At 38.7% G+C, this 130,529-nt stretch overlaps 1 protein-coding gene across 1 annotated transcript; it reads right to left on the bottom strand.

Annotated features, from left to right (window-relative positions):
- Nucleotides 1–58,925: 58,925 nt before the first annotated feature.
- tmem64 (transmembrane protein 64) lies at nucleotides 58,926–117,486 on the bottom strand. Its single transcript, XM_039737636.1, has 3 exons — nucleotides 116,028–117,486; nucleotides 80,751–80,906; nucleotides 58,926–63,868 (listed from the first exon to the last, which is right to left on the bottom strand). The coding sequence occupies exons 1-3, from the start codon at nucleotides 116,724–116,726 to the stop codon at nucleotides 63,686–63,688; spliced, it is 1,038 nt and encodes a 345-aa protein (XP_039593570.1). The 5' UTR covers nucleotides 116,727–117,486; the 3' UTR covers nucleotides 58,926–63,685.
- Between the last annotated feature and the right edge of the window lie 13,043 nt (nucleotides 117,487–130,529).

The raw sequence follows: 130,529 nt of genomic DNA, 5'->3' as shown, positions 1-130,529 counted from the left end.
GGATACTTTGGGATGATAAAAAAAAGAGAAAAACATAACACCACTGCCAACGGAGTAGGGTTGTGGAGTCTTGAACCTGTGCTGGGCAGTGGCGGAACAACATGTTTGGGGCCCCTTTGAAACCAGCAATGAGATCTGGGTGACTACTGTTCATAAAAACAATAGGCTTAGGCTAACCTAACACTAGTTCACCTTTATTACTAACCTTACTTTTCCAAATATAATATTTATTTATGTGTAGAGGTGACCTTTTCCTCTATCTCAGTATACGAGAAAGTCAAGAGGAGCACACTCCTGATTTTTTTAACTATCATTTTGTATTCGATTACTTTATATTATTAATCTTATTATTTTTTAAAACCCCCTTCTCATAAAGTAGATACCCAGAATTTTAAGCAATGTTGACTAATGACACTTTTAGGGCCCCTCTGGGATTAGGGGCCCTGAAGCTTAAGTTTCATTAGTTTCATAGTAGATCCATCTCTAGTGCACAGCACAACGCAAGAACAAACCCTGGATGGAGCATCAGTTCATCCCATTTTTTATTGTACATCATTCACTGATCCTAAATGTATTGTCTTTCACATCTTACAGCCCTGACTGAAATGTTGAACTCCCAGCCTGTATAATTGTACTAATGCCACCCTGCCCAAAAATTGGAAGCACAGTCTTGATATGACAAAATGCTATTTTTGTGTAGTTTTATACAGTCTGTGCAGAAGAAACAGCTGTACAGTACTACCAATACTGAGGATTTTACATTGGCACCAGATTCTTAATGATCTGCTGTGTTTTACATTTTATTATTTTGACTTATAAGGCAGCCGGATAGTATGGTGAGTGCACACCTATTTGTTTTATAAAGGTTCTTCTTTTTATGTGGGCTGTGTACCATTGGTGTCTAGGCATTGTATATTTTTGAGACTGTAGACTCCCTATTATCCATCCATCCATTATCCATCCCGCTACATCCTAACTACAGGGTCACGGGGGTCTGCTGGAGTCAATCCCAGCCAACACAGGGCACAATAGCAAGAAACCAAGAACAGGCAGGGCGCCAGCCCACCTCAGCCCCATATTATTTTACTCGTATATTGCTATTAGTTCATTTGAATTTATTTATGTAAAGTGCACTTTGAGTTATTACAAATATAATAACATTGAAATAAAATACAAAATTATAAGACAAACCACTAAACACAAAAACACCATGCAGTATACAGTACATAGAGAAATATATAAATATTGTGAAAAAAAAAGTTGGGGACCTAACCATGAACCCCTTTTAATGTGAAGGAAATAGTTAAAAAAGAAGAAGAATCCCAGTAAACACAACACTGTACTAGTAGTAGTAACCATACTGGTCAAATGATCCCTTCTTCTTCTTCTTCTTCTTCTTCTTCTTCTTGAGTTCTTACAGATAACCCTTAACACAGAGGAACATTTTTGTCATTTGCTGTAATGGAGTGTGGAGTGAAATTCCATTTTGATATTCTCCTATTCAAATCTAAATTTATTATAAATTCAAACAACACAAGACATACCCTTATTTCTCCTTCTAGAATATCCATTGTACTAACAACCACTTCTGCTCCTCCTCTTTTTTCGTTGAAACAACATCTAATGCTCTGCAGAATATTTTGTACACACCATTAACACATGCTGTATTGTTTCTGGAACCATACAGTTTTTGTACATTCTGTTCTTATATTTCTCAGTAATTGCTAAAGTGGAATTTAAGTCTATATGTCCAACCCCAAGTTGTGCTATCCTTATTTCTAGATTTATCTTTAATTCCACAATACCCTCTCCCATTTTAAAACATACTCCACACTTCCTGCTATTTCTGAATCCTTTTCACTTTAATTATTGATTTTACTGTTGTTTAGCTCTCCTTTCATGTTACTAGAGCCAGAATAGGTGGAACAATGGTCCAAATAAAGCAATCTGTTGTAGTGGCAACTGCCTTAGATACAGTACATCCCCTGCTCTCTTCCTCTCATGTAACCTACACAGATTCTGAAAAAAGCTTAATCCAGTTCAGAGTTACATGGAGTTTATAGAATTTTAATCAAATATTTTTTTTATCAATTCATGATCATTTTTGCAATTTAATAGAAGCTTATACTTAAATGAAGTTGTTACAATGGGTTATTAAAAGTATAAGGATAAGGACTGAAAGTAACTAAAAGGTTCATTAAAGGTGGCTTAAAGCTTGGGCATGTGATGCTTTTGCCTCATCTAGTGGTGCCACCAAGATAGTTGCTTAGGTTAAAATGAAGTAGATGTGTAATGACCAACCTCTTAAAAAGTGAGCACAAACTAGAGAGATAGCCCAAACACCCTATTATGAAGTGGTAATAAGATCAATGGGAAAACCCATAGAACACCCCTGTTAATGAAGAGATTTTCAAATAATGGAACAATCGACATGTAAACAAATTTACTGGTGGCTGTAGCTGATTGGCTAAGGTGATAGAATTCTGCATATTAAGAGTCAGATGATGTAATCTGTTAGATAAGGTTATGGTAATAGGAAAGTATAAAAGGGAATGAATTTATTTATTGATTGCTCACTCCATGGACTGAGACATTTGTGCATGTCTATGTGCAAATAAAGAATTGTTCTGCATTTTGATCTAGTCTCCAAGAATGATTTATTTAAATATAGAGGAAAGTTTCTTCCACACCAAGCTTAAGACTATCTCAACAGCACTGGATGTATATAAACAGTATATACATATATATTGTGACACGTCAGTCACTGTCTTGCACCCTAAAACATGAGGCTGAGTCTCAGTACTTTAGCAAAACTGGCTCTATTCAACTTGAGACAGAAACAGTAGGGTTATTCATTGCAATGGGAGCTACCACTCTCATAAATAGACACAGAAAACGGGCGTAGTCAGGGTCAGGTCAGCGGTCAAGTTATACCGTTCCCTGCATTTATAATGTTCTTTGCTTCACTCATTTGCGACAGGTGCTTATAGCGCGATCTTGATTGGCTCGTAGTTGTTTGCATGGCACTATGCTGCAAATCTGTGGTTGCCTTGGCTGTCTTCCACAAATGTGGTGATCGCTCTTTGGGACACTGTTCGGCATGTCATCCCATTGGGGGGAGTCCCAAAAGAAGAGTTTAGAAAACTTATATCATCCCCCTCAGCTTTGTTCACAGTGATGTGGGCAATCGACCGTCCAAGCTGGGCTTGGCTAGGCAGGGAAGAACGTCAGCATTGTTGTGTGCAGCCCCCAGGATGGTGGCGAACATCAAAAGCAAAGCTTTCAAAGTTATAGACCACCGAGTGATCTGGGCGTTCGTAACCTTCTGTTTGTAAAGCCATTGTAGTGGGGAGTAGTCAGTCACCAGGGTAAGCCATCGTTCCCAGAGACAGTAACAGAGGGTCTCCTCCACCCACTTAATCACCAAGCTCTCCTTTTCAATAGTCGAATAATTGCGCTCCCTGGGTAGCAGTTTTCTGCTGAGAAATGTGATGGGGTGCTCTTCCTACTCAAAACATGGTGAGAGCACCACTCCTAAACCAAAAGCACTATCATCTGTTTGCAGAATAAATACCTTTGAAAAGTCAGGATTGCGCAGAATGATGATAATGTGGCTTTCAGGTCCCTGAAAGCTCTCTCACAGGTGTCAGTAGAGACAACACTATGATTCTTTCTGCCCTTTGTCAAGTCAGTGAGGGGGACAGCCCGATGTGCAAAATTGGGAATGAACTGCCTGTAATACTCCGAGAGCCCGAGGAAGGCATGAACCTGCCTCTGTGTTTCGGGACTGGGATATGCAAGCACCTCCCCCACCTTGTCCATTTGAGGCTTGAATAAACCTTCCCCATTCAATATCCCAGATAATGGGTTTCCGACATACCCAGCTTGCACTTCTTAGTGTTGGTCATCAACCCCACCAGCTATAAACAGTCAAAAACTGCCCAAAAACGGACGAGATGAGATTCCCAGTCATTATTGAAAATGATCAGCTCGTCCACACGCAGCTTTGGGTATGAATCAAACTTAGAAATCTTATTCAAACGCCTAAAATCAATACAGAACCGAACCGAACCATCAGACTTGGAGACAAGTACAATTGGACTTCGCCATTCACTTTTGCTTGGCTGAATAACACCTAATTGGAGCATCTTTTGGACTTCCTCGTGTATCACTTTCCTTGTTGCCTCTGGTAGGCGATACGTGGGCACCTGTATAGTAAACCGGGTGGAGTGACAATCTTGTGTTCTGCCATTGTTGTCCGGCCAGGTGTTCCCGAAAAGACGTCCAAGTTCCCCTCAATCAACGATAACAATTCTGCTTTCTGGGTGTCAGTTAACTCATCCCCAAGAGCGACCTCAGTCTTGGGGACCACTGCGGCTGTGACCAGGATTTTGTGATGATCATGCCACTCCTTTGAAAGATTAATAGGCAAAATTTGTACAGGTTTCTACCGCCCAGGATTTCTGACTTTATAATTCACTGGGGACATACACTCTTTTATCACTGCTGGCCTTTGCCATTCAGCCCGAAAATTATGTTGATTGGACAGGATTAACACCAGCATGCGATCCCCCTCCTTAAACTTGTGGAATTTACTCACCCTGTCATAATTATGTTTTCGTGCCTCCTGCTCTAACTGCTGATGTTCCACTGCAATAGAGGACAATCTGGCAATTTGCTCTTGTAGCAAAATTACTTGGTCGACAAACCTCCCTCCATCACCCTGTGTGGTCTCCTGCCAAATAATAGGCCTCATCCCAATGGACGCTTGTGGGGCTTCCCAGGCAGCAAACAGGAGGAGAGATAATACAGTATCCCAGGAAGTTGGATCGTCATGGGCTACCCATCAAATCATCTGTTTTAGGGTTTTATTAAATTGTTAATAAATCGTTATCTGCGGATGATAAACCGTGGAGTGTAACTGCTTAATTCTGAAACTTTTGCATAGCTGCTTCATGATGCGAGATATAAAGGGTGTGCCCTGATCAGTGAGAATCTCGCAAGGGATACCAATACGTGTAAACATATCTGAGAGTGCTTTTGCAATATTTCAGGCATCTGCCCATCACAGCACTGTTATTTCTGGGTATCTTATGGCACAATCAATTAACATGAGCATATACTGAAACCACTTTTACTCCTATGAAGCGGGCTAACAAAAACTAATCTTACCCTCTCAAATGGGACGTCTAAAATAGACATCGGTACAAGGGGTACCCTGGTGGTTCTGTGAGCGGAAACTATTTGACAGTCGGGACAGACTTTACAAAATTGCTCCACATCACAGCCCATATTCACCCAATAAAAGTGTTTTAAAATTTGGGTCCTCTCCCTCCAGACAGCAAGAGTCCTTTGCGATGTGGGCTTGTCTAAATGCAAAATCCAAGTTGTTATTGGCTCGTTGTAGGTGAGAAGAATCGTACTTGCCTCCCACTGCTATTTCTTTTTCGTCTGGGTCTGTATTGAGTATCCGGTCTGGGGAAGCTTTTGGTGCACGCAATGGCATGGAAAAGTTTGCCAGCTGTCCCAGGTCTTCACTTGAGGATTCGTCCCCCAGCTTGCTGGACAACTCCTGTTCAATTTCAAGCCTGTTTCCTTGACTGACATTGTCTGTGGTGAGCCCCTCTCTGTCCACTACAGGAGCAGGCGCACTGCAGGTGGCCAAGACCCGTGGGAAGAGGGCATTTCATTTTTCCTATTAGGAGTGGCCAGGGTGAGTTTTCTGATATGGCAGTCCAAAACCTTAAAGTTCTTCCCTTTAAATTTTAGAGGGAGTAATATAGTCTCTTATGTTTTAATGTCCCCATGGATGCTTACTTTGTCTGTGGTCTTATAAGGGGTCTATCGGAGTAAGTCATGGCAGACTACACATAGGTCGCTACCAGAGTCCAACAGTGCCGAGAATTCCCTTTCAGCCAACATAATAGAGACCTTAAAATTGTCCAATTATAACATTTTGTGGAAAACGTGCGTGCCACATACCTGGCCAGACCAGTAGCCATTGTTTGGGCAGGTGGGAGGTGACACTCCCAAGTCAGATGTCCCACTTGATCACAGCGAAAACAGCTGTGTTTAGTCCACACTATGGTGTTCACACTCTGGTGTGCTGACGACCCTGAAGGCCTGTGCTGGCTGGATTGAAATCGGGGTCAAACCTAGGTAGCCCCATTGTGTCCAGGTAGCTTGTGCTCCCTCTAGTTTGTGGGTCAGATCCAGCAGTGAGTGGACGTTGTTCTGTAGCATTACATCACAAAGACTCTCGTCTATCCCTGACAGGACTGCATCAATAGTGAGCTTCTCCACAATGTGCTCAAAAGGGTTTCTGTCCATCTAGCTTTGAATCAGATCCACTAAGCCTTGGATCTGGGCTTACACTGGGCTCACAGCTGTGCGGAGGAGGATCTGTTGCTTCAGGCAGTCATAATTATCAAGCCTTTCGGGAGGGAGATTTCATATGGCTTGGAGGGATTCTTCAGTTAAAAACAGGGCCAAAATAGCTGCCTAGGCTCTCCTGTCCCAGCGCATCAATATTGCCATATGTTCAAAGCAGAATAAGAAACACTCAGGGTTGTCTGAGGGAGCCATCTTCGGCAGTACAACTCATGGCTGCGCAAGGGCAGGGGCACCTGCCAGAGCATCACCTTGCAATGGGGGTTGCTGTACTTCTTCGGGATCCATTGGTGCAAGGACCCCACTCCTGGTACCACATGACATGTGAGTTCCTGTCTTGCACCCCAAAACATGACGCTAAGTCTCAGTACTTTAGCAAAACCAGCTTTATTCAGTTTGAAACAGGAACAGCATGGTTATTTATTGTAGCGGGATCTACCACTCTCCTATACACAGACACAGCAATCAGGCAAGGTCGTGGCCAGGTTAGTGGCCAAATAATACTATTCCCTGCATTTATAATGTTTCTTGCATCACCCATCAACGACAAGCATTTATAACGTAACTGGAGTGGGCTCAGATTTCTTTTCGCGGTGAACTGCTGTTGCTCTGGCAATGGATAAGATGTCTTCCACAAATACAGACTACTGAACCCACTTAATCAAGTTATCAACTCAGTGTCTGGAGTATTAGTCATGAGAGGCCTAGGGAATACAGTAGTGCCAGTCTATTACATGGCATTATCTAGCGCACATCCACATTTGCTATTACAGGACAAATAGAGTTGGCAATTGTCCTGTTCACTTGGACACTCTGCAAACCAACAGTAGCCAAGTCAGAATCCAATCCCAGGACTCTAGACCAGTGTTTTCCATCAGTGTGCTGTGGCATAGTGGTGTGCCAAGGAAATTATAGTGTAGCACACTTGGGTCTGAACCTGAGAGGGGCAAGCTCCTCACGTGGTTCAGACCTGTTTGAGTATGATATGACCACCTGGAGAAGCTGGTATAAAAGCAGTTCCACAATTGTAATGTTAAGAGTATTTTGGACACTTCTCATGGCTGTAGAGTCCATCTACCCAGTTAAATGGTTGCCAGAAAGTCTCAAAGTGCTGGTGGATAGTGGGCATATGAGTTGCCTCGGAGGCAGAGAGAGGTGGGCAAAGGGACTAATCAGCTGGGGGATACCATCAAAGTGCTCACTAAGTCCTGTGTATGCGAATACTGATCTCGGAGCTGCTTTTTTACTGGCATCTCTGGTAGTCCCACCCCTTCAGACAGCTGAGCACGTGTATGAGATATAATGTGTTTGTGCTTGATAGCAGTGTGCCTTGAGATGTTTTTGGTTACAAAAAGTGTGCCACCACAAAAAAGGTTACGAAACCCTGCTCTAGAAATATGAGGCAGTATTGTTAAACCAATGCACAAGCCTGAAACAAGGGTATAAAAGTGTCCGCCCTGAAGAATGGGACTGAAAGAAAATATGTGCACACTATGTGCACACTGCAGATGGTACAGATGCTACATGTAAAATTGGCTGCCTGGAACAATTCTCAAGTCCCCAGACATCAGGTTACATTACATTTGCAGCAACAATACCCCACTTCATCCAAAATGCAAAGACCACCAAAGAGACTCTGATAAATTAAAGGAAGTAGGGTTTTTACTTTTAGGTGAAACCACAAAGTCAGTCTAACATCTAAATGCACAATCCATTAACTTTCTGTATGCCTCTCATCCAAAATATGGTTACTCTAATCCAAATGTATCAACCTGAATGATACTTGAATTGTGTTGCTAAAGGTTAAACAGTGTAATCTTTGAGAGAAACTCCAGCTCTACATTACCCAGAATTGGATTTAGTGAGTTTAAGAGTGGTATGGTATGCCCACAATTCTACGAAGGGCTCCTATAATGGCTTTCTCTTATATTTATGGATTTATTTAGGTTAAAATGTTTGGTCTGAATGGTTTCTCCCTCTCATGCCAGCATTCCAACTGGCTACCTGCGGTAAAATTTAAAACACATGATTATTGCAAAGTACTTGCCTCCCCATCTTCCATTATACAGTATGTTCTTGACCTTCCTACTAATTTAATATAATATAAAGCTAGCAATAAAAAAGTGAATTAAAGACAGACATCTGTGAGCAGCACAAGAATTTTTTTTTCTGCCAATAGATGTCACTGCTTCCATAAAATCAACTGTAACATAACAAATGAACCATGGGTCACTACTATGGGTTCTCCTGTGAATGCAAGTTTTCATTCCTAGCGATTATAAAATGGTCTGATACAAACAGTCAAAAGTTAATTTTCAGTAATTCATTTTGGAGTTTCCCCATTATTATTTTTCTACAGCTATAAATCTCTAAGTTACAAGCTTCATGCTCATTTGTCTATGCTGCTCTTCTTGCCCTGCTTAGCTCATTGTGTACAGTGCATGTTTGATGCAGTTTAAGCCTGGGTAAGGTGCTGTATATACATTTATTATTATTAATATTATTGCTGATTCTGCTAATGTGTTTTCTGAGAGTTTTGGGTATCTATTTACAAGACTGACATAAACACCCACCTTCTTAAATATATTAGCTGTAAAAACATGCACATTCATAATGGGCTTTAGTAAGTAATTAACACAATTACAAGAACTGCTGGTGCTTTTTAAAATTCATTTTATAAAAGTTATGGTCCAGGATGTAGTTATACTAGGTAATGAGAGATGGATATTTTATACCATTATACCATATAATATTAATAATTCAATCCAACTTATTTTTGTATACTGATGTTCAGTTAGTACTCACTCAAAGTGCTTGCACAAGTTTGTAGCTTTAATACTATAAATCATTCATAACATATGTGACAGGTGTCTAGTCACACTTACAGGTAATCTAATCTAGACACCGTTAAAATACTCGACTACGCCACCCAGTTTTATTAAGAGACTGGGAACTCTTGAAATTTACAGATAATAACACACAGGTTTCTTTAAATTAGGTGGTGACACAACAGTAATTTCAGGAAAGCAACACTAACTTCTATTACACAAAACAATATAAAGTATATTAAAAAGATAAACAAATTTAATAAAATCTAACAATATCAGGAACGAAAATCTTTTTTTTAAAAGGAAAACACACAGTCCCCACCCTAAAAATCCATTAAAAACAAGAATTGGAGGATACAACCTTTAGTGGTGCAGAATCCAGTTTGCACAGTGTGTTACCCCGACAATTAATCGGCCAACTGTCCACGGATGCACTCTGTTCACCAGACGCTCGTTTCCCAACATAAGTTTTGTCAAATCATTGAATCACTGTCAGCGTCTCTTCGTCGTTCTTTTTTTTTCACTCTGGGCTTCTTGTGTTGCTGCGACGTAGGCACACCTCACTTCTCGTTCAGCAGCTTTGCTCGGCCCTTTCATGCGGCTTCCGTCTCTTGCTGAACCCACAACCGGTGTCTTCTTGTGGAGCTCTCTTTTCCTCCCTGGAGGTAAGTGTTGCCATCCTTGTGCCTCACGTTGTACCAGCCACGTATCCTCATCTGCCTGCGAGCCCCTGTGCTCTGTGCGAGTGCCTTGGCAGCGTTCTCAGTGGACTGTCCCTACCCTGCCTTCTCCTGCCCAGAAATTGAAATGTCCTTCAATCCCTGCCTAGATCAACAGGACGATAGATTAAACAATGGCACATCCAAATTTCCTGGGGTTAACAAATAGTGTAAACACAAGTTAACAAAATGTATTGTTATCAACTATCAATGAGTACACATATCCTTATTATAAACCAATATTCTCAGACATGTCTATTTCTAAGCCAGATAAATACAAACATTTTCCAAGAAAGGAGCAGTTCTTTTATGACAATTTTATAGTGTATTTAACCATTTAAAACTTCAAAGTGGTGATTCTTTTACAAGACAGCAAATACCGATATCCTGTAGATAGACATCACAATAATCTGTAACGGGATTACCCAGGAAATTTGCCCTTTAACTTCTCACCCCAACAATGGGTGCCTTTTGCCTCTTCATCTACTGTGTTTTAAAGGTAATATTTACATGTTCCTTTGCCTAAGAGAGAAATGAAACCACCTAGATATCTACATACTGTACCTGAAGGCACAAATTAGATTATACTGACAGTAAAACAGGGCAGATTAACATTGTAAACTGAGATATGAGCAGTTGGCAGTGGAGAAAAGGAAAACAGAAACTCTAGTCAATCGCATTTCCAAAGAAAATAATCATCAAGGGAGCACAACAGTCAAAGTCAGACTAAGTCAAAGTTCTCTTGACCAACCTTCTGTACAGTCGTATAAAAAGATTAACTCTTTGTATCATTGGTTTCCAAAATTTTAAAATCTTTGTGTCATCTTGCATGAGCAAAAGTAGCAAACTGGCAATATAGCAGTGGCCTCAAAGACCACAGTGGCATTCCAAGAAGAGAAACAGGATACAGTAGGGTCTACAACAGTGCATAATGAATTCCAAGCTTGTGTTTTTGGGCAGATAACTTAAAAAAGAGATAACCAGCTCTTTTGGAGTTCTTCTTATGGTATACTAGTTTAAGTTGAGACTTCATCTTGGATGTAAATGCTGGGATTAATTGGGTATCTATTACAGAAGTCATTTTTTTTCATCCCCTCACCTTTTGAGTCTTGTAATTAAAAGCTTGACCTCTCATTGTAGTTTTCCTAATCTTTGGAATTTTCAGATCGTAATGTACTCTTCTGTTTGTATGTAATAAGTTCAGATAAGCTAAGTATGGCCTTGGACATTTAAAGCTTCGTATGTATCAAACAGGATTTTGAAACCAGCCATAAGCCTAACTGGAAAGCCAGTGAACAGACGTATGATCATGGGTTATGTGGTCATAATTTCTAATCCTAGTAATGATTCTTGCAGCAGCATTTTGAAATAGCTGAAATCTAGAATAGAATAACATCCTCCATACTTAAAATATAGAAAATGATCACTTTTTTAACTGGGAAAATCAGGTCTTTGATAGTGTTGTAAAAGTGTGATAAAGAGTTATGCTGCTGTCAAAACAATGCCTAAATTGAGTGCTGATTCAGAGAAGCTAATGTTTAGGCATATTAAGTTAAAATGACATGAACTTGTTGAAGTCTGTATCGTTCCCATTCATAACACTTTCTTCTTTTATGTATTCAAATGGTTACAACTCATTGAATCTTTTAAGTTGCTCTCCTAATTAAAGATACAATAAGAGAAACTGTTTAGTCTTACAGAAACATGGTTTCCTTTTAGTAGCATGTACAGTAAAAATGAGAACAGTCCTAGTACTGAGCCTTGAGGAATGCCACATCTAACCTCAGGACATAAAGACAGAGGACTGATCTCACCTTTTTGTACCTACAGAAATTGATTTTTAAAGTACGCACTAAACCAAGTGACAGCAGTACTTAAAAGACAAACTTAATTTTTAACTCTGGCCAATAGAAATGAGTGGTCAGTGGTGTTGAAGGCTGTGCTTAAACCGAAAAATATAATCACCATAGAATTTCCTTCATTAGAAGACATTATAATGTCATTGATATCACAAATTGGTGCCAGTTCTGTACGCTTATACTTGTAAAGGCCAAACTGAAAATTATTAAGTAAATTATAATGGGTACAGCGAGACTGACGATGCAAAGCAAATACATTTTCAAGTACTTTACAGAGAAAAAGTAATTTTGAAATAAGTTTTTAAATTATTCCCTGATTCTGTTTCCTCAAAGGAAGGCATGATGGTTGAATTTAGGAGGTCCTCCAACTTCTCCTTCCACTGCCACATCCCTGCTGTAAACCGAGGTTGCTGAGGTTATTAGCAGGGCTAATGTTATTGGATTGTCTTGGCTGATAAGCCTCTTTAACGCTGCATGGAGGTCAGGTTCAGTGCCTCTAGACTGGTAAACTGAGGTTGTGGCCATTTTATTTTTTTAAGAAGGGGATCAGGAGGATGCGTTCCAACATTGGGGGGGATCAGGCTCCTCTTCCTTCATTGGAAGGCCTATGCCAGGATTCTGGAAAGGAGGACCTGGCTGTTGGTAGAGCCTCGGATTCAGAAGGAACAATGCTGATTTTGTCCCGATCGTCGAACACTAGACCAACTTTTTACTTCCACAAGGATACTGGAGGGATCATGGGAGTATACCCAACCAGTACAAATGTGTTTTGTGGACTTGGAAAAGGCATTTGACTACTTCCCTTGGTGTGTCCTATGGGGGATGCTTTGGGAGTATGGGGTACCGAGCCTGCTGTGGTGTGACATTCGGTCCCTGTACAACCAGAGCGAAAACTTGGTTTGCATTGCCAGCTTTAATTCAGACTTGTTCTCAGTGGGTGTGGGACTCCCTCAGAGCTGCTCTATGTCTCTGATTCCTTTCATAATTTCTATGGACAAAATATTTAGGCACAGCCAAAATGTGAAAGGTGTTCAGCTGGGTGACCTCAGGATCTCATCTTTGCTTTTTGTGGATGATGTGGTCCTGCTGGCTTCATTGGGCAATAACCTCATACATGCACTGGGGCGGTTTGCAGCCAAAGTGTGAAGCCGTAGGGATGAGAATAAGCACAATCAGTTCTGAGGTCATAGTTCTTTTCCAGAAAATGGTGAAGTGGTGAACTCCTCAAGTGGAGGAGTTTAAGTATGTTGGAATCTTGTTCATAGGTGAGGGAAAATGGGAGCAAGAGATTGACAGGCAGATTGGAGTGGCATCAGCTATTATGCTAACATTGTACTGGTCAGTGTTGGAGATTTACTGGTCAATCTGTGTTCCTGTTCTCACCTATGGTCTCAAGCTGTGGGTAGTGACAAAGAAAATGAGATTGAGGTTGCAAGTTGCAGAAATGACTTTCCTTTGTAGTTTGTCTGGGTTCATCCAAAGGGATGAAGTAAGGAAATGCAGGCATTCGAGAGGAGCTCAAAATAGAGCTGCTGCTACTCCACATTGAAAGGAGCCATTTGCGATGATTCGTGTATCTGATTAGGATGCCTCCTTGACACCGCTCTGAGCAGGTGTTTTGGGTATGTTCAACTGGGAGGAAGTGTCTGGGCAGACCTGGGACATGCTGTAGAGACTATATCTCTCAGCTAGCATTAGAACACCTCATTATTCCCCTAGAGCGGAGAAATCGGACATCTGGTAATCTTTGAATAGATTGCTGCCCCCGCAACCTGGATCTAGATAAGTGACAGAAAATAGGTGTAGAGTTTTTTAAATATGAAGTATATTTGATTCTAGATATGATTTTTGAAATAACGGTCTGACAACTGATAATTTTAGCAAATTAGGAACTGTTCTTGTCAATTCTTTTATTGTAGCACCAGACAGTGGTGATATGTTGCATGTTGGTCAAGCATACAGGTAAGAATTTCACTGTAACCTGTATATGTGACAATAAAAAAACAATACAACCACTAAAAACTAAAGATCTATTGATATTGTTAAGAATGGGCGGTGTTAGTGCGGTGATTGAGGTTTTCAATATTGTTAAGTTAATTGAAAATGGGTCTAGATCAGTGTTTTCTAACTATGGTTCACAGACCAATACCAGTCCGTAGAATATTTTTGCTGGTCTTTGAAAATCAGTGATTTTTCAGGTCAGGTTTTTAGCCAATGTGAACCCTTTTCAGATAACACTTTGGATGAAAAATTATGTTCTGCTTTGTCCCGTGTATTAGGTTTATATGTAACCTTGCCATGGTTCAGAATCCCAACCCCTAAATCTGGATTCTAGGAACTCCAAGGAGGAATCCATCCCCACGCTCTGATATAATGTTAGCAAATCCGGCCGTAAGAATCTCCATTCTTTAAAGAAATCAGACTTAAAAAGACAGTACTGGCATTTATAAGTTTCCACTTCAGGCACTGGTTGGACAAATTATGATATAATAGACTTACGCATTTTGTATTTCCTACCTCCCTGGTCACTGAAGATTTTACCAGTCTTCTGTCCTCAAGTCAAAAAGGCTACAAAACTGCTGATTTAAATGACATTCAGTGACAGTAGCAGTAGTAGTAGTAGTAGTAGTAGTAGTAGTAGTAGCAGTAGTAGTACTATAGCTATAGGTACAGTGTATAGTGAAATTCTTACTTGCATATCCGACCAACATACAACACATCATCCCTTTCTATTGTAGACTTAATTTTAGAAACTAAAGTTATGATTTCCTATTCCTGTGGTGTGCACAAGAACAGAAATGATCTATGATCTTATTAGTTTTATCATTATAGAAGACCATTAAACCTGTCCTGCTAACGTTCATACAGATTTTGCATAGCAGTTTGTAGTAATCATTTGTCAAATTATCAGCTATTCCAAAAGTACATGAGGGTAATTTTGTTTACATCTATTAGTATGGCAACTCGTATGTTCACAATGGGTCAGATTCAGAACTTTATTTTATTCCTTTTAACATTGTTAGTCCATGGCTTTCAAACAGTCATTTTGCTGCTTACTATCAACGCTAATATTTTTAGCATTCTAATTCAAAAGCATGGCTTCAATAAACCAAACTGGGTATCTTTGCACTCTAACTGTCATGATCACACAATTTTTCTCACTATTCCAAGGCCTTTAAAAATTAATTAAGTATAGGTTTTTATCGCTTCCCGGGTCCTCCCTGCGTGAAGTTTGCATGTTCTCCCCGTGTCTGCGTGGGTTTCCTCCGGGCGCTCCGGTTTCCTCCCACAATCCAAAGACATGCAGGTTAGTTGGATTGGCGATTCTAAATTGGCCCTAGTGTGTGCTTGGTGTGTGGGTGTGTTTGTGTGTGTCCTGCGGTGGGTTGGCACCCTGCCCAGGATTGGTTCCTGCCTTGTGCCCTGTGTTGGCTGGGATTGGCTCCAGCAGACCCCCGTGACCCTGTGTTTGGATTCAGAAGATGGCTGGCTGGCTGGCTGGATGGATGGATATAGTTAATGGGGGGTTTAAAGGCCAAGGAAACTATTGATAATATTTGTTTTTGGTTTGTGTATGTTTTTAACAGTGTTAAATATATTTTACATTCTCCTGCAACACTATTTTCTTTTTTTATGGATGCTACCATTCTAGGTTAGTTTTGTTGAATGTTGCTATGCCACTGCCATGCTTGATGACCAGAAGTGTATGACAAGTGATGTCATTACAAAGACATGGATGGTCATCCAAGATTTTGATTTATGAACAAAATACCTTCAACGTCTTTTCGGTAGATTCTGACTTACTAGTTATTAAAATATGTTCTGCCATCTGAGTATAAATTCTGTCTCACTTTATTTTTAACTCTGATTACATATACCTATTTGGCTTATGATTTACTGCTTTTTTTCTTTGACCATGATTCTGGCTACAAGTCCTGATCTTGGTTAGGACCTTTCCTTGAATTCTCATCTGTTCATGTCATCTCTTGATTCCACTCTCTAAACTTCTGTCTCCTTGTTTAAGCTGTACCCTGACAATTTTGTTTTGACCTGAGATACTGCATCTAGACCACTTTCAGAGACACATAATACTTCATGTTGACTATATTTTTATCCTAAATTAATTTGGAGTTTTCCAGAATAACCACAAGTTTTGATTTAGAATTGCAGTCTAAATGTCCACTGTTCATAATCCATACTGTGATCACATTGTTAAAGGCAGGCACAAGTCAAACATAATTAAGTAGTTATCAGAGATAATTTAATCAGAAGGGAAATATTTACATTTTGATTCTAAAAACCACAAGTGATGACTACAGTATACCTTGTCTCTTTTTGTCTATCTCACTCACAAATTCAACACCTAATAGCTAATGTATAGTTAGTGTACTGGTGCAAAAATGGTTGCTGTTATATCATCCAGGTGGATGCTATACATTGGTGCTGATTAAATCGGTTCCTCACTTCTATGTAAAGCACTTTGAGTAGGTTAAAAATGTGCTATATAAATGTATTGTTTAATTATATTAATTAAAACATTTCCTAAATGTGTCTGTTTACATGCCCATAACAATATATGACTAGAATTGATACCCAAGTCAGATAAAATTTGCCAAATTCTGTAGTGAACAATAAATGTGGCCTAGACGATTTGTACAGTATATCTATACGAATAAAAGGCAAAGCCCTCACTGACTGACTGACTGACTCACTCACTCATCACTAATTCTCCAACTTCCCGTGTAGGTGGAAGGCTGAAATTTGGCAGGCTCATTCCTTACAGCTTACTTACAAAAGTTAGGCAGGTTTCATTTCGAAATTCTATGCGTAACAGTCATAACTGGAACCAACTTACGTCCATATATACGGCCATAGCCTGCAGCTCGGTCGCTGTGTGAGTCGGAGTTGCGTCCTGCATCATCATGTCTCCCATGTAATTGAGTGCCTGCCCATATAAGGTAAATATTCGTGAGTGAAGGACTGTGCTTATGCAAACAAAGATGAGATGGTCAGGGAGACAAGCTGCCGCTAAATATTCGCGGGTGAAGGACTGTGCTTATGCAAACGAAGATGAGATGGTCAGGGAGACACGCTGCCGCTAAATATTCGCGGGTGAAGGACTGTGCTTCGCATATTCATAAGTGCAGCTACTGCGGAAACCCTCTGACACTGAACAAGCCTTTGAACACATATCAGTAGGAAAGCAAGGTGTAAAGCTTAAGTTTATTACGTTCATAGACACACTGACGTTAAATATTCGCAGGCAAATCCACAACTTGATACCGGGAATGCCTGTTAAACATCTTAGATTCACGAGTACCGATTTGGGTAGTGATCACTTCGATGAATGAAACCTGTTCAAAAAACGCATTACACAATTGAGAAGGCAGCAAAAAAATATGAAGCAAGTGACGCATACAAGCATATTCATGAATGTAGCTACTTCGGAAACAAAGCACGGTGTAAACCTAATGTTTAAATTAAGTTCATAGACATGCCGCCGCTGGCGTTTGTCGTGCTCACGACGAATACGATATTCGTGAGATACAAGTTTAATGAGAAGATGCAGGGTTTAAACGAGACTTTTGATCACTTTGTAACAGAGTTAAAATTGCTGTAACGAAGTTAAAATTGCTGGTGAAGGACTGTGCTTATGCAAACGAATAGGAAAGCAGGGTGTAAAGCTTAACTTTAAATTAGGTTCATAGACACGTTGTCGCTGGCGTTTGTCATGCCTAAGACGAATACGATATTCGCGAGATACAAGTTTAATGAGAGGACGCAGGGTATAAATGAGACTTTTCATCACTTTGTAGAGGAGTTAAAATTGCTGGTGAAGGACTGTGCTTATGCAAACAAAGATGAGATGGTCAGGGATAGAATAGTGTTTGGCACAAACTCAGCAAAAGTGCAAGAGAAACTTTTAAGTGCCGGGTCTGAGCTAAAATTAAATAAAGCCGTGGACATCGCGAGATCGCACAAGATAGCACAACCATAGCTGAGAAGCTTCGATGCATGTACTCCGAGCGGCTCACGTGAACTGACTTTGCAGGACAGGGAAAGTTATCTTTACAACGGTTGACAAACATGGAATATAACTTGAACACAACACATCCTCCAAATACAAATCTGATTGAAAGAAATAATGATAATCAAATCCTTGATGACAGCAACACTCATAACAGTGACAAAACAATTACATTGACAATCATGTTACGTTATTTTTAAAATGTTTCCTTTTCTTTTTCATAACTTCTTTAACACACTACTTCTCCGCTGTGAAGCGCGGGTATTTTGCTAGTTAGTACTACAGTATAATTGTTCTATCTTCTGTTTTAATATCTAATTTGAGCATCTCAATGAATGTGAAATCTTCTGCATTCATAGGATTAATATGTAGCTCCTCACATAAAATTGCTTTAGGACACCCTTCTCGACCAGGATTTCTTGGTTAATGAAGGAAGATAAAACCATTTGGTGCTGCCTCAACTTCAGGAACATTTAAAGTTTATTATGCCTGGTTTCAGTAGGTAGACTTAATTCAGATTGTGTTGTTAGAATGATGCCATTAACAAGAATAGGTTTATTTCATAATGACTAAATGTTCAGTAAGAAGCTTTTCAAACTAGAAGAATGTTTTGGGACTAGCTTTATTTATTTATTTTAATAAGAATCCAGCTCTGGCACCCTAGTGAAAAATCTGATTATAATTTTAGGTCTAATTATGCTCTCTATATTTGTGCCATCAGTTGGTTTGGATTTTGCTACATTAATTCTATAAATCCCAATCCTGGGACTTTGGGTAGCAACTATTAAAGAATAACAGGTGGGTTAGAAAACAGTCTATGGGTTTAGGAGTACAAGGCTGCTGCCTGGAGAGTGACCAGGTAAATTTCTCCAGTTAAGATGAAGTGCACCCCAAATGCCATCCCAATTGCTTACAAAGGTTTGCTTTCACTTGCACACAAGGTCACTAACCAGCAGCCAACAGAATGCAGTCTGATAAAGACCACATTCCCTCTACATATTCTGGGTAAGGGGCTGGATATTAATACATTCTGACACTTTGTTTTAGCTTTAATTAACAAAGATACGAAGCCCTTTGTTACTACCTCTGATTGATGCAAACAGATATTTAGCAATAAATTGTATGCTCCATTGTATACTACAGAGTTCAATTTAGTCTCAAAGTTGAAATCTTGGCACCTGAGAGGTATTTTACTTTAAATGCTGAATTTGCATACCATGGAATGATAACATTCCACATTATATAATGGGAAATTATGTGCACTCTTTTATTGTGAGCTTCAAAAGACATGCTGCAGAGTACGGAGGTTGAGCTGGAATTGGTGACCTGAGTTCCGAGAGACAACATTTTGACTTCTTGGACCCCTTCTCACCTTTACAGTTACCCATCGTTTAGCTGAACTTGCACTGATCACTTTTTCAGTTCACAGGCTACAGTGAAACATGGGGAGACTGAAGTGAAATAAAAAATAGCAAAGTTTACCTAAAAAAACAGAGTCAATCCAATTTTCAATTTCACTAATAACTAAAAAATTGTAGCTGCATTTTTCCAAATTTACCAAAGTTCTGCACCCTTTAGTTTGCTTCATAGGATGACTCAAACACCAGTGTGACACATGATCAAATAATTCCACAGACCAAAAATCTTTCTTTTAAAAGTTTTAGTAAATGTTCAAAGCAAAACAGTTCACACAAAAATAGAGAAAAAAAAGTTCTGTTTAAAGCTTATAAATCTTGTTTCATCTCTCTAGGTTTGGTCATACAGTCGTACTTGAGGCACATTAGGCAAGTTGTACACATTAGACACGTTAAAGCACTTTACACGGTCACAAAACTGTTTGCCATCTTCTATTCTATTTGCAATCATACGTAAAGTCCATGCTAGCCGTAAGACTATTTCCTCACTGGTTTAATTAACACTCTGTTCTTCACATATAACTAAGAAAGATTTATCTCATGTTAACTTACAGGAGATGAGAAAGACTATACCATATTTTAGGCAGCTATAAGAACCTGGGGTCTCATTTATCAAGCGTGCGTAAAACAAGCTCTAAACTAGTGCGTATACCAACAGCCATAAGCACAAGAAAGTTGGGAGTTATCAAACGTGAGTACGCACAGCTGTACGAAATGACTGATGATGAATTGCACTCCTTCTAAATTGTGCGCATGTGCATAGTAATTTAAATTTGCATACAGAAACGCCCTCAAATTACCTTATTTGGCAAACAACCTTCCTTATAAAAACCCAATGCCGCCAGGGCACTATAGAACCGTTATCATGGATCCCGTGAAGAGAGGAAAGAAAAAAAACTTCACAGACAACAAAGTGGAAGTGCTTTTAAATGAGGTACAACGTAATAAGACAGTTTTGTTTGCTGCTTTTTCAGGCAGAATGTCAAAGAAAAAAAAAATACTTGGCGTGGGGACAGGTTACTAATGCGGTAAATGCCGTCTCATCTGTATGTAGAACTACTGCAGAAATCAAGAAAAAGTGGTTTGATTTGAAAGTGTCCTCTAAAAAAAGAATTGCAGCCCACAAAAGAGACCTCGGTGCCACAGGAGGAGGCCAGAGTCTTATTTCAGTGTCACCATTGGATGACAAGATAGCGGCAATTATTGGTGAAACGTCAATGAGCGGAGTAATCCCCGATAGTGACACTGAAAGTGCAATCCCATCAACTGCAGGAGAGGCCGAGCCATCCGAAAATGGTTAGAAGGTTTTCAAATGTTTGTGTTGCGATATATTATTCATAGATAAATAACACTCACATTGCAAATGATTTGGATTGTTCATTTAACACTTATTTTATAGATCTGCCAGTTTTGCCAGGTCCTGCTCCACCTGCCACTTCAGCACATCCGATGTGTTTCGAGGTACGAGTCTTGACTGATGCGGTTCTGAAGACACAGGAGGAATTAGTGAGAGGCATTGCAAGCATAAAAGAGGAACTGCACCAAATCAATGTGAACTTGAGGAACTTTAGTGATTCACTAAATGCATCATGCAAGTTCAATAAAAGCTCCAATTGATCTCACCATTTTCTCACAATTTACTCCTTATTGTGAAACAGATTTAGAACCATTCGATTATCCCTGTTCTAAGTTGCACGGCCACAGCATTTGGCATGGGGTCAAAACCTTCTGCCATGTGGCGATCTTCTTGTATCGGCATCTCACCAAGTGGTATACCATTTTTAATGGCAATATTATGCAGCACACTGCATGCTTTAACTATATAGCACACCTAAAGCAAATTGATAAATATTGTAGTTATAAAATATAATTAAAACCTAATTTAAATATTTAAACATTCAAAACCTTGTCGGGTTTGTATTGCAATATGCCTCCTCTGCCTGACAGACACAGCCATCGAGCCTTCAGCAAGCCTATTGCATGTTCTACTGTGCTTCTTGTGCGCTCATGTGCTCGGTTGTAATTCAGCTCCTTTTGGGATACAGGGTTTGCCACTGGGATCATCAGCCAGGATTTAAGGGCATATCCTTGATCCCCTGCAATGATGTAGATTAACATAAAATACAGTACACCAGATGGTGTTGAGAAGTAATCTAATCGTTACACACTTATCAATAAGCCAGTCATCTCCAGCAGCGCTTTGCTGAAGACGAAATCCCACGATGCTGTTCTGCACAATGAAGGAATCGTGTGTCCCTCCCGGGCTGTTCGCAACGACATTTAGCAGGTTCAAGTGTGCATCACAGATTACCTGCACGTTAATGGAATGATAGCCTTTTCTATTTACAAATGCAAATTCATCAACAGTAGGAGCTTTCAGGGCAACATGTGTGCAGTCAACTGCCCTTATTACACTTGGAAATCCTGCGATGTTATAGAGATCGGTCATAATTTTTGTCCTTTCCGCTGCGGTATTTGGAAACGTAATGTACTGTGATGTAAGTGATATAATTGCATGTAAAACGTGTGGCATAATTCGGCTCACGGTGGGTTGAGAAATACCAGACCTGTCACCAATTTCCTTTTGAAATGTGCCTGTGGCTAAAAAGCCAATAGTAGAAAGAACCTGAGTGTGCACGGGGACTGCACTGGTGCGCTTTGTTGGCCTCTCCAAAAGTTGCGAGAACTGCTGACACAAATCAAGCAAAATTGCCCTTGGCACTCATCACTCTCAGCGAGTAAGTCTGTGCGGTCCCTGAAAACGCGATCTCTGCGCAAAAGTGCTTGTTGCAAATCTTCAAGAAGCGCAAGGTCTGCCATTGTAGTCAATGCATTTCCAAAAACAGTTCTTCAGTTGTGGATTTTATATTATTTACAGTTCCAGATAACTCAGAATCAACACCAACATTTAAGTGGTGAAGTACAGGGTGGGCCATTTATATGGATACACCTTAATAAAATGGGAATGGTTGGTGATATTAACTTCCTGTTTGTGGCACATTAGTATATGTGAGGGGGGAAACTTTTCAAGATGGGTGGTGACCATGGTGGCCATTTGGAAGTCGGCCATTTTGGATCCAACTTTTGTTTTTTCAATAGGAAGAGGGTCATGTGACACATCAAACTTATTGGAAATTTCACAAGAAAAACAATGGTGTGCTTGGTTTTAACGTAACTTTATTATTTACAAGTTTCTGACCACTTATAAAATGTGTTCAATGTGCTGCCCATTGTGTTGGATTGTCAATGCAACCCTCTTCTCCCATTCTTCACACACTGATAGCAACACCGCAGGAGAAATGCTAGCACAGGCTTCCAGTATCCGTAGGTGCTGCACATCTTGTATCTTCACAGCATAGACAATTGCCTTCAGATGACCCCAAAGATAAAAGTCTAAGGGGGTTAGATCGGGAGACCTTGGGGGCCATTCAACTGGCCCACGACGACCAATCCACTTTCCAGGAAACTGTTCATCTAGGAATGCTCGGACCTGACACCCATAGTGTGGTGGTGCACCATCTTGCTGGAAAAACTCAGGGAACGTGCCAGCTTCAGTGCATAAAGAGGGAAAACACATCATCATGTAGCAATTTCGCATATCCAGTGGCCTTGAGGTTTCCATTGATGAAGAATGGCCCCACTATCTTTGTACCCCATATACCACACCATACCATCAATTTTTTTGTTCCAACAAAAAGATCTTGGAGGGATCTATCCAATGTGGGTTAGTGTCAGACCAATAGCGGTGGTTTTGTTTGTTAACTTCACCATTCACATAAAAGTTGCCTCATCACTGAACAAAATCTTCTGTGTAAACTGAGGGTCCTGTTCCAATTTTTGTTTTGCCCATTCTGCAAATTCAGTGCACCGATCTGGGTCATCCTTGTTGAGATGCTGCAGTAGCTGGAGTTTGTAAGGGTGCCATTTGTGAGTAGCTAATATCAGCCGAAGGGATGTTTGACTAATGCCACAATGTGCCACAAACAGGAAGTTAATATCACCAACCATTCCCATTTTATTAAGGTGTATCCATATAAATGGCCCATCCTGTATAAGGGCACTGGGTTTATATGTGATTACAGTTCTCTACCACTAGGGGATTCTGCTTACGCACAGTCAGGAGTTCTTCTAAATGTGCGCACATTTTCACACACACGTACAAATTAATGAATCGCATTCTATTAGTGGAATTGTGCGTACGCATGATTTACACATAAAACCGTGCGTACGCACGCTTGATAAATGAGACCCCTGATGTTTTATAGAAATTTTGCAAACACTTATATGATTTTAACATTAAACATTAACTTTCTAAGACTGACTTTTATACTTCCGACCTGAATTGTTTATGCAGGAGCACAGACAATTACTATATTTTACTTCAATAAGAGCCAAAAACTATTCCTATAAATAACTACTAATTTAACTGCAAACAAACATTTTAGAAGTCAGTCAGTTGATGAAAGTAAAGCTGTTTCTTGAGGCAGGCACAGTTTATTCACAGGTCTGTCCAGTGTGCTGGTTTTGATCTGCACTCAAATTCTTCTGACTGTGCCAATGGCATCTGGCATTGTCTTGATGACTTGATCCATTGCCCAGGAGTTGCAGGGCGCAGCATCATCTGCTATTAAAACAATGTCCCGTGTTTCAAATTTTCTTCTTGGTGTAAGCCATTTTTCTGTTCCTGAAGCACTGGTAAATACTCTTTAGACCATCTTTTCTGAAACAAATCTGCCACGTACTGGACTTGCTCCCAACGTCTTCGAGTATACTAGTCAGTATACTGGTCTAATGCAGTCCATGAAAGCATGTAATTCCCCACAAACTCTAAAATAATTTTGCCTTTTAGACAAGTAAAGCTAGCTTTACAGGAAAAGCTAAGTCATACATGTTGTAGAACAACTCACTTAAACACACCAATAGCAGGTAGAGAATATATAAAAGTTACCTTTAGTTGTGAGTTCATCTTTAACTTGATTTGCTCTATTGCCAGTAAATTTTAAAGAAAGTAGAGAGAGAGAGAGAGAGATTGGGAGCATGCACTGAAACAATATGCAGCCGCACCCACAACACAACAAACCACCTCAGATGTGGAGTCTTGCAGATATTCAGTCTCCTATCTAGTGCTTTGTGATAGGTGGTCTATCATTCAGTTTTCTCAGCATTTTTTTCCCCGCATGGCAAGGGTGCATGAGTATCCCGTCAGTACTTGGTGCAAGCTATGAGCCAACTGTGAAGTCAAGTGTAGTGTATGCTTAAACACTCTGCTCACTGTAAAAGGATCTACATTAAAAAGGCTTTGGCTAAAGTTGCTGCCTCACTTTGATTTTTGGTTATCTCCATATGCTCAAAGCTTTTCTCAAGATACTCCAGTGTGCTCCCACACTCCAAAACGTGAGTGTGTTAGGTTAACTACAGGACATCAGTATGCTCTGTGATTTAGTTTCCCTTAGGTTATTATAAGAGGTCTACTGATCCTCTTGAGTTTTTAAGATCTGATCAACTGCAGTGCACAATTTTGACAGTTTTTTTGAACTTTGTAACTCAAGCAGTTATTTTTAGAATTTTTGTGTAATGCTTCTAACTGTTTAATTATGAATGTTATCATACAAACAAGTGTCTGCAATTTATTTATTAGCTTTGTCTGTCTATGGCATTTATACTTAATGTTTAAAAGTCCTTGACAGAAAATGATGGTACATCGATTCACTCTAGCGGTATGGACATATGAGATAGTGACTGTCTCATTCTCTACTGAGTTCTCAAGTGCAGGAATCAATGCCCAGTAAAGGCAACTAGCAATCCAGTTATCCCAGCAAGAGTATTTGTTCATGCCCCATATGCTACTATGTGACTCTGTCTTTTTTCTGGTTACACACACTGCTCATATTCTCAACATTGATTTTGACAATGCACCAAATACTCATCTACGATTGCGCTGAGAAGTCTTTTCCTTGTCTTTCTGAGTTCAAAGAATCAAATTCAACTTAAGGTTATTTTCTTTGTATCGTTGACTACTGACAAGGTTTGGCTTTAATTTTGCATTTTTGGGGCTATCATTGGTGGTGCTGTCTGAGCAGTTATTCTTCATGACTCAGTCACCAATGCTGATCAAAGAGAGCGTCTTCTTAATATTCTTGTCTCATTGCAAAACTGGACACATCGGTTTCTTGCTTAAAGCATTCAATGACTCTGACCATGATGATTCTGTATACATTTCCTTAGTTTAAAGAAGTGATAACTATCACCAATTCTGGATATGTAGTTTTGATTTATATCGAGTTTCCTGATGCAGTGCATCCTCATTTTTTCAGTAGCTTTCGCAGCTCCATTTCACTGGATTATAGCAATGCTAAAATGGCTAACCAGTATACTGCTGACCTATTCTTGTAGAGGTGTAGAACAATACATGTACATGGCATAGAATATAAAAGTCAGTTTTTGTACTATAAATCACAAGAATATTACTCAAAAGCAGCAGTTCCAGTGCATTTGACATTTGACTTCACATCTAGTTCATAAAGGCACGCTATTTTAAGAACACAACTTAAAAAGTAAGCAATGACCTTTTTGAGTTATAGATGAAATATCCCTGCTCTTTCTTGCATTTAGCCAATCCAAACCTTGCTTAAGGGGATCAGTTATTCCATATTTCCCAGGGCAGTTCTGTGTATCGCCTTTATTTAAAAATCCTGAATTATCTGTAATATAATTAATCTCTTCATAAACCTGTAGTATGTACAGTAGATAGTGCACCTTATTGTGCACAGCATCTTGTAACAGTTGATACATGCAGATAAAAAAATAATATTTTAAAATTCTATTCTGGTAAATTATAGCTCATCTATCAGTAAAATGAATCGCTCCTTTTGATATAACAATTTAAGGTTTGTGATCAGTGCTTGGTGTTCTATTAGGAAGCCTGCTTCCTTTTATCTCTTCAGTGTTAGACTGACGTTTGTAACACGTTGTCTACAATGCCTCTACAATGTAGACTAATGTATGTCATGAGTGACTGTGTAGGTCTTGTATCTTGATCTGTAGTTTTGTATATGTTAGCATTGGCTCCAGGACAATTGGATTATTCTATATACTGTATATCTATACTAATAAAAGGCAAAGCCCTCACTGACTGACTGACTGACTGACTCACTCACTCACTCATCACTAATTCTCCAACTTCCCGTGTAGGTGGAAGGCTGAAATTTGGCAGGCTCATTCCTTACAGCTTACTTACAAAAGTTAGGCAGGTTGCATTTCGAAATTCTACACATAATGGTCATAACTGGAACCTATTTTTTGTCCATATACTGTAATAGACTGCAACTCGATGGCCGTGGGAGGCGGAGATGCGTCTTGCGTCTCGCATCATCACGCCTCCCACGTAATTGAGTGCCTGCCCATATAAGGCCGTCCCTCAGTGGCAATCCAATAGAAACACTCTGCCACTAAATATTCAGACGTAGATGAGATGGTCAGGGTGGTGTTTGACACAAACTCAGCAATACTGCGAGAGAAACTTTTAAGTGCCAGGTCTTAGCTAACATTAAATAAAGCTGTGGACATCGCAAGATCGCACGAGATAGCACAGGCACAGCTCAGAAGCTTCGATGCATGTACTCCAAGTGGCTCACGTGAACTGACTTTGCAGTAAGCAGAGAATAAGCAAGACCTCTAAAGAGCGTGGAGACATTTTGATCACCTGAACGTGTCTGCAAAAAGTGGCGTTTCCTGCACTTCAAAAATACTACAAAAGTCGGGCAGCTGGCGCGTTGCACGCGTGCGTAGCTGTGCCAGCCTTAGAGACGCTGACTGCGCTTCTGCCTTACGTGAAAGTAAACACTTTTAATTTTTTTCCTCTTTCCCATGAGCTATAGCCCAGACAACTGTAAACACGGGATCCCATTTCTACACCGTGGCAAACTAATATTAAGGCGCTTCGCACTTTCTTTTACACGTATACGATTATGAGGTCGTCAGGTCAGATTATGAAGACACACACAGGAGTGGAGGACCGACAGTGCCATCCCGGACAGTTAATGACAGGGCTGTCTCTCCAGTCTACACGAGACCCACCGCGACGCTCGTATCGTAAGTGAAGACGTCTCTCTACACTATATAAAAGAAAAAGGCAACTTTCCTTTCTTTACACCTTTTTTCCTTTTATCCCAAACCAAAGCCTTTCTCTGTTAACACTGCAGAGGACACAAAAATGATTTTCTTTTAATTGCTGGTAATGCCGGTAAGGCACATTACCACAGGCAGAAATTTGGACAATCACATAGAAAATGTAATTTCTATACCACAGCCGTCGTGTAGCGCCTTTCAAAAGGGATCAACTACCAAGAGATGATCCATATACATTTTAGCTGTTGTTAGTACTACTTACCTGTTATGTTATACCGGCTTTAAAATGTAGTTTGCCCGAAACCACTCCAGTGGTGCTCAATGTATCGTAACATTACGTAAACGTTAATGTTTTACTGTTAAATAACTTATAGACTACATTTTTTTTTCCCTTGCACTCAGTGACCAAAGCTATACACACACATATAGAGACATACATATATATATACACACACATACATACATACATAAATACACACACACATATATATAATTTGTGTGTGTGTGTATGTATGTATGTACTGTATGTATGTGTGTGTATATATAATGTAGATAGGTGTGTGTGTATGTATATATATATATATTGTATATGTATATATATATATATATATATGTATATGTATATATATATATGTGTGTGTATATGTATATATATATATATGTGTAGACTCAAACCGATTATGACAGCAGCAATCCAAGCTGTGAGAAAACACTTAAAAGGAAGCGTGTCAGACGTTGTGGTACATTTTCTGATGCAGCTTGACGAAAACAGCTTTGTGACGCTGCCGCCAAATACACAAAACAATTACTTTGTTTCCTTTTCTTTTTCATAACTTCTTTAACACACGACTTCTCCGGTGCGAAGCGCGGGTATTTTGCTAGTATATATTATATGTAATTATTTGTGATGGATCAATCATCATTCCTGCCGGGATGGATTCTGCTCATTTGCCTAGCCAAGACACCATGGGAAAGAAACGTCGGCAAGATATTGGTGATATTCCCCTTTCAACCCAGGAAATGGATATACTAAGATGCTGCAGCAGTAGCTACACTTGGCATCAAGGGGTTGGCATCAAAGGCTACCGCGGAGGAACACACTGGTTGGGCCTAGGCACCTGGAAGGTCAGGACAGTGGGTGGCTAACTGCAGATGGGCAGAACTTACCCCTATACACTAGGAGGCAGCATGCTGTCTGGTGAGCCCCACATGGATGCCCGCAGAGCAGCACAGTAGTTGTGAACCCATGGACCTACTCTGTTGGGCCTTATGGAGGCCACAAGGGGGAGCTGTTGGATATTGATGACACAAGTACCGTTGGGGTCATGCCTGACCTGAAAATTAAGCACCGAAATACTCCCCGGTCTGGAGTTAAAAAAGAGCCCTTCGTTTGGCCCAGGAAGTTGAAAGAGGACACTCACCAGGGTGGAGTGGAGGACAACAGAGCAAATAACGGAAGGACCGAAGAGTTTGCTGTGCTGTACTGTTGGGTGTTGGAACCCTTTATGGTAGCATGGAGAAGAAACTTGTGAAAGGTACACTTGTTGTAAATAAAAGGATTGGTTTTGAACCCATGACTTTTGGACTCAGTGTGTCACCTGCAGGCCTCATGCTATATATATTAATGTTAACAATCTTTTGAACAAGTTTTATAGAAATGCTGCATATGTTTCCTCCTAAACATGAAAATGGATCACTTCACTGCTACACCTGAAGTCCAAGATTTCCAACATTTCAAATTTTGCCCATTTTTAGGGTGATGAGTCACAAAAGTCCTTTCAGCAATAATAGAAGAAACACCATCAACCAGACACAGAATATTCATTTTTTTGCTTATTTGTGGGTTTCTTACAATTTGGATTAGAACAGCCCAACAAGCTCACCCACCCTATTCATCTAGATTCTTCAAAATAACATTGGGTTGAGTTTTGAAGGTCCCTCTCTACTACTTAGTACTCTACTTAGTAGTTCATTCAATGTGATAAAAAACATTCTAACGTTTGTACAAGATTTATTCTTGAAGAATTTCCACCTCTGTCTGTGTGTGCTTGTTGATAAAATAATTTTAAAATAACAGTTGGGATCTACTGCACTAATACCTCTCGTTATTTTAAACAGTTCTCACCGCCTAATCTCAGTGTGCTTAAACCAAAATGGTTTACATATGCATACAGAGAAACATAAAACAATAATTAATTAATTTTTAGATCTTGCTTATTTTAATACTGAGTCTCCAAGAGAAAAGAACAAACCTGCCTGACACACAACTTCACAGGGCCGGACTGGGAATCTTATTCAAGCCGGGAATCCCAAGTCTCACCCAGGCCACACAATATACAGTACATCAGTTTTCTTGTACAGGGACAGACTCAAAAAACCAAAAATCACCATTTTGTCTTGGAATTTTTTATGAATGAGGAGACAATAGATTCAGCTTTTACACATACATTTCACTCTTAAATATTAGTCTCAGGACAACCTCTGATAAAGTGTGGAACAACACTTCAAAAATAAATAAACCATATAGTTATATAATATTTATATGAAAACAAATGTGCAAAAAGCACTGAACAACAAAAAGCAGACGTCAGTGAAATCCACAGTGTATAGATAATGTTTGCAATTTCAACTGTGAGTCTGGAATCTACACAGCCGCTGTCAGTTTCTGGATGGTAATGCCGAATACTCTTCCTCAAAGTTTGAAGCGTTGATCAAAAAAGGCCACTTTGAATTTTTTTCAATAGACAAAAGACTCTGTCAAGCATATTTTAAAGAATGCACTTAGTAAACAAAAAACTATTAAACATTTTGTGTAGCCAATTCAGTCTCTCTCTCTCATCATAGCACTAAGGTTTAACTGTTAAGAGCGTGAGAGGCACACTTTAAAACTTTTAAAATAAAGTAAAAACAAGACACGTTCATTAACAAACTTATCATGAAATAAAGAACAACGGGTAAATTTAAAAACACAAATCATTCCAGTCACATACATGTTTCATTAAAAAAAAAAAAAACATTTTGTGTAGCCTATTCATTCACTCTGAGGGGAAAAAGAAAACAAAAAACCTTAAAAATGTGACCATACTGTGAGGTTTCTAAACTCTTTTCGGTCTCACGCCAACACACTGAAGAGCGTCCTGAAGCGCGATTGCCTCGTCTGTGGAAGACAGTTTATTCATATCCATTTAGCGGCTTGCCGCAAATACAAATCCCAGCCGACCATGGTCGCACTATAAGTGCCTGTTGTCAATGGGTGATGCAAGGAACATTATAAATGCAGGGAACAGTATTACTTGACCACTAACCTGTCCACGACTCTGCCTGACTGCTGTGTCTGTGTATAGAACAGTGGTAGATCCCGCTATGATAAATAACCGAGTTGTTCCTGTTTCAAGTTGAATAAAGCTGGTTTTGCTAAAGTACTAAGACTTAGCCACATGTTTTGGGGTGCAAGCCAGGGACTCACACATCATATATACACTACACTTCATTAAAATTTGAAACAAAAACAAAACAAAATAAATACACAGTAACAAATACCAAAACCCATACAACAACCAAATATAATTCAAAGTATATTATAAATGTTTAAACAATCTTTGTAGCCGCCGATGCATAAGGTGAAGTCAGGCACGGGTAAGACTAAAAATATTTAGTGAAAGTTAAAGGCAAATAATCCACACAAGAATAAAAAGAAAAATAGTTACACATGTAGAATAAAGGCAAAAAAAAAGGAAAAAATGTATCTTCTATAAACTTAGCCTTTCTTGAGAAACTTTAGTTATTTCTATACTTAAACGTTCTTTATTTCTTTCTATACTTAAAGGTTCTTCATTTCTTCTTCTGTATGCCTTAAACATACGGCAAAGCACGTGAATTAAGTGCTATTTTCTTACATATTTACTTCACACACTCAAAAGGCCCATAAGCCGATTGGCACATAAATATGTGCCCAGGCACAGTTTAAAACCGTATGCCTCTGTACCTTACACAAGGCAAGGCTAGACACTAACTGGAGAACATTGTTCACTCAAAGCTGTTAGAAAATGACAGGAAAATACCAACACAATTCTATTCGTGGGGGTTATAGGAACCTCCCATATTATGCATTATCATCTAGTAAAATATTCATGAATTTTATAGAACTAGGAAAATGGCTCTTACAATCTTCATATATAAATTTAATTACAAAAGCAACAGACGTATGGGCCTCTCATCATTGCACTCCTGTTTAACTGTCAGGGTGCGAGACTTACGCAAAGTCAAAACTTGACTTGATTAAAAACAAGAAACCATCCAACCTGAAACTAGAAAAGAAACCCTCCAATATTAAACCGAAAGGATTTGTGCCCACTACAGAGAAATAACGCTTGCTTGTCTTCCAGTATAATAACATTGTATAACTTCACCATTAGTTTATTTCACTGGTTGCTCTGAATGTCAGGCCAGGCCAGGCAGCAGGCCACCGGGAAAGCTCCTGCTGATTGTAAACGTCAGTCTGGCTCTGCAACTTCAACATGTCTTCATTGACCCAGGTGAAAAAGTAATTGCCTCCTTTAACTTAATACTTGGTTGTGCCACATATAACAGCAGTAACTACAATCAGACACTTCCAGTAACTGGAGATCGGTCTTTGACATCGCTGTGGAGAAATTCTGGACCACTCTTCTTAACAGATTTGTTTTAACTCAGCCACATTTGAGAGTTTTTGACAATGAACTCCAAATTTCAAGTCCTGCCATCTCAATAGGGTTCAGATCAGGCCTTTGACTAGTGTAATGGAAAAAAACTCAATCTTGCAAGAAAGGAAACTCACAGAGTTTCTGGATGAGCAATCAGAACAAGACTTTATTGCATGGAGCACAAAGCTGACTCAGTTCAATGAAGTGAGTGCCATTACTCTGGCAGTTCCTAATATTTATTACTGTTTCTTATCAGTTCATTACCTCACTTTGTATATTTTTCAGGATTACCTCACCCTGCATATTCTTCATCATGATCCGACTCCTGGTCTCCAAACTCTTACATTCCTCTTTGTCTGCTTACGCCACCAATAATTTCTAAAGCTTAATGGACATTGACCATTTTCTAACAGATACAGTCGCCATGTTTAATGGGCATAAATAATTTTCTAAAGGACATGACTGCCTCCTATCCATTATCTGCCTTCATTATTTTGACCCAAGGATCATGTAGCCATTTGTTCAAAGGGGTGACCACCTTTTAGTGACCTGTCTCATTCTTAACCTAGGATTTTTAAATGCTATCAATATGTTTTGGGCTTACTGGGCCTAAATAATTGCATAATAGGCATGATTATTTTCTGCCCATCTCTTGCTACCACTGTCTTATGACCCAATTTTAATTACCGGCCATGTAATTAACCACTGTTTTGTAAATAGTGGTGGAAAAAATACAGGCCTAAGCCTTTAATATTTAACTCTACATGCTGAAGCTATCTATTAAAATATATGATTTAACTTTTAATTTAACTTTCATTAATCATAGTTTTAATTTCTGTATAATTCCCCACTTTGGGACTTCCCACTACTTTTACACCCGGGAGAAGAGGAGGGGAACCAAACTTCTGCCTCCTGTGTGTCCTAAAATCCTCCATGCCAAACACTTACACAAATTTTTTCAGAGGAAAAAACAAGATTGCAATTTTGTGTGCATAATTTGCTGGTCCAGGGAGACAAAGTCAGAGAGGCGAGATTGCGTTGGTTTGGACATGTGCAGAGAAGAGATACTGAGTATATTGGGAGAAGGATGTTAAGGATAGAGCTGCCAGAGAAAAGGGAAAAGAGTAAGGCCTTAGAGAAGGTTTATGGATGCGGTGAGGGAGGACATGCAGGTGATGGGTGTGACAGAACAAGATGCAGAGGACAGAAAGATATGGAAGATGATGATCCGCTGTGGCAACCCCTAAATGGAGCAGCCAGAATAAGAAGAAGAATTTGCTTGTCCATTTGTACTGATGCATTTAGGAGAGCTTTTAAAAAGTTAACAATGAGTTTGTGCAATTACTGTAAAATAAGCCAACTAGTTTCCAGTGAAGTCCCACTATGACTTGAAGTCGACCTAGGTTTTTCTATTATAATCCTTTTTGTTTCTAATATTGGTTTTCATTAATTAAGTGAATCATGTGTCAGAATTGTCCCATTACTTTCTAACTCCTAAATATGATGGTAAAACATTGTAATCAACTACTTAATCAATGTTATAGTTTCCCTTTTACTAAAGTAACTATTTAACATACTCATCACTGTATTTTCATCTGTGCTCAGAGCATTTAATAATACAGATGGTGGTGACAGCATTTACTTCAAAAATGTAAAACAAAAATCTAGTTTATGTTGCCAATAATGTGTACAACAATGACCAGAAATAATGTCCTTATACACACAACCATGCTCGCATCCTCACACGCTCATCCACAAAGTTGCCCAATTTACATCCAGCTGTGGTCTCAAACAAGGTTACCACCTTTGTCACATTAAAGCAAACAGCAAACTTGCGGACAGCAGAGGTCAGCACTACTATCAGTAATGCAAGTCACTGGCTCTTTTCCAAAGTCACATTTAAATTGCAAGGGTTGTACATAACCTTCTTATTAAGGTTAAAATCTTTGGTCACCAGCTGGGATCCATGGCTTGTATGTGGGCTATCCAAGTCACAAACTGCAAACTCAACATCTCTTTGCATAAGACGTTCCATCTCTGTTTTATCCAATAATCACTTATTTTCTATATTCGTTAGGCTCAAGAAGTCACAATATTAATCATTTGTCCTGTATTGCCACCAACAAGTGCTAGTTTAAAGTCTATCTCTGTCTATAATAACATAATAGACATTTTGACCCAAGTGCCCCTGTTCCCAAACCACTTGTTTTATATATTTATATATTGTGAACCACCAGGCAGCGAACAGCTCCCCAAACCAGGACACAACAGACACAGAGCCCAGTCTTGCCACACAGGATTTGTTTATTTTAAGTGGGATAGCACTTTTCCTTTGCTTCCCACTACACATCACATTACAAGCAACAAATATCACCAATACACTGTCCCTTTCTTCTTTCTCTCTCTTTGCCTCCACTCCTTCTTCAGTAAGCTTCATTTTCTCCCACACGACTCTGGCTCCTCAAGTTGTGGCAGCTGGCCCCTTTTATAGAGCACCCGGAGGTGGGTGTGATGGCAGCCTGGCAGAGGAGGGCTCAGCCGTTCTCCATGCGACCTCTGGCAGTGGCCACGGGCCACAGCCGGGTTGAGCTTCCCTACTTCAAACCCAAGTTCAGCCGGGTAAGAATCCTCTCAAGTAACATTTCCCTTAATGTCAATTTTTATATTATTCATTCTGTTATTAAAACCAATATCCAATAAAGCTTAAATTGGTCTGACCTTATCTGATAATGTTGTTTAATTGTCAATGTGATAATAGGCTGTAGTGTAATACTAAATATAATAGCTGTCATGCGTTCGATTAGATTAGAGCAACTTCAAATTACATACAACCATTTACCCTTAAAAGTAACATCTTCTCACATCAAGTATCAATAAGCCTATTAAAAATATCTAACCATAATATTTACTCTTACACATTATCTTTACTCTAAATGCGGACCATATTATGCTAATCTTATTTATTAAATTATCCAATTATATGATGCCATTGTTATACAGGTTAAATCCAAAGCCTTTAAATTCAGAATAACCAAAATTCCCATTAAGAAAACAATACTTACAAATCAATATATATGTTACTTATGAAAAAGAGTTAATTTGCTTTGTTGTGTTTTCAAACAATTAACTTTATTCCTGTATCAGCGATCACTCCATGGTTTGAATTCTCTTTGAAAAATGTTCCTGCAGAAAAACATATATTAGGTTGTGGCAAAATTCCTTCTGTAGTGAGAATGTAATATGATCATCAGGTCTTGGGGTCCAATACTCCAATCCTTTTTCGCAATTGTACCCCCAAAGGGTGTGAAAGTATGTCCGTGGGTACCCCTCGCACATAAGTTCATGCATAAAAGTTCTCATTTCCATAATGGCGTGTGCTTACCTTTCTAATTCGATACTTGGGCTTGTTGTTGTGCCATCAAAGATTTGATGCAAGGATGGATGCTGGTGACAGCTAGTATAACATCACCTTCAGGCTGGAGCCGGTGTCATTCTTTAGTTTTTACTGCGGTCAAAGCTGAGAAGCACTTTCACATAAATACAGTATGTCGATGGAAAAGGCAACAATGCTGACAACGCTGCATTACTCTAGTCTTCGTATTCTTGACGCACACTGTGCCAGAAATGTCCCACGTTGCTGTCCATTCTTGCTTTCAAAGTTCTGTCCGCCACAAGTTCAAATAATTTCTCTTTCAAGTCATCAGGAAGTTCTGCTATCTCAACATTGTTTTCACAAAAAGGATTCAAAATCCAGTTGTTCTGGGCACCATCCGTTTTGATTTCAGGAAAATATCAGAGAATTTAGTTTTCTAGATTTTTCAAATGATCGATGATCAATCCTTTGATATTAGAAAAGCTTGAAAGCTCGATGTTTGAGTTTTCACAAAAACATGAAATTGTTAGGAAGATTGCAAGATGTCCAGCAGAAATTCTGTTTTTCCAATAGATAACTTTTTTTATGAAAAGCTCACGTTGTCAATGGAAAAAAATATGTTGTTGTTCTGTCCTTGAAGTTTCAAATTCAACTCATTGATTTTTGCAAATATGTCATCAAGATATGCGACTTGTATAACCACTGCTCATCCTCAAAGTGCGTTACAAAAGCAGATTTCTGATCTTTAAGAAAGATGTAAATTTCGTGTCGGAGCTCACATAACCTGTTCAAAACTTTTCCATGAGACAGCCACCTGACTTCAGTATGTAAAAACAAAGTTTTGTGTTCCAAACCCATGTCCTGGCAAACCAGTCGAAAGAGCCGAGAGTTCAGAGCATGTGACTTGATAAAGTGTCGCATTGAACTCCACGCTTAAGTGTTTTGAGGCAAGTGATTGTTGATGAATAATGCAGCGATTCCATTGTACTGATGGATTTTTCCCTTTCACCAACGCTTTCAAGCCTCCTCGGTGGCCCGTCATGTTAGCTGCGCCATCCGTGCACACAGAAACACACCACATCCATTCAAGTCCACTTCATCCTATTTTCCAATTTGCATTACAACTGGATGAGTCGACAGATGTATCAAACGAAGCTCAGTTGATGATTTCTGTTCGGTATGTTGATCAGGTGAAGGGACTTTCAGAAGAAGTGCAAAGCTTTGCCGGGAAAAACAACAGCACAAGAGATTTTCAGAATTCTTTCAGATTGTCTTGCCGCTCATGGAAGTAGTATAATGTCAGGCTTCTGTCAAAATTTAATCCGAGTTTGATTGATGAGATTAAACCACGCCCCTTTTTAATCGAAGACCGGAAGTCCCGCCCCCACCCACCATCTGTTGTTTGTTGACCTTTGATGACCTTTCCGGAAGTCCCCTCCCCCACCACCGGTTGTTTTGTTGACCTTGGATGACCTTGATCAGGGCCCCTGTTGATTGATGACAGGAAGTCCCCACCCCCACTCATCGGGTTGTTTGTTGACCTTTAGCATGCCATCTGTTTTCCCCAGGAAGCTGTCAAGGGTAATTTGATGGATGCCCCCCACCCTCCTTGAACCCCCCACCACCCGCCCCCTGCTTGGCCACCTGCCTAGCCCCATCTCACTAGGGCAAGTTCAGACATGCCCAAGGGCTGCCTAGGCCCCCCTTGAACCCATCACCAACCCCCACCACTTCCCAGCCACCACCCCTCTTCCAAAGACAAGTTCAGGCATGTTGCAGCAGGTCCCAGGACAAGTTCAGGCATGTTCCTATCCATACCCAGACTGAATGGCCTGCCTAAGCCTCACCGCAGCACATGATGTCTGGCCCCTCCACTTCCTGGGCCATTTTCCGAGGACATAACACACACACACACACACATGCTCCGTTCCTGCCAATATTGCTTTGGGTAAGAATCCTTATATCTATGTAACAATTATTTTTAAAATATCTATCTATCTAATCGATGCTATATCATTTGTATGCCACTTTTTATTTTTTACCTAAGCCCACTTACAGAATCTTTACTCTGTAATGGTCCATATATGACGGAGATCTAGCGCCTGTGTCCACAGTGTTAACCAGTCATAGGACATGATGTTCAAAATTCACCTAGGGTTTTTCAGAAGAGATAGGACAAGTGCGGTGTGTGTTCTGTATTCTCTTTTCTGTATTAACTATTCACAATGACCATAGTCCCGAGACCTTAGGTTTTTTTTATGCAGAAGTACATTTCACAGACCCGAATAAGAGACATCCATCAAAATGTTCTTGACACAAAGGAGGCCCAATCAGGCCGGTGGGGTGGGAGTCTCTTTTCAAAGAGTCTTTGCCCCCAAGCGGCCTGGATTTGTCGGGCTATAAAAAACTTTTTCAACGACCCTCCATCCTTGACGGTGAAAGAAATTAGGGTTAGAATTTAAAAATCAAATGGTACTTTATTGGTCATTTTCAAAAACAATATTAAAATTGAAAGAGGTTTTACCAACCACTTCAAAACATATTACAACTAAACAGCGTGATTAAAAGCAGACAAAAACTGGTGATCTCATCGGTACATTCAGTTCAGACACTTCATCCTATTTTCCAATTTGCATTACAACTGGATGAGTCGACAGATGTATCAAGCGAAGCTCAGTTGATGATTTCTGTTGGTATGTTGATCAGGTGAAGGGACTTTCAGAAGAAGTGCAAAGCTTTGCCGGGAAAAACAACAGCACAAGAGATTTTCAGAATTCTTTCAGATTGTCTTGCCGCTCATGGAAGTAGTATAATGTCAGGCGGCTTCTGTCAAAATTTAATCCGAGTTTGATTGATGAGATTAAACCACGCCCCTTTTTAATCGAAGACCGGAAGTCCCGCCCCCACCCACCATCTGTTGTTTGTTGACCTTTGATGACCTTTCCGGAAGTCCCCTCCCCCACCACCGGTTGTTTTGTTGACCTTGGATGACCTTGATCAGGGCCCCCTGTTGATTGATGACAGGAAGTCCCCACCCCCACTCATCGGGTTGTTTGTTGACCTTTAGCATGCCATCTGTTTTCCCCAGGAAGCTGTCAAGGGTAATTTGATGGATGCCCCCACCCTCCTTGAACCCCCACCACCCCGCCCCTGCTTGGCCACCTGCCTAGCCCCATCTCACTAGGGCAAGTTCAGACATGCCCAAGGGCTGCCTAGGACCCCTTGAACCCATCACCAACCCCCACCACTTCCCAGCCACCACCCCTCTTCCAAAGACAAGTTCAGGCATGTTGCAGCAGGTCCCAGGACAAGTTCAGGCATGTTCCTATCCATACCCAGACTGAATGGCCTGCCTAAGCCTCACCGCAGCACATGATGTCTGGCCCCTCCACTTCCTGGGCCATTTTCCGAGGACATAACACACACACACACACACATGCTCCGTTCCTGCCAATATTGCTTTGGGTAAGAATCCTTATATCTATGTAACAATTATTTTTAAAATATCTATCTATCTAATCGATGCTATATCATTTGTATGCCACTTTTTATTTTTTACCTAAGCCCACTTACAGATCAAGCCTTTTCACAGAACAACAGCCATCTCACAGACAGGCTCTGAGTTTAAAAAAAGCCTTTCAACATCGCACACAGAAAGACAAGCAGTCTCTGCGCAGGCACACTGAAATACAAGCTGTCCGGCTCTCAGATCAGACAGCCCCCCGCGCGCTCGCGAAATGGTCAGGGCCGAAGCTCTACGCAGCCTCCGAAAGATACGTAGCTGTAAACTGCAGCCTGTATGTCCCTGCAGCGCTGACGAGGATTGATTCAGACCCTACTGAAGCGTGCGCGATTGTCTTAACACAGATGCCAAAACCCCACCTCCCCACGCCCGCTCAGCGCTGATTCAGTCCAGGAGCGTACATGCTTTTCATCAGCTGAACGTAAGCCCCCATCCCCATGCGCTTAGCACTCAGATACACAATTCAATCCCCCGACGCATGTTTCTTAAAAAGTTAAAGGCTTTCATGATAACGTGTAAAAAACGTGATAACTAGTTCGCTATAAGTCCTTTAAACATCACACAGTTAAATAAGATGCAGCAGTTCCCTTTTAAAGCACATTGGAGACGTCTAAATGCTAAATGAATTAATATATTTATAATTTGTATTAAAATCGATCTAAAACCAACCCCTATTCTATCCCTGTTAATCCTCCCCTCATGAAGAAAGGCGTTTAGTTTTTCTAAAAGTTTGAATGCCTTAATCAGAGCGGATATCTCGGGCTGGAGAAAGGAACTTTAAAATACTCTTTGTCAAAACCGCTTTTTGCAAAGCACGACCCCCACACTACCTGAGCTCCAGGCATCAGGATTTGGGAGGTGGGCTCTGGGGGAGCATTGTCGATTCAACTGTTAGGGCAGTTCAGGACGTTTATGACCCTTAACCTCGGAGCAAAACAGAATGCGTCTGTTTAATCAAATCTACGAGTTACAACGGAATCTATTAATCAAATTCGGATAACCCTTAACTTTGTGACCGGATCAAAATTTTTGCAAAGGTGAAAAGGTCTTGCGGAGATACGTACAGATGTTTAAACAAATCTATTAAGCGAATTCCTGACTTTTTTTAGCATCCGCCGAAAGTGGTGCCTAGACACTGGACAAAGGCCATTATACGGATGTCCGATTAAAATGATTGGGGCACATTCCAAAACACCCAGCTTTTTGGGTCTATAAAAGTGTTCAGACTGGTCCATTACTCAGCAGGCCGTTAATACTGAAAGAGGACACCGAATCTCGTCGGAAACATCAAGGATCACGGTATGGCATATTTTTGATTATTATATGCGCCAAACAAGTATGTTTTTAGAAAACGGATGGATGAATCCTTATATTTTATTCTTACTATGAATAATTTCCAAGTTTATTCTCAAGTGCGTGCGTGCGCGCACTCGTGTGTAGGCGCATGAGCGCGTATAATATAAGATGTAGCATTTATATCCATCTATCTGCGTGTACGACGATTAATGTACAAATTCATAGGACTGAAGCAAACAATATTAGCTTTTTCATACCGAAAAGGGCTTTACAATCAAGTAGTTTTGTCTCGGCGTCTGAAAATTCAAACAGAGCCTCTTCTCTGAGAATACTCAGGCATGGTTTAAAAGCGCAGGCCGGTTGTGTATCAGCGCTGGCGTAGTAAGAGGTCAGTATTCTGAACTACGTACAGAAGGGTCCCGTTTGTGAAATGCGTACTCTTCGAATCGGGCTTACTGTAGCAGGGGAATGTCTGCACCAGGGTCCGCATGTTTTAAAAGTCTGGGATATCGAAACATTTTAACTTTATAAACTCTCATTTGTTACAACCGGTTGGAGACAGCCTCCAATGATGAACGGGATCCAGGAGCATATATCGAAGCGAATGCTTAATAGACATAAGGCAACTGTGTTTTCATTCATTTCGCTAAATGAAAAGTAATTATTTTAATACGGAATAGTAGCCCCACAAAGGCCGGGTGATTTTAGACGTGCGAGTAATATAATTAAGTTATTTTTAAAAGTAATCCCACACTGCACAAGAGACAGATTCCACGTGTGTTTTAGGATTTGCTGCGGTCAGTGATGATTTTAATTTTTTCCTTAGATCATTTCTATAACATAGGAGCCTTTTGACAAAGGAAAACTCTGTAAATACACTTGTGCATTTAAACGGAGATTTAAGAAAGCAGGTTTCTACCTTAAGACAGATTACTCACCTTAACCCAGTTTTGTACGTGCATGTAAAAGCACTCACTGTTGTTACACTAGCACAAAATTGATATTTTCTGTCTACTCAAAAACTAAAATTATTTCTATTAACACAGGTGATAACTGGAAAGCATTTTCACTATTTTTAATTAAAAGTTAAACAGAAAAGCTCAATTATGATTTTTGTTTTGTCATGCTAGGGTCCTAGGGTGACACTTGTGCCCTTTATACTCTCTTATGTAGACCTTAACACATATTCTTATCAAAATAGTTCATCACTTCCCAATTCCTGTAACTTCAGGTAATTAGACAGAGCTCCATAACAGGCAAGAGAAAAGTATTATAGGTCAGATACACAGAGCCATAAAACAAAAGCACTGAACACCACACAACCTGGTATTGCTAGATGTATTTTGTTACCTGGAGAAAGAAAAAAAAAAAAAAAAACATTTTTAGTAGTCACGTAAAATGACCAGTTGCTTTAACATGAAAATAAAACATCTTTAGAAAATAAAGCATCTAAAAGCATCTTTGTAAAGGACCGATTTTAAAACATAAGAAAAATCCTTGTTTCCAAAAGAGTTCTGCCCATTTTTTCCAGCAGTTTTCTTGACTGATCTCATTTTAAATGATAATAGCCAGTATAAAGTCCGTAAAGGAACTGGGTAGGAACTGGAGACATCTGATATCTTCTAGCATATCTTTTTTTGCGAACAGAGTTTTCATAACAGTTTTAATCGAGCCCTAACGTTTTTTTGAAAGTAGACCACTATTACCAATATGTCCTTTTTTAAAATTAATGATATACCATAGATGCATATTTTATTATAATTACTTAACTTTTATCAACTTTTATCTAACTCAATATTTATTTTTCTAGTATCAGAATGTAGTTCAAGTTATTTTGTTTTCGGTTCAATAGATGTATTTTTCATATTTGATTCTTTGTTTTTCACATCTTTGCCCCTTTTTGTTACTTCGCGCCCCCTAGGGGCCATCCCACAGTTTGAGAACTACGGTTGTAGGGGATTATTTGTAAAACGCTCTGTGGCACTTCAAGCTAAATTAGATTTCCTTGGTTATTCAGCCGTTCATCGGTGTTCCATTTTTGTTATAAATTGTATTTAGTCTCTCTTTATTTACTAAACATTTTATATTTTGAATAGAAAACAGTTATTTTGTTCAGGCTTTAATTTAAAACCGCATTTTCATCAACAGGCTATAATCACTTTGGTACTTAGGATGCTTTGTATAATACAAAGTTTTAGAAATTCTGTTAATGCTTGGTAATAGCCTTCCATTTTACATCAGTTATGAACCCCTGAAAATAAGAATGGTTATAGTAGGTTATAGGAGCCTGTACACTACAGGGCCGATGATTAGGCTTATACTGGACACGTTAGGCAAATCAGGATGGACATTTTTTTAGTAAATAGTTACATAATATGTGTTTTTACAAGGATTAAAATTTTACTAAAACTTTGTGGTTTATTCTTTCTTTTAGTTAGTCCAGGTTACATAGGACAGCTATCATTGAAAACTGCTTTTCCCTCTGTTTGTGAAAAGCACCCTTGGTTTTGGTAGCATTCAGGGTGAAGGGAATGTAAGTTTAAACTGTGATTCCAAGAGTCAACAAGTGTCTGCAAACGTCTTGAATACGAGTCAAAGGACCAGGGTTTGTGCAGGGATCATAGTCAGGGGCAGAGTTAAGCTAGACATTATTATTCCAAAATGTAACATTGACTCGCCCATATCACAAATATAAGATAGTAAAAACTAAAATTTACAAATACTAAGTCACAGAGGAGATTAAAAACATAATTAAGACCGGATCAACAAGGGATCACCCCAAAATCACAGCACACTACAACAGAACCTACGTTTTCTGAGGTATATTATCAGCTAAACTGTCATCTGTTTACCAGTTCCACGGGTTGCAAAGAGTTAGGGAAAAACGTTTTTAACATCTGCTAGTATGAGGCTAATTAACATGAGCGGTTATTGTTAGAATCTTATCTGGAACTAAAAGTCAGGTTTGTGTTCCTCCTGATTCAGGAAGAACATTAAATATTGGAGTTTAGAATATGAACTAGACTGGTAAGGACATTTATGCCTAAATAAATAAATAAAGTTAATTATGAAATAATTACATGAAAAAGTGGATTTATAAAGGAGTTATTACAATTTGAAAAACTGCTGTGATGTATAAAAAACATTGATAGGTGACAAAACCAGCACGAAAAGAAACCTTTTGAAATAAATAAGCTTTTTTGACATGCGTAGTCTGGAATAGTCTGAATATGTCTTAAAGAGTTCATTTTTTAATAAAACAAAAGGCAAATTAAAAATAATAAATAGTAAACCGAATAAAACACAGAAGTATCATTTAATGATATCAATTAGTGTTAAGTATTATCAAGCACCGGGATCTATTTATAAGGATTATTTAATTTAGTTATAAACAAAATGATTGGTTGCATTTTGCTTTGAAATTAACAATAGTTTGATACGCTTTAAGAATTAGAATGCAAGACAAACCTATACACTTAATAACAAATATTGCGGATGCAATAGGAGTATCTCGGATCTCTGTTTTATTTTAACCTTTTGACAGGGAAGTATACCACCTATATTGAAAATGAACAGCGCCGACATGCTAACTAAATAGATATAATCGAAGATGTTTTAGAATATGGACCTGGGCACTAACCCATGATTCTGACCAACTAAAGGGTCTTTACTTAATTGTCGAACTTCCTGTGGGTGCTATGGATCTCGTAATGGAGAGTGCAAAAGATTCTAGAATCTTTACTCTGTAATGGTCCATATGACGGAGATCTAGCCCTGTGTCCACAGTGTTAACCAGTCATAGGACATGATGTTCAAAATTCACCTAGGGTTTTCAGAAGAGATAGGACAAGTGCGTGTGTGTTCTGTATTCTCTTTTCTGTATTAACTATTCACAATGACCATACTCCCGAGACCTTAGGTTTTTTTTTTATGCAGAAGTACATTTCACAGACCGAATAAGAGACATCCATCAAAATGTTCTTGACACAAAGGAGGCCCAATCAGGCGGTGGGGTGGGAGTCTCTTTTCAAAGAGTCTTTGCCCCCAAGCGGCCTGGATTTGTTGGGCTATAAAAAAATTTTTCAACGACCCTCCATCCTTGGCGTGAAAGAAATTAGGGTTAGAATTTAAAAATCAAATGGTACTTTATTGGTCATTTTCAAAAACAATATTAAAATTGAAAGAGGTTTTACCAACCACTTCAAAACATATTACAACTTAACAGCGTGATTAAAAGCAGACAAAAACTGGTGATCTCACGGTACATTCAGTTCAGACACTTCATCTGATTTTCCAGGCGTATACCCATAAAACCTTAAAGGTCCATCAGACCTATTAGGTCCATAAAATGGCGTTTAGAGAAAGTCTCAGCTATTTCAGGTATTTTTGAGTAAGAGTCAGCATCCATGTTATGAAAGGCTTGTACAATCGACTCCTGAATAGAATGTTCATTTTTCTGATCATCGACAGCATTTTGTACAAAGGCGTGAATCTGGTGAAAAGTAGAAAGATGTTGAAGCAGCACAGAGTCTTTATGACTAGGCTCCTGAGCCACGGTTTGTGGAAAACAGACAGCTGCAGCTGCTGCTGCTGAGCCGGTCAGTGTCAAACAGACACGCAGGCCGTGTCTGGCTGGGTTGGTCTATTAAACATCCCTGCCGGTACTTTTTAGGTGCCTATGCGTTATTATATCCGGCAGAACTGTAATCAAACTCTTGAACAGCTATTGAGCCTTTCGAAATGTCTCAATCAGGGTCCGTCAGTTTGTTCAAGGGCCAGGTCTGCATAATCCCATCCTTGGGTGATATGTTCCAAACGGCTGGCGCCTGTACCAGGTCATCCATGGCCTGAATGGCTATCTCCTCACCCCCTGCTAGGAGCCCTGGAACATCATTAGCAGATACAAAATGTCAGGTACTGCGGTTCTCCAGGAAACGATCCGACCAATACATATCACCATGGGTAGGTACCTGAGGCTCAGGATCCTAGATCTGGTCAGTTCAAGGCATAAGAAGGTCTGGCCAAGAAGATTGGTCTGGAGGTTAGCTGTTAGTCGTAGAGTACTCGGAGTCGGGCACGATAGCCTCAGGTCAAAACAGGCCATCGTGGTGGCCGTCTGGTCCTAGACCATCATGCCTGATCAGGAGCATAGCCGAGAGATGTTGATTGTTAACCGTTCAAAACACGTTGTTGAAAAATTTTTATAGCCCAACAAATCCAGGCGCTTGGGGCAAAGACTCTTTGAAAAGAGACTCCCACCCCACCGGCCTGATTGGGCCTCCTTTGTGTCAAGAACATTTTGATGGATGTCTCTTATTCGGTCTGTGAAATGTACTTCTGCATAAAAAACCTAAGGTCTCGGGATATGGTCATTGTGAATAGTTAATACAGAAAAGAGAATACAGAACACACACGCACTTGTCCTATCTCTTCTGAAAAACCCTAGGTGAATTTTGAACATCATGTCCTATGACTGGTTAACACTGTGGACACAGGCGCTAGATCTCCGTCATATGGACCATTACAGAGTAAAGATTCTAGAATCTTTTGCACTCTCCATTACGAGATCCATAGCACCCACAGGAAGTTCGACAATTAAGTAAAGACCCTTTAGTTGGTCAGAATCATGGGTTAGTGCCCAGGTCCATATTCTAAAACATCTTCGATTATATCTATTTAGTTAGCATGTCGGCTGTTCATTTTCAATATAGGTGGTATACTTCCCTGTCAAAAGGTTAAAATAAAACAGAGATCCGAGATACTCCTATTGCATCCGCAATATTTGTTATTAAGTGTATAGGTTTGTCTTGCATTCTAATTCTTAAAGCGGTATCAAACTATTGTTAATTTCAAAGCAAAATGCAACCAATCATTTTGTTTATAACTAAATTAAATAATCCTTATAAATAGATCCCGGTGCTTGATAATACTTAACACTAATTGATATCATTAAATGATACTTCTGTGTTTTATTGGGTTTACTATTTATTATTTTTAATTTGCCTTTTGTTTTATTAAAAAATGAACTCTTTAAGACATATTCAGACTATTCCAGACTACGCATGTCAAAAAAGCTTATTTATTTCAAAAGGTTTCTTTTCGTGCTGGTTTTGTCACCTATCAATGTTTTTATACATCACAGCAGTTTTCAAATTGTAATAACTCCTTTATAAATCCACTTTTTCATGTAATTATTTCATAATTAACTTTATTTATTTATTTAGGCATAAATGTCCTTACCAGTCTAGTTCATATTCTAAACTCCAATATTTAATATTCTTCCTGAATCAGGAGGAACACAAACCTGACTTTTAGTTCCAGATAAGATTCTAACAATAACCGGCTCATGTTAATCAGCCTCATACTAGCAGATGTTAAATAACGTTTTTCCCTAACTCTTTGCAACCCCGTGGAACTGGTAAACAGATGACAGTTTAGCTGATAATATACCTCAGAAAACGTAGGTTCTGTTGTAGTGTGCTGTGATTTTGGGGTGATCCCTTGTTGATCCGGTCTTAATTATGTTTTTAATCTCCTCTGTGACTTAGTATTTGTAAATTTTAGTTTTTACTATCTTATATTTGTGATATGGGCGAGTCAATGTTACATTTTGGAATAATAATGTCTAGCGTAACTCTGCCCCTGACTATGATCCCTGCACAAACCCTGGTCCTTTGACTCGTATTCAAGACGTTTGCAGACACTTGTTGACTCTTGGAATCACAGTTTAAACTTACATTCCCTTCACCCTGAATGCTACCAAAACCAAGGGTGCTTTTCACAAACAGAGGGAAAAGCAGTTTTCAATGATAGCTGTCCTATGTAACCTGGACTAACTAAAAGAAAGAATAAACCACAAAGTTTTAGTAAAATTTTAATCCTTGTAAAAACACATATAATATTATGTAACTATTTACTAAAAAATGTCCATCCTGATTTGCCTAACGTGTCCAGTATAAGCCTAATCATCGGCCCTGTAGTGTACAGGCTCCTATAACCTACTATAACCATTCTTATTTTCAGGGGTTCATAACTGATGTAAAATGGAAGGCTATTACCAAGCATTAACAGAATTTCTAAAACTTTGTATTATACAAAGCATCCTAAGTACCAAAGTGATTATAGCCTGTTGATGAAAATGCGGTTTTAAATTAAAGCCTGAACAAAATAACTGTTTTCTATTCAAAATATAAAATGTTTAGTAAATAAAGAGAGACTAAATACAATTTATAACAAAAATGGAACACCGATGAACGGCTGAATAACCAAGGAAATCTAATTTAGCTTGAAGTGCCACAGAGCGTTTCAAATAATCCCCTACAACCGTAGTTCTCAAACTGTGGGGATGGCCCCCCTAGGGGGCGCGAAGTAACAAAAAGGCTCGAAGATGTGAAAAACAAAGAATCAAATATGAAAAATACATCTATTGAACCGAAAACAAAATAACTTGAACTACATTCTGATACTAGAAAAATAAATATTGAGTTAGATAAAAGTTGATAAAAGTTAAGTAATTATAATAAAATATGCATCTATGGTATATCATTAATTTTAAAAAAGGACATATTGGTAATAGTGGTCTACTTTCAAAAAAACGTTAGGGGGCGCGATTAAAACTGTTATGAAAACTCTGTTCGCAAAAAAGATATGCTAGAAGATATCAGATGTCTCCAGTTCCTACCCAGTTCCTTTACGGACTTTATACTGGCTATTATCATTTAAAATGAGATCAGTCAAGAAAACTGCTGGAAAAATGGGCAGAACTCTTTTGGAAACAAGGATTTTTCTTATGTTTTAAAATCGGTCCTTTACAAAGATGCTTTTAGATGCTTTATTTTCTAAAGATGTTTTATTTTCATGTTAAAGCAACTGGTCATTTTACGTGACTACTAAAAATGTTTTTTTTTTCTTCTTTCTCCAGGTAACAAAATACATCTAGCAATACCAGGTTGTGTGGTGTTCAGTGCTTTTGTTTTATGGCTCTGTGTATTTGACCTATAATACTTTTCTCTTGCCTGTTATGGAGCTCACTCTGTCTAATTACCTGAAGTTACAGGAATTGGGAAGTGATGAACTATTTTGGTAAGAATATGTGTTAAGGTCTACATAAGAGAGTATAAAGGGCACAAGTGTCACCCTAGGACCCTAGCATGACAAAACAAAAATCATAATTGAGCTTTTCTGTTTAACTTTTAATTAAAAATAGTGAAAATGCTTTCCAGTTATCACCTGTGTTAATAGAAATAATTTTAGTTTTTTTGAGTAGACAGAAAATATCAATTTTGTGCTAGTGTAACAACAGTGAGTGCTTTTACATGCACATACAAAACTGGGTTAAGGTGAGTAATCTGTCTTAAGGTAGAAACCTGCTTTCTTAAATCTCCGTTTAATGCACAAGTGTATTTACAGAGTTTTCCTTTGTCAAAAGGCTCCTATGTTATAGAAATGAGCTAAGGAAAAATTAAAATCATCACTGACCGCAGCAAATCCTAAAACACACGTGGAATCTGTCTCTTGTGCAGTGTGGGATTACTTTTAAAAATAACTTAATTATATTACTCGCGGGCCTTTGTGGGGCTACTATTCCGTATTAAAATAATTACTTTTCATTTAGCGAAATGAATGAAAACACAGTTGCCTTATGTCTATTAAGCCCCTCCTGGATCCCGTTCATCATTGGAGGCTGTCTCCAACCGGTTGTAACAAATGAGAGTTTATAAAGTTAAAATGTTTCGATATCCCAGACTTTTAAAACATGCGGACCCTGGTGCAGACATTCCCCTGCTACAGTAAGCCCGATTCGAAGAGTTCACAAACGGGACCCTTCTGTACGTAGTTCAGAATACTGACCTCTTACTACGCCAGCGCTGATACACAACCGGCCTGCGCTTTTAAACCATGCCTGAGTATTCTCAGAGAAGAGGCTCTGTTTGAATTTTCAGACGCCGAGACAAAAACTACTTGATTGTAAAGCCCTTTTCGGTATGAAAAAGCTAATATTGTTTGCTTCAGTCCTATGAATTTGTACATTAATCGTCGTACACGCAGATAGATGGATATAAATGCTACATCTTATATTATACGCGCTCATGCGCTACACACAGTGCGCGCACACGCACTTGAGAATAAACTTGGAAATTATTCATAGTAAGAATAAAATATAAGGGTTCATCCATCCGTTTTCTAAAAACATACTTGTTTGGCGCATATAATAATCAAAAATATGCCATACCGTGATCCTTGATGTTTCCGACGAGATTCGGTGTCCTCTTTCAGTATTAACGGCCTGCTGAGTAATGGACCAGTCTGAACACTTTTATAGACCCAAAAAGCTGGGTGTTTTGGAATGTGCCCCAATCATTTTAATCGGACATCCGTATAATGGCCTTTGTCCGTGTCTAGGCACCACTTTCGGCGGACGCTAAAAAAGTCAGGAATTTGGTTAATAGATTTGTTTAAACATCTGTACGTATCTCCGCAAGACCTTTTCACCTTTGCAAAAATTTTGATCCGGTCACAAAGTTAAGGGTTATCCGGAATTTGATTAATAGATTCCGTTGTAACTCGTAGATTTGATTAAACAGACGCATTCTGTTTTGCTCCGAGGTTAAGGGTCATAAACGTCCTGAACTGCCCTAACAGTTGAATCGACAATGCTCCCCCAGAGCCCACCTCCCAAATCCTGATGCCTGGAGCTCAGGTAGTGTGGGGGTCGTGCTTTGCAAAAGCGGTTTTGACAAAGAGTATTTTAAAGTTCCTTTCTCCAGCCCGAGATATCCGCTCTGATTAAGGCATTCAAACTTTTAGAAAAACTAAACGCCTTTCTTCATGAGGGGAGGATTAACAGGGATAGAATAGGGGTTGGTTTTAGATCGATTTTAATACAAATTATAAATATATTAATTCATTTAGCATTTAGACGTCTCCAATGTGCTTTAAAAGGGAACTGCTGCATCTTATTTAACTGTGTGATGTTTAAAGGACTTATAGCGAACTAGTTATCACGTTTTTTACACGTTATCATGAAAGCCTTTAACTTTTTAAGAAACATGCGTCGGGGGATTGAATTGTGTATCTGAGTGCTAAGCGCATGGGGATGGGGGCTTACGTTCAGCTGATGAAAAGCATGTACGCTCCTGGACTGAATCAGCGCTGAGCGGGCGTGGGGAGGTGGGGTTTTGGCATCTGTGTTAAGACAATCGCGCACGCTTCAGTAGGGTCTGAATCAATCCTCGTCAGCGCTGCAGGGACATACAGGCTGCAGTTTACAGCTACGTATCTTTTCGGAGGCTGCGTAGAGCTTCGGCCCTGACCATTTCGCGAGCGCGGGGGGCTGTCTGATCTGAGAGCCGGACAGCTTGTATTTCAGTGTGCCTGCGCAGAGACTGCTTGTCTTTCTGTGTGCGATGTTGAAAGGCTTTTTTTAAACTCAGAGCCTGTCTGTGAGATGGCTGTTGTTCTGTGAAAAGGCTTGATCTGTAAGTGGGCTTAGGTAAAAAATAAAAGTGGCATACAAATGATATAGCATCGATTAGATAGATAGATATTTTAAAAATAATTGTTACATAGATATAAGGATTCTTACCCAAAGCAATATTGGCAGGAACGGAGCATGTGTGTGTGTGTGTGTGTGTGTGTTATGTCCTCGGAAAATGGCCCAGGAAGTGGAGGGGCCAGACATCATGTGCTGCGGTGAGGCTTAGGCAGGCCATTCAGTCTGGGTATGGATAGGAACATGCCTGAACTTGTCCTGGGACCGGCTGCAACATGCCTGAACTTGTCTTTGGAAGAGGGGTGGTGGCTGGGAAGTGGTGGGGGTTGGTGATGGGTTCAAGGGGTCCTAGGCAGCCCTTGGGCATGTCTGAACTTGCCCTAGTGAGATGGGGCTAGGCAGGTGGCCAAGCAGGGGGGCGGGGTGGTGGGGGGTTCAAGGAGGGTGGGGGCATCCATCAAATTACCCTTGACAGCTTCCTGGGGAAAACAGATGGCATGCTAAAGGTCAACAAACAACCCGATGAGTGGGGGTGGGGACTTCCTGTCATCAATCAACAGGGGCCCTGGATCAAGGTCATCCAAGGTCAACAAACAACCGGTGGTGGGGGAGGGGACTTCCGGAAAGGTCATCAAAGGTCAACAAACAACAGATGGTGGGTGGGGGCGGGACTTCCGGTCTTCGATTAAAAAGGGGCGTGGTTTAATCTCATCAATCAAACTCGGATTAAATTTTGACAGAAGCCGCCTGACATTATACTACTTCCATGAGCGGCAAGACAATCTGAAAGAATTCTGAAAATCTCTTGTGCTGTTGTTTTTCCCGGCAAAGCTTTGCACTTCTTCTGAAAGTCCCTTCACCTGATCAACATACCGAACAGAAATCATCAACTGAGCTTCGTTTGATACATCTGTCGACTCATCCAGTTGTAATGCAAATTGTTTTCTGAGTTTGATCTGCTCACAGACTTGCTGGATTACATCATCAGCCATTTCTCGAATTCTCCTTGATACAGTATCATCTGAATATGGGATAGTTTTCATCGTATCGACTGCTTTCTTGTCTATCATTATTTCTGCAATTTTTAGTGCTGCAGGAAGTACCAACTCCTCAACAATAGTATGAGGTTTCCTTGTTTTCGCTATCAAAAGACATACTTCATATGAGGCGCGCAAAGCTTTCTCGGAAGTATGCAGATATCCGTGAAACATTGCGGTGCCTTTCATCATACTCTCATGTTGCCTCTTGAAATATTCCAGCGGTTTATCTTTCAATTCCGCATGTTTGGTTTGCAGGTGTCTCTTTAGAAGCAACGGTTTCATGCTGTGATTGGACAGAGTTTCGTTGCATATAACACAGAGTGGAAGTGGAGGGTCTGCACCATTGCTGACAAAACCATAGGCCAAATATTCTGCAGAATATTGTCGTATTTTTCTGCCCGCAGATGAATCTTCTGGTGGCTTCTCATCTTGCTGCTGCCGCGGCCTTTTTGAGAAATTCCTTGGCCTGTCTTATCAGAAGATGACCCAGCACTTTCTGAATCACTCACTTTCGCAAATGCATCGGTACCACTTCCCTTCTGTTTCACTAAAAACCGGTCCATTTTTGGGGTTTCCCGCCAACAATGCGAACACAAGTGTTATAACCACCTTCAACTCCTTTCTTGCACTGAAGAGGTTGTCCTCTCTTAAAAGCTACCACCCCACTGGGGATGTGACTCATGCATTGCCCCCAACCTATTGCTTGTAGGCCTAGCAACAGCAGAAATTTTATATTTTTGGAACTTTAATCCCCTTGATACGCCTCACCACTTTCCGAAGCAAATCTACTCCATGCTATAGTATAGCTGCACTCTCGCACGTGTTTTGTTGATGAGTCACGCAGCGAACTGGCAACCTTCTTCAAACTCTTTGGTTGTTTAAAAGTTTAAACATTTAAACTAAAGCATTGAAACCAATTGAAACAATCATTACATTTTCTTCTTTTTTTTCCTATTTTTGAGTGCGAAATCGAAACAGAAGGAAAATTTGAAAAAAATAACGCAAAATTATATGTCGCTGCGTACCCCTGCATAACCCTTCCCGTACCCCTAGGGGTACGCGTACCACCGGTTGAGAACCGTTACTCTAAAGCAAGGGGTATTAACATCAGAAACTCTTAATCAAATGCGGACAGATACCATCTACAATTTGGGACCCACTATAACCTTTCGGCATCCATGATCACCAGCACAGTTGAGTTATTAGCAGAAGGGACTCATCATCCCTTTAATTGGAACTTGAGTAGGTATCAACAAATGGAGGATCAGTAGACATTTAGTCAATGGCCTGGTCCTTGGCTTGATCCCCTCTCCAGTATAACTTGTTTTGCCTTGGAATCGGACAATTTGTTCATTTGCAGATTTTTGGTAGGGCTCAATCTCTGGGTTCAAATTCAAGTGCTGTTATCTTCAATGTACTAGGAAGAACAGTTTCTACCTGAAGGTGTAAAAGCTTAAGGGCTTTGCTCAAGATGAGTCAGTATTGCAATACTTCATATTTGGTTGTTGAAAGTTATTTATGAATCTGATATTAATGTCTCATGAGGTGTTAGGCTTGTTTAGCTGGTGGTACCCCTTATCAGCAATAACAACAACAACATTTATTTATATAGCACATTTTTATACAAAAAATGTAGCTCAAAGTGCTTAAATAATGAAGAATAGAAAAATAAAAGACACAGTAAGAAAATAAAATAAGTCAACATTAATTAACATAGAATAAGAGTAAGATCTGATGGCCAGGGAGGACAGAAAAAAACAAAACAAAAACTCCAGACGGCTGGAGAAAAAAATAAAATCTGCAGGGATTCCAGACCATGAGACCGCGCAGTCCCCTCTGGACATTCTACCTCACATAAATGAAACAGTCCTCTTTGTATTTTGGGTTCTCACGGAAGGACTTTGATGATTGTGGACATGTAGACTTAAAGCTTTTTAGTCCATCAATGTTGGAGCATCATGATGCTTTGAGTAGATGGTGGTGGCGCAGGTAATGCTAGCGGTAAAACAGACGGCCATTTTAATCCAGTTGCTGCTTATATTTTGGGAAGCACAATGTTCAGCTTTCCTTTCAGTTTGCCTATTATAGTCAAAATATGTCCATAAATGACACATTTTCCTTTATAGCTGAATCCAGTGTGACTATTGCTGAAAACTCCACTAAACTGAAAATATATCTATTGTAACAAGTACAGTAAATCATCACAAGAAAAAGTCAATCTTAATATATTCCAAGGAAAAAGTATTAAATTGGTCTCACAATATTCAAACTGCTGGCACATACCCTTTGCTGTTAAAATGAATTTACTATAACACAAAATTAACCCTTCCATCCTTATTGACACCTGTGTAAATTTTGCGATTTTATTTTTAGAGAAAATGTGGAACAAGAGGTTATCCGGCTGTAAGAATCCTGAAAACAATCCAATTAAATATACCAATCTTGATACATTCTGAATATCATAACTTAACTCTGTTACAGAGAATACAAATACGCCCAGGAACAGAAAACAAGCAAAAGAAAATAGAAGGCATAGTGGTGTGGAGATTAAAGAGTCATGTTCTATAGAGATTCCTGTTGAAATTGAGAAAATTTCAGCTGATTAAAGAATAAATTTATTTGTCTCGTGGTAACCAGGGTGCATATGTACAGTCGCCCTAACCCGACACAGACAGGCAGAGACACAAGTGCAGCACACAACACACTTATTTTAGAGGGAAGACTGTTTTTCTTGTTCACCACAGCACAGTGCAACGCATTGGATTGTGCCACATCATATCGCATCCCGAAGATCTGGAGAAGAGCAAAAGTTGTGGCACTACTGAAACCTTAAAAAAACCCAGATGATCCAAAAAGTTACCACCCAATTTCACTGTTTTGCATCTTATATAAGGTATATGAAAGGATGATACTGGCACACATACTGTACAGTATTCCCAACCATCGAGTATCAAATGTCACCAGACCAAGCAGGCTTTTGCCCCTTGTGTGGCCTGTTGTGGCCAAGTCTTAAACCTAACTCAGCACATTGAAGATGGGTTTGAGCAGAAACAAATTACAGGGGCAGTGTTTGTAGACCTTTCCAATACCTATGATACAGTGAACCACAGAGTACTTCTTTTGAAATTTGCTAGAACTATACAAAACAGTCAATTGGTTCATATAATCAAGTCACTACTGGTCAACAGAAGGTTCTATGTAGAAATGGATGGTAAAAAGAGTCGCTTCAGGAATCAGAAAAATGGACTTCCTCAAAGTTCAGTGCTGGCTCCTGTACTGTTCAATATCTATACCAACAACCAGCCTGTGTTCACCAACATTAGGAGGTTCATTTATGCAAATGATCTCTGCTTAGCCTCCCAGTCTGTTTGCTTCCAAGATATCCAAAAGAGACTTACCAATACCCTCAACAACTTCTCAGAGTATTACACTAAATGGTTCTTTAATGCCAACCCAGGGAATACACAGGTCTGTACCTTTCATCTTAACAACAGACAAGTAAACACAACTCTAGAGATCAGGTGGAATAATGAAGTATTGAAGAACACCTTAGGCATTCTCTGGACAGGACACTGTCTTTTAAAGAATATATTTTTAAACTCAAAAAGAAGATATCCAGCAGGAATAATCTCCTTAGCAAACTAGCAAACACATCCTGGGGAGCAGACCCTAAGACCCTCCAATCAATGGCCATGGCACTCTGTTATTCAACTGCAGAGTATTGCGCACCAGTGTGGACTAGGTCAACCCATGCCAACAAGGTTGACCCTGTGCTAAATAGTGCGTGCCCAATCATCACCGGCTAATTGCAAATAATGTGCTTTATACAGGCTGGCCGAGATCGCACCTCCCCATATAAGACGAGAAAGTAGTTCAAGAGTAGAAAGGTTCAAGCAACTGATGGACTCCAGACACTCACTTCACCATCACCAGGAGGTAAATCATCGACTACCTTCTCGTCTGAGTTTCGTCATAGTGGAACCCCTTAACCCAAAGCAGTCCACAAAACATAAGCTTGAGAGGTGGCGAGAGACTGACTGTAGCCCTCCCAATGAAGCTCTTCCTACATCTCAAGAGCATCTACCCAATGGAACATCCCTCTCTAGGAAAGACTGGGTCGCACTTAACCGAACTAAGTCAAAGTTGGGCAAAACAAGGTACAACCTATTTAGATGGGGCCTCACAACAAGCACTGAATGTTCCTGTGGTGAGCCCACCCAAACAATGGACTACATTCTCCATGAATGTTCCCGAGGCCCTACATGTGTGGCATGATAAGATATAAGATATGATGAGTACAACACACCTAACACTCAACACTCTGCATTATTCTTATATATACTTTTTTCCAATACTATTTGAAATCACAGATTTCAGTCCTGAATATTAGAACTGCCATTTTCATTACACATTTTTCAACTATGCTTTTTTCTGATTCAAACGATCAGTATGTGGGTGCATGGACTGCAGTCTTCCTGCAGCCAGCCAAATTTCCCACAACAGGAAACTTGTGCTGCTGTCCGGTCTGATTCTTACCAGACCTTCTTCTAACTTCTCATTGTTCAACACCCTAATGAAAACTCATATAAGAAATCCTCATCCTTCCCGGCGTTGTGCACACCTATACAAATCTATGTTCTGCCTGTACACAGAAGTATATTCAAATCTATACACAAAAAACTATGGTCAAACTACAAGATATATACACAGTCAAAAAGTCACAGTTCCTTGTGCACACCAAAAACCCTGGATGAGTTTTCTAGGTCGGCCACTCCTGGGTAGATCTACTGCTCTTCCACGTCTTTCCATATTTAGAGAAGATGGCTCTCACAAAGGTTCATTGAAGTCCCAGGTTTTATGCTTTGTAACCCTTTCCCAACTGATATATTTCAGTGAGTTTCTTTCTCAGGTCTTCTGGAATTTCTTTTGATCAAGGCAACGTGTTCTGCTTGTTGAGACCTTTTAGCCCACTTCACATTGCAAGAAAGTGCAATTTAACTACTACAACCCAGGGATGGCAAATTAATGTAGTGTGGGATGTATAATCACTCAGTTAACTGTTATTAGTTTTACCTTTGGCAATGCTATTAATTATTTAAAACAATAAAAGGATGTAAAGTTAAATCTTTGCTTCGCTTCCTGATCAGGATTCTAGAAATATGAAGGTATCTATACAACAAAGTTCTTAAAAGGCAGAAAGTCTACATTAACACTTTTTTTTCTTTGTTCTCAGTATAGCTATACATAAAAAGACAAAACAAAATTATGAAGGCTTAGTTTGACTTTTTCCTCTCCTATAGGAAAAGGCACAAAACATACTAATTTTGACGTTTCAAGTTATGTTTTCAAGATGGATCTGTTCTTCAGCTAGTTATCAAACTTCTCTTATACCGTGGCAGGACAGTGTGAAGGCACAGTGGTATCGCTACTACCTTGCAGCAAGACCACCAGGGTTTGTGTCCCAGGTCCTCCCTGTGTCTACATGGGTGCTCTGGTTTCTTCTCACTATCCAAAGACATGAAGGTTGGGTGAACTGGTCACACTAAATTAGCCCCAGTGTGTGTTTGCCCGATGATGGACTAGCACCCTGTCCACAGTTTGTTCCTACCTTGTGCACTATGTTAGCTAAAATTAGCTGGATTAAGTGGTTTGACCTGACATACTGTGGCATTCATTTGCTCCCACCAAGCCGCCCACTGAGCTCTCCCTCCATCTCTCTCTATGTGTGTGTGAGACAAAAGGGCATGCATATGAAGTGCTGCTCTGCACTTTGACTGGGTTTAGGAAGAAATTTGTAACACGGTGCCAGAACTTATTCTTCACAAAGTTTTTATTTATAGTTACACCAGTACCATAATATTTTAGCTGGCCTTGTCTTATCAATAAAATTATAATTAATAGTTCTCAGAAATAAATAAATTGTACAGATGGTTTGAAGAGAGAAATGCTTTGCTCCTTTCCTGGTCTGCCTTCTCCATACACAGGAAGAATTTTCAGCAGGCTTTCTTTGTTTGGGAGCTCATCTTCTTCATTGCCTTTGGTCGCACCTGGTTGAAAGCAGTACTGCAGACTCTCATGGAGGATTTTACACACACACACACACACACACACACAGTTCTTGGTAGCTATCAAAAATAAGCCTGCTGGGTTGGCCGGTGATCATTTGGCTTCTGTTGTTAGCAAGGCGATTACATGGTTTACATATTGTCTCTCTCTCTTGTTCGTGCACTTGCTGCCTCAGCAAGGTTGGACAAACTCCAAAAAGGAAAAGTATTCCACCCTTCCAGTCCAGCACAGTTGCACTCTGGTACTAAAGGTATTGCTTCAACCTCAACACCCCCCTAACTGGTCGTCTCATGGAGCTACAGGCCCACCTGGCCAACTCTGGCTGCCCATAGCCAGAACTTATAGCAGATAGGGTTAGCGGATAGTGGGTGCGGCAACGCACTGTACCAGTGCATGCTCCCCAACTTGACTTGACTTGACTTGACTTGCTTCAACCTCCATTGCGGCCACATCTTTACCATGCAACTCTTATCATGATTAATGTTGATTTGGCCATTCTAATATTTGCTTGAACATGTCTGTTCGCTGTATGTGTTTAGCTGTAGCCACATATTTGGATGGTTACAGGGGCTGGCTATTTGCATTAACAGACAAGCATAAAATGCCCACTTACACACGAACACATACACTCCTCATAATTATTGTGGTAAAGTGTACAAACGGAAACGGAAAAACATTCAACATAAAAATAAAAATTTTGGTGCACAAGTGAGAAGGTTGATATGAATAAGCTGGAGCAAACCTAATAAGCCAAAATCCCACATTAAACAGTGAGCAAAGCTGGTGAAAATGTATACCTTTAAATGTTTTTGAGTAACTGTATGTAGCACAAGGTGGTACTACAAGATATGTAACTGGTGGCAATGAATACCTACAGTATCTAACATAAAACAACATTGCATTAAAAAATAAGTTTCAGTGCAGTGGAAAACGGCATGTTGTGAACTTTTAAAAATCTACTAGTAATTGCAGAAAACAAGGGCAATTTACTACCTGTTATGCCATTTTTTCGCAGGTAACTTTGCCAGATGCCAACTGTCCAGAGAAGCCCTCGGATCAAGTCTCTACCACACAGTTTACACCATGCTGTGGTTTTTCTCACTTTTATTTGCAGTAAGAATCTTATGAAGCAAAACAATGCAGTCAGAATAAATGACAGTATCTGAAATTAAATAAATAAATTAGTACAACAATGTTTCTAATAAAGGCTTTATACTCCCCAGTAATAAACAATATTTTTTTTATTTAAGTTTATTTGATAAATATAACATTAAACATAATCAGTATATTGAGGCAAATGTTTTCCACACATTTCCTGGTAGAAAATATAAAACTACACAGAAAAGAAACCATTAAAATTTGAAAATGGTAGTGTAAACAAAAAGCTTGTAAAAATTTAAAAGGAATTTGCATGTTCTGTACAAGAATTCTGCCTCCAAGAAAAATGTACAGTGCAGGCAGTGAACACAAGTGCTGCTTGGGTTCACATCATTTACTTTTTTTCATTTCAATTAACCTTAAAAAAAATGCAACATCAAAAACATGTATGCATATCAAGAGATGCTAAGCCATTAGATGGCATTAAAATTTCAAGAATATACCATTCCACACTAAATTTACAAAAGAAAAGTCAGTTTATAGTAATATCCAATGTTATTGCTACAATTGAGAATGTAATGATTTAAAATGAATATGCGTATTTATCACAAAAAAGAAAAATATATATTTACAATATAATAATGACAAAAAAGCAATATTTTCAACAAGGATTTCAATAGTAAAATACTTTTACCTCATCGTCTGAATAGATATATTAAACAGCACAATTCTGCATTAAGGTTTAATTCTATACAGCTTACAATAATTTATTTTACATTTTAGGAGAATGCCTAAAACTGAGTAACACAGATATCAAACATATATTTTGCTAATTATTGTTTATTTACAGAAGCTTTTTGCAATGCAGTACTATACTGTACCTAATCAAATAGTGGCATGCTAAATCATAACTTTAAAAGCAGAAAAAAAAAAATAATGCAAAATAATTTTATTAAATGTGTCAGTGGCAAAGAAAATGGATACAAACGTAACTAACATTCTTAAGGTGCATATTGTTTTTTCAAATGTTTTTAATCAGGTTTTATATTTCAAAGAAATGTATACTTGACTACTTGTACTTGGCATTTGTATTTTAAGTATACTATAATCACACACATAGATCCATAACCAATTCATGAATTTTCTTCAGAAAAACATAGTACTTGAATTGATTTAAAGACATTTATGTAGCTGACAAAATGTATGATTTACACTAACCCTTTCTATGTTGTTTGATATACGGTCTAGCTAGAAGTTGTTAATTTCCACTTTTGACCATTTTTTATTTATTTTTTTAATCTAGGTTTTCCAGCACGTGGTCTTGGGACGGAAGCTGAAGCCCATCCCGACTGCATCAAGTAGGAGACAACCCTGAGTTATCAAGAAACCTAATGGTAAGAAGAAAAAGCCCACATCAACCCAAGGAGAATATGCAGACTCTAATTAAACAAACCCAGGCTTTTTGAGAAGTGCAAAATCAATGACATGCAGAGTCTACATTCATAAAAAATCATTTACAATGAAACCCTTAATTAAATATATTTTAAAATGTTCTCTGCTTCAGGAACAGAATTCTACAATCCATCCATCTGTATTTGATAAACGAAAAATGAAATGGACAACATCAACTCCTTTTATTTTAATAGGACGTAACATTAATGAATTTCTGCTGAAATGTATGGCAAGGTGTATTTCATATTCATTTAAGGTTTATTTAGAGGTCCTCTGGCTACACTTTATCATCCATAACAAAAATATTATTTAGACTAAAAAAATGCAAGCAATACTATACAGTACATAAATATTAGACACATGCCCCATTCATCCAGCAATCCATTTTATGAATCCAATTCGTGGCATAGGGAGCAGAACTTTATCCCTGCAAATCAAGCTACAAAGCAAAAATGAAAGCATATGTCATAGTGATGTGTATATTCAGTTCCCCATGCATACTGAGAAGGACCAGATTTATACGGCAGTACTTAAGAAGCAGGGTTTACTTATTAGTTAGTTCCAACTCCAGCCTCTCATGTTCACTTAAAGATGTTTTTTTCTTTTTTTGCTCAAACCTACCATTAGACCACGATTCTAAAATATTAAATAAACATAAAACAAAACAAAGTGATGTTTATAAGAATCAAAGAAATTTTCTAAAGAATGTATCTGACAGCACAGCAAAATATTTCCACAGCAGTTCAACAGTGCAGTATCACCAGTCCTGTCTGACCGCTCAAGGCACGTGGATATTGTTTGTGTGTGTTTTAACTGCACCCCTTTAATATGCATGCATTTGAGTTCTCCATACAACCCAATGAAAAGTGTGTTACGGTAACCAGAGACTCTAAATTGCTTAGCTGAAAATGGAGGAGACTGTAAGCACCGGTGTGTCGTGTGAGTGGTTGCCACCCCATCTGGGATTTTTTTCCTTTCTCACACCTGATGCTGCCAGGATAGGCAACAGCTTCCTGTAACCCTAAAATTTACCCTGCCTTTTCAAATAAACTTTTTCAAATAAACACCACATACTCTGTTATGGTTCTAGCAATACACACTGATGGATCCTGGAGGAGATTTAATTTAATAAGTTTCATAAAACATTAGGAACTCTCGTGGGTTTTCAGTCTGATGCAGTAATATTTTGTGTTCTGTATAGAACATTGTGCCAATTTATGGTAAGACTTGTGCTATATAAAATAAAAAGATTAAATATGAATTAAAAAATATTCTCTTCCATGATATGTGGGAAAAAAACCCTGAGGAAACTTATCTTTGCTCTGCTGAAATTTTCTTGCTAAAATAAATCTGAAAGTATGCAATTGACAATTATCATTTTTTTAAACAATAAGCACCTATTGGAAACATTCAATTTGAAAGAAATGTTACTTAACCACATGCTATGAATTTGATTAAGTAGTTACAGATATTGTGTGCACTTTTGCCAAAATGTTCCTTACCTCTGCCGACTCCCTGTCACAAAATATACATGCAGAACACAAGCTCACCTCAACAGAATAAAATGCTACTGATCTCATCTTAATTTGTTCTTTTTTTAGGCAGCATTACAGATTTGAAAAGTACACATTTTACCAACTCTTCAAAAAGCAGCAGGTTGCACAAAACAGTACAAGCAATTATCTCACCAAAAAAATAAAGGAATGAAAAGTAATTTAACAGAATGCTAACCAAAGTTTATAATTTTATGTAAATGTTCAAACTTTTAGTTAGTGTGTGATAGTGTATGTTCAAAAATAGTATTGATGCAGATACTGTATATTAGACTTTTCTTGATAAATCCGGTCTTGGGTTGCTTGTTAAAAATCAACTCTCGGAATCAAGTTTTATACAGTATAAAAACTTACACATTTAAAAGGGAATATTAAGGCAATCCAGCACAATTTTTTCTCACCATCAGAATCTTAAACAAGTGACAACAGGCAGCAAAATGTACAGTAATTACAAAATATATTTTTTTATTTTAACATGAAGTGTAAAGTCTTATTTTCAACACAATGAGAAAACATAACGCAAAAAATTCCTTGAATTACAGCTTGTGTTTTAAATGTGGTCAGTGTCCCTGATCACAAAAAAATTTACTTCATTGCTGAAAAAAAAACAAAAAAAACATTTTTCACTTATTTTCCATAGCATAGTGATCAAAGCAGAACATGTACACACCACAACAGTGATAAACGGAGACCTATGAAGTATTATTTTAAATGTACAACAGGTTATTATTTACTCCAGCAACAAACTGAGCCACCTGCAATTGGAGACTAAAAAGTGACTAGGTCCTGGTTTTATGCAACAATGTATCAGAACATACTCTATAAGATAATCATGTGAATCTTACATTAAATTAACTGTTGATTTAGTATAGTTGTATTGCACAAGCAAAATAATTTTTTTTTTAATCCAAACAAAATATAATGGGTATTAATAAACGATCTGTAAAGGCACATACAGTTGCTAAAATGATTATTTTCTGGATTCACCCTGAAGCAGTTGCTGGACTAATTATACTTTCAATCTAGTACATAATTATATCTCAGAAACTGTACATCTTTCAGAAAGGAACACCTTTTTTCTTGTACTCTGAAGAGAGCACATATTTCATCAGTATGTAAACCTGAAAATAAATAAATGTAAAAAGAAAATCCCAAAGAAACGATAATCATCTGTAAACTTCATACAAGTGTCACTGTGTTCAAAGTAGTCTGCCATCCATAGAGAGCATAGAGTCTATTTACCTCTCACAAATTGGGATGCCTCTTGAAAAATATTTTTATTTTTCTGTACCTTGATTGTGCAAATACAGCAACATGCATAGTGACACAAACAACTCCTAATGGGGCAGAGAACAAAGTTGAAAATTGTACATGCAGGGCTTTCTAAAAATGTAAAGATAACAAAAATGGTTCGAGTCATAAATAAATTGTAAACTATCAGACAAACATATCTTTGATGCAACAATGATAATAATCCTGCTCTGCCTTTATTGCCACTAGGCTTGTTGCCATTGAGAACTATCATAAATAAGTGCACAAAAAATGACATTTGCAATGTGAATAAGTACCATACTTAAGCAAACTGTTTGGCAATAATTAAGTATTTTCTATAATGTAAATCATCATGTTTAACTGCACTTTTAATGCCCTTTTTGTATATTCATTTAATATAGCCATAATGGAAAAAAACATCTAAACCATAGAATACAGAAATGCAGCATTACAATAGCATATTGTAATAGGGTTAAACTATATTTATTCCTCCTGCTGAAGTCCGTTTACTGCAAAATGATGAGCCATGGAGATCTGGTGCATTACCATTCATATAGGATGTTTTTAACTCCATCTGACAAGCTACAATAGCAGCATTCAGTTCAACTTGAGCTCGGTGGACAACATAAAACATCAGGCCTATACTGATGATTATCTGTTGGGAAGTAAAAATACATATATTAAACATTTTTAAATGTTTAAGATGAAAAATACAAATATTAGCAGTAAGCAAATTTACATAGATTGAATGCAATTTTCCCATATCTTATGGTCAGTTTTCATTTTTTATCATCCTGTTTTACCATTCCAAATAAAGGTTTTCAGGCAGAAGTAAAAGTAAAACAAATAGCAGCCACAAAAACAAAGTATTTTCAAATTAGTAATCTAAACTAAAATTCATGGGGGAGATTAATATTACAGGAAAAGGAATTCACAATTTTTGAAAACCTTAATATAGTAAATCTTATGATTTTTGCTTTAAACGTCACAGGAGACAGATATATTATGATTAGTAACACTTTAACTAGTTTAGCTCAGATTTGTTTCAGCAGTAAGCTGCCTTTTTAACCACCAGGAGTTCCAGAGATAGTCAAGTTTAAATTAACTACTGGAGTTGACTTTATGATGCACTACAAAGTTACAACAATTAAACTCTTTAAACCATTGTCGGGCAACTGGTGCGCCGTGGAATTTTCTAGGGGCGCCGCAAAAACTTTTGCAAAATATTTAAAATTGCTAGTGTTTTTGAACTTTTGGTTGATTAAAAAGTTAATGTTTAAAAAAAAATATTTTACATTGGAAAAACAGATAACGGAACACTTACAGAAAAGAAGTCTAAGAAACGCGAGAGACTTCAAATGATCGACAAGGAAATGCGTGTCTGTCTTTCGAAAATTGATCCTCGCATCAATCTCATATCGTGCTAAAACAATCTTAACGTTCACATTAATTAAATTTAAGATTTACCCTTTGATTCTTTTATTAATAAAATGTCTTTGAAACTTGTAAAATTAACTGTTTTTTTGGCAATTGTCCATAGATTGTGTCGTCACGACTGTATTTATGGGCAGTCCCTCAGGTGCACCACGAAAGAAAATTTTTGGACTTAGTGCGCCGCAATTTAAAAAAGGTTGCCTTTCACTGCTTTAAACCAGTAGGGATTGTGTTTTAGGAAGAAACCCTGAGGGCACGGCCTTCCCAGTGTAGGATTTTACCGGTATTCAGCACAAACGTGTATTTTCATTTGAAAACTATGTTTGACAGTGAAAGAGAGAAGTTACCTTTACTTTATATTTAGGTTTTGTGTTGTTCTGTTACTGTTCTGTATACATATATACAGGAATATGTTGATTTTATACAATGACTGTATTAAGAATAAACTGCACTATGTTTATTAAAGTAATATATATGATACTTCTCTCCCTCTTTTTGTATTCCCTGGATGTGAGTGGGAGATCCACAACACTGAAATCAGATCCAGTGCTGGTTATTACTTTGTACCGGCATATCCAGGTCCCTGCGACACAATAAAAGTATTAACCAGGTTTAGAAAATCCATGACCAATTACTGTATACAGCAGTCTAAGTAATCTTAAAAGCAGTTTTTAGTTGGATATCAGGATTTGATTACAGTACAGGCAGTCCCCGGGTTACATACAAGATAGGGACTGTAGGTTTGTACTTAAGTTGAATTTGTATGTAAGTCGGAACAGGTATAATATTTTAATAAATGCTTGAAACCAAGTGCTCTGCCAATGAATGATGGAGTTTCACCCCTCTCTGACCTTTTATTATTTCTACTTTATTTTCAATGGTGATGGTTTTTCTCTTCTTTACTGTATCAATAGCACTTGCATCAGATTTGTGTTTCAGAGACATTGTTGAAGGGTGAAGACAAAAGGTTAAGATGAGCACTGTACATGCTATCACAGCAGGAAGGCACCCCTCGTCAGCACGTCTGGTGTACTTCCAAGAGACAACTTTCTGCTATGTATGTAACAGTACAAGCAGGCTTGCTATTGACAATGAATGGGAGTAGCAAGGGGCGGTTCACCACCCACCCACCACGCAGTCACCTCCACTACAGTATGCAGCCTGCAGCGTGCGTGCGTCCGCCCACCGAGAACAAACACGGTGCGGCCAACAGGCAGCCACCCGATGCACACTACAATGCTACCCACTGCCGTCCCGTTCACCCATAATGGCCTTCATTCAGCCACAACCGGGTCATCCGCTTGCAGCATTACCAGCCGCCCACCGAAAACGATTTGGGGGGAGCCGTGTGTAGTGGGCGGGCAATGAAACGCCCGCCACCGCTCCATCCAGCCTGTGTCCAGTCAGGATCAGTTGTTGCGACGGCATAGTGGAAGGACAGCGAACCGCCCCATTAAGCCTCCATCCTGCACACAAGCGATAGCTGTGGCCCCGGTGACTATGGACCATGGGTCACCGCTCGCTTGCTGCCGGGAGCTGCCCGAGGGACACTAAACTGTGCGAGCAGCGAAATCGCACCCCTCCAGCCACTACTTGCAGTGTCAGAGCAGCAGTTAATGAGGCGCATGCGTCACAGCTGCGGCCTCGTTCGTAAGTCATAGGTCAGATGTCCGTAACCTGGGGACTACCTGCAGTTACATTTTTTTGTGCTTTTTTTTTTTTTTAATATACTAATATTAAGTATAGCTAGTGCAATTAATAAATGTATTTGCTTATATGTTATCTTTTTTTTTTTATTCCTTTTTGACTTTGTGACTAATGGATTAAAAGCAAAACCCTAGTAATAGATTCCTTTTTCTACATATATATGGATGTCAATCTTCATTTCTTTAATTGTAAATATTTTAGCAGTACTTGTACTCATTTTCATTTTTTTCTATCAAAGCTGCCTAAAAGTAGCTTTACACAATAAAATGGCTTAATAGGAAAATGTGTGCTTATAAAAACTTAACTCTTTGACTAGCTACTGAATCACAAATCAGATGTATTTTAAGGGTACAGGACTTAGCAAACTATAGTATCTTGCCATTAACTGCTTCGAATCTAAGGTCATGTGTCTCTTTTTGTCACAGGCCTTGCAGTACTCTCCTGTTATTGCTACATATGCTTCTTTGAATCTCCTCCTAGGTAAGAGCAGACCATCAACACAGTAATTAAGTCATCATAGTCTGGTATTTGTAGTATTCCCAACATATCAGACAAAAACAATCCACAATTATATCAAGTTATAGTATTTATAATAGAGTATACAGTATAGTTATAGTATTTATAATTTTGTGACATGAATATGCCACAAAAAAGCAAATAGCACAAGTGCCATCAAAAACATAATAATAAATATTGTTTTCTGAGATATTCCCTGCATTTCAAAGAGCATAAAAAACAGAAGTTTAATCTTTCATAGCCTTCCTTTGAATACAGGAAATTCACATAATTACAAATCATGTTGCTTAATTTAGCTTTTTTTATTTTTAATTTTGCAAATCAAAAAATAAATACATTATTTGTTTTAATGTTACAATTTTCCTTTTCAGTTCTCACACTAAATCTGATAATGTACTTGTATCCAATCACGTGGCTTTACATATTTATTTTTCAATTTGAAAACACACAATTCATTATTCCCTGGACAGGCTCTAGACCCTGTAAACCTGAACTATATTAGGAAGGTTTCATAGTGGGAGGATGGACAGATACAGCTTTTGTAAAGACTGCTTTACTATGTACTGTAGGTGCTACTGCAGTACAGCAAGTAGGACTGCAAAATCACTGGGTTTATGCAGTGTCTTTGTGTAAGATGTTTCTAGATTAGAACCCCCACCAGGTGGCAAAACATCAGATTAACTTTTTTTGGGAGAGACCATGTTTCTTCAGACGTTATGGCCTGTATTCAAACAGATTCACCATCAGGGTCCTCTCCTACTATATCTAAAAGCTAATTGGTCATTTATGACTATGTAGCTTTAGGCCTAAAGTTAAATTTAAATACATGTTAACATATGAAAACTTTTCAGTGAGTTCACCTACACATGTGCATTATATTAGCACTATAAGAACAGATCCTAGATTAATTAAAAGGTATGGACAAACTGGTCCAAATGTGAATAACCTAATTGCCATCTCAAGCTGCTCCAACTCTCCAAAACAACTGTCCTCTTCCAAGCCCCTAATTGTAGCTTTACTAAATATTACAGTATTAGTAAGTAAGGCATTTACATTATTGAAATATTAAAAAACAAAATATTAAAATAGAATTTCTAACATTGAATGAAACGTGGTTCATCAGCCATGGCACTGCAGTGCTAATTGATGTAGCACATCTAAATTATGATTTTGTTCATGCTGTTTGCCTAGGGCAGAGTGGTGGCTCCGAGGCTAGGGATCTGCACCAGCAATCTAAAACAGCATCAGTGAGTAGTCCATTGGGCCCTTGAGCAAGGCCGTTAACCTGCGATTGTTTCATTCTGGGTATGACGTTAATCTGCATCCAACTCTGCAAGCAGGTCCTCCAACTTTCAGGGAAAACCTAGAGGTTGGTGGCAGGATTGGCACTCCAGCCACCATAAAAACTCACACTGTTTCACAGTGTAGTGATGAAATGTCACCCGCTGCACTCGAGCCCCGATGCAGGTGGTTCGTTGTGTATTGGGTGCAGCAACACGCTATCAGCGCAGGCTCCCCAAACTCTCTTACTCTGCTTGTCTGTATAAGATAGGTGGTGGTTTAGCAAATTTTTCCTTAAACCAATTAAACTGCAAAGGTACCAGGTGTGTTACTGCCACATCTTTCAAGTATCTTGCTGTAATTATTCAAAGAGTGCCTTGGTCTCTCATCATGAACGTTTCTAGACCTCCAGAATAATGCATTTTTATCAAAGAGTTCTCAGACATAATATCCACAACAACTAATTATGTCAGGTTCATAATTGTATGTGATTTCAATTTTCATATTGATAACCAATGTGATACCAAAGCATTTGTTAACTTTCTGCATTCTTTTGATCTTAGCTAGCACATAAGCCAGCCTACACATAAGGGAGGAAACAACTTTTAACCGCCTGGATTTACTAATTTTAAAAGGATTAAAAATTGGTCCGAGGTAGGTCAACTGGCAAATTCATTTCCATTTCTACATTTTATTTGGCATAGAAATATTGGTTACTAGAAGTAAATGGTAGTGTACTGTTAAAAATGTTATTTTGATGCTACAGCAGCCTCCAGGTTTGCTAATATTCTGAATAATCAGAATCAATGTTCTAACATAGCCAGCAATGTTACCAGTGAGATAGAATATTTTAATGCCAATACAAGAGCTGAAGTGGACATAGTAGTCCTGAAAAAAGCACTGATCTCAAAATACCATAAAGCTAAGCATGAATGGAAAAAAACTAAATTAATAGCCCACTATGATATATGGAAGACACATATAACTGAATACAACAAAGCAGTAAAAGGCAGTCATATTTTTCTAACATTCTGTCCTGTTAACGAAACATTAAAAGAAACCTGTCATTATTAATCATTTCAATAACTTAGTCTAAAAGAAAAAAAAGCCTAAAAACTAAAATTAAATGAAAATGAGAAAATAAAACAGAAAATGACACTAGTTTTTGTAATTTTAATTTTTACAATAGTCTTATTGAACATGCAAGCACGCAGTTGCCTTTATATTTAAAGCCACGCAGTTGTTAGTTTAGAAAGGGAAGCATTGATTTCTCTGCATGTGCAAGTAACCCTAATTGCTGGCATCAGAATATGTTGATTTCATTGGTCATTTCAGCTTTCAGTCAGCTTTCCCTTCTACAACCGAGAGCAGATACCAAAGCCTCATCACTTGCCAATGACTTATTCTTTGGTTTTCATTGGCTATAAATTGGCCGTCAGTCACTAAGGGTGGGCAATGTTTCATCAAACTGAGATCACAATATTTTTCACAATCCTGACAATACCATATTGCAATATCAAAAATAAATGAACGAGTATACCTCTAATTCAAAGATAATAAAATTAAAGAAATAAACATTTCGATTCACCGTTTGCAGCTGAAAATATTTTCTTTCTTTGTTATATAAACACTTTTGTGATAAAACTAATATAAATGTGAATTATAAATTAACCAAATAAAAAAGCAAGCTGAAAATAAATACTTAGGATGTTATAAAAGATTAAATAATTACAGCTACATTTTTTCTTAATTAAAAAAAATAGTGTTTTTAATTATAATGAATGCCAGAGTGTTAATTCTTATTTGTTACTGAAAAGTGGAGCTTCTTATTTCGCATGTTGTGCTCCAGAAGTTTTTTTTTTTTTTTTTATCATTCAAAATTCACCAGTATGTTCTTTGCACGTTCTTTGCTAGACACGCCAACCTATTAAAAGTATCTGGCTTCAGGGCTGCCCTGTGGCATGTTAATACATTGTATCCAGTGCTGAATATCCTTTCAGAGGGTGAAATTGTGACAAGATTTAACAAAATGTTCAAAATAATGAACTTACTGTAACAAGCAGCATTGATATATTATTCATATACAATATTTTACATACTGTACAGCTATTAGGATTTGAAAATAACTAGCTTCTTTTTAAGGCTGGATTATTTACAAAATAACTTACTTTTAAATGACAAATATAGAACATAAGCACAGTAAAACCATGCTTTAATTTTTTATTCATAAATAAACCAATTCAAACCAAGTTGTATTTGGATGTTAGGCTAGCACACAAAAATTTTGTATGCTTTTATTCAAATCACTGTTGTGAGGAATATTGGGTTATGTTTCAGCCATTGAAATTTACCAAGAGCAATGTGTAGCCTGAATCTGAAACAGCCAAGACTTCTCCATCTGTTCAACTGGATCACCTTAGTTCTATTGTCAGCAGTTACACAAATAACTCTCTTGCAATTATTTTCCCAGTGTGGAAAATAAGAATTACTAGCCGAAGCCTGCCGTAGCATACGGTGGTGTAAGAACAGGAACGGAAAACGGTGAGAAAGGAATTCAGTATAACAAAGGCTTAGGAAACCACCGTCGCAGTATAACGAAAATAGCAAGGAGCGAAATCAATGGCAATGGTCGAGAAAGTACCTTCCTGTAGCAGGCTACAGAAAACATATACATATATAGATAAGATGCTGCATTCACTGTGTTGCCCAGTCGACAAGATAAGTCACCGCGTCCGCCCTATTGCAAGTGGTAAAAGTGCCCTTTAAACTAATACAGGTAGACGTGGAAACCGGGTTTTCTGATGAAAAAACAATAACGTTTTAAACAGTATCGTTTACATACAACAGATTTTGGCGAATCGTTTACATGCAATTATTTATATCGATTTATACACTAAATGCGCGCATATCCCATGGTCTTAGAGTTGGAGGGCGGGGCTCTCTATCTTGCATGCGCACTCTGTCTTGCTTGCCCTTAGTTCGAGAGTTCGTGGGCGGGGCTCTGTGAGTTGGCGATTGTGGCTGTCTTGCATGCGGTGTAAAGTCAACGTGGCTCAGAGGTGCATGTGGGCTTTTGCACAGATGAAAGCGGCTGAGGCTGTGTTTCGTGAGTTGTTGCGTGCCTCGAGAGCAACGCTGGACTCAGGAGGACGGTTATAGTTGGTGTGCATGGCTCTGTCGTGCGTATCCCATGACGTGGTAGAGGGTTACAGTTGGCAGGCGGGGCTCTGTCTTGCGAGCCCTCAGTGTCTTGCATGCCCTTAGTAAATTATATATATATATATATATATATATATATATATATATATATATATAGATAGATGAAGGGAGGTTTTTTGGTTTCAGTTGTAGTCAATATAGTGAATAGTGAAACTTACTATATGTACAGTATGGCTAGCAGTCCAGCTTGACAATTATGTCAGTTATTGGGGAAAACAATACAGTGTTACATATTTCGTTAATAATCCTGACACATCATTCTGTACAGAGTTCTGGTTTATGAATTTTTCTAAAGCATTTACAGCTTGCAGTCTCATATCTTGGGTCCAAGTTTTAAATCAACTTTCTGAAGCCTTCTTTGTGTATAGTCAGAATCATTAAGTGTTTGCATGTTATGTCCCTCCAATGTTTGCTCTTTTTATTGTATGGGATGCCAGCTGAAATTTATACATGGATTGGCTGATGTTTGATGGTTGCCCTCTGATGTTTTGAGCTGAGCCAATACTGCACTGGCTGTTACATGCTTAGTAGCTTATTCATATTAACACACATGAATGATTTCCGGTGTTTAAAAGGACTTGTAGTGATTTCACCTTAATCCACCACAATACAACAGAATTTGCAAAGTATTATTTCTTTGATAAAGTGCGAAACTCTGAAATAAAGCCAATTCCAATAACTGAGGACCCTTGTTGTGAAGGTACACTCTCAAAATAACAACCTCCTTTTTTTAAAGACCAGGGGCCTCATGCATAAAAGGTCCGTATGCACAGAAATGTTGCTTAAGAACGTTATCACATTCAAATCACGATGTATAAACCCTACACTTGGCGTAAAGCCACGCACTTTTCCACGGTACCTCATACCTTGTCATACGCAAGTTCTCCGCTCGGTTTTGCAGACTGGCGGCACCCAGCATCAAAGCAGTGCTACTGTTCCTTTGTGGTTACTCTTAATTTTCCTGATACGGCTTTATAAATACACTGAAATTAACCGCATATTGTTGATTAGTGCAATGCATCTGATTGTAATTAACTTGTAACAATATAATGGTCCAGGGAATAGCCACAGTATTCCAAATACCATAACTGCTTTAATGTTGTTACTCTCACTGCACAATCTTCTTCTTCTTTCAGCTGCTCCCTTTAAGGGTTGCCACAGCGGATCATCTTTTTCCATATTACTCTCACTGCACCACTCAGAGTATTTATATCACTGTATCTGAGTGGGGAATCACAGCAGCAGCTGATCAGAATGAGAATTATCGGTATTACAGCATCAAGCCCACACTGCCTTAGCCACGGCAAAACATTTCAAAGCCTTTCCTGTACGGACTTCGCGGTTCAGAAACAGTTTCATCCCAAGAACTATAAATGCACTCAACCAATTGCTCCTTGTAGAACTGTTTGTACTTATAAGTACAATTACCCCACTGTAAACTTGCACTACAGTTATAATATTGCACAACCTGTGCCACTCTATAAAGGTCGTATTTGCATATGATGACGGTTATCATTTGTAAGATGAAATGCAGCAAAATATGTTGATTAGATTATACAGATAAAACTTTAACTTCATTTAAATAATCTGTATTTGTAATAATTAAACATGTGAGGACACGGTGCCGCAGCGCTAGCAAGTTATCGTATTGTTCCTGCCTTGCACTGTATATTTGCTGAGGCTGGTGCGACAGCGGAAGGATAGAAGGATAGAATAATTAAACACGTACTATGAAGATATTTCAATGTTCCTTAAAAGTTCTGAAGAATCGTCGTTGTAAGCTTACAGATGGCTTAACGTCTATTACAGAGCTGATTGTGTGGCGATTGGGTATTTGGAGAAAGAAGAGTAAGGACATGAATTGAACATTAGTACGTTTGAAAGAAACAGTACTGCTACAATAAATTATTTCATCGAAGGTCGCGCATGGCACAGCAGCATCTTGTGTGAGACATGACCAATCACTGCGCCATCGTGTTTCCATGTTTAATAACATGCTTTCATTCTAATCATCATGAAAATGATACCACGTATACATCTCAGTATTTTAATTATTCAGAAAGCTGTAATATCATGAATGTAATGGATTCTGTGTCCTGTCGGAGAAAGAACGGAAGCATGTAGTGATTCACACACAGAGCACATTGAAGATCAAATACAAAACAAAGAATTTAACATGCTACTTTAATTACGATGGGATTTGAGAAACTAGTAAATTAAATGATTTTAAGATGAAGTTTATGATGTTCTACTTTAATGACAAAATAAACTACATGATTAAAGTGGAAAGTTCAAGATTAAAGCTGACATTTCGTGCTTTTTTCCACACTGTGTGCCTATTTTTTTGTCTGTACCTAATAAGCTCAGACGGTGGGCTACAACTCGCCTTTTCACTGCGACTTTGATATGTGACTTCTTTTTTATTTTGGCACTATGCAACTTTGTGAACATGAGCTTTTGAGTTTCTCCGACACGCTATGTCACTCGATCAACTTCCTGTTGTTGTTTATACCACTGTTTAAACCAACAAATAGTATGCTTTTCCTTTGCCTCCACTTGGTATTTGCAGAAATTCTTATATTTTCCCCCTTACTTTTCCCATTGTCTTTTCACAGAAGGCTGAGCTTAAGGGCAATTTATATTGATTTGCATATTCATATAGCCGTAATTCTGGGAGGAGTTGGGGGCGGGACAGAAGGCATGTGCACGAGCGCTACTTTTCACGCTGACCAGGATTTATGGAGCGGAAGAACGTGGAAGTTGGAGTACGCACAGATTCCTGTATCTAGATTTTTCTGTGCGTAAGCACATTTCGGCTTTTCGAATTCTACGCACGGCGTTATGCATGAGGCCCCAGTTCTGTATTGTTATCAGCCTTATTTCTGTTTGTTTTACTTTTTGTCATGTTCTCCAAAATAAAATTTGTTTGCTGTTCTAGCCACGACAGGATTTACTACTTTGTTCAGTAATCTCTACAATATGAGAACTAAAGCAAACAAGCAAGCGTGGTCACAACAGCACAAGATGGGTATGCAGTCACTTGAAAATTAAATGATTTAAATGACTTAAATTAAACGATTTAAATTAAATGACTTTGCAGGGATGCTTTGAGGCAACGGACTGGGATGTTCTCTGCAGTTCCCCTGGGGACAATATAGACAATCTGACAGACTGCATCACAGAATATATTAACTTCTGTGTGGACACTGTTGTTCCCCAAAAAAACTGTTTGTTGCTTCCCCAACAATAAACCCTGGGTAACTAAAGATATCAAAGACACACTCAATAAAAAGAAGAGAGCTTTCAGAAACGGTGACAAAGAGGAGTTGAGACTGGTACAGAGGGAGCTGAAATCTAAGATTGCAGAGGGGAAAGACTGCTACAGGAGGAAGCTGGAAAGCAAACTCCAAGAAAACAATCCCAGAGAGGTGTGGAATGGAATGAGGGCCATTACTGGCTTGAAACAAAAGAGAGGTGTTGGGATGGATGGAGATGTGGAATATGCAAACAATCTAAATCGGCACTTTAATAGGTTTGACTCCCCTACGTCTCCTCCCCCCACACTCAGCTCTTCTCAATTTCTCCATTCTCCTCCCTCCTCTCCTGCCCGCACAGCTTGTCTCTCTCCGTCTCTCTCAGCTGATGACATTAGAAGGGAACTGTGTAGACTTCATCCCAGTAAAGCTGCAGGTCCTGATGGCATCAGTCCCAGGATGCTCAGGTGCTGCGCTGACCAGCTGTGTGAAGTTCTACATCTGATCTTTAACAAGAGTCTGAAACTGCAGAGGGTCCCGTCACTCTGGAAAACATCCTGTCTAGTTCCAGTCCCCAAAAAGAACCACCTGTTGACCCCCAGCGACTACAGGCCAGTAGCTCTGACTTCATACGTTATGAAAGTGCTGGAGAGACTTCTCCTGAAACATATGCGTCTGCTGGTAGAACCTTGGCTGGACCCCTTCAGTTTGCTTATCGGCCCCGTATCTGTGTGGAGGACGCCATCATCTATCTGCTGAACCAGGCTTATTCTCATTTGGACATTGCTAGGAACACTGTGAGGGTCATGTTTTTTGACTTCTCCAGTGCTTTTAACACAATCAGACCTTCACTGCTGGGAAATAAGCTTACGGAAATGCAGGTGGACGCCCCATTGGTAGCCTGGATTACGGACTATTTAACCAATCGACCACAGCATGTCCGGCTGAAGAGCTGCTGCTCAGATAGCATCCTGAGCAGCACGGGGGCGCCGCAGGGAACTGTCCTATCACCCTTCCTCTTCACCCTCTATACGTCTGACTTCAGGTACAGGTCTCAGTCATGTCATCTGCAGAAATTCTCTGATGACTCTGCCATTGTGGCCTGTATCAGGGAAGGACAGGAGGATGAATACAGGAGGGTGGTGGACAGCTTTGTGGAGTGGTGTGAGCTAAATTTTTTACAGATAAACATCACAAAGACAAAGGAACTGGTTGTGGACTTTAGAAAACAGGCTCCTTTTCCCACCCCTGTCACCATCAGAGGAACTGATGTTGAGGTGGTTGAGGAGTACAGGTACCTGGGGGTACACATTGACTGCAAACTGGACTGGTCCAAGAACACCAACACGGTTTTCAAGAAAGGGCAGAGCCGACTTTACCTATTGAGGAGGCTCAGGTCTTTCAATGTCTGTAGGAAGATGCTGACTATGTTCTATCACTCTGTGGTAGAGAGTGTGGTGTTTTTTGCAGCTGTGTGTTGGGGCAGTGGGCTGAAGACAGCCGAGGTCAACAGGCTGAACAAACTGATTAAAAAGGCTGGTTCTGTTCTGGGTGTCAGACTGGAGAACCTGGCGGAGGTGTCTGAGAGGAGAATGCTGAAAAGATTCTCGGTATCATGGACAACCCCTCTCACCCCATGCATGCCTCCTTGATGGGTCATCGGAGCACGCATAGCAAAAGACTCATTGCCTCCAAGTGTAGAACCGAACGCCACAGGAAATCTTTTCTACCTGTGGCAATAAGACTGTATAATTCTTCCTCATTCTGTAGGTGATCCTTCCCATCATCACATGCACCACTTGCACTAATAATCTGTAATTTATTATATCTGTTATAGTTTTTTGTTATAGTTGTTTGTTGCTTTGCATAAAAGGAGTTATATAGTTATAATACAAACTATTAGTTATAGTTATAGTTATTTGATATTTTGTTGAGAGTTATGTTGTTATTCTGTTTATTTAGTTATTCTGTTTGCACTATTACTACTGATCTTCTTAACTCTTTATTACCTTATCTTTATTCCTCTTGTTGCACTGAGCATGTATATGACAAAACAATTTCCCTCAGGATAAATAAAGTTCTTATCTATCTATCTATCTATCTATTTTTGCTCCACCATGGTATCATGCTTGCTCAAAGAATAAAAAAAATTAGAGCTTACACAGATACAAAAACTTGTCAGACTGTTAACTTTTTTGATAGTGAAGCTTAGATAATGAAATTTACAAAACTTACATGATTCCATCAAATCAAAGACCCATAAATGAATTCAGTGCAGACATAAAATTTTTTCAGCTGCCCTAGTATTTTCAACCTTATCCTAATATGCAAAAAAAAAAAAAAAAAAAAAGAGGAAGTAGGATATAAGAGAAAGGGAAGGGTGAGATGTAAGATTGAAAAATCAGACATGGGTAATGAAGAAGCAATTAAATGCATTCAATAAGTAAGTGATGATCAAGAGAGTCATCTGATTCAAACTCATTAGCATGGTGCATGGTCATGCATGTCTGAAAAATAAGGATTTCATACAGATTTTGCTTGCTGGCTATACCATCGAAGTAACGGATTGAGCAGATGCATAACATGCAAGCGATGTTATCAACTGTGCCAACATTACACATATCAACAACAGTAATGTACCAAATGTGGTTTATATTGAAATAAACTTGCAATGATGGCTCTGTGTGCAATGAACTTTCTGATTCTTACACTGCTAAAAAACAAAATTACTAGAATAGATGAAGAACATGCTAGGCTTCCAAGCGAGGTTCTACATAGGAAAAGGCAGGCTCTGCATTCAGAACTCAGCCTCTTGACAACTAAGGACACTGAACAACTAATTTATAAATCCAGACATCATTACTATGAACATGGAGAGAAAGTTAATAAGCTTTTAGCTCAACAAATCCATAAGCAAGAAGTTCGCAATGCAATCCCAGTAATCACCAACATGAATGGAGATGAAATCATTCACCATAAAAATATAATGAACACATTTAGAGACTATTATAAATCCTTATACTCTACTGAGGTTAAAGAAGACAACACACAATCTAATACACTTCTGGATATATTACAGATACCACAAATAGATACTTTTATTGCGGAGGAACCTATGGCGCTATCAGAATTACTAGATGCTATAAAGTCACTTCAAGGTGGGAAAGCAGCAGGCCCTGATGGCTACTCTGCAGAATTTTATAAGAAATTCTACACTCAGCTAGCTCCCCTCCTATTAGCAACATTTACAGAAGCTAGAGACAATCACGTTCTACCTCAAACTTTTCGCCAAGCATTAATCACAGTCTTTCCTAAACAAAATAAGGACTTATTACAATGTGCATCATACAGACCAATTTCACTTCTGAATAACGATGTTAAGATGTTCTCAAAAATTATAGCTAGAAGGATGGAGAAAGTGATTCCTTCGGTAATATCACAAGATCAAACTGGATTTTTCAAGGGTTGACACTTATCTTCAAACCTTCAACGCCTGTTTAACTCTTTTAGGGCAAATTTTTTTTTGTTTGTTTCTTATCTCCCAGGGCTGAATATTTTTCCAAAAACTAACATTTTTTAAAAAAGAATACATAGCAACTGTTTAACATATCAAATCAACAAAAAATATTTACTTTTGACAAATGTTACTGTCTTGCATGTTGTATGAGCCTGCATACTCTATGATTTCACATACATTTTACACAGCAAAGTCCTGCAAAGTTTGATCTCGCTCAAAGCAGCCAATTTCAGTCATTGCCACATTGCACTGCTTACAATATGTGTTGCTTTGGTGCCTATGTTTTCAATTGTCTGTTGCTGCACTTTCTCACATATATTGTTAGTGTGTACTGTATAGAGACAAGTCACCCTTTTGCCATTGTGCCATTCCACTGCCACCAAGTTTTCTGCCCGCATGAAAACCATATTGTCACCTCTTTTCATCATCTGAGACTTTATGAACTTTATGCATGGCATTATAGCCTGGCTCACCCCATGGGATTTGCTTCTGTTTATTACACAAGTGAATAAAATTTTGCAGCAGCACATACCTATCACCATGGTGCATAACCTGTCCAAAGCCACCAGGGGACAAAGCACATTTGGACCAATGCTCCCTGAAGTTATATCACCAGTTCTGTCCTATCCCTATTTGTAATACCACAGCATGCTTCATCTCGCCTTTTGTTGTGGGTTTACACTTTGAAAAACGAGAATGCGATGCAAACGCAGCCCGCGATTCAAAAAATTTCTCTGCCTACCTGTTTATCTCATCTGATGGTAGCTGAAAAGCAGCATCAGGAGAGAGCAGCCTGAAGTACAGCAGCTGGTGATCTGTCGTGTTCAACAGCAAGCCATGCCGTCTTGTGAAGTCCACCAGCCAGATCGGCTCTCAACGGATCAATGTCTGTGTATTTATCCCACGCAAACCTTGCCGTAGATGCATCGGCTGCACGAAGGCGCTCAACTGGCAGCAGATCCGCTGGCACGGCATCAGCTGGTGTTTGATCAGCTGATGCCGGCTTCTCACTCTCTTGCTCGATCTCCTGATCACTGTCAATAAAATCCGATTCTGAAAAATCAGAGTCCGACTCCGCGATAATACGCAAAACATGCCGAGTGTTTTCTTTTCTGCACTCACTTCGCTCCCTTGTCACATGTCGATGCCATCTTGCCATTGTTTACATTTCGCAACTCACGTATTACGCTAGGATTAGTTGCCGAGTCAACGAGTCTAGCATTCCTCCAAGCACAGAGGGAATGCCTGTGACGTGACAGTGAAATCTGTCGCCATTAACAGCTGATTATCGCCCTCTATCCCTGGATGTCGACTTTAGTCGACATGCGCCCTCAACCCCTCCTGTCGACAAAAGTCGACATCCGCCCTAAAACAGTTAATGTAATATACTCACCAACTAAATCAAACTCCCCAGAAATAATATTATCATTGAATGCAGAAAAAGCATTTGACATGATTGAATGGAAATACCTTTTTACTACACTGGAGAAATTTGGGTTTGGCCCGAACATTTGTGCATGGATCAAATTACTGTAAACCAATCCAGAAGCTTCAGTTTGTATTAACAACATTTGTTCAGACTACTTTAAACTAGAACGTGGGACCAGACAAGGAGGCCCCTTATCACCACTACTATTTGCAATCGCAATTGAACCACTGGCGGTTCACTGTCAAAATGCTGCTCAGATAAAGGGGATTATCAACAACAACATTTATTTATATAGCACATTTTCATACAAAAAATGTAGCTCAAAGTGCTTTACATAATGAAGAATCAGAGAAGGACTAGAACAGAACATTTCTCTATATGAAGATGATATGGTACTGTACATATCAGGACCACAAAATTCTGTGCCTGCAGTCTTAACAACACTTACAGAATTTCAAAAGATCTCTGATCTCAGAATTAATTTGAATAAAAATGTACTGTGTCACAATCCCTGCTAACCCATTAACAGCTGTGTTTGGTGTTCTTCCAGATGGGTTTAAAATGGAGAAGGACAAACAAACTGTGACTGCATTCACTACACTTTTGGCAAGCAGACTTATTTTTCTAAATTTTGCTAATTTTTTTGCTAAATATTTAGCTAAATTGAAAGCATCCTAACTCTCCTCTTTTAAGTCAGTGGGAAACCAATGTTTTATACTATTTGAAAGTGGAAAAAATCGAATTCTTAGTTAAGAGGACCTGTACAGAACTTTTTCAAAACCTGGCAAGATCTAATCAATAACATTTTAAAATAAGAAGGAGTAATTCTCTCTGCATTTCTTTTTCTTCTCCATTAATTAATTATTATTACTATTAAACTCATCGATATAGGTATTTTTACAAGCTTTAAGTATTACTCCGTTGGCCATGCTCTCTTTCTCAGGGGTGGGGTTCGATTAATTTTCAATCCTAATTTTTGTAAAAATTGATCTATTTGTATGGAATGATTAAAATAAAATAAAAAAATAAAAATAAAAAAAAACTCTCTCCTTGGTTATAATTTGCAATATAGGCACAGTAAAGGATACAAGTTAAACTAGCTACCTTAAGCATTTCCCTCCTTTTGAAATTAGCCATTTAGAAAATTATAAATATAAAGAAATTTATTTTGTCAACATACCTGGAAACTAAAAATGAAATAACCACTGATGCTTTGCTCTGCAATTACATCCTCCATTGTTCTCAAAGTAGTCCCAAGATAGGAATTTAACAGTTGAGTTGGAAGAAGTCCAACGGATGAAGCCATAAGGTAGTTAGGCAAAGACACATCTGTGATCTGTGAAAATAGAGTGTAAAAAAACCTTGAAAACATGACTCTGTAAGTATAAAGCAACATTTAACAGTAAAGTCCATAACATGCATAAAATCTGTGTTCATTTGTTTCTCTGTACTATCAATGTGGAAAAAGTTTTTAAAGACAAAAAAGCCGACTTTGTGTCGTTTCAGAAAAAGGAAAAGCAACAAATGATATTAAGTAAATACATATACAGTATTTGATGAACTCTCGAAGGTTTATTTTTTGCTTTTATGTTTTTGTTTTAACCATATGCCCAACAAAGTAAGATAAGACACCTGAATACAGTTCAAAACATGGCTGTGGAGTCGGAATTGAGGAGACAATTTTGGGTACCTGGAGTCAGGGTTGGAGTCCGTAAAATGTACCGACTCCAACTCCTAACAAATTAAAACTGTAATGTTAAAAAAAAAAAAAAAAGTAAAGCAAGTTCAAATGTCCCATTTCACAAACAAGTCATAATTAAGTACTTTTCTGATGTAAGAATAATGCCCAATGCATAGTTCTGTTACTACTAGTGTGAAGTTCATCTGAGCTATTAAACAACCAGACATTCACATATTGTAATCTGGATTATGGTACATTACAAAAAGTGTTTTCATTTTATTTCAGATATAGTGTGTTTAACAAGTTAATTTGAGTGTAAACAAGTGTAATGATGTACTGTAGGTAAGTGTGTGCTATGGCCTGATGTGTGTTCAGGAGTTCTGTCTGCACTCTCCACATATGCTTCCACCCAGGGCTGAACTTTAGCATTACTTTGCACACTACCTGTTCTAGAAGATTTTGAAATTAAAAAGGAACAGATACTATGTATTGTGACAGATAATGCTTCTAATATGTTAAGCACAATTGAGAAAATGAATAAAGTAGATGGAGAAAGTGACAAACAGATATTAGAGGAAGACCGTTCTGCAAGTTTTGGAGAAAGTGAAACCAAAGAGAATAGTGAAATTTTGGATAACGTTGCTGAAGAAGCATCTAAGCTTACTACTATTCAACATATGCATTGCGCTGTTCATATTCTGCAACTTGAAATAAGAGATGGATTGAAACATCGTCATGCAGCTACTGTAATTGGCAAATTTTGCCAAGTAACTGTTGCAGCCAGGGCCCCTAAAACAGATGCCATTTTGAAAAGATGTGCAGGAAAAGGAGCCATTTTGGATCAAATAACACGCTGGAGAAACACTTATTTGATGGTAAAGCATTTGCTTTAACTAAAAGACTTTCTTGAAGAACTGGACAATGAAAATATTTTATTAGCTGAAAGCCAGTGGGCACACATAAAAGAACTGGAAATTCTACTTTCTTACCCCTTTACTGTCACCAAGAGGTTGCAATATGAAAATGTAACACCCGGTAAATTTTTCTTGGAATGGAAGAGCTTGATATATTGCCTGAACAAAAGTGGAGGGTTAACAGCTGATGGCATCATATCTTCAATGAAGAAAAGAGAGTCTCTCTTACTGGATAATCAAATGTTGTTAGCTGCTATTTATGTTGATCAAATGAGCTGAATTTTGATGAGCAGTGACCAGATTGCTAATGGAAAAAAGATACTCTATGATGTAGCAGTTCACATGAATGGATAACTATTACCTGAAACACCATCACTGGATTTAGCTATAAACACTGGTAACTCAGGATCATCCTCTTCAACTGAAGAATTAGACTTTGATTCCTTCTTGGACAAAATGGAAGTTTAAAAAGCAAAGCGACGTCGCCTATGCGTGAAAGATAAACGACCAGTAAATGTCCAAATAAAGAGATTCCAGCAGGAGTTTTTTAAAGAATTAAAAGAAGCTGAAAAGTATGATCGCTCATCGAAACTGACTGTAGAAGAAGCCATCCTTGTTGATCCAAAGATTATTAGTGATGTGGCTAGAACTGTAACAGCAATGCCACCCAGCCGAGTCAGTGTTGAAAGAATATTTTCATCTCTAAAAATAATCAAGTCAGATTTAACAGCTTCTATTAAAGAGGATCTGGCAGAAGCAAATCTGTTTCTTAGAACACGGCATTGAGTTAATTTTGGATTGCATTTAACAGCTATTCTACTCTACAACTATATTTCAAGTTTAATATATAAACTGTTTTAGGTTTTCCAGCTTTTGTTTTTTGTTCATGTAGTTAAGCTTTGTTTTTGTTTTAAAACCACCAAAGAATGTGGTTTATATTTTTTGAAATGGCAAAGTTCCTGTTCCTGATTTTTATGCATGCTACTACTTTATAGCCACTTGATAAAAACAATAAATAAAACCTTATTATTATCATTTTTTTGTCTTTTGTCTAGAGAGTCAGCTTTCTAGCCAGTAGTTCTGTGGTTAAATGATGTGCATGTTTCCTTCCTTCAATCAATATGGAAAATACATTAGCATATTAAATACAAAGGAGTCGGAGTCAGAAGTAGCAGAAACAAAGGAGTCAGAGTTGGAGTCGAAGAATTTATCAACCGACTCCAAAGCCCTGGTTCAAAACATTGTGAACATTTAAAAAAAATCACAAGTTTAAGTGATCATTTTCTAATGGAGTCATAATCAATTAAATTTTGTATCTATACCTCTATAGATACCTCACATCATACACATCACTTCCAGTTGAGAGTACGCTGTGCGCGTTTGGCTGCCGCTTCTCACCAGTGTTATTGTATTTGTTTTGTTTTGTCCCGTCTAACCTTTCCACCTTTGCCTTCTTATTTGACTGCTCTTTTAGAATTTTACTTACGAATACCACTGGCAATTGCCTAGATCACTCTGCTTCAGTCCTGCGCAAGCTCTCTTCCTTCTCTCCTGTTACTGCCTTCGCAGCAAGTATGAATCTACTCTTGCTACGTTTGCAGTCTCCAGTCTGAACTGAGAATGTACAGCCTGCCCACTGTGCTTTTCCTTTTCTAGCTGGTTATGCAGTGAGATTTGGGTTGGCTAAAGTGTGTAGCTGGAGTTAGCATGGTGTTGTGTGGCATTCTGTTCGCTCTTAGCGATGTCCACTGGTGTCTGGATATTCTTAGACTGTTCTGTCCCTGGTTTGGAGTTGCGCTGTGTGTTGTCATTTCTATATTTTTGGCAATGCAGCTCGTATATTCTGCATATGAACTTAAAAATTTTGACTGTCATCCACGATTGGTCTCCCTGACATAGTTTTTGCCAGTTGCTTGGAATTACTCTGCGCCCTCGTTATATTCACCGGTCTAAAATGAGGCCCCTCACAGATCTATGGCTCGGACGCGTCGATTCCAACTATATTTACATCTCACTGTGTTCACTGGCATAATGCTAGGGTTGTCTGAGGATTAAACATGGGCCATCTTTGTCTTTTTCAAGAAGTGAACTTTAGGCTCGCCCCTTTGAACGCTTGCTCCATCACTAACAAAACCTCGCTGATTAATGACCTCATCTCCCAGAAGCAAGTGGACATGTTTCTTCTTACAGAAAATTGGCAACAACCTGGTGACTATTTACATTTAATCTTGCCGTCTCCCCCAGGCTATAGCCACATATCTAAACCCAGGTTAAGATGAAAAGGAGGTGGCCTATCTGTGGTTTATAGATCTAACATGACAATGAAGGAATTTACCTTTTTTTGAAGTCACATCTTTTGAATATATTGCTTTTAAACTGGTTTCATCCCCTCCTGTGCTGCTGCTATTAGTTTATCGCCCTCCCATATCTGTGGTTAACTTTGTCTTTGCCCTGCTGTGATTTTACTTGGTGATTTTAATATTCATGTTGATATCAACTGCTATCTTACAGCTGAATTCATCTCAACTTTGACTTGACATAGCATGTGGATTTCCCCACTCATACTAAGGGTCATATTCTTGATTTGCTTTGTTCAAATGGTTTGAATAATGTCTCTGTCTCAGGTTCACTCTCTGGTATTTCTGATCGTAAGCTTATCAAATGTAACTTTAGCATTATTACCACTACATCTGTCAAGAAAAAGTCTGTCTCCTATCGCAACATTAGGTCTGTTAATGCGATTTGTTTGCTGCTTCCCTTCTGTCTTCATCTCTTTCTGAATTGCATAGTATTTCCTCTCCTGAAAACATGGTTTCCCTTTATAACATCTGTGTTTCCCAACTGTTAGGTAACTTTGCTCCCTTAAGGACTAGGCAGGTTCCAGCCACCCGCTCTTGTCCCTGGTACACCAATGAGCTCAGAGCTATGAAAGCCACTAGCCCGCGTCTTGAGCGGCTTTAAAAGAAAATGGGCCTCTTAGTTCATTCACAGCTTTACACTGAGCGCATACTTAAATATAGGGATGCCCTTAACACTGCTCGCTCCAACTATTATTCCTCTCTCATAAATGGTGCTAAGTCTAGGCCTAGAACTCTTTTTAGGACTGTTGTTAAACTCCTCCAACCCCCTCCTCTAGCATGCCCCAATACAGCTAAAGAGTGTCAGGCTTTCTTACATTTCTTTAATACCAAAATTGATCAAATCTATCACAGTTTCACCTCCACACCTCAATCACTCACTCATTCTGATCTGCTATATCCATCATCAAGACTCACTTGTTTCTCGCCCGTTGACTCTCTTGCCATCTCTGAACTTATTACTACGTCTAATTCCTTCTCTTGTCCGCTTGTCTCTGCCCCCACTTCTCTGCTTAAGACCTGCTCATCCATAATTAGTATTCCTGTTGCCTCATTGGTAAATGCATGTTTCATTTCAGGTTCTGTCCCTACTGCCCTCAAAACTGCTGCAGTTACACCAATCCTTAAAATAACTGACCTGGGTCCTTCCTTTCTCTCCAGTTACAGGCCTATCTCTATTCTCCCTTTTTTGGCTAAGGAGATGGAACACATGGTTGCCACACAACTCCATGCTTTTCTTCTAGACAATAAATTCGTACAAAGCACAGCACTAAGACAGTTCTTCTCCGTGTAGTTAATGATCTTCTCCGGTCTGCAGACTATGGTTCACTTAATATTCTCCTCCTTCTTGACTTGCAGCATTTGACACTGTTAATCATGAAATCCTCCTGTCGCGTCTCTCTGCTGCAGGCATCTCTGGATTAGCCCTTCAATGGCTCACATCATATCTCTCTAATAGGCAAAATTCACCTACACAAGATTCACCTCCCAGCACAATCACTGACTGCATCACTGATCTTACGCTATGGATGGAAAATAACTTTCTCAAACTTGCTCCTCTTTCTGCACTTTTAAATCTCAACTGAAAACTTTCCTCTTCTACGAACTTTTGACATCTGTGTAATTTTTTTTTTTTTTTTACTTTGTGTGTAAAGCAACCTTGGGTTTGTGAAAGGCGCTCAATAAATATAACTTATTATTATTATATGCTTGGTGACCATGCAACAAAATTCTATTCATATCATCCTCACAATGATACAAATCCAAACCAAAGTCACAAACACAGCTGGCAAAACTAAACGGAAAGCAAACTCATCAGACCAATGGCTGAACAATGGGCCTACCTTCATTTTCTTTTTCACTTGGACAAACAAATATGGAGCTGGGCCAACTGACTCATCTACTGAAGGCATTACCATAAGACTGTGCTGGTTTCAGGTTTTACTTTCATGATTAATCATTTGTAAAATAAGTGTGGTTATCAGTTAAAACCTAGGGATAATATAACATGCATTTTTGGAAGATATACTTATTATTTGATTATTTATCTTTGTAAATACCAAAAACAAACATCTTTGAGAAAATACTACTAATAACAAGAGCATTGACAAAAATAAAAATGAGAATAATCAGTGCAAAATAGTACTTGCCATTAAAACCAATGCAAACCGCAACCTTGTGCAGACTTGCAAGTCAGATACATAATAAATTATTGTAATCTGTATATAATGCAGCCACAAAGTTGTTTTTAATATAATGGCTTACAGAGTCAAGTGTCACTTATGGAGCTTGCTTCCTCTTCATTTTATTCTAGTTAAGCGGCTTTCGGCTTTCCCTCTTTTCATTTTTTAATTTTACATTTACAAAGATCATTTATTTCTCTAATCAGGGCTTGAAATTCATTTTTTCAATTGCAGGGAATCCACTCTTAAATTTAACACAAGGAGTTGGGTAAAATCCATAGATTCAAAAGCACTTTTATATTTCAGGCATTTGTATCAAATGTCACAAATTATATGATGGTTACAGTAGTTTATTAAATTTCCAGTAGTCCTTCAAATAATTTATTTCTGCTACTTAAGTAAATCAGTCTTTAAATTTTTCATGAAGATTTTTTCACTTACATTTAACAAAAAAAAAAAAAAAAAAAGGAATGTAATGTGCTGAAAAAATATTTTTGTCACCATACTTAAAGCAACTATTTTTCCTGTCACGAGTATAATTTTCTGCATCTTTAAAAAAGCTGACTATTCAACAGAAGGCTGTAAGTGTGCATGCTGTTAATTTAAGAAATTGGACATATTTTTTTAAATAAAGTTAAAATATTCTTAGCTTAGGTGGCACAGTAGCACACACTGATCAACACTGCTATTTTATAGATCGTATATACAGGCAGTCCCCGGGTTACGTATGAGATAGGGACTGTAGGCTTGTACTTAAGTTGAATTTGTATGCAAGTTGGAACAGGTACATTATTTTAATAAATGCTATTGTTGACCAACTGTAAACAAGTGCTCTGCCAATGAATGATGGAGTTTCACCTCTCTCTGACCTTTTTATTATTTCTACTTTTATTTTCAATGGTGATGTTTTTTCTCTTCTTTATTGTATCACCAGCACTTGCATCAGATTTGTGTTTCAGAGGCATTGTTGAAGGGTGAAAACAAAAGGTTAAGATGAGCTCTTCTGCACAGCACTGAACACGCTATCACAGCAGGAAGGCACCCCTTGTCAGCACATCTGATGTACTGACAAGACAACTTCCTGCTATGTACGTAACAGTACAAGCAGGCTTGCTATTGAGAATGAATGGGGGTGGCGAGGGGCGGTTCATCACCAGCCCACGTCACAGCCACCTCCACTACAGTATGTTGCCTTCAGTGTCCGCCCACCGAGAATAAACAAGGTGCGGCCGCCGCCCATTCAACAGGCAGTCAACTGAGGCACACTACAATGCTATCCCCTGCCACCCCGTTCACCCTCAATGGCCTCAGTTCATTTACAACCAGGTCACCACTTGCAGCATTAACAGCCACCCACCAAGAATGAACAGGGTAGCTGTGTGTGGTGTGCAGGCAGTAAAACCGCTTGCCGCTGGGAGCCGCCCGAGGGACACTATACTGCGCAAGCATCGAAATCGCCCCCCTCCAGCCTCCGCTTACAGCATCCCCAGGCCAAAGATGACGGAGCGGCAGTTACTGAGGCGCATACGTCGCAGCGGCAGCTACATTCGTAAGTCGTAGGTCGGATGTATTTTTACATTCTGTCGACAACCCAGATACATGATTTATTGGTTTACTGGCAACTTTAAATTGACTCATGTTGAGTGTGTATGAATTAGGGCTGAGCCGATGGTCAGTGATATCGTCCATCACCAATTGTCTGTGCACATTGTCAATGTAAATAAAAATTAACGATGGACTCCAAAATATCCTCAAAAGTGCCTAACTGCAGCACTCTTTTTTTTTTTTTTTTTAAATCTTGTCCCCTTCACAAGAAAGCTTAATTTTTCATCAATTTCACAAGACCATATCTGTAAACCACCTAGCAGGCTCAGATTTTGTATACTGGTACCTTTATATGTATACAGTGATCCCTTGCTATATCGCGCTTCGACTTTCACGGCTTCACTCCATCGCAGATTTTAAATGTAAGCATATCTAAATATATATCACCGATTTTTCACTGGTTCGTGGATTTCTGTGGACAATGGGTCTTTTAATTTATGGTAAATGCTTCCTCAGTTTGTTTGCCCAGTTGATTTCATACAAGGGACGCTATTGGCAGATGGCTGAGAAGCTACCCAATCAGAGCACGTATTACGTATTAAATAAAACTCCTCAATGATATACGATATGCTTCCTGCGGTGCTTCGCACACTTCAAAGCTCTAACAGCCCGTATTGATTTTTGATTGTTTGCTTTTCTCTGTCTCTCTCACTCTCTCGGACATTCTCTGCTCCTGACGGAGGGGGTGTGAGCAGAGGGGCTGTTTGCACAGTGGCTGTTTGCTTAGAAGATACAGACGCTCCTCTAAAAAATGCTGAAAGACTACCTTCACATTGATCCCTTCATTGCGGCCGCTTTATCGCGGTGCTTCCCATACTTAAAAGCCCAACAGCCCTATTGATTTTTGCTTGTTTACTCTTCTCTGTCTCTGACATTCTCTGATCCTGACGCCCGCACTCCTTTGAAGAGGAAGATATGTTTGCATTCTTTTAATTGTGAGAAAGAACTGTCATCTCTGTCTTGTCATGGAGCACAGTTTAAACTTTTGACTAAAGGGTGTTATTTCATGTCTAGAGGGCTCTAATAATGCTAAAAAAAACTTATTTAGAAGGTCGTAGACAGGCTTTCTATGCTCTATCTGCAAAAATATTAGATTTATAAATAAAGAATCCTACTTTGTGGAAATTCATTTATCTGTCTGGGGGCGGATTAACTGCGATAAACGAGGGTTTACTGTATAACTGTGCGGAGAATATTTATAAACAGTGTGGGAGAGTTTCTAAGGGCTTAAAATATATAAAAATAACCATACAAACATATGGTTTCTACTTCGCGGATTTTCACCTATCACAGGGGGTTCTGGAACGCAACCCCTGCGATCGAGGAGGGATTACTGTAGTTCATAATGAAATCAAAATGTTTGGTCCTGATGACACCACTTAGTAAGAAAAAAAAATTGCGTCTTCAGGTTTGCCATGTTTTGGCTTTCAGAAATCATACTTCTAAATGATAAAGCCTGCTAAATTTTTTTCCATGTCCAGATACTTAAACAGGGCTTTTCAAGGTTACAAACAAACAAGACACTGCATCAGGGCTTAACCAGCAGACCTCTCAAATTTGAAAAAAATCATTTTGGGTATAATGTTCAGACCAGCTAAACTATAAAATGTCCAAACACTTAAAAAACCTTTTCTTCCTGTAATATGATCCATTCTTTCTCAAAAACACATTATATCTTATTTTTATTTTCCACCTTAAACATGGGTTATATTCAGTAATAATCATCAAGTACTTCATCACTAACCTGGGTATAGAATTAATGCTTAAAAAAAAAAATAATAAAATAAAATCTTCAAAGGCACATTAACGCACACATGAACAACAGCTGTTTGATTTACCATTAAATACAATACTAGTTAAAACGAAATGTTAACATTTTGATATTTCAGCAGCAGAAATTTGACACTTTTCATTTCTATTTCAATCGAAGTGCAGAGTGTAGGGCATCTTCGTCTTTAAGATCATGATGGTACTGCCTCCCACTGACCTTTGTAGGTGCACTAAGCAATGCAATGACACAGTAATGAGGCCCAAGAAATATTGTCCGTAGGTGGTCAATAAATCACTCCAATCCAACATTTGTCATCACACATACACCCAGCAGAGCCTCCAGTAGGACACTGGTCTAATATGAGGGAAGCATCTGAACTATCAGGAGGGTAAGTGTGAGAGGGCAGGATCCCAGCTGCTGCTTCAGTGGTGAATATTTGGACAGTCAATTGACCGTATTCACCAGACACCCGTCTAACTTTGAGTTTGCCATCTTCTGTAGGGATGCAACAGCGGTATTCTCAAGTACCAAGTACTCTTTTGGCCATGGACAATCACATTCTCTGTTCAGCAACATGAGCTAGAACATCATCATTTGATATTGAAAAAAGCTCAAAATTTTTGATAACATACTGAATGAAAACTCAATGATTACCATTACTGACACATGGCAAATTCAGCCTATGTTTAGGATGGAAAATAAACATGTAAGATTTGCATAAGAAAAGTAAGGTCAGTATTTTGAGAAAGAAGGGACAATGTATAAATGAAAACTATTTTTAAATTATCTGCACATTTCCACATACCATTAGGATGATTTGAAAATTAAATCCAGAATTTTTTTGGGATTTTAGAGATCTGCTGTTCAAACCATGATACAGTGACTTTTCTGTTTAATGCTTTTTCAGAAAGCCTATATAGTATATTGGACGGGCAGGGTCTATGACCGGCCAGGACGCCCCTTCGTTACGTTCAGGGGGAGCAGCCATGGACTGTGCAATACCTTCCCCGGGCGCTAGATGGCCGCCCCCCTGGGTTGGAGTGGTGCCTCGTTTTCCCACAGGGCCCCATGGGAACTGGAGTTGGGTGCAGCCCTGTTGGGTCCCGCAGGCGCTGCCAGGGGGTGCTGCAGCTGGAACTCCTGAGCCCATATGGGCAGCGTACTCTACCCCACCCAGAAGTGCAGCCGGAACTCAGCCATCTACCACCTGAAGCACTTCTTTGTGAACTATAAAAGGGCCCAGCAACCATTACTCAATGGCTAGAGTCGGGAGGAGGACGACGAAGCTTGATGGAGGAGTGGTGGTGAAAAAGAAGAGTGTGTTGTGTTGGTCCTTTATTGGTATTTTGGGACTGTGCTGTGGCTGGGGGACACGGGGCAGATGTGCCCTCCAGCTGAAGAAAAATAAATAGTTTTCATTTCCGTGTGCCTCCGTGTCAGGTTTGGTGCCTATATAGAGCCTTTTTACAATAGTTATCTGAATAAGGAAAAAAGTCAACAGTGTCTGTTGGTTACAGATATGTGTTTCTGAGGCCTAAATGTAGCTAAGCCAATAACTCAGATTATATTTTGGTCAATTTCAATGGGCTGCTTTGACTATGCAAGGTCATCTGGACCAAATGTTTTAATTTCATCACATACTATATCACTTAATGTACCAGAATGCATAACAATAATTATGTTGAGGAAAAAAAAGATTGTTTGAAAAGGCAGGAAGTCACTTTGACTGACAGATCAGTAAGATCTATATGTATTTATCTTCTCCAACTTGGGTATTAATATTCACAGGATGTGAAGAACAGCCCATCTTTTCATACATTCACAAAAACATAAAAAAGATCAAAGTGGAATTGTGAGACGTTAAAAAATATATAGATTCTAAACTGATCACAAGTTTTTTTTTTTATGAATTAAATTGATATTTTATATTGCTTCTTCTTCTTACCTCTCCCACCCCCACCACCGCTTCAAGGTGGTTTGCTCTTTTTAGCTCACAACAGCATGGTTGTTACAAACACGCATGTCCCTTGTAATTTGACTTATTTGACTTTTGTCCTTTGGAAGGCTTGTAAGTCTAGGAAGCAAAACAGCCAACCTATCTACTTGACAAAGATCACTGAGAATACTGCTGAAAAACATCAACATTTTTCTTTACCTGAAAAGATTTACTATAAAGCTGAAAGACATGGGAGATATTGGTAGAAGACCATTTGTTTTATTTGACCATCCACTCGCACAGGGTGATGGGCCTTCTGTTCATGCTGAACAAAGACATAATATGCGCTTTTGTGCACATGGGGATGGCCGAATTCCAAATGTTCACCGACAAGCAGCTCAGGCAGTGGCAATGCCTCCACCTCAGGTACAGCGGCGTCCACAAATTCCAATTCCTGCAGTACGTATCTGAATGAGGTCACGAGAACTAGCTGTAATGTCTTAAAGTTTAAAATAAATAATTTTATTTCAGTACTTTAATATTGCTTTCATATATCTTCTATTACATTTCTCTTATACACAAGTTACAAAACTAAATAGCTATTTAAATTTAACTAAAAGCATCCTTAAAAGGGTCACATTCTGAGAACCACATTTGTTTTAGAATGGAGATCACAGATAACATGTGTCTTTTAGCTGTTTACAAAGTGCACACAAAAACCTGACCTCTGGATTTCAGCTTTTCTTATATTATAAGCATATCTAAAATGCTACAGGTCAGTATGGTGGTTAATGCAGCAGCTTTACAGATGCACATCATGGGTTGAAATTATATACACAATCCTTGTCTATGTGCAGTTAAAAAATTCAGCTGATGCGCAAGTAGGTATTCCATTAACATACGCAAACATGGATTTATGTTAGATTAACTGGAAATTGCTGCATGAAAATGTGACTGTGGCTATGTGCTAAAATAGGCTTTGGGATGAATGGTTATCCACTCCAGGGATTTCTGCCTAGTGCCCAGTATTGCAAGGAAAGGATTCAGTGCCCCATGACAATGAACTGGATCAAGAAGATGACAGATTATTAAATTAAAATGTTAAGATGCAGCATATAAATTAAAAGGAGCTTTGTTTAAGATAAACTAACAGTATTGAAATGAGTATTAGCTCAAATTTTGTACAAAACATTTTAAAGTTAGTTACATTTAAAGCAAGTTTAATAATCACTTCACCAAGAAACAGAAATGTGGCTTGTGACTATTTTTTCTGTTTATGGTGACCCATTCAATTCAGGTTTTTTTAACCACATTAATTGTTTTCCAAATTTCAAAGTACCTTTAAAATTACTTGTAAATTATACTTAGCAAAAAGTGTAAGTTACACATTGAAAACAAAAATCCATTTTTAATCATCTCCCTCTTTTCCACAGTCTAACAAAATTTCTTTACATCAATTGTGAAAGTAAAGGCAGCTTCTGAAAATAATCTTTCAAAACCAATAATTATTAATGAAAACTGAGAATAATTGCACTGTATATGCAATAGATAATGGGGGAACACAGAATTTTGACAGTATGGACACTTGAGATTTAAACAGTAATCTTGGTTTCTATAAAATGCAAAATAAGTGAAAAATATGTAATGATTCGGGTAAGCTACACACCTCACTTTGAGACTCAGCCCACATCCGAGGTCAGTGTCAAGCCACACTGATGATGTATACCTGCTGTGTATTTTAGAAACTTAAGAATTTAATGTCATTTAGCACATCAACATTAATTTTCATAAGACATTTTTTCATTCCTCTTCAAATAATTCTGTTCCACCTTTTGCTATACATTGATTTTAAGTGTTAACAAATATCTTGCAGGCACTATGTCAAAGGACTGACCAAATTGTAATACTTGCAATGTAGACATAAGGTTCTCTTTATTAACTTTGTTATGAAGAAAATGTCAAGAAGTTTTACTATATCCGAAATGTGTGGAAGCCAAAGGTATCAAAATGGATTTGTAGTGATTTTAAAAGATACCAACAAAATACACGTTTGCTTTCCATGAATTAAATGATAAAGAGCTCAATAATATAGTTTAAATTATGTCCTCTAATAAAACATGTAGTTGAAATTTACACGTATACACAAAATCAAAATTTTTATCCTCTCAGCACTAGAAATTGTTAACATATCTTGTTTAATTTAAAACTTATCAATCACACTCTCTAGGAGAGCTACCATATGCTGGCAATCGTTGCTAATTAGAAATGGGGAAGGACCAATAACCTAAATCTAGTTCTGTAAGGCAAATGTCTATGGAACGGAGTGATATAAAATTTTATTTGTTATTCACAAATTGTCTGGCTACATATTTTTTGCCATTATTCAAGAGTTACTAATGGATCTCATTAATCCAACTTTTTGAAGCAGTAAAATTTGTCAAGGAATAGAAATTTGTTTCTCATGGAACACATTTCTTTTTACTTATTGTGAATTAGAATTTAATAATGCCTAATATTTCAAAATGAGGTTGCAAACAAAATATGCAATACAGTAATCCCTCGCTATATCGCGTTTCGACTTTCGCGGTTTCACTCTATCGCGGATTTTAAATGTAAGCACATCTAAATATATATCACAGATTTTTCGCTGGTTTGCGGAATTTCTGCAGACAGTGGGTCTTTTAATTTATGCTACACGCTTCCTCAGTTTGTTTGCCCTGTTGATTTCATACAAGGGACGCTATTGGCGGATGGCTTAGAAGCTACCCAATCAGAGCATGTATTACATATTAACTAAAACTCCTCAATGCTATAAGATATGCATCCCGCGCGGAGCTTGATTGTTTGCTTGTCTCTACCTCTCTCTCACCCTCTCTGACATTCTGTGCGCCTGACGGAGGGGCTGTTTGCACAAAAGATACTGACGCTCCTCTAAAAAAATGCTGCTTTATTGCGGTGCTCGGCATATTTAAAAGCACACGTATTGATTTTTTGATTGTTGCTTTAATCTCGCTCTCTCTCTCTGACGTTCTCTGCGCCTGACGGAGGAGATGTGAGCAGAGGGGCTGTTTGCACAGAGGCTGTTTGCTTAGAAGATACCGACGCTCCTCTAAAAAATGCTGCGGCAAACTTAAAAGCACAAGTATTGATTTTTTGATTGTTTGCTTTTCTTTGCGAGCGCTCTCTCTCTTTCTCCCTCTGAAATTCTCTGCTCCTGAAGAGAGAAAGATCTATTTGCATTCTTTTAATTGTGAGAAAGAACTGTCATCTCTGTCTTGTCATGGAGGACAGTTTAAACTTTTGACTAAAGGGTGTTATTTCATGTCTAGAGGGCTCTAATAATGTTAACAGTGTGGGAGAGTTTATAAGGGCTTAAAATATATAAAAATAACCATACAAACATATGGTTTCTACTTCGCGGATTTTCGTCTATCGTGGGGGATTCTGGAACGCAACCCCCGCGATCGAGGAGGGATTACTGTACACTAAATACATCTTCTTTGGGTGCTTTTACATTCTGTCCACAATCTGAGCCGATGGTCAGTGATATCGTCCATCACCAATTGTCTGTGCACATTGTCAATATAAACAAAAATTATCGATGGACTCCAAAATATCCTCTAAGTGCCTAACTGCAGCACTTTTTTTTTTTATTATCTTGTCCCCTTCACAAGAATGCTGTCAGACAACTCACATTCAAAGCAGGAGGCATGTAAGATTCCTGTGCTACGCTAGTTTAGCAAGAGTGCATTATAGCTGAGGGAAGGCAGCCTGATCAGTGCATCATGCACAACACTTAACTGGAAAGAGCACCTGTATGTATGTAGCTACATGCCGTTGTGGTGCTTGCAGTGTCCAAGTGCCCATGGTTTCTAGCTCTTTACATCACTCTTTTAGATAGCTTACTATCCTTACAATGATCTCTCACTGTGGCCACAAAAGTTGGTGTTCTTTTGTGACTATGGTAGCCTTTTTAAGGGTCCCCTGAAACCGCTCATTTATGTGATGGAACGTCAGCTCATACTCTGGGCGACTGAACCAAAGGCATGCAATTTGTCAGTGACATTAACAAAATGTTAAATTCACCATTGTTTTCCTAACTCACTCATTCTGGGCAGTACTGAGGGGCATCCAGAGTTAGTCCTTGTGGTTTTCTACCCTGTGCAGTGAGATTTGTTTGCCAGACAAGGAAAGCAGTGGCATGGGAGTGCTGGTCTGGTCATTTGGTCTTGTGGGCAGTGCTTGAAGTGTGCCAATACCAGCGGTACTCTTCGAGGGGACCCATTGATATCAAACACTGATACATACATGTGCTCTAAACTCGAATGCACACTTGATAAGAATAGGCATAATATGCACTATAGCCAAGCCATATTGAAACACCACAATGTTCGTTTTTCTTTTTTGCAACACAAGATGAGTTACTTTTTTTGTTCAGGACAACTGAGGATAACAGTTTTGAGTGAGTAAAAATAATAGTAACTTCTAGTTTCCTGTTGGAAGACATTTATTCTAATCCATTTTATGGATTTAACTTTAGATTTTCTGGCAATATGGCATCGTTATTTGTAGTAATTTTAAATGAACTTGGTATAAAGGATCTTTGAGTCATAGTAATAACATACCAAATACCGCTACTTGTGCTGAGTTGCAGAAATCTGTGTGTTAACAAAACCAGCTCGTTTGTCCCAAGCTAAAACACCTGTGCACCATTCCTCCACCACCAGAGAAAAAAATTATTTGTAATCCACAAGCATCTTTCCACCCAAGAGGAATGGCAATGGCATTGTACATTGTTTAAGTTATGAAATGATAACGTAGACTTTTAAGACACAGCACAGCCCTAGTATGAATATGCCCCGAGTTGGACTGATACCCTATTCAGGGTTGGATCCTGCCTTGTGCCTAATGATGATGTGCGATGGTTTCAGCTTCTTATGACTCTGGATTGGTTTAAACTGCTTGAGATTATAATAAGCTGTCAAAAAATTTATAAAAAATCTTAATTTAAAGACTAAGTTCTTTGAACATGACATGTAACGGAGGGATTGGTCATAAAACAGACATAAAACAGTATAAAAAAACAATTGCATTAAATACACTGACATCTGCAGTGGTCAACAAATGGAGACTGAAGGATTAAACATGTATTTTTTAACAACAACCTCATTAATTCGGTAAAGCTTCACCACACAACTTTGCCATATACTCCAAAAACACAGAGACCAATAAAACAGATAAAACAGTTTTCTAAAACCATGAGATTAATAGGCCGATGCCATGGAAAACTTGCAAGTTCTTCATGAATGTTTCCACTGCAAATACACTTGGACCATTTGTCATCAAACAAAACTCAAACAAATGCATATCCTTGGGCTTCAAACATCAATCAGACACAGTGCGATCATAGATTTTATTAATTTCTTCTCACTTCTCTTCCATCTTTGTTCTTAAGTTTCTTCCTTTTCAAACAGCAAGCCTCACTTATCTTGGTTACTACAGTGAAAAAAGTAGCGTTCAGAGATATGGTGCCACACCGGCTGCACAGTGCATCTCTCGAGCATATGTAGGGGTGATATGGCAAAAATAAATAAATAAAACATCGACAACCCCCAAATGTATGGATAATCCACTGTTATTTGAATATTTCAACATATAAATCATTTTCAACTGTCATTCACGGAAAGAGAAAGCAAAATGAGAGAGTTGTTCACTATTTTCAAACTGAAATAACAGATTTATTAACAGTGAAGAACACTGTAGACAGGTGACATGACTTGCATGCTTTTCGCGGACCAACCATTGAAAATCACTGTTCAAACAAACGTGACTTGCTAAACTTTTCAAAAGACCAGAAACAATGCTTTAGAGCAACCATATCCTCTTAAGAGTGCTCTGATAGCCCTCTCAGCGCTTGTTACAGGCAGCCCCATCAAAGCCGAGCTATCATTGCAGGACTAAAAGGCACAATGGACATCTCTGGCATATTCTTGCGCAAGCCCCAGACAAGGCAAGCTCTGCACTGAATGTAATCAGCTGTCTAAAAAACTGTAAAAATTTCTGAGTTCAAATTGCATTTGGAGATTAGTGGTACAGGCTTAGTAGGCAGTTTGCTCCCGTTGGCCAAGAAAAGTGAATTTTTGTTTTCCTGCAGACCAAGTAACAAATCAGCAGAGACCTCACATTTCTCCAAATAGTACTGAAGTGAGAAAGTGAAACAGAACAAATCAGAACATTGAATAATCCAAGAGCACTTGAACATAGAATTTTATATATTTATTTGAATGGATAAAAGTTACTCTGCCAGCTTATTCCAATGTGTTTTAAAAATAATTTTAAAGAACATTTTAGACTACATGTATACATTTTATATATAAAAAAAAAAACACTTGTAACAAACGAAAAACTAGGCAAGACTAATATGACGACTAAATGTTTCATGCATCTAACTAAGATGCATTAAAAAATTTATAATCACATACAAATCTACTCTTTTAAATAAAACCTAACTTTGTTATATTAAGTCATGTTATATTGCTGCTAAACATCCATCAATATATAAAACAGTTCCAGTAAATGATAAAAGTCAGTAAATGATAAAAGTTTGATTGTTCTTAGTAAAGTTGGACTTGGTTGTGCACCCTTAGTTAAGTCATTAATGGTTAAAACTGCTCCCATAGATTGTGCACTATAGGGGGATGAGATGAACTGAACTCCTAAAAAGAGAGATGGTTTTCCTTTATCTAACATACTAACGTTAAGTATAAAATGATTACAGAGTATCTTGTAAGTAGTATCTCATAACTTAGTAGTGAATGAAAGGTTTGCTTGATGATTATTACACTTTACAAACTGAATACCAATTTTAAAAAGTAAATAAAATGTTTAAAGTTCTTTACAATTACACAAATGAAATTAAGTAAAACTCAAAACAGAACATATCTTGCCTTTATCTTAATGAACTTGGAAGTTTTTTTAAATTCATTGTCTTGGCTAATTCACTCTACACTGATACGGAGGCTGAGAAATAATACTGTATGAAAAATAAGGAGGTGTGTGTGTTTGTTTGATGTAGACAGCAGTGAATTGATAGGGATTTGTCAATTGAATTTTCAATTTGTACCCAACGATTTGATTAGATTTAAAAGAATAACACTTGTCTTTTTTAAAAATGTATTTTCCAAATAAATGAACTAGTCTCTTCCATACACTAATCCTCAATAGGAAGTAATAAACTAGGGTTTTTTAAAACAATGGCAGGGCAGGGTTTGGCCACAGCAGCCTGCCAAAGATGACGTTCTTAAAAAATAAAGCCAGATTTTAAAGATTGTCTTTATTTAATTATCTCTTGGTGGTTTAAAAAAAAAAAACAAAAATGACTTAAAAGACAAAAAAAAGTAGCTATAATTTCTTTGTTCTAAATATGTTATATTAGCCTGAACTGTAGCATTTTGGTACAGGGTTCCCCAAATATTTATAAGCTGAGGTCCCCCAAAGCGTTGTACAATCTGGTCACAGCCGTACCCACACTAATTTAAATATTGTACAATGCTGTGAAGTACAGAACAATCTAGGATCTCAGTACTCAACTACAGTAAACAATTTACACATATGATTATATTATATATTATATTGTTTGATAGCATCATTAAGAAAGAGGTTATCAACCTTTTTTCTTGATGTAACCCCTCCAGGAATAGAATGCTTTAAAATACAACAATTTGTTCAGTGTTAAAATGTTACTGAACCCAGATTAGTTACAAACAACTAAAAGATGTTTCTTTATTTCCCCATCCCTAATATTGCATTTTGGGATTTTAACAACTGATTACAGATCGTTCTTGAGTAGGTGTACGTTTTCTTGTTCTTATGAAAGACAAATGCTTTTTAAATAAATTATTTTTATTTTAGTGCCAAAAATTTTCATACTTTTCATATAAAAAAAAATTGTTGACACCACTAGCCCCACCTTTTGATGCTAATCAGTCATTTGATGACATTTAGTTTAGGCATGATTAACAGCGTGGTCTCAAATTGTAATGTAGTACGCACAGTGTTGCTGGTGCTTTGTTTTTTTTGGTAACTAGGCGGCTTCGCTCGCCCACCCCAGAGTTTGGTTAACTGGATATACAATTTTAAGAGATTGTTATTTTCATGGAAATTGTTACACATGTATTATTTTCACTTTTACTTTAAAACTTTAGTAAAAACAATATTTGGAATTAGCTTTTCTTCAAGATTGCATTGAATTTTGATTCCGTGTTTGGACTTAAATTGTGACAAAGCAACGTATAACTGCCTGTAAATTAATATAATTTCTTTCTCTCTAATAAATAAATAAATAAAATGACTTTTTCGAATGAATGTCCATCCTCTTACTTCTTCGCTTAGTTTTAGTTGTGTACATATCATCTTGAGCGTATAAAATTATTGTCCTGATAAAAATTTATAAGAGCTGAAAGCACAGGAAGTGTGTCTGACAAAAGCATTCACACTACTGAGGTTAGATGACCATGGTCTTATTTGAAAATAGTAAGTAGGGCGTGACTTGAAATAATCTCATGTTAAAAGTCTCCGTCTCACGGGACTTCATACTGCGCCACTGTTTTTGGAATCTCTTAATTCTCCCTGGCAACACAAATTAGACGATCTACAAGTATCCAACTTAGTTTAAATCCGACCAATATATTCGATTTCTTTTCACTGTTCCGTCATTTCACGGAGTAACAATTTCCATTTGTTTGCACTAATACGATCTTTCGTTTCCTTTTTTTAAGACTTTCGAATTTTCATACTTCCATCATCTCTAACCTGCTGGGATTTTGGTTTACTAATTGTATATATGGAATGTGAAAGCAATAGACATGAATGATTTTTTTTCTTCTATTTTTAAAGAAGTGATAGCGCTGCTGCCGCTAGTAACTTGGAGACTGGTATTTAATTATGGGTGCTTCCTGCATTAAATTTGCATATCTCCCCATATCTGCATGGTTTTTCTCCAGGTGCTCCAGAGTCCTTCAACAACCTAAAGACATGCAGGATAGGCGGATTGGCATTATTAAATTGGTCAATGTGTGTGTGGGTGCATGTTCTTCAAGCAAGGGTCTAGCACCCTATCCAGATGATGTTTCTGCCTTGTGCCCAGTGATTTCTAAGAAAGGCTTCTACTGCCCCGTGGTGTCCTACTCTTGATATACAGGTAAAGAAAATGAATGGATGGATGGATGTGAAAAGAGATACTGTGTGAGAAAGGTATATTTAGAATTTTACTTGAACTCTCAAAAGTAAATGTACTGTCTGTCTTAGCCTAAATACAATTAATTTAAAGCAATTATATTAATATTTGTACAAGTATACCGTAACCACCACATGACAAACCAACTCAGGATCCAGATTAGGACCAGAGTGCAGCCATGAAATGGGTGACACTTCAGCACCACACTAGTTCAGATGGAATGGAACAGTGTGAGGTTTTTCTATGGTGGCTGGAGTGCCAAATCTGCCACTAACCCCAGATTTTTCCCTGCAGGTTGGAGGGCCGACATGCAGGGCTGGATACAGATTAATGTCATACCCAGGATGAAGCAATTGCAGATTAAGGGCCTTGCTCAAGGACTCATTTTATATCTATTAAAAAAAATATATATAATTTTGAGATGCAAATAGATGCTTATTCATAGAGGGCATGAATATAGCTGCAAGGTCACTTTTCATGTTACTGGGATGTGGGGACTGCTGGGGTGTATTGCAGTTTTACAGTGATAGATACAAACATATTTACACTGCTCATGTGCATGACAACTCTGAAGAATAAAACCAAACCAATACAGCCTTCAAAACCATTTGTATAATATATCACTTTATTATTTGTGTACTTTAAACAACACATTTTGCACTGGCTGTGGGGGCATGTTACAATACTATCTACAGCGAGTTTGACGCAGCTTGTAGATACAATTAACTAAACAGAATAAGAAAGACCATGTTCATCATGAATATAGTATTTTTATTTATATTGCTGAATGATATGTGACCAGCTCTTTGCCTGCATAAATTTTATCTGGATTAGGATTTTTTTCCATTAACAAAAAACTGGTCAAATACTGGTATGGCACACTTATTCTTGTCTTCAGGTTTTATTGCCATTTATCAATAATATCTCCGTTCCATATGGAAATTAGAAAATCTACCTCCACATATCTGGCATATCAATTTGTTGTTCTCTGAATCAGATGTGGATCTTTTTTCAGAAATCTAAATTATCTTTGAAGGTCTTTGTTAAACAATTTCAAAAGCTTAATAACATTCACAAATTAAGGACGTGGCTATTAAGTTGTCTCAGAAGTTAAGTATCTTAAAATTGCACTCGTTCAGTTTCCAGTTCGTAGGTTTCACTCGAAAGAAGCTGAAATCCATGCAAGTCACACATACTGGCATCAAGTTTCACTAAATTGTTATTGATCTTTTTCTTAGTTTTTTTTTTTTAATCTGCAAATCATGAAGCACTTATAACACTGTTGTGTGTGTCCCATTTGCCACACTCAGCAGAAGTTCTGTGGTGCAAATACATTGTGATCTGTCTTACTGTCAAACAGGCAAAGGCAGAAAAGGTTTAAGATCACAAGAAATACAGATCAATCAGTTTGTAAGACATTGACAGGATGAGAATAGCGAGCGCAGTAAAAAAGCAAACAAGAGGCAGGTCGATGGTGGACTTGTTTTATTATTTTGGAAATGTCCAATGGGCAGTGGCAGGGTACCATTTATATCGCGGCATTTATAAAATAAAAAGACAGGTCGGCACCTTACTAATTGAACTGTCACAGTTACCGAGTCAGGGTCTGCAAAATCTGTCTATTTTTTCCCCTTTACAGATGCAGCAAACTTTTAATAAATGTGGCCTAAAAATTTTTTTATTGCATCTCATTGTTTTAGGCTGTAAATTTTACAAATGAAGATAACAAGTTCACCATTCAAAATTCTACATAGACCAATAGTGGAAGTGAAGTGGAAAACGGATCAGTAATATACTGCAGCTTTGCACAGCATGTCTGGAATAAAACAATGCCATAATTAGTGCAGGAAAAACAAACAACCATTCTTTGACAATCAAATGTCAGCTTTTGCATTTTTTTAATAAATTCCAATTAAATTCTAATAGCAATGTTTGATCTGTCAGCCCTAATATGCTCTTTCTGAAATGTCATACACACTGTCCTTTTGGCAGGCATTACTCCACTGATAAATAAGTCATGCTTAAAATACAAGACAAATTGAGATTTTTTTTTTTTTTTTAAGGATAAACCAGGACACCAAAGTTGTGCTAAGAAAAACAAAAAAGGATGTTTGGTCACATTAGTATACCACACAAAATACAGGGCACTCCTTTCTGCCTGTATAGGGCCAATGGAATGATCTTTAGCCACATCTCCACTGACTTAATAGAGAAAGCGGAAAAGAAGCTGGAACCACTTCATGTAGCCACTTGTGCACAAGGTGTCAAGCAGGCAGAGGCAGGACACCACCATATCTCAAAGTTCTTTCTGTATGTTGCAATAACTTTACAAGTCCATCAAAAGCAGTAATGGTACTGTACATTTACATACCCAAGGGTGACTTCTTTCAAATAAATATTAAGTCTCTATGTTGTCTGCTCCCATTAATCAGTACAATATGCAATATACACATGTATATGCGGAGGTGAGCATTGCATCACAGCTGAGTGATTCTGCTTTTAACGTGAGAAGCAAGGCCTTACTTAGCTGTACAGTGTGCACAATTGATCCAGTCTGATCTGTAGTAAAGTGTTTTGATCAGCTGCACTACATGTAAAAATACATCTTCCAGAGGCCACCTGATTATTTAATGAATATGATTTATTCACTAGCAAGTGTATTTAGTATACTGTCTAGTAAAGTTTTTCTAGTGAAATACTACACCGGACACTTCTAGACATTTGAGGTAACTTATCTGCAGCTGCCACCATGATTAGTTACTTAAAAAATGTACACAGCAATGTTAAATGCCAGCATCCAAAAGGGTTTTGGGGAACAGAGACAATTAACTAACTAATGTGCATGGGGGGTGTGCTCAGAATAGATATCTGTACTTAGATTTGAATAGTTGCAAATTAATTTCAGCAAAAAAAACAAAACAAAACAGATGCGAGGGATCAAATCAGGACAGGAATGTTGCCTTTAGAGACTTTTGCTTCTTCAGGCACTAGCCTTTTTTTTTGGCTGATTACATTGAATAAATCACAGCAGTCCTTAAAAAAAAAAAAAAACTAATTACATTTTCTGAATTTTTCTGAATTTTCATATCAACTTGGTATCGAAGTATTGGTTCTTGTGACATCCCTACAAGGGGCGTGAAACTGCCTCAGTCAGCTGAGCCAATAAGTGGTCCTTTTGTTCAAATAATTACTTTGTGTAATGCAGTTTACCACTCTGCACAGAAAATTACTGAGAGGCAATTAAGAAATTTTTTCAACTACCCTTTCAATATACACAAATTTTCTGTTAATGCTGCCACTGCTCATATGCATACGGCTTAAGCAAAGTTTTAAACAAAATGTGATGGTTCCTATATTGCCCAGTTGAACAATTTTTAGTAGAAAATTGATTCCTAATGTGGATATAAAGTTCATAAATTTAAAAGGAAACAGTCAACTTTTTAAATCTTTTAATAGTGAAAAGTACTCTTTTATGTAAGCCCTTTGAAAAAAAAAGTTATATGAAATTATCAACCTGGCAGCATTGATTCTGTTTGGGATTTAGAGTTCTCCCAAGAATTCAGTATAAACTCAGTGATGTTAGTGGTCCTCTTTTTTTTTTTTTAATAAATTGCCAGAAAAAAAAACTACATCACTTCATGATGATATTTTCAAAGCCCCACATAAGGGAATGTTTTGCTATTAAAAGATATTAAAAGACAGAGAAACTTGATTTTTTCCTCTCAGGAAAAAATACATAAATTTGTTCAGCATAGCAAGGTACACAAATAGCTCTATAGTTAACATTCGTAGTGTCTGGCAAGAGCATGTCAGTTTAATGGAGCAAACTGCACTATCAAATATTTACCAGTTTATACCCTTAGGGAAGCTTGCTGCTTTCCAAGCTGTACACATACTTAAGTCATATTTTTGTTTGTTTTGATCTAAAGATTAAACTCTGTTTATTTTTTTTTTCATAAACATGATATATGACTACTTACCTAAGAAGGCCAGCAACAGGGAAAATTCTGCAGGGGGATGGTGATATTTTGCTTGAATGACACCTGTTGCAACAACCTAAGTGAAACTTTCTTTTCACTATCAGCCCTAATAAACAGAGAAGTAGCAACAAATACTCCCTACTAAAGTTAGTGTTATAAAATTTGTCAAGACTTTTACTCAATTCATTGTTATTCTAGTACCCTATTAATAACTTCTAATAACCTCTCTCTCAGCATTTGCCTGCTTTAAAAAAATGCAATAGTCCTCAGTGTTAAACACTGGCAACTCAAAAAACATTTCCAAAAATACACTTTTTTACATAACTAATCCAAGAACATTGAAAAATCACCTCCAATGACTCTTTAGACTACAAGGTCTATTGTTTATTTCTGTCTGTTGCTTTTTAATATAGAAAGGAATCAATGTCACCTGGACAGATTTGTGCTTACACTGTGCTGAGGTGTTGATATTGGTGTGAATTAGCAATTGGCGTAGTTACCTGACCATTGACAATGTACTGTACTACCGTTTATAAGGCACAGGTTAGGTGAGGTAGAGTTTTCAAAGTCCTGTAATGCAAAAGTCCCACTGTGCAGGGACTGTTGTCTAAATATGACGAGCAGTTACACTGTTATGATGGCCTTTGTACAAGGACTGTATTTAATTAAAATTCTAATAACATTTAGTCGTATGTTGTATTGGGGTCCACCTCAGACTGCAAGCCAGAGCTGTTTACAATTTAAAGGAAGGCAAAAACAATGTGAGAGAGGAAAAAAAAACCCAAAACAAAACAAAAAAAAAACCAGACAACTACAGCTGACAGTGTATGCGCCCAAAAAGAAGCTGGTGTAAAGTTTTACTACCTGTAAAAGATGTCGCTGAAGGGATATGAGCAGACACACAAACGCTGATGAATCATGTCTTCTTGGTATCTTGTTGTCACTTGAATTTTTTGTTCAGTTTTATTCTTGAATAAAAGTACACTTGTTTTCTTATACCTTTGTGAAAGTGTTTATTTTATATTCCAGTAACCACTTGAATGAGGTCAAATCTGTCTCTGTCTCTCTCGCGCATGCACACACACACACATTCATACATACATGAAAACGTCACTATTTGAAAACACTATGCCATTTGAAAATGAGTTGTCATTTGAACAATTTTTTTTTTCATTGTACTGAAAATGCAGGCAGGCTTCTACTTTTAGGGCTCATATACCGTCAGCATGGCACTGCCAGTTCTAAACATTAGCGTGGAAAGTTGCTCACGTACTGAAGTGACTTTAGCTGCAGGTAGAAGTCCCATTTTACTCATGGTGCCAAGCAGAGTTGTGTTGCAGTGCAGCAGTCTATTAGCCAGCAAAAGCGCTCTGAAGAAGCTGTCTGTTGTTATTGTTTTGCCTTTGTCCCGAAGCAGCTCCATAAGTTTTATGACCTAGGTTATAGCTCAAAACATTGCTAGATGTCTGAAATTGCAGCAAATCTGTCATTTTTCACATAATCTGCACAGGTGTCCTTTTGTCAAAGAGCAAATACCGCATGATACTGATAGATGCCACAGGACATCTTTGATTGCCAGTACAACAAATAGTTCTGTGGAGGTATCAACCACAGCAGCAACTTTGGTCATCGCTGCCCTTGTGAAAAGAATGGAGATAAACACCATCTAATCAGAGAGTGAGAGGTAAGTTTGTTGTACCACATGAACGTTACTGACAGAATAAAACTGAATAATAACAACAAGCGCAAAGTTTTATAAGTAGCCAAAATTTACAGCAGGTGTCACAGAGTCGAATCAAATATATGTTTTTATTATATTATAGTAGTAATAACAGCAGTTCAGTACTCAAAATGTGGAGCGCCTGGACTCGAACCCGGAACCTTTTGGTTATAAGGCAGCAGTTCTTACCTCTGCACCATCCAAGAATACATATCAACTTTCTGTCAATTGACATTTGAGCTTTGGTTTTTAACATATTGGACAGCAACATGTAAACTGAATGATTTTTTTTACTTTGGTTATATTCTTAAATAAAAGCGCACATTTATTTGATATTTGTACTGAAGTCTTCACACATTATACACTTCATGTCATTATTAGCATGGAATATAACATGGAAAAAGTTTCTCTTTTTAGGTACAAACCGGATTTCAAAAAAGTTGGGACACTATACAAATCGTGAATAAAAACTGAATGCAATGATGTGGAGGTGCCAACTTCTAATATTTTATTCAGAATAGAACATAAATCACGGAACAAAAGTTTAAACTGAGAAAATATATCATTTTAAGGGAAACATATGTTGATTCAGAATTTCAAGGTGTCAACAAATCCCAAAAAAGTTGGGACAAGGCCATTTTCACCACTGTGTGGCATCTCCCCTTCTTCTTACAACACTCAACAGACGTCTGGGGACCGAGGAGACCAGTTTCTCAAGTTTAGAAATAGGAATGCTCTCCCATTCTTGTCTAATACAGGCCTCTAACTGTTCAATCGTCTTGGGCCTTCTTTGTCGCACCTTCCTCTTTATGATGCGCCAAATGTTCTCTATAGGTGAAAGATCTGGACTGCAGACTGGCCATTTCAGTACCCGGATCCTTCTCCTACGCAGCCATGATGTGATTGATGCAGAATGTGGTCTGGCATTATCTTGTTGAAAAATGCAGGGTCTTCCCTGAAAGAGATGACGTCTGGATGGGAGCATATGTTGTTCTAGAACCTGAATATATTTTTCTGCATTGATGGTGCCTTTCCAGACATGCAAGCTGCCCATGCCACACGCACTCATGCAACCCCATACCATCAGAGATGCAGGCTTCTGAACTGAGCGTTGATAACAACTTGGGTTGTCCTTGTCCTCTTTGGTCCGGATGACATGGCGTCCCAGATTTCCAAAAGAACTTTGAATCGTGACTCGTCTGACCACAGAACAGTCTTCCATTTTGCCACACTCCATTTTAAATGATCCCTGGCCCAGTGACAACGCCTGAGCTTGTGGATCTTGCTTAGAAATGGCTTCTTCTTTGCACTGTAGAGTTTCAGCTGGCAACGGCGGATGGCACGGTGGATTGTGTTCACTGACAATGGTTTCTGGAAGTATTCCTGAGCCCATTCTGTGATTTCCTTTACAGTAGCATTCCTGGTTGTGGTGCAGTGTCGTTTAAGGGCCGGAGATCACGGGCATCCAGTATGGTTTTACGGCCTTGACCCTTACGCACAGAGATTGTTCCAGATTCTCTGAATCTTCGGATGATGTTATGCACAGTTGATGATGATAGATGCAAAGTCTTTGCAATTTTTCGCTGGATAACACCTTTCTGATATTGCTCCACTATCTTTCTGCGCAACATTGTGGGAATTGGTGATCCTCTACCCATCTTGGCTTCTGAGAGACACTGCCACTCTGAGAAGCTCTTTTTATACCCAATCATGTTGCCAATTGACCTAATTAGTGTTAATTGGTCTTCCAGCTCTTCGTTATGCTCAAATTTACTTTTTCCAGCCTCTTATTGCTACTTGTCCCAACTTTTTTGGGATTTGTTGACACCGTGAAATTTTGAATCAACATTTTTCCTTTAAAATGATACATTTACTCGGATTAAACGTCTGATCTGTCATGTACGTTCTATTACAAATAAAATATTGACATTTGCCATCTCCACATCATTGCATTCAGTTTTTATTCACAATTTGTTTAGTGTCCCAACTTTTTTGTGTTCAGCATGTCATGCCTCACAATCCCTTACATCCTACACTTACCCAGATCTTTGTAGAAACAGAACACACATGAAATGCATATATTCCAAATAATGATATATTATTTACCCAATACAACTCCAGGCACTTCACTTCCAGATAAACACACTTGCACTCTGAGAATTTTGTGACTGACTCAGCTCCGTCAGTGGGGGGGCTGGGATAGCAGGCTGCTAGTGCTGAACAACACATTTGCAAAACGAAAGATGCTGATGAGGAGAGGTGCAAAGGAATTTACGGTAGCCCAGGATTAGGAGTCTTTTTCATAGGCTTTAGGGATTCTAGTGTTAATTATGATAATGATGGCAAAAAAAAAAAATCATACAATTAAATTTATTACCAGGAACATGATGTGGACATAGCAACTTATTGTTCCCATTACATCTTTATATTTATTTACATGACATGTTCAATGTTTACACATTATTGTTAAACTGATGATGTATAAATTAAAATAAAATTAATAGTATTAATAGCAATTAATAGTTATTTAAAGAATATGTGTTACATTGAATAGTTTTTAATATCATCTACACATTAATATTTCCATAATACAAAAAATTCAGATGGGTGTTTAAATAAACTACTTCTAGTTGAGTAATTTCTCTCAAATTTTGGATCTGTTTGCTTTTTATCATTATAAATATCTATACAAAATTTGAATTATCTATCTGTAATTATAACCATAGTTTACCTGAAAATTCAAGAAATTATTCAATTAAAGTACCAATTTCAATTGTGCAAGTTTTCTCAACTTTCAGATCTACTTATTTTTCAGCATTTCTAATATCCACACAAAACTTTTTCATGATTCCCATGCTTTCTCTAAACTATGTACTGTATATGAGAAAGTAAAAATGAATCAGGATAACTTAAAAATAAAACATTACATGTTAACAGCTCGTTGTTATTAAACCTGTATGAGTTATACCACACAAACTGAAAAGTTGTTACCCTGGCTTTAATACGATACCAAAATAGAATTATATGCTTGGTTGCCTTTAACATGGGGGAAAAAAATAAATACATTTTTGTCCACAAGAGAAAAAGGTGTTACAAAATAACCTGCTATGAATGTTTTTTTCAACCAAATAAATGGAAATCTTATTATATCATTAATTGATGTCTAAATAATGCATATTTAGACTAAAGTATGTAGAAGTACTATTACTTGAAATATGCTCTAGTTTTTTTCTGTTACTGAATATCATGAAAGAACATCTTATTGATATACTATAGGTGTAGTTTAGACTAATACTCAGGACCTTATCTTAAAGTGGAAAGAAAACTCTCTTAACTGACTGTATGTACAAGAAAAAAGTATTGTGATTAATAATAAAGCAACATCCATATTTGAACTGCAACATACACGTGAACACATGCTGTTGACTGACTTTACAAACCAGTGAACATTCTGCACTTAGGAGATGTATTGATTAAAGGGAATGAGACCGGAGTATAGGAGTCAGGTGCAGAACTTTGTTCCTTGATGCAAAGAGAATTGTCTGCATCTTAACATCAATAAAACTAAGGAACTTGTTATTGACTTTGAGAACACCAAAGAGCCTCTACATTAGGTTACTATTCAGGGAGTGGGTGTAGAGAGGGTCTAATCCTACAAATACTTGGGGATACACATTAATGAAAGTTTGGACTGGTATTGGAACACAGAGGAACTACAGTATATAAGAAAGGGCAGGGCAGACTTTTTTTTTTTCTTCTTGTTTTACTTAGGAGACTGTGCTTTTAGTGCGGGAAGCAACATCCTTCACATTAACTATAACTCTGTGATGACCAGTGTAATTTTCTACGCTGTGGTATGCTGGCCTGGTAACATCACTTCAACAGAAGCCCACCAAATCAGCAAGCTAATTAAAAGGGCAAGCTCAGTTATGGGAAGCACTCTTGACTCTGAAGGTAGTAGCATGGGACAGAATTAAAACAGACCCTGTTGTCATTACGAACAATGCTGTACATCCTTTCTCTAACACACTAACACGGAGTACTTTCAGCCAACAAATTATTCATCAGAAATGTGTCAAGAAACACTACTGGGGCTCCTTTATACCAAAAGCAATTCATCTGCTTAATGCCTCATTGGAACTATAACAGTCAAATCAGAAGTTTTCTTTCTTTTGAATTTTATTTCTTTATAATCATTCTGGTGTGTGTTAAGAACAAAGTATGTGTGTATATATTTATTAATTTACTCACTTATCTACTTATGTATGTATTTATTTAAAGAGCTTTGGTAAAAGCCAAATTTCCCCCTGGGGATAAATAAAGTTCTATCGATAAGATGTTTAAATCAAAAACCAATAACATTAATTTATAATGATGTATAACACTCCTATACAGGTTTTTGCCATTCCTAAATAAACATCATAGCACTAGTGAACTTCCATTTAACATAAACAAAAAGGTGTCTGCTACACACAACTGTTCACAGATTGTATAAGAATTTTAAAATGTGTGCTCCTTATCAAGAAATACCAGGCAGAACATTTAATCAATATGATGAAGAGAAGGCAATGAACTTGAGATAAAGTTAAATTAGTGATTGGTCAATTAAATAAATCAATGGCACCTACTTTGATTTCTATGTTGAGTATATTTTGCAAGTTATTCTCACTGCTAGGTAATTGGTAGTTTTAGAAAAAAGGTGGATAAGTGCTAACTTTCTAGTAAATCACTTCACTTAAAAAGAAATCCATTCCTTCCCCATGCAGATCTAACTATTTAAATACAACATGCGCATTGTATTCCTTCAAAATATTGTTTTTCTGCTTGCTGCTATGCAACTAACATAATTTGAAAATCACTATGTACTCATCGCTACAGGCATTTTTGCAGCAAACATTTCCTAGTGATCCTACATCCTGATCAAATATACATTAAATTTTGCAGAAAGAATGGACATTCTATTTATTGATTTTCTGCCTGTGAATAATGTCAAGAAATTGATTATGCATTTGTGTTGCATAAAGTGAATTCTGAGAACCGAAGGAGTGCAAGAAACTCATATTGGCAGTCTGTGAAGACTGTACAAAAGCTCTAGATTAATTATCTGGGAATATCAGGCCATATAGTTACCTGACTGATGGCCACTGCAACTCCTTAAAGCCAGCAGGTGGCAGCAGATACATACAACCTGAAAAAGGTAAAACAGAATATGGAAAAAACAGGCAGTTTGAAAATCGAGACCCAAACCTGGTTTTTGAAAGACTACTTAAGGACACATGGAGACCAAGGACTGCCAAACTGCCATTTAGACACATAAGGTAAAAATAAACCCAAGAAAGACTCCACTGCTCACTTTAAAAGAATTTAAAAGCTTTGTAAGGTTAAGGATTGGGAGGAGTGTCAGGAGTTAGATTCATGTTTGTGGTTTGTTGACCCTTTTGTAACTGTGTGTTCTGCTGAGATACCCTTAGTACTTATTCCATAACAGTTAAATAAAAAAAATAAACTCCTGTAGATTGATAATACAGTACGAGTAGGTATATTCAAGATTTCACATATTATTGGATTAAGTTTACATTGGGTATTTTTATAATCCACAAGCTATTGAACTGTATTATTTTCAAATAATATGATATGATATATTGTTGAATAATCCAGTGATTCATTAATCCTTTTAAATAATGATCATGACTTCACGCTCTGCATACAACAAAACAAAAAACAATGCTATAGCATTGAAAAATACAACTGCTACTGAAAACAAACTACATACAGTACATAATATAAATACATTATCTGATTAAATGCATAAACAAAACATTTTCTGGCTTGATCATAATTTGAAGCTATGAACCATCTCTACTATTATAATCAGGTCAGGTTGGGGAGGATGCACCCACCACACAACGAAACAGCTCAGGATCCTGGTCGGTAAAAAATGGCAGTCAATGCAAATGACCATCTATATGCAACAGCCAGGTGTTACATGATTGTGCCCCTTGGTCTAGTCCAGTCGCCGATGTCTTCAACAATGAGGATCCTGTGAAGCCAGATCACCCTCTGGGAATTGCACCACATAGTCATAGTATCGTAACCAATGCAGGTAATGTGTCTCATTTTGGACTCTGTGAGCAACTGCTCATTCAACACAAAGTCAAACCAGCAGTACCCAACGATTCTCCGAAGAGAGACAGTACTAAAGAAGTCCAGTCTCTGGTCACTGGATAGCATCCATGTCTCACAACCATATAGCAAAACAGGGAACACCAGGACTCCAAAGACTTGGTCCTTGATCCTTTTGCAGAGATATCAGTAGCGCCACAAACCCCTTTCCAGCAACCTCATGGCCCCCCAGTCCCTAACCAACCATTCTCTCCCATTCCATCTGCTAACTTCATATGAAGAGTTACGAGAGACATGAATGTCGCTACCAAGGTTAAGTAAACCTCTCGACAAGGTTGACATTCTCCCTACAGACAGACACACTGCTGATGGCTGTGCCCAAGAGGTCATTAAAGACCTGGATCTTGGTTTTTATCCAGGGCACACGGAAGCCCAGACATTCAGACTCCTTGCTCAGTCATTCAAAAGCCCCAATCAGAACCACCATCGACTCCGCAAAGATCACAGCATCATCAGCAAAGTCAAGATCAGTGAATCTTTCTTCACCAACAGATGCCCCACATCCCTATCCAACACCCAGTCCATGCAAGCATTGAACAGACTGGGAGCAAAAACACACACCTGATGAACTCCAGAGTCAAATGGGAAAAACGCAGAGTTTCTGCCTCCACTTTGCACAGCACTCATAGTACCAGTGAACAGGCCGGCCATGACATTCAGAAACTTCGGGGGGGGATCCCACAAAGTCTCAGCATGTCCCACAGAGCAGCACAATCAACTAAGTCAAACACCTTATGAGAATCAACAAAGGCTGCAAAGAAACTCAACTGGTATTTGTGTTTGTGCTCCATATGAACCATCATTCCCAGGATGTAGTCAATGGTAGATGTCTTAGGCGATCACCCTTCCTTTTACAGATAGGGACAACAAGTCCTATTTTCTAGTCAATTCCGATGACGCCCGTCTCCCAAACTGAAGCAAAGGGTGCTTGCAATGCCAGGAGGACAGCCTTGCCACCAGCCTGGTGAAGTTCATCCCAGATACCGCAGATCCCTGCGGCCTTTCCTACCCCTCAGCTGGTTCATCACCTATGCAATCTCACTGAGACTGGTTGGTTCACAGCTAACTGGAGGACAGAATAGAAAACGGGAAAATACTTGCTTAATTTGCTTATACAATATGATGAGGAAACACTATAACAAAATATTTACTTATGCAGAATGTTTGCTAAGAATTTGTACATGTTTATTTTGTATTCCATTATCCTGTTCTTGTGAGGGTCACAGCTTCAGCACAGCAAATCAGACAGGCAAGGCCATCCTTTTTCCAACAGCTGTCTTTAGACACACCTGTGGAAGTCTCAGGCCAGCTGGGAGATGCAGTTCCTCAAGCGACTCCTAGCTCAGACCCTGGGTCTTTCCTCAGTAGTTCATTCACAAACAATTATAACTGGCTCCTCTTGACCTAGAAGATGAACTTTGATTTCCACGCATATACTATTCACAACACATGCAGCAACCTTGTGTAGGAATCTCATTTTGTTCTCCTTATATTCATGATCTCATTCTTTTATATACTTCCTAGGGCTTACGAAAACTGGTGAAAATGCCTATGCAGACTAAACACAGAGTGAACTCAGCTGGGGACTTGCTCCTACTTTACCATAACAGCCTACAGCAAAATTTGACAAAGTTTGTCAAACTGTTGCCACAGCATTGGTTAACAGATCATTCTCAAAACCATTTCTACCTTCATCTTTAAAAAAGGCAGTGAGGTACCCAAATTCCTCCATCTGAGAAAACTGCTCCTTCCTAACTTGCACAAAGCAAGCCTCTGTTTTCTAGGAAATTACCATATCCTAAATTTCAGATGGTATAATTTGCACTTCATCGCATTAAGAGGAAAAGATCAGTTATTAGTCTGTCTATATCACCAGAACTGTGATTGTGCCTAACTTTTCCTCAAGCTGTCAGTTATCACTAACTATGGGACTTCCCCCAGCACCCCTAACTCACTCATTTATTTTCTCCAAGAACGCTTCTATTTTTTGTCTTCCTCTCCTCCACTGTAATCTAGTAGTGACTTACTTGTAGTAGTTTTAAAATTGCTCTTTGTCACTCTATTAAACTTACTTGTACTTTTATGCATGTACAACATGTAGTTCAATAGTTGTGTTTCAGTCTGCCCTGAATAAAGAGCACTATACAAAAATAAACCGAACTGAATCAAGCTCATACATAATTTTTTTGAATGTGCGGCATGGGTAAGATAGATCCAGACATACTGAACCTTGGGAATTATACACCTTTATGCCATTGTTGCATTAGCATACCCTGTAGTAATACTGCATCTTCCTTTAAAAAATCCATAACAAAAAACTGGTCAACACTGGTACCTGCACTAAAATAACTGTTCATCACTACGAAGTTTTGACATAATATATATCAAGCCATTACAGCAAAAAAATAAAACAGTGCTGTGAATATGTCAAACTGGTACGTTTATCAGAGTTAATAGTTCGAACTTTCCTTCCATCGTTGTAAAAATATTCTTTAGAAAAAAAACTACTCAAAAGACGAAAGGATTTTTAACCTTGAAATATACGTCAACAACAGTTCAAAGGGCTTATGGTTTTAATCTCTACTTCGACTAGTTCAAAAGTCAATCAGTTAACAAACTTTGTGTTTAAAGCTTTATCCAGCTCAAAAAAGTGATTTTTCGTCTAATTACATTTACCTTAGCTGCGTGTACCTGAGACTGCTGGAAATGGCAATGTTGCACCATAAGCAAGCTCATCACAGGCATTAACACCATAAAGCATGCCCCAGTTGCGTCATGGGACCATGATCGTCAAGCACAAAAAACTCCCTCCCCGCAGATGTGTTGCAAAATGAACTTTAAACATTAAAAGGATCAGTTCAGCGCCCACACAACCCACTTTACACTACTTACCGAAAACACAGCATTCTGGAGTCCGAAGGGTATTGGCGTAAGTCTTGCTAAGGCAACGATTTTCAGTCCGCTCCCTCCTTCCACTACGCGGATTACGGCGCTCAGTTGCTCGTTACTCTCAATCTTTGCCAAGACCCACTCGGTCAGGAGTCTCTTACACACCACGTGTGCTATGAAGGTGCCTATCAGAACACCCACCATTACCAGCCCCATCCCCAAAACAAAACCGTACAAGTAGCCTGCGGCCACGTTGAGCAGAATGTAGCCCCAACCGCAAGGAAAGGAGACGATGATGAGGCCGACGATAAAGAGCAACGCTCCTACCAAACTGTCCAGACTCTCCAGCCATAGAAGTAAATCTTTCAGATACTGTCGTACCAAAGCCACAGAAGAAAAGCAGACAGTCACCAAAATGCAGGCCAACAGAGCGCTTTTGTAACAACAAGTGGTCACGCAGCATGGGTGTTTGAGATCCCAGAGAAAAGACGCACTGGGATCGCTCGCTTCGCTACTCGTCTCTAACTTGAGGCACCTCTCGTCGTACCTGCTGCCCACTGCCGCGTCCATAGTGCTGCTGTCGTCTATTTCATGGGTGGGTCGCTGCAACCAGCGATGAAGTTGCAGATGACCTTTAGATGCTACGTGTTTCAACACTTTCCCCAAAAGCTGCAGGGCTGCCCCTCCAGGAATCCACATCATTCATAGGGTGAGAAAGCGTTTTCCCCAAACGGTCCGGCCGACTGATTTCGGACTTGTAATCAAGTAAGACATCAATGATTCCTTCTCCAGGTAAGTATGTGATTAATATTAAATTGAGAAGGTAATACCATTGTGCAGATTGCTAGAAACGTTGGTCTGAGAGCAGTATCGAAGGGCGCGCTCGCGAGCGCGTGCATGCATGTAAACAAAACTAAGAGGGACTGCACATCCAAAAAGGCATCCAAAGACAGCGAGACAAAGAAACTTAGAACGACGAGGCTTGCTTCAAATATATGCAACATTACTGTGAGGAGGTTTTTAATTATCCAGGGTACCGAATGCCAGAGTTATGCAAGTCCGATGTCACAGTCTGTAAATATAGCTTCGTTACCGTCGATTCGTAACCCATACTAGACCTCTCCATATCCAAGAAGGGAAGCGACAAGGTAGCGGCGAGAGCCCTAGTTCATGTGAGCAGGCGCAGCAGCTGCAGATGTGGCAAGTCGCTAGAAGATATCCGGCAACTTTCGGAGCTTCCGACGCATTAACTCCGTCGTGTCACTCGATACCCTGTTGTTTTTCTTCTACGTTTATTTTATTGATTCTTTCAAATGCGTTGTCGTAACGCACCTGTCGGTATATTCCGGTACATCTAACAGTCCTACCAGGCTTGTCGGCTTCCTTACACTCCCCATTCCCTCACCTCTCGTAATCTGTGCCTAGTCAGGCGCTGTCTGACCTGCAGTCTTTTTTTCTAACTCGCAAACAACCTCTAGTCACGTGATTGACAGTTTCTCTTAATCTCGCGAGATGTTATTTAAAAGGAACGGCGCGTTCAGTTTTTTGAGAGGACAGTACTATACTGCATACTATATTATATATATTTTTAAAGATAAATAAATATTGATATAATTATCAGCGTAATATGTCTGAAAAAGTACTAATTAATAAAACATGCAGATGAAATGCATACATGTTAAAATAAAGTCAATTCAGGTTAATTTTTTTACAGTGGCGTATAACATTTTTTACTCCTTCCAATTTATTGTAACGGCGCTGACAAATTGAATCAGTCAGGGAAAGGGTTGGGTATCGTCGATTTTAGCGATTCCAAATCTGATTCCGATTTTGTTTATTGATTCCGGCTCTGATCGTTTTTTGGTCCCGATTCTAAAATGGTTAAAAAGGTCAACATATTTCATTAAAATATGAGTTACTTATACAATTACCAGTTACGTTATATAATATTACCTGAGTGCGATGTGCTAGCGCTAGTTGAGGCACTTGGGCTGGCAGACCGTAAGACACTGAACCTTCTTTTAAAATAATGCCGTGCTATAGTAAATGTTTTGTTATATTTGTTGTACAGCCTCTTTTACAAGAAATTACAATGCTGCAATTCCTGCATGTTGCGTTGTCGTATTTTTACTATTGAAATCTAGCCACACTTGCAAGCGTTTGGTGCGATCTATAGTTCACGAGCTGAGTAAGTTGATGTAGTGCGGCGTTACATAGAGAAGGTGGGGACTGTTTGAGCGAGAGAGAGTGTGTGTGTGAGAGAGAGAGTTGATGAAGAACAGGGTTTTATTTTTATAGCTAATATCTTAATTATTCCCAATTAAATGGATATGATGATAAATTTTGTGTTTTCATGTAATCCACCAGGAACCAAGGCTTATAGAAATTTGATAGATTATTGGGGAGTTTACTAACATTAAAACTGCAACTGAGGTGAGACTCAATGCCACCAGTTTTTATGAAAAATAAACACAGGGCTTGGGATTAGGTACTATAATTTTTCTTTTGATTTAATGTAGTTCTAAATCAATTAACTAAATGTTAAAAATGGTATTGCAAATTTCAAAATCAAACATATTTAGTCTGCCTTGACCATATCAATTACAATGTTTTTGTTCAAATAATCCATCCATCCATTATCCAACCCGCTGTATCCGAACACAGGGTCACGGGGGTCTGCTGGAGCCAATCCCAGCCAACACAGGGCACAAGGCAGTAACCAATCCTGGGCAGGGTGCCAACCCACCGCAGTGTTCAAATAATGAGCCTTTTTAATTAAATCATACATTTTCCTGTTAATTATCTATACTTCTAACCTTCTCAATTATTGGTTTTGGGACATCTAAAATCATTGCTGTATATACCAAACCTTGCAAACTCTCTGCTTTGGCATACTGCTAGAAAGTCTGGATTAAGTTTTATTGCATTGACATCATTTTTCCTATTTGTGTTATAATTTATTACACAAGAGTGCTTGCACGCCATGTCCAGTGAGTGCACTTTGCCTGACTGCATCTAGTTTCAAAGTAAATTATGTTTTAAGGTTGTTAATGCATTTCCTTAATAGTGCACTTTGATTAGGGATTGCTAAATGGCATATATGATTTTCTGGTACTTTTCAAAATACTCAACAGCAGCATGTTGGTATGAACTGTCCAATACAGGCAAGCTGAATAAAACTATTTAATAATGGGACAAATTTAGATCTGTCTTCAAAGACTCTTTACAAAGAAAAACAGAAGAAGCTAAGGTCATTTTTAGCTTTGTTCATATATTTATTTCTCCAGGTCTTAATGGCTAACTGCCTTTTTAACTTCTCCCTTCATCTTCTCTAATGGCAGCTTTTTCACATCTACTCTCACATTTTTGCCTTTCATTTGCACTGAGTTTGCTCCTTCCATACCTGGCATATTACCTAATGTTTTCTTTTCAGCTGATGAAAATTATACTGCCAAAACATTGTCTTTGACTTTCTCTCTTTTTCGGTGTATAAATAACCTTTTATTTATTTAAGAGACTATATAGTCACACACGTGCGAGTAGGAGGCAGCTAAAGGGTCTGAGTAATTGTAATAAAACATCTGACCAGGGGGCGGTGGAGTGTGCTAACTGTCTTTCTCAGTTCCCTATAGACCTTTCCCAGGAAATCCTGCAAGGTTCCAGCACCTCAGAAGACATCACTTCCGGTGCAGGCCCCTTTGTTGACGTCAGTTCCAGTCCAGACAACATCACTTCCGGTGTGGGGGCCCTTTTGATGAAGTCACTTCCTATATGGGCCTTTAAAGCCTCCATCTTTGTCTGTTGTAATCAGTTCTGTTTTGGACTCTGTCTTGTGAACAACTCTGTGAAAATTTACTACATTTGCAGCCACTGTCTTGTGAACAACTCTGTGAAAATTTACTACATTTGCAGCCAGGATATATTATATGGGTGGCTGCCCCAAACCTTTATGATGTCTGGTATGATATACAGCGCCTTTTATCACACTATATATATATATATATATATATATATATATATATATATATATATATATATATATATATATATATATTGTGGATGCTAGGGGTCGCTGTTGCCCCATTGAACCCACCAGACAGACGTCCAGGACACACGTTTAAAACACCAAGAATAATTTCTTTAATATTATTCTTCCAATAAAGTGTACAAAGCACTGCACACTCCACAATTCTCCAACAATACAATAATAATGATAATCAATAACACAATCCTCCACTCCCAGCAGCTCTGTTCCTCTACCACCCAACTCTGGCTTGATTTGCTGGGTTTCCCATCATCCTTTTATAGTCCCTGACCCAGAAATATTTCTTCTATGGGTCAAACGCCACATCGTCCTTCATCAAGTGTCCCAGAAGTACTGCGTGCTTCCATCCTCGTGACCCCGAAGTACTTTCGGGTTGGCATAACAGTAATAGTCCCCAGGTTCTTGGTGAGCTCCCCCTGGCGGCACCCACGGTACCCAACAGGGCTGAAGAGATGGACTCCATGTCCCATGCTGCCTTGCGAGAATCCGGGGAACCATTTCCGTCCAGGGGAGCTGCCATCTAGCGTCCCGGGGGGGGGTGTAGTGCCCTGAAAAGGCTGCTTTCTTCTGTTGAGGGACGTCCTGGCCAGACTGAAACGCCGGCCGTCCATCACTATATATATATATATGTGTAACATCAGAGGCTTTATCTCAGGTGCTGACATTCAAGGTTTGATCGCCATAAGGGGTGTACATTGATGAGCCCCAATAGGGGCATATATATATACACACTAGAAACTTGCAGACTTTAGGTCTTCTCAAGATCAAGATTTCATCCCCAGTATTTCGAGAATACCAGCAGGTTACCTCTCTGCTTGTGTTTGGTGACTACCGGATGCTAGAACTTAATTAAACGGTTTGAGTCTGCATTTTTAATTAATTTCTTAACAATCTTACTCATGGTTTATATTTTTAAACATAGTACAAGGAAGTGCGCAGAAGCATATATTAGACTTGAGTGCCATATGTTTATAAATGTTCTGATTCCCTTTTGCTTCTCTCTGCAGTAGTCTACTGTATTTGTAGAGCTGTATTTGTACAGCCTGTTTTTGCTGGTCATTTAACTATAATAGGTGAATACGTATGCCATGTTGAGGAGAAGTTTGCCAGTGATGTATGTGTTTGTGTGCAGACAGTATGAGATGGTTTGACTCAGTTCTGTTAGCGAACTTGGACTAGCTTAATGGTCAAAATAGTCAATGCTCACAAGCTTTTACTACTTAAAAAATGTTTACAGCTGTTACTTTCTTGTTTATTTTTCTATTTTGTTCTTATCAGTGAAATATGGATAACTCTGAAAATAAAAAGCCAAACTTTCTAGTTCTCTTCTGATACAACAGCAGGTTAGATGCTTCAGTTTATACCTTTGAAGGACTACATAAGTTAAACTTTACCCAAAATATAATCATCATTGCACCATATTTGGACCAGACTGCAAAATACAGTTCTAATACAAGATATCCATGTCTTAATCTCATTGAAGTGAAAACTAACCAATACTCCAAATAAGTTCACTTAAAATTCATCAACGCCAGTATGTTGGTACAGTGGTTAGAACTGCTGCCTCACAAGCACATTTTACTAGGTTCATAATTCAGCCCAGGTACTGTCTGTGTGGACATCAAATTTTGCCTGTGTCTACAGTTTTTATTTCCAGATACTCCTGGCCTTGCACATATTCTTGCTGAGGTATGCTCCAGCTCACCATAAACATGAACCATAAGGAAGGATGAAAATGCATCAAGACATCCATCCATCCATTTTCTAACCCGCTGAATCCAAATACAGGGTCATGGGGGTCTGCTGGAGCCAATCCCAGCCAACACAGGGCAGGGTGCCAACCCACCGCAGGACACACACTAGGGCCAATTTAGAATCACCAATCCACCTAACCTGCATGTCTTTGGATTGTGGGAGGAAACCGGAGTGCCCGGAGGAAACCCACGCAGACAGGGGAGAACATGCAAACTCCACGCAGGGAGGACCCGGGAAGCGAACCCAGGTCTCCTAACTGCGAGGCAGCAGCGCTACCACTGCGCCACCGTGCCATCTTCAAGACATGCAGTGAACTTCTAATTTTAAGTTCAATCAGATTAGGTTAGATAAACGTTATTCATTCCGTGGGGAAATTCAGATGCATACAGCAGAAGAAACATAAAAAAAACTAGATGCAAAGTTGCAGGACAAGTAAAACAGCCAATCAAATAATCAATCAATCAATAAATAAGCTCAACAAGGGGAGGAAGGGGATTTTTCATGATGGCATCTATTTTACCATCATCCTCTTTTCCACAGCAGCTTCCAGTGTGCCCAGGGTTCACCCTGGAATGGAGCAGGTTTTCTTGATAAGTTTATTTTGGCATTGTGCTTATTTGGTGTTCAGGTTGCTTTCCTGTGAGACTGCAGTGTAGAACACCTCACTGGCTATTTCGGACTGGTAGAACATTTCCAGCAGTTTGTTGCACACATCAAATGACCCAAGTCTTCTTAGCAAGTATAATCTGCCCTGGCCCTTCTTGTACAGAGCCACAGTGTTGTCAGATGAGTCCAATTTGTTATTTAGGTGAACCTTCAGGTACTTGTAGCTCTGCACCACCTCCATATCCTCCCCCTGAATGGTGACTGGTCTCAGAGGCTTCTAGGCATGCTGATAGTTTATCACCAGCTCTTTTGTCTTGCTGATGTTGAGTTGCAGGTTGTTGTCCCTACACTACAAGATGAAGTCCTCCACAACTTTCCTGTACTCTGACACATCTTCCTTATTAATGCAGTCAATGTTTGATGAGTCATCTGAAAATTTCTGTAGATGGCAAGTGCTGGTATTGTTCTGGATGTTTGTTGTGTAGAAGGTGAACAGCAAGGGAGATAGAACAGTTCCCTAAGGCGCTCCAGTATTGCTCACCACCATTTCTGACACACAGTCCCTTAGCTTCACAAACTGCTGCCTGTTGGTCAGGCAGTTTGTGATCCAGGAGATTGTGGTGGCATCAAGATTCAAAGTCAATGAGGCGGAATCCTCTTAAATGCACTAGAAAAGTCAAAGACCTAAATCCTGACTGTGGTACCGGCTTTGGCCAAGTGGAGGTAGACTCTTTGGAGCATGTAGATGAGAGCATCTTCCAAACTTATATGTGGCTGATAGGCAAACTACAGAGGATCTAAATTTTCTGAGACCAGGGGCTGTAGCTGTTTTAGAACTAGATTCTCAAGGGTCGTCATGATGTATGAAGTAAGAGCCACTGTTCTGAAGTGTTTGGGGTCATTAGAATGTCCTTTCTTTGGCACTGGAACCATACAGAATGTTTTCTGCAGCTTGGGAACCTTCTGCAAATTCAGGAAAAAGGGAGAACAAATGTTGAAGGACCCCACAGAGCTGGCTGGAACATTGTTTCAGCACCCTGGGACTGATTCCATCTGCCCTGAAGTCTTATTTTTGCAATGTTTTACCAGCTATCTCCTCACTTGATTAGCAGTGACACACAGTTCAGGTAGAGGAAGTGGCTGGAAACCAGGGGTGCAGACGGCAGATGGGATTCCAGAACCTCCTCATGTTGCACACAAAAGCTAGCAGTGTTAGGGGAAAGTTGTACTGACAAGAATCTTCAACAAAGAGCAGCTATAATTTATGTTTGTTGTATATGATTGTTCAATAATGCTTTTGTCATTATTTTATGGTCAGGCATTGATTACTATGGTCTGCGTCTCTTGAGGGAAGGGTGTGGTTTTCTTGAACACTGTACAAAGAGTTAGTTGAACAGGGCTAGAAAATAAACAGCATTTGAAACGTTATTCTGAATGTGTCTCTACTTCAGCCTAAAGAACACTACAAATTTCTTGCTCTTGGGCTTAAAGGCATATACTGTTAACACTGAGGCAATAATAATTAAATGTAATCAGGTTGGTTCCTGCTTTGTACTCAGTACTGCTGAGATAGGCTCCGGTACTTCACAATTCTGAATTCGATTAAGTGTGTTTAAGAATGTTTTGTATTTACTTTGGCTTCTAGTTAACATATAAAGACACCAAGATTAAAGTTTATTTATGCACCATATAGATTCTTTGCAGATAACCTATATTTGCATACCTCTAAGATATTTATTAACTATTAATGGAGAAGCTCCTGTTTTTTGACATATCACAACAACTTGGAGACTTCCAGTCAGCATTTATTAAATTACATTATGTCTAAATCCCTGTGAATTTACCCTTACTATATCAACATTTGGATGTAAAGAGCCTTATGGTTATGCCTGCTGTGAAAGGAACTTTTCAAAATGGTTTCTTGATTGATTAACCATGAAACCTTTTTTCAGCTTATCTTCGATGTTATAATTTTCCAACAGAAAAGTCAGATAAAGAGGTAAACTTTGTTGCCTGCTAATAAAGTATAATTTCATTTACAGCTTACTTAAAAATGGCATAAATGTGCATTCCAAGTGAGGTAGTTATGTAGAAATATAACTTGACTGAACTGTATGTTACAGTTAATTTATGCATGTGTATTCTTGCAACGAAGTGTCATTTTATCCAGGTTTGGCTCCCACTGATGGAATGTCTCTGGATGGATTTCAACTGCTAAGCAATCTTAGGAACAAATTAAGCACTCTGTTTGAAACAAACACTGCAAGTATAACTAAATTTGTATTCTTACTGATGATTTAATTCATCTGTTCCAAGTGCCTGAATGGCCTGGTCAAATGTTACTTAATACTGGGTTTTAATAGAAATTTATTAAGAATGCAGAGCGAAGGAGCTTAAGTAAAGCTTTGAGAAAGAGTTTGTTTTGATGGAAATTATTCAAAACAGTATGTTTGTTTGATGGATTGTGTGGAGCCGACCCGGACACAGACAGGCGGACATGCTCTTGATCACCACTACACGTTTATTTATAATAATAACTATTTACAAAAGTCAAGTGCACAAACCCCAAACACAGTCCTGGCCACAATATGCCTTTCTTCGTGCCGCCTCCACTCTCCTCTCTCTTGCCTTGTCCTGCCTCCACCCGACTCCAGTGCTGAATGAATGGAGACGGCCCCTTTTACGCAGTCCCCGGATGAGCCCCAGGTGTTCCCGGCATTCCTCCCTTGGCCACGCCCCAGCGTGGCGGAAGTGCCAGTTGTCCTCCCGGCAGCTCTCCGGGTGCCGTCCTAAATCTTCCCCCAAGCACTTCCTGGTGTGGCGGAAGTGCTGGGGTAACAGGTCCCCAAGGCATTGGGGCGCCTCCTGGCGATGACCACGGGCCCCTACAGGGTGGAGCTTTCATGCCCTGTACCCGTGGCCCCCAGAGCAACCAGGAAGGCGGCCCCCACGTGATCCAGGGTGGGCTTTGACCCTCTTCCGGATCTCTCACGGCGTCCCGGCCGGGTTGTTGCCCCTGGCATCCCTGACAATTGCTAAAAAGATACCTTAACATTTCTGGTAGAGTTTTCTGGTTAACAGAATTTCACAGTGGCTTTAAAGTCATAGTGTTTACTAAAAGTATTAATCAGTAATGTGAACCTTAAAAAGTAATGGAGGAGGATAAAATATGATGCAGTCATAGACAGATATCCATCCATCCTCTTTCGCTTATCAGAGGTCGGGTCGCGGGGGTAGCAGCTTAAGCAGAGAAGCCCAGACTTCCCTCTTCCTGGCCACTTCTTCCAGCTCTTCCGGGAGAATCCCAAGGCGTTCCCAGGCCAGCCGGGAGACATAGTCCCTCCAGCGTGTCCTGGGTCTGCCCCGGGGCCTCCTCCAGGTTGGACGTGCCCGGAACACCTCACCAGGGAGGCGTCCAGGAGGCATCCTGATCAGATGCCCGAGCCACCTCATCTGACTCCTCTCGATGCGGAGGAACAGTGGCTCTACTCTGAGCCCCTCCCAGATGACTGAGCTCTTCACCCTATCCTTAAGGGAAAGCCCTTTTTTTTTTTTTGGAGGGGTTTGCGTGTCCCAATGATCCTAGGAGCTATGTTGTCCAGGGCTTTATGCCTGGTAGGCCACCCAAGGCAAACTGGTCCTAGGTGAGGGATGAGACAAAGAACGGTTCAACACCTCCAATGAAAAATAAAAACTGTGGACGACGTTTTCCCTTGCCCGGACACGGGTCACCGGGGCCCCCCTCTGGAGCCAGGTCTGGGCGTGAGGCTCGATGGCGAGCGCCTGGTGGCCGGGCCTGCACCCATGGGGCTCGGCCGGGCACAGCCCGAAGACGTAACGTGGGTCCTCCTTCCCATGGGCTCACCACCTATGGGAGGGGCCAAGGAGGTCGGGTGCAGTGTGAGTTGGGTGGTGGCCGGAGGCGGGGACCTTGGCGGTCTGATCCTCGGCTACAGAAACTGGCTCTTGGGACGTGGAATGTCATAGACAGATATTTGAAGCAGATTCTGTAGCTTGATGCTCCCTGATCTTTAACTATGAGGGACATTTGCAGTCTCTCATCTTCTGTTTATATAATGCTTTATTCTGGATCAACCAGACTTAACTGCAGTAGTCATTATTTACACACGTAAAGAAAGTATTGACACTTAATCATTTATGATTCAGTTAATGTTTGCTATTCTTCACTGTGTGATTATTTTTGAGATTAACTTGCATAGCACTGTATAATGCAGTGGTTCTCAAACTGTGGGGCACAAAGATGTGAAAAAAAGAAAACAAGAATCAAAAATATGAAAAATACATCTATTGAAACAAAAACAAATTAACTTAAACTACATTCTGATACTAGAAAAATAAATATAGAGTTAGATAAATGTTGATAAAAGTTAAGTAGACGTAATATTAGTGGGCTCCTTTCAAAAAAACGTTAGGGGGGACGTGATTAAAACTGTTATGAAAACTCGGGTCGCAAATACTTAAAGGTTGAGAAACGTTGGTATAATGGGAGAAGTCATTTTCAATTCTGTGAAAAATATTTACTCTGCGCCTAACAACTGCATTATTGCTTTCTTCACAGAGCTCAGATCATTTTGTACATTGTGGCAATACATAGATGAGAAACTGAGATAAACAAATGACATCAGCTCTGATGTACAAAGTAATCCATTACTATTTCCCAGTAGTAAACTATACTTCAATTTACAGATAGAGTTTTCTTAAACCCACTTAGTCCAGTTCAGGGTCTCGAAAGGCTGAAGCCTATTTCTGCAGTATGAGGCACAAGGCAGGTACAAGTCCTGGGTCTAATCCATCCACTCCTGTCCGATGTGATTCTGCCTAACTTTGTGTAACTGCTTAGTAAAACTCAGAATAACATGCAGACACACACACAATAATTCTCAACAAAGACAGCATACTAATAGAATTTTTCAGTTAATTATGTCCTTCAATTTAATACGTAAATTAAAGCAGTGCTATCAAGTCATGATCTAACATTGTGCTTGTTTAAAGACTTTTAAGTTTTTGCTTGATGCTGGATTTTGGAAGTGCCTACACATTTGGGTAATTTTCCTGTTCTTGTAAGGCTGATTTTGTTATCACAGAAAGAAGTAAAACATGTACTATGTTATATCTAGTATGAAGTGCCAGTGCCCTGCTCACGGAACTGAAAGAAAAGCGGCTTAACAAATATAGGGGTGCTTACCTCCAAAAAGAGGGTCAAAGCCCACCCTGGATCACGTGGGGGTTGCCTTCCGGGTTGCTCTGGGGGCCACGGGTACAGGGCATGGAAGCTCCACCCTGTAGGGGCCCGTGGTCACCGCCAGGCACAGGAGCACATCACGAGGTGCACTGGTAAGAGCAGGGTAAGAGCTGGGAGGAAGAAGTGAGGCAGGTGTTTTTTCATAGAATGGCCGTAGGAGAACATTTATTATTTTTGGTGGGACTTTCTGAGACTCAAACATTGAAAATGGGTTGGGAATTGATTTTAGTAAACAAACCTCCAGTAATAAAGTCATTGGGCTTATCAGTAAAACAGTTCAACGTCCGTCTTTTCTCCATAAGTTGTCACAATGTTTTTTCCTGGTCATGGTCTTTGCCTAAAATGCTTATTTGTATCTGAAATTCACCAGATAAAATGAGATTCAATGCCGTACTTAATTCTTGAGGCTCTATGTATGCTTACAAATGCCAACTTCATATCATTGTGCTGATCCAGTGACCTGTTCCAACAAAGTGGTTGGTGAGTGCAAGGATAATAATATAAAAATAATAAGACACATCAGCTTGCAATCAAAAAGAGAAAAACAAAGTTCTATTCTATACAGATTCCATTTGCAATTGGTCAGCAGTTTCTCCAGACTCTCCTTTGCCATTTCAATCATTTTTCCATGGTGTGGTGTGGTATTGGTAACTTTGACAAAGTACAACACATGTCTGAGTTCACACAAATCATAATGAGCCATCCCCTCTAAGGTTATGTTTTCAGATGGGATAACCTGATCAAAGCCATTATGACAGCAAACTCCGACAAAAGACACCGATATGAGAAAAAGAAAGATTTGGTAAAAAAAAAAATTAAAAACAAACAAAAACAAAATCACAATGACTGCTATAGTTATTAAAAAGCAATATGAACAGCTTCACCAGGGACATTTGCAACATTAACAGTGTCAATCATGTGAGTACAGTAAGTGTCTATTTGAGGGTGCACAGGGTGAGGTGAGAAAGTGTTGCACAGTCCCTAACCCAGTTTCCTCTTAACTCCTCAGTAAAGAAGAGGAATCCCCCATATTCCAATACTAGGTGTATCCCGTGGCTTCGCCCACATAGTAATGAAACAGAACAAACTTTAAAAATCAATAGACGGTGGCACTATGTCTGATCCTGTTCAGCTCTGACAGGAAAGCTTTCCCCACTTGGGGAGAGAAGCACATGGCCGTGATATCTCTGATAATCAGCACCTACCCTCTAAAACACATGGAGCTCTGATCTCTCTCTCAAAAACATCAAATGTTACTCCTTAACAATCTGTAGATGATAATGTGTTTTGAACAAACAGGTATCACTAGCTAAACGGAGGCAAGGTGCACTCCAACACGTGGCAAGATGTAGACTAACTCCAACAGAGGCTGGCGAGTGAATGAGGGAGGCCCCGTCCCCCTGCTCTCGGCCCACAGCCACTCTGTTGGATTTTCATAAATACATCTGTACCGCAAGCGAACGAGAAGTTGCAAAATCAACTGGAAAGTTCAAGCAGATTATAGAAAATAGCCAGATCCGTTAAGTAATTCTCTCGTGAAAAGCGGACAGACATAAAGCCGGCAGACATACAGACAGAACATGCTTGGACCACCAAATTTTTAAAACCGTTTCTTAGCAAGCACCTACGGGCCAAGGGTATCCTACATTCCAAATTTCAAGTCCCAAGTCCTCATGGTTCGGGAGATTTGATGATGAGTTAGTCAGTGGTATCTGGCTCTTATACTGTATATATAGATTATATATTAGATATATATTAATGAACATCACATCAAACAGCCAACAGGAACAAGGCTGTGCTTTATTCCAATTTCTGGAAATGTTAAAACAATTTGTTAAGTATGAAGCAAACAGCCTAAGAAAAGTGTCTCTGACTCTAATTCAATTCTCACACCCTTGCATTATATGATGTGGCCAGCAGTGTAAAAGTTGCATTTTTACATTTTAGGATAATGAATGTCGAATTTGCCTTTATCGAGGAATATTAGAATGCTATTTACAGCAAAATTTAAGGCAGTTTTTGACTTATAATGAGGGTGAAAGCCACAATACTATTTCTCATTACAGTTGCTTTTAAAAAAATAATTAATGTTGCAAGGATAAAATTGTGCCTTAAAGTTTATAACAAAATAGTAATTTGAAAAGAGTCAATAAATCTTTTAAAAACATTTCAATCTGAATCTTATTTTTTTTTTGTTATCAATGATCAACAATCACAGCTTAGCAGGAATATAGAACCCCATTGACAAAAGATACACTTTGTTTACACTGTGCATCTGTCTTAAAGCTTTAAGAAACTGAATTTTATTTTCATCTGGAGACAACTCTATGGACCAGATTTACATTTATTCTCTTTGTCTCTGTGGGTTTCCCGCAGGTACTCAGTTTTTTATTTCCAGCATCTCAGAAAGTTATTTTACTTTGCTGGCATCTCTGGATGGGCTCCCATACAAGTGAGTGTAAGTGTATGCATACCTATGAGTGTGTCATGCAGAGGAGTAGCCTGCTGTTCACATCTGATTCCTGCTTCCATCTAATAATGCCAGGTTAAATCTCAGCACCTAAAACCGGCTTAAGAATCAAATTAAGGGTTGAATACAAATACCAGTGTTTTGTCTTGGTAGAGTAATATATTACTCTACTTTCCTCATTTGTATTATTAATATATAGCCTTTGTCAGAATGCCTCAAATCTCACAGACTTACCACTGTTTATATGATATTGTACCATATAACTTCTCCCCACTTTCCCTTCTACATTTATAGCCTCAGGCAATTAGGTGTAGTAAAAGACAAGCAGGAGTTCAGTTACAATTTAAACAATGTATTATGATAATA

The sequence above is a fragment of the Polypterus senegalus genome, chromosome 15 (assembly GCF_016835505.1).
Source record: "Polypterus senegalus isolate Bchr_013 chromosome 15, ASM1683550v1, whole genome shotgun sequence".
NCBI lineage: Eukaryota > Metazoa > Chordata > Cladistia > Polypteriformes > Polypteridae > Polypterus > Polypterus senegalus.
This window is presented reverse-complemented; position numbering and strand designations above follow the sequence as displayed.

Bases quoted from the DNA above. Each gene is read 5' to 3' on its own strand.
- tmem64 (XM_039737636.1), bottom strand. From the start codon at position 116,726: ATGATGTGGATTCCTGGAGGGGCAGCCCTGCAGCTTTTGGGGAAAGTG. The intron at 80,907-116,027 runs GTAAGTAGTGTA...CTATTTTCACAG, and splicing joins TCCAGAATGCTGTGTTTTCG to ATCACAGATGTGTCTTTGCC. The intron at 63,869-80,750 runs GTATGTTGACAA...ACTTCCCAACAG, and splicing joins ATTTCATTTTTAGTTTCCAG to ATAATCATCAGTATAGGCCT.